At 29.9% G+C, this 143,399-nt stretch overlaps 3 protein-coding genes across 5 annotated transcripts; all 3 read right to left on the bottom strand.

The window, feature by feature from the left end:
• Nucleotides 1-41,576: 41,576 nt before the first annotated feature.
• LOC107448779 (Discs large 5) lies at nt 41,577-88,768 on the bottom strand. The gene is made up of 26 exons (XM_043040969.2): nt 88,123-88,768; nt 85,293-85,441; nt 84,299-84,383; nt 84,059-84,207; nt 80,506-80,670; nt 78,725-79,048; nt 77,649-77,891; nt 76,428-76,752; nt 75,172-75,388; nt 72,107-72,242; nt 68,509-68,630; nt 67,512-67,614; nt 67,249-67,425; nt 65,426-65,612; nt 62,617-64,510; nt 61,369-61,534; nt 58,667-58,769; nt 57,569-57,743; nt 55,617-55,815; nt 54,640-54,742; nt 53,550-53,763; nt 51,559-51,803; nt 49,346-49,575; nt 47,583-47,692; nt 47,385-47,494; nt 41,577-43,208 (listed from the first exon to the last, which is right to left on the bottom strand). The coding sequence occupies exons 1-26, from the start codon at nt 88,406-88,408 to the stop codon at nt 43,105-43,107; spliced, it is 6,321 nt and encodes a 2,106-aa protein (XP_042896903.1). The 5' UTR covers nt 88,409-88,768; the 3' UTR covers nt 41,577-43,104.
• Nucleotides 88,769-94,918: 6,150 nt separating this feature from the next.
• Nucleotides 94,919-99,751, bottom strand: LOC107442921 (CDGSH iron sulfur domain 2). Of its 2 annotated transcripts, none has more exons than XM_016056608.3 (3): nt 99,489-99,751; nt 97,744-97,949; nt 94,919-95,181 (listed from the first exon to the last, which is right to left on the bottom strand). In XM_016056608.3, the coding sequence occupies exons 1-3, from the start codon at nt 99,490-99,492 to the stop codon at nt 95,092-95,094; spliced, it is 300 nt and encodes a 99-aa protein (XP_015912094.1). In that variant the 5' UTR covers nt 99,493-99,751; the 3' UTR covers nt 94,919-95,091. The 2 variants fall into 2 exon arrangements, with proteins under 2 accessions (XP_015912094.1, XP_015912095.1); XM_016056609.4 differs by having other exon boundaries at nt 99,190-99,674.
• A 2,437-nt stretch (nt 99,752-102,188) lies between these two features.
• On the bottom strand, nt 102,189-108,402 carry LOC107442920 (thioredoxin domain-containing protein 9). Of its 2 annotated transcripts, none has more exons than XM_043040968.2 (2): nt 108,200-108,402; nt 102,189-103,027 (listed from the first exon to the last, which is right to left on the bottom strand). In XM_043040968.2, the coding sequence occupies exon 2, from the start codon at nt 103,024-103,026 to the stop codon at nt 102,370-102,372; it is 657 nt and encodes a 218-aa protein (XP_042896902.1). In that variant the 5' UTR covers nt 103,027; nt 108,200-108,402; the 3' UTR covers nt 102,189-102,369. The 2 variants fall into 2 exon arrangements, with proteins under 2 accessions (XP_042896902.1, XP_015912092.1); XM_016056606.2 differs by lacking the exon at nt 108,200-108,402 and adding an exon at nt 107,670-107,827.
• Between the last annotated feature and the right edge of the window lie 34,997 nt (nt 108,403-143,399).

Here is a 143,399-nt window from a genome sequence, read left to right as displayed (position 1 = left end):
TAAGATGCAATAGGGCAATATATATACGATACTCTCAAGTTAAGCGCTTTACTTTGAGCCGTGGTGGCTCAGTGTGATAGAGCGTTCGAGCTCCAATGAGGTGAACCAGGTTCGAACCCTAGTGATGGCTGGTTAATACAGATTCTTCTCCCGGTTCGCATGGCATCGACCACAGTCCTGACGTAAAATACCCTCAGTGGAAGATGGATCATGCGTTAAAATTCCTTTGAAGTCGGGGTAACCGAAGGAGGTTTTCATGTTTTCCCTTTCCATGTAACGCAAATGCAGGTTAGTTCTATCCTCAAATTGATTTACTTGACTGTATATGAAGGTCTATGAACAGGATTCATTCTATTGCTTATAAATTCTATAAAAAAAAATGGAAATATTTATTTGACTGTATGAAAGGTTCGTAACTTGATTTATTTAGCTATTTATAAAAATTTATGAAACTAGTTCATTAGAGCTGAATGATTTGAGTGCTTTGCTGCAAGGAAAACAAACAAAATTTGAAGAAATGGAAAAGGGATCTTGCAGAACAATGGTTTAGTTAAATAAACAACTGTATAACTATTAGTTTCTTTAGAGAACTAGATTTGTAAACCGACCTTGTAATGCACGAATGATTTACCCTACCTTAATAGTAGTTTGATTTACAAATCATCTTAAAATTTGATTATCTAACATCCTGCTGATTTCACGGAGCTTTTAATTTCTCTTTAAAAGTCCCTGGGATCATAAATAAATTAATAATAAAGAAGGTAAAGTAAAAAAGTAAACGTAGAAAAGCATTAATTGTCCCGTCCTTTAAATTGTTAATGAATATTATATAGTATTAATAAATATATTTTATAACGGGCTTTATAACGGGCCAAGTTTGCGACTATCATTTTTCAATTCCGTAGTCGTGTAATTTAGAACCCAACCTAAAAGGAAAGGAACTCCTGCTTCAAGCATTGCGACAAACTAGCCTTCATGGAGGATTTTTTTTAATGGAACTAACCTGCATTTGCGCTAAATGGAGAGAGAAACCTCCCATGGTTAGCCCGATTGCAAGGATATTCTAACCAATGAATCTTCGACCTCTGAGGATATTTTGCATCCGCATTGCGGTTGGTGCGAGTCGGAAGCAGAATTCGTATCACCAGAAAACACTGGGATTCGAACCTGGGTCATCTCATTTGAAGGCGATTGCTCCATTTGTTTAGCCAACGGCTCATTTTAAGGAAATGAATTATCTCTTAAGTTGCTTTCGAATTTTAAATTTTTCATTCATACATATAGACCAATGGTTGAGGAAAATCTGAAAATAAGCCAAGTGTACAAATTCATCTTTCATAAATAATTGCAAAAATCTATCAAATTTTTTTGTGTGTTATAAATAGGCAGAATATTACGCAAACCGACCATTAATATTACCTATTCCTAGTTGAAAATGAAGTTTTTGTTATATCCATTACTGGTTATAAATAATGTTTAAGTAAGAATGAGAAAAAAACAAAATATTACCAAAATCTGGTCAATTATTCTCGATGATTAATAAAATTAAATGAGTCAAAACCAGTCTTTTATTGAATAAAACTGTAAAAATTGCGGTCAATGAAAACACCCATTCCACAAAGGCTTATATTCTTTAGCAAATGAAAATGTCACATATAAAATGAAAACTAATTTATATGTGATTTTTTTTCTACATGTTTTGATAAAAGTATCATATATAAGAAGTAAAACTAATTTACTTTGAATTTTTTCTACATGTTTTGATAAAAGTATCATATATAAAAAGGGAAACTAATTTATATTTGATTTTTTTTCTACATGTTTTGATGAAAGTATCATAAATGAAAAGGAAAACTAATTTACTTTGAATTTTTTCTACATGTTTTGATAAAAGTATCATATATAAAAAGGGAAACCAATTTGCTTTTAATTCTTTCTTCATGTTTTCCCAAAAGAAGGGAGAAGTTTTGATAAAGAAAGGCACATAATTAAGAAAATTACATAAAAGTAAAATCCGTAAAGCATCTGGAGACATCTGTTCTGACAGCTGGCACGATCACGTCTCCATTTATCATCAGATTTACACAAAATATTAACATCACATAGATCATTGCCGTAGTTTCTGTAAAAAATATTAATTTTTAAAAAACAATTTTCAATACAATGTTATTGAACAAGAAATATCTTGCGAGTCAGAGTTTAACATTTAATAACCAAAAACTGTAAGCGCAGTGTAAGAAAATTGCTTCACGCCACGGAAACTACATTTATAAATAAGGCAAATCGACGTGAAAGGACACAAAAAGGCTTTTTTATACCTTTATATGTGATTTATATACGTTATTTTCGTATATTATGCACAATATATTATACCATTAGTATAACATTACACACACACATTTTATATATATATATATATATAGATATATATATAAACTCAGTGGCGTGACAGCCCATCATGGAGGGCCAAGGCCTACTGCGCCCATCTCAGTTTTCTTAACCTTGGGCTCTGGGGTGCAGGAGCAGATGTCAGCCGAACGCGGAACCCCCAGTGTTTTGTTTCCAAGCATGCTTGGTACTCATTTATCGACCCACTGAAGGGATGAAAGGCTGAGTCAACCTTGACCGGCCCAAGGATCGAACCCAGAACCTGTGGCACGGGAGCGCGAAGCACTACCATACGGCGTTGCCGAGAGGAAGGATAAAAACAGGTCTTAGGCAAGGAAAGGGGGCACAATATTTATTTAATAATTATTTGAGACAGAGCAATCCTCGAAGATTAATATTTTAACTCGTTTACTGGTGCCAATTATTACTTATAAAACCTATCTTAAAATGTTAAACAGCGAGATTGAGAGAAATATGTCTTCACTTCATATAAAAAATGTGAAAAGTGTATGAAAAAATTTATAACTTTTTTTTTAAAGCGTAAACTAAAATTAGGAAATTGAACAAATAAAATTAAATTTATTTACATTAGTGCTACTTAAGAGACCATAAATAAAATTCCTTTGTAGACGTCTTTCTTCTTATTATTTTTGCTTGTTTATGTATTTTATATTCATGAGATTCATTTGAATAATAAAAATAAAACCTTTCTGAAGCAATAAAAAGACATGATTTCTACGAAAATTAAAAATCATAAACCAGTTAGTTTTAAAGTCACTTTTTACCCCGCAGAATGTCATGGCAACTGTAGCAAAAGATTTACATTAAATCCCTGTTTATCTATCGCCCCCGTGTCTGGGAAAATTTCATAAGTAGGCTGCCTATGTGGGTTTGACACACGTCCAAATAAATAGGCGGCAAAGGGTGAATTTACAAGGAACGGAACTTGGGAGAAAGTTCGACGATCTCAGTTTCTTAATGAATCAGAGAATAATCACTTTGAGTATCCCATTAAAAGATTTAGTGTGTTTGTTAAGTACTGCGATTCGTATCCCCGCCTGTTATTTCGTTATTAAATGTTACAAATGGTCTCGTTCTTCNTGGTTTAAGTTTACGAAAACTAATAAACTTTAACTCGATGTTCGTTACGTATTTTTACTACAATATAAAATTTTAATTACCTATCTATCTTTTAACTTAAACAAACAATTATACATGTTCTCGATTTATAGAAGAATTTTAATTTATCAAAATAAGATGAAATTATTTTTCTTACCAAGTTTTTTTTAAATGAAAATATTATTGCGCCTTCCGTGGATATTTGTGCCAGAGCCGCACTTAAGGAGCCAAAGAGCCACATGCGGCTCCGGAGCCGCACTTTGCCGACCACTGTGCTATATTGACAAGCGACGTATTGATCCATTGTTAAGCTTTACGCTTAATCGAATAAGATAAAGACCGAGTCAAAAAGGTCAACAATTTAGAAGTATTAGCCCTAGTGAGATTTAAAGCGTACAAGGCACAGTATTTGTCTTATGCAGTTTTACGTCTCTGGCACAGCTATTAGACAAGTGAGGCATTTTTTGTGACTTTCTTCTACTACAGGAGTTTCCAACTTACATGAGGCAGGGGGCAGCAATTAAAAACACCAGTCAAATGGCGGGCCTCAATTTTATCAAGATTTTATGTAGGACTCTTATGCTTGAAGGAACATTAAATATCACTGTCAGATTTTTATCAAATTGTACAAAACAAAAGTATTGAATTGCAACTTAAAATAAGAAATAGATTTTTACCTGAGAAATAAATTTTTTGCGCCGTTGGTATGTTAAATTTCACAGAAACGAAGAAATTAGGATTTTTTGTTAACGAAAGAAAAGTACTTTAAGCCCATATGGATTTTTACAAAATTTGTCCGAAAAAAACGACCACTAATATATTTTAGTTCGTGGGCCACAAAAAAAAAAGGCTTCGCGGGCCGCTAGTTGGTAACTACTGTTCTACCAGCACTACTGACTGCACCTGGCATTGGCTGTCTCAATCAACTTATTCCTTCTGATCTATCTGACGCCAATATTCTTCGTGGCCTGCCAATTATTCGATCTTAAAGACTTTTAAAACATTTTCTACTGTAGATCTTAACTAACAAAGTAGAAATTAATTATGATTTTAACCCTAAGGACAAATGAATAAATTCCGCAAAAGTATTTAAAAAAAGAACATTTTTTGAGGAGTTAAGTTATTCAACAGAAGATAACGACGTGAAAAATAGTTCCAACTCAGCGATGTGTATCTCGGATTTCAGTTGAAAATACTCAAAAAATCTTCTCTGATACTTCTTTCAAGATTGCGCCAGCGATTTATCGCATCGTTTCACTAGTGATTACCTAGGAGAATCGATTTGAAAACGGTTGTTGAACGTATAACCGTAGTTTTCACATTATTTATTTTCACTATGCTTCAAGTATGATTTTTTTTTCTTCAGAAAGTTGAACGACCCACCTGGAAAAGTGTAACTTTCAGTGATTTGAAAGTTTGATGTTGTTGTCATTCTGATAATCAACTTGACCTGGAGTCGTTCCTTAAGTTTGAAACTTGGTTCAACTGATGGCCGAAACCGATAGTGCTGTTTTGATTCGTCAAAAATACAAAATTGATGGGAAAATAGATTCTGATTAACTAAGAAAAATGATCTAGAAAATCAGTTTTTATTTTTTGTTAGTATAACAGCAAGCTTCGATCGAAACTGGGATCGAATCTTAACCAAACAATTACAATTCTCAAAATACCATTCCATGGTTGGAATCAAAAATCCTAATTACTTGAAATGCGGGAATATGTACTATTGCTTTTTGCGTTATTAAAAATTCGAATGATAAGCAATTACACTGAGACAAAAACAAATAATTTTGAAAATTATAGTTATGTAGATCAATTTTATTTAGGTATTCAAATCGCATATCTCGAGTTATTAATGCCATCCTCCTAGAATAACTTTTCGAATGATGTATTTCCCTAATAGAAGAGATACATTGATTTTGAAAAATTTAAAAAGTTTCAAGAATTTTCGAAGTAATTTTTGTACTTTTTTATAAAAGCTCAAAATAGTCAGGGATTTTCCACAAATTTTATTTTGTATCATTCACAAATGATAATAACTTGGAAGAATTATCTGAAAAACAAAATGATATGGTATAAGGAAAGAAAACACATTATGGGTGTGATTCCACATAATGCCGTTCTTATTTTTAACAACTCTTGTTTAACAGTGAAAATGAAATTTCAGGAAAACCCCTGATCGCTTTGAGCTTTATGAAAGTACGAAAACTTCTTAGAAAATTGCTTGAAGCGTTTTAATTTTTTTAAGATATTCAAATCAAACTTTATCATTAGTTTCTAAATACAATTCACTACGAAATTAAGAAAAATATTTCGTAAATTTTTTCCGCGCATGCGCTGAATAAAAGAACTATCTTAAATGCTAATAGCTTGCGCAGTATAAAAAAAACTATCTTAAATACTAATAGCTTGCGCAGTTTTGAACGATTTTTTCTTAAAAATTTTAAATAAATAATTTTCTAATTAATTTTAAAAGTCCCCAAAAATTTCGTTTGATTCCATTGAATATTTATAAAGTTAAAGCAAAAAGACGTAAGGCAAAAAAATAATTTTTCTATAAAAATGTCCATATCTCCATAAATATTTACTCTACGTTTACAAAATATTGTGCAGTTGTTAAAAATAACTACTAAAGTAATTGATTCAAGTTACAAGAATATTGTTAGATTTTCTGCATGGTTAATTCAAAAATACTTGTTTTCTTTCATAATTTATTATTGGTCTCCGAAACCTCTGACGGCTTTAAATTTTATTGCTGAGTATGAAAATTCGCATGAACTTAACATCTCTAAAGTAATAAAATTATCTATAAGTATTTCTTGAGAAATTTTTTAAAAAATGTCAAAAACTCAAAGTGTCTCTTCCATTATTGCAGGGTAGTGTATTGCAATCCGTATCAACTCAACTTTGCCAGCGTAATCGAAGTGCAAAGATAGTTTATGTGTAATTTGTTACCAAAAATGCGATTTTTTTCCTGCGACTAAACGATATTTCTACGTGAGTTTTCGATCACACATTTTAATATTTTTCATTTCTATACAGCTAAACGTTTTCGACTCTGTAAATTAACGGAGAAACGATCCCTTTTCGACGTAAAATCGCGATTCTTATTCATATGTTATTCAAATCAACATATTGATTTTTCAGCTCTAATATTTATATTGATTGCAATTCACATTGATATGATTTATGAATTTCACTTTTGAAAGATAGATTTTTCAACACCAAAGTTCTTAGTGATAATAATCTATGTAATAGATTTAGATTAGCAAGGTTCTATTAATCTGAATAACTTTTTATCTTTTATCAGGCAATGACGTCATTTAAGCTTATGGCTCCTCTTCTACTGGGTACGAAATTATTTAGGTTGAAAATGTTTTTTGGTGCTTCCATAATCACTAATTTCTTAATTTTTATCTTTTTTAATACTGTTTCGAGATTTATATTACGCTTCACTTTTAGAAAATGGATTTTCGAAACCACGTGACAAATTTAGGTAATAGTACTGGATTAGAAATGGTTCCATCATTTGTTCTACAATTTGAATAATTTTTTGTTTTTTACCTGTTAGATACCCTTCTGGTTCTCTAAACTTTCTTTAATTTTTAGAGAAACTCTTTTGGTAAATAAAGAGACCGTATTTTAATGTTTGTCGCGAAAAAAACTAGTTCTCAACTCGATTTTTAATGGTTCTCTAAACTTTCTTTAATTTTTAGAGAAACCCTTTTGGTGAATAAAGAGACTGTATTTGAATATTTATTGCAAAAAAACAAATCTTCAATTCGTTTTTTCATGGTTCTTTAATTCTTAGAGAAACCCTTTTGGTGAATAAAAAGACCGTATATGAATATTTTTTCTGAAAAAAACTAATCTTCAACTCGATTTTTTATGGTTCTCTAAACTTTCTTTAATCTTTAGAGAAACCATTTTGGTGAATAAAGAGACCGTATTTGAATATTTATAACAGAAAAACTAACCTTCAATTTGTTTTTTCATGGTTCTTTAATTCTTAGAGAAACCCTTTTTGGTGAATAAAGAGACCGTATTTGAATATTTTTTCCGAAAAAAACTAATCTTCAACTCGATTTTTTATGGTTCTCTAAACTTTCTTTAATTTTTAGAGAAACCCCTTTGGTGAATAAGAGACCCTGTTTTAATATTTGCCGCGAAAAAAACTAATCTTTAACTCTATTTTTTATGTTAGTGTCAAGGTCTAGTGACTTTCTTAGATAGTCTTTCCTATCATACGTCAGAAAACACCAAAAACACTTATTTTCATACGTTTTTGTGAATTGATGCATTAGTTCTCTGACTGCAAATGAAGTTATTTCCAGTAAATCTAGAAAGAGAAAGGAAATGCGCGAAATTTTATGTTAACTCTCATTTAGATTCAGAATAACATTTTGCAGTGTTCGATATCGAGTGCGTTTAAGTACTTATTCGACTCTTTTCTCCTCCACTGGGTTTAAAATATGTAGCCAAAAACAATCCACAGAATATAAATTACGATGTGATAACACTTTGCCTGTCAAAATCTTTCAACTCTGTCGTGATATACAAGATCGTGAAATAGGAAAACATTAAAAATTCTCATATATTAGACGATAATATTTTAAGGAATTTTTTTAACATTATTTATTAACCAAGGAACCTCTACACGCTTTGCTCACCAACCCCCTTGGTTATTTCGCAGTTTTGCTTTTTTTTCAAAAAAAAAAAAANATTTTAAAAAAAAAAAAAAAAAAACAGATTGCTGCGCTAAATCAAAAAGTATTCAATTAAAAGATCGAAGTTTTTTTACTATATTAATATATATGTATATATATATATTATTTCCAATGGCAGGCCAATTTAAAAGAACAAAAAGGATAAAGTAACAAGTAAAACAAGGCAAAAGAGATAAATAGAATAGAATGCATAGTAACATGCCTAGTCCATACGGGCCCTAGCCTCCCAGTAGCGTCCACACACAGTAGTGGAGATGAGCGCAGGACAGACTGAAATATGGGGCAGGTCCATGTCCTCCCCAAGGCGACAGAGCTTGCATTTAGGACAGTCAAAAATGCTTATACTAAAAAGGTGTTTGGCCAGTCAGTCATGACTAGGACTGGGCTATAAATCGATATATCGCGACATATCGATTTAACGCCTGTATCGGCAGGCCGATACAGCGACTATCGTTCCAGGCGATGCATCAGAAATCTGATTTAAGCCGTCGAGTAAAGAAGACGAACGATATAGCGATATACGATATAGCGATACACGATATAGCGATACAAGACACGCAAGGATCTCTTACGTTCCGATGCAAACTCGCGCTGGGGAAGACGATGTTCGTATCGTTATATTGAAACGGCCTTGATTGATGAGTGGTAGAATCAATTTTGAGAACATATATCGTGATCTCGCATGTTCGTTTCCGCCCCTCTTAGTTTTTTTTCCTGCTTTGTCGCTACTTGATATCGTTTCTTGTAGATTATTTTCAGTGGGACTGACTTTGTGATCGCCGTAGTTACCTTGTTCTGAGCGTAATCTATTATTGAAAAGAATATATAAAGAAGTGTTTCTTAATTAATTAGGTAAAATTTTTTTTGAACCAAAACTTTCTTTTTTATTTTTAAATGTGAAAATTAATTTTGATATTATATGTTTAAGTATTATTTTACATTATTAAATTTATTACAAACGGAAATCTAATTTAAGGTGCCCATAAAGAATTAAACTAAAAAGTAATTAAATTTGTTAGGCTACTTTTTACTTTATTTTAATTTATTAAAAACTTTTTGGATAAAATAATAATTTAATGGGTTTTTATTACTGTTTTTAAATTTATAAATCTTTAGTTTTTTTCATTTTTATAAATAAAATTAAAACAAAACTTAGTTTTGGATTTGGACATAAGTCAATCAACTTTGTTTATTCAAAAAAAATTAGTAATGTTTGCGATTGCGACTTCTTATTTTTTAAAATCATTTAGCACTTCGTTTTATTAAAGAGTATAATCGTGTTTTTTAATTTTCTTTCAATATTGTCAGTTAAATATATTATCGAATATCATAATTCTTTTGTTTTTATTTTTAAGAAATTAAACCTTACTTTGTTTTTTCGTTCAGAATTCGGTAATTATTCAATTTAACTTTATTATTTATGTGAAATAATAATGATAAAAAATAGTGTTGTTTTAAAAGTGTTTTTTTTTTTTTTAATTTATTTAGCACTTTGTTTTAAGCATACAAATAATTTTTAACGAACTTATTTTTTAAATTTTCTTTCTATATTGTTAGGTAAATATATTGATAAATTTCAATTTTATTTATTTTTTTATTATTTATTTTTGAACTAAGAAATCTTTCGTTATTTGCGCGATCATTTTTAGAAAATATAACATTAATATCTTTCTTAAGCAAAACATATACATCAAATTCATAAATTGATTTAAATCAATCAGAGTATGAAGTTTTGATAGAAATCCGACTTTCAGCGCCTTACAAGTAAATGAATTTCAAAAATACTATATCGCGATACATCGCAATATCGCTATGCAAAACTGACGATGCATCACGATATAAAATTTCTTATATCGCCCAGTCCTAGTCATGACCCGTTGCAAGTCTAAAGAGAGCAACTGCCTTAAACCTGGGCTGATTTGGGATAGTTAAAATATGGTTGAACAAGGTTTTGTGTATATTGCTTTTACGGAAATCCTCTGAGAGTATGTTCCGGAATTGGTTTCGGACCAGCAATTTAAGTGAGTGCAGAGAGAGGGAGCAACGAGATGCTTGGGCAATAATTGTTCCTTTCTTGGCCAAGAAATCAGCTTTTTCGTTACCCCAAATCCCGCAATGTCCCGGGATCCACTGAAGGACGATATATTAATATATATAGTCATACAAATTTACAATGTTAAAAAATTTGTTTCATTCACGGAAAAAAAACTATCAACTGGTATGCCAGAATGCACCGTTTATTTAACAGAAAAATACTGTTATTTAAAAAGCAGGCGCCTATTTTTTAAGCAGACAAGATTTTTATTTTAACTGAATACTTTACAAAATAACTACGTCTGCATTGTGATCGTACGGGTCGACAGCAGAATTCGTACGATCAGTCGGCGCTGGGAATCGAACGTGAATTAAGAGAGCGTTCTGTCCCTGGATCTAACGCAGCTTTGTTTCAGTAAAAGGAAAAATCTTACTTATTAAAATAATATTGAAGTATAAAAACATTCAAAACTATAGTGACTATAAAAGAATGTGACTATATAAACTATATAAAAACGTTTGGCAGTTTAACTTACCAAAGAATTATATGTAAAGAAATATATTAATCTGGTAGAGTATCAACTCTACAATAAAGTAAAATCGCAGTTCTGCTTACACGATATTCAAAACCATAAAATAATTTCAGAAAAACAAGAGCAAGTAAAGAAAATGATGGTAACAAGCTGAAAAAAATCGGTAGAGTTATCGTACGGTAAGCAAAATTGCGTGGCAAAAACTCAAGTTTGAATTGATGCTTTTAATCCGTTTATGATTCAGATGAAAAACAGAGAAAAACCATTTTGTCAACAAAACAGCGTTAAACCGTAAAATATACAGAAAAAATTTATAAGAAGGACGGGAATATTTTGCAGTGAAGGCAATATTTTAACATTGCAGTTTTATCCACAACCTTTTAATTTTTAATTTCTTTCTTAATTTTTGGTTATTATAAAAATGTGTTAAAATATTTTTGGGGAAGAGATTATTTTGCAAAAGTGCGGAAAGTTAATTATTAATATTGCTTTTCAATTTTTATAGTAATTTTGTATTTATTATTATAATCACATTCTTTGATTGACATAGTTTCGCTTGAAATATTTTACAAACGAAAATAAATTTTTATTCGAAGGAAGAATGATTTATTTGTCGTTTAATAATTTCAAAACAATTACTAAATAACTTAATTCTAAAATGTTCCATAGTAAGATAATATAGTGGAGTTTCATCATAATAAATGAACAACCTTTTTAAAGGAATTCCTACAAGTGACGTAGTGTGGGTATTACGATCCTGATTGGCTATTGAAACGTGGCATTTGTCAACGTAGAAACTGCTCCTTCCATTCAACTTCGAGTAAGCCAAAACCGTCAAGTATCGATTCTCTTAAGTGGCACATTCTATATTCTTACTCAAAGATTCTTTCACAAGGATTTCAATTATTTCACTATATTTTTCTTTCAAATGTTAGACATTTTAGGGGACCAGTTGAGAATCTGGCCAAAGCAGTCTGCGAGCTTCGATCGCAATCGATTTCCAGAAGGGTGCCAGGAGATGTTGCTGTGTACCATTGGTGCGCAGGTGGAGTTTGCCAGATTGATTTTTGTCTATATTTTTCATTTGAGTAAAGTTCCTGATAAGTTAGTGATGACCCGGTGGGCATGTATTCCTCACTGCCCTCTTTGGCCAATCTATCTGCGATCTCGTTGCCACCAATATTAACATGTGATGGAATCTATTGGAGATATACGTCATGGTGCTGAGAGATCTTTTTCATCTTGAGCAGGATAGATATACTAGCTTCATCGCTTGTAGAGGACCAGCTACTAAGGTGCTGCAGGGCACTGCGGCTGTCGGATAAAATCCAAAGTCCACCATGATCACTGTCGTAGGGTAAGATAGCTCCAAGCCCCTCCTTAATCGCTATTAACTCGCTCCTGAAGACAGGGCAAGTGTCTGGATTGCGTTGCTTTATTGATTTTTCTAGATGTTGGGTCCTAATAGAATTCACTGGTAAAAACCGACATAAAAGCTGATAACATCAAAAGATATTTTGATCTGCTTTGTATATTAAATATAATATGATGTAATATTTCTGGCCATAGAAATCTTGAAGCGAACTTCATTATTGAAAAAAAAATTATTTGCATTTATAAAAGAATTATCGAATTAAACATAATGATAATCTACATAATTTGTTAATTTTTATCACAATGGATTACAATAAAACATTAAAAAATTATCAGTAAAATTACATTATTTATAAGTTTTAAAAAAAGGACTTCATCAGAATTGGTAATGGCTTTTGTCTGCTTTTTTTTTTGTTACGGCGAGACCTGTGTTAAATTAAGCATGTTACATTGTAACCCGTATTAATATATAAAGAGCTGAGTTAACTCAGGGAAGTTTTCGCTACATTAATCTATTTGCTTTTAATTTAAAGCAATCAGAGTATAAAACTTTTAAAACATATTATTTTGAAAATCGTTAGATTGAAAATAAAACAATCTGGCATCACGGGTGAAATTAACGATTGATAGTGTCTTCGCAATGCTATTTTTAAAATTCGGTGTTTGATTATGGAGGTCAATCGATTACAAAAACATTCAACTTAAATAAGATTTTCAATTAGTATTAAAAAAAATTACCCACCCTGAATGAATAACATTTGATCTAATGATCCTGAGAAAACAAATTTTAAGAAAGTCGTACTTTTAATATTCGGTTTTTCTGGAACTATTTGACCCATTTTGATCAAATTTTGTATTTTGTCTTGTAAAATTATATTCTTTAGAATGATGTAAAAAAACTGTATTCCTTAATATACAAACTTTTTTCGACTGTTATTAAATAAAATAACAAATATTTACTAAAAAATATTTTTCTGCATGGAATTATTTTTGTATAAACGAATTATATAATGCATAACTTCTTCGATTCACTTAATACAGGCAAAAAGTATATTCTGAAGAAATATGCAAAAAGTAAAATTAACATTAAGGGGTCAAAAATTTGGAGCGTTCTTGTGATCAAACTATTGGGACCATATTTCCCAGATTGCGGCTATACTCTGAAGGTCAAAAAATTCAAATCGGAATCTGGTAGAAAAAAAGGTATGTTTATTCAGAAAAAAATATTTTTGTGTCTGATTTCGTAACTTAAAACATCGACTGCACTAATTAATTTTATTTTATAACAGTTGTTGAACAGCCGACCAAAACTTGGGTTTACGACTACTAATGTTCAACTCCGTAGCCTTGTAATTTTGAACCCAATCCAGAAGACACGGGAACTCCTGGATCAAGTATTGGGAGAAATTTGCCTTCATGGAGGACTTTTTGATGGAGCTAACCCGTATTTGCGTTACATGGAGAGGAAGACCACGTGAATCTCCCATGGTTAGCCTGACGCAAGGGCACTCTAACCCATGATCCGTCTACCACTGAGGATATTTCACGTCAGCACTGTGGTTGGTTCAAGCCGGATGCGAATTCGTACCGACCAGTTCTCGCTGGGATTTGAACCCGGTTCACCTCATTGGAAGGCGAAGGCTCTATCCCCTGAGCCATCACGGCTCGCACTAATTAATTAACATATTTGAGGTCACCCCTCGAACAATTAAAATATTCAGGAAGGTGCGTTATTTATTCATTTATTTTATTTATTATTTTCTTTTTTTTTTTTGACCAGCGTGCTGTAAATAAAATTTAAAAATCAAGTGACTTATTACCAAACAATAAACTAGAATAGAGTTGAATTTATACTTAAAATCTAATACTAATTATGAAACAACTCAAGTATATTTTATTATATTTCAATTAATAAGAATGTTAATATTTAAATTTCTAGATCTTTGGAAGTCACAAAAACATTAGTGGGTTTAAAGAGCTTTTCTAATAAAATTTTCGATTAAAATAAGCGAAAATTCGATTAAAATAATCGAAGAAAAAAAATTTTTGTTACAAACTGTTTCACTCTGAACAATTTGTAGCGCAGCATAAAATAATACCCAAAAAACTTCAAACTTTGCAAATATTTTGAAACCTGAAAATAAAACCCATTTTTTAGATCACAATCTTCTGCAAACTCACGCATATAGCTTAAAGATATTCATTCAAAGTTTTGTCTTCAAATTTGTTTTTCTCTTCAAATTTTTAATCTTTGATTTCTAATAAACCCATAAAGTTAAAATTACTCAACACTTAAATATACATACGCGAGAAGAAGACCGATGAAATCAGATATTTGTGTATAAACAAGATGAACTGGATAAATGGAAAGAACAGTTGTTAATAGAAACAAATGCTATGATTCAGCAGCCAATTAGATTCGACAGATACGTGTGACGTCGCTTGCAGGTACCCAATTGTTTCAAAGCGGAGATGTCAAGCAGAGGATCTTCTAGCCGATCATTCCCGATACAAACACGTGACGACAATTATATGTTCCCAATTGGTTCGATTATAGCGCTTAGCTTAAATTCATTCTGGAACTTAAATATTGGTATATTTTATAGTTTCTATGAAAATTTAGCAAAATAGTTTTTTTAAATTTAATTTAATTTAATTTAATATATATATNATAACTTCTCTTTTGAAGTATTAATCTAATTATTATTCATTGGCATGTTTTTAGCCTTGAAGTCCCAAAATAGAATTTCTACCCTTATCCAAAGAAGTGAGCCAAAGATATTTTATGAAAAGGAATGAAGTTTTAATGCTTTTATTAATACAAAAGTATTTAATTTTTGTATTACATATATATATATAGTTCGTTCACCAGGAGTTGGCACTGGGCTCCACCTCCTCAGACGAAGAGTTCATTTCAGCACAGGAGTAAGAAGAGAAACGTCTCCGCGCTTGAAATTGAGACAACCTTCAATGCGCGTATAAACGCAAGCAATGAATTCTTTTTCAGTCACTTACTTCGCTTTTTTATCATCTGCTATTATACATTTCGTTACTCTAAGTAATTAAATATATTGCAGAAAAATGTCTCAAAAAGGACGTATTCACTCAAAACAGAGAAATATCAACAACATTTATGCAGTATTTAATACTAAAAAATACTCATAAAGTTTGCGAAATAAATATTTTTCATACGATCGCCAAATAGCAACCTCGTTCAGGATTGTTCACATCCTTCTCCCAAAAATAGCGAAATAGTATCGTCGGATACCACGTGATGAAGAGTGATATGTTTAATATTTGACTGCCTATTTAAAGTTATTTCAAGTCAGTAACATGGTTTTTCTGACTTTTATAGTGAGTAAAATTGTTTGAGATATTTCATATAAGTGCTTGCATTTAAAGAATGTCTGTACTTATTTCAAACTATTGTAAAAAAAAATTCAGACTCCTAAGCTAAAATTTAGGTAAGTTATAGATAAAGTCGAAAAAAAAGTGCAATGGAATCAAAACCACCTGGGTCCCTTTACGTGTTTTTATTCTAAACACCTCTACCTACCAAAAATAAATAAAATAAAATAAAATTATGAAAATGACTGACAATTTTGTGATAACGCCTCGTTGGCAATAATGTCTTTTTTTTAAATTTCTAAACTCAAACGTTTGTTTTATGATCCAAAATAAAACTTATCAAATAAAAAACGCAATGAGTCGTAAAACCAACAGATAATTTTTGGTGCTTCTAATTTTGATCATATCAGCTATGATATCACCAATGTTTAATAATAACCTTGATGGTAGAAGATATAGTCCAACAGCTTATAAGAAAACAGGATCAGCTGAGTTTCGCTCCAATTTTTACAATCTACTTTTAATATCTTCAGTCGATTTAACAATTTCAAACTATTTTTTATTTCATGAAATGATATTAATGAAAATAATGTAAAAATGATGTCCCTTTGGCGTCGTCTTCTTATATAATCATTTGTATTCAAGGATGCGAATTGGAAATCATTACAAATACCATAAATATATGTTATGAATTTAATCTTTTCTTATTCTTGTGGTTTCAGTAGCATTTTTTTTTTACATTTTTAAGCTCTTTCGTTTCTGATAATTGGTTAAATATGTTAAATCCTTTTTTCAGATCTTTTTTTGAGCTTCGTTGAATACTGCTAACACTGCTTCCATAAATTATGCATCCAGTAGTTTTCACTTTCTCTTTCAAAAACTACTTCCCTTTTTTTTTAAATCTAGATTTATATAATAATAGACAAAAAAATAATAATAATAATAACATATGCGAATTCCAGCTACAAAAACGCTGCTATCGTTCCAAAAGATTTCATTTTCAATTTAAAGAGTGCTTAGTAGGTAATGTGAAGATTACCTGGGTAATTTACAGACTTTCCTGATAATTTGCGAAATAAAACAATTTTTGTCACTTTTTTCGTCCCTATGACCCGAATTAATCCGTTTAGCTAAAATAACAGATTTTTAAAAAAAAATTTCATTGAGATTAGTCTAGCTTAATTATAATTTTACATTTATGATGCATAGTATATTATGAAATACTAGGAGGCTCCGCCCCCTGCTCGCCAACCCCCGAGAATTGCTACGTAATCCTATGTGATCACGCCGTGAACCATGGCTCGCTGCGCTCGCTCGCCAATGAACACAATGTTCTAGCACAAAGACATAGTATATTATCATCAAAGACATAGTATTTTATCATCAAAGACATAGTATTGTACTTATGTAGAAGAATTCTACCAATGTTCTTATTGGCTTTTAAAAAAGTATATTAGCTATTTAGATTGTACATGGTGAAAAAATCAAAACATTAGCTAAATAAGAAACATATTAGCAAAATAAATTATCAAATATTGCTTCACTAATATTCTGCATTTTAAAGCGTGAAAATTCAATGCATAAATAAACGCGAAATATAAAAAAATTCAATGCATTCAATACAAACACTTAAACGTTTTTTAGACGTTTAGGTAGCTCCCAGTAGAAAAATATCAATTCAACAGCGGCCTTTTAAAGCATTCTCACTTCAATTAATTAATTAATTCCTAATTGAGTTTAAATTAAATATTATCATGTTTTTAGGGCATGAATCTGAATTGAACAACCTGATAATGCTCACTCTGGTTATTGTTTCCGTTTTTAAAAGCGCTATATGTTGAGCCACCTCATATGACATTTGCCATGTGACAGTTTTAGCAGCAATCATTGGTCGATTTTCTAACGTTGTCATTCGGGGAGTTGTAATGAGGCTTTTTTTTGGTGCCGTGTAAGAGAAATATATATATAGATATTAAGCTTTCTACTAATGTCTTCATAAAAGTATTAAATTTTTAAAGTCTTAAGTTTTAAGTTTTAAAGTTTTAAGTCTTTAATAGCAAAACTGAAGGACATTCTTAGAAATAAAATTTTTTGACGATTCAGCAATCTTTTAAGCTTCATTTCGTTAATTTGGAAAATTATTTCATCACGAAATCGCGTGATTTGTGACTAAACGCGAACTCTCAAATATATGACGAAAGTGTTTCCTCAACTCACCAGCTCATCGCAGTGCATTATGGGAGATATTTAACTGGAATGATGAAACTAGAATGAATACTAGGCGATCGAAAATAACGTAATGAAACAAGCCAACTCGATGTATGGTGATCAAGGAATTGGCCTTGTACCAGACCCGCCTCGGGCATGTGTGTAATTTATCTCTCTGTTTTATTTGTCTTTGTGTTGTTTGGATAACATTGATCCACCTATATAGTGTCCACGATAAAGTGATTATTAGAAAAGTTAAATGCATTAAGCGCTACGAGTTTTTTTTCTGAAAAATATAGAATGACGAAATATTTCTTTGACGAAATTCGATTTCTCAAAGAAGTGGCAATACTTATTTCGGGATAGAGCGTTTGCCTTCCAATGAGGCGAGCCGGGTTCGAATCCCAGTCGATACGAATTCCGCATCCGGCTCGCACCGACCACAGTGCTGACGTGAAATATCCTCAATGGTAGACGGATCATGAGTTAGAATCCCCTTGCAGTCAGGCTAACCGTGGGTGGTTCTCGTGGTTTTCCTCCCCATGTAAAGCAAATACGGGTTAGCTCCATCAAAAGGCTCCACTAAGGCAAAATTTCTCCCAATACTCGATACAGGAGTTCCCTCGGCTTCTGGATTGGGTTCAAAATTACATGGCTACGGAGTTAAACATTAGTAGACGTAAACCCATAAAATTGGGTCGGCTGTTCAACGACGGTTATAAAATATAAAATAAAATACTTATTTCGGAGCCGTGATGGCTCAGGTGATAGAGCGTCCACCTTCCAATGAGGTGAACCGGGTTCGAATCCCAGCTATAGCAGTCGCTGAGAATTCCGCAACCGGCTCTCACCGACCACAGTGCTGACTTAAATATCCTCAGTGGTAGACGGATCATGGACAGTCCCTTTGCCGTCAGGCTTAACAGTGGGAGGTTTCGTGGTTTACCTCACCATGTAACGGAAACGAGGGTAAGTTCCATCAAAAAGTCCTGCGCGAAGGCAAATTTCTCTTATTGCTTGATCCAGGAGTTCCCTTGTCTTCTGTATTGGGATCAAAATTACAAAACTACGGAGATGAACATTAGTAGTCGTAAACCGAAAAATTGGATCGGCTGTTCAACAACGGTTATAAAATAAACTTTGACGAAATATTTGCTCCGAGCATATACCAGAAAATGCTTTCGTCAAAAATAAGGAAAGTTTCCTGAAATTTGAGCATCTAGTTTTAACAGTGAACAATTCCCAAATAGAGAAGAGCAGCTAATTCAAAGATTTAATTTAGATTAAGTTCTCCAGTTTTTAACAAGATACGGAATTTTTCAGGAAGAGATAGTCAGCGATGAATCGAAACGTTATAGTTCATGGATAGAATGACCCAATTCATATATCCCTGTAATGCGGGCACCGGGTACCTTGACTATACCATTGTTCGAATATTCCATTCCATCTTCTGTTGGCACGAGTTAGAACAATTGGCCATCACGCGAAAACTCGCCTAATGAGATTTCTATTGTTTGCCGATCCTCATTGAAAAAGGTGAAAATCCCTCCTTCCTACAACCTTCTTTACATTTAATTAAAAGAGTATTTTCGTCTAATATATTTACCTTGTTGTCATGAAAGATGAAGACATGAAAGTCTTGAAGAGGGGGTCAAGTACCGATTTAATTTGAGTTACTATTGACTTTGAAAAGGAACTTGATCTTGTTCGAGCGTTTAAAAGAACGTCAGGTATATAGGTTGTTCCAACAGTTGATTATTTTAAATAATTAAAGCTAAACAAAAAAACAAAAACAAAAAAAAAACACAATGGATGAAAGAAATACAGTCAGATAATGGTATTTGAACTCGATGTTTGAGTTATTCTTTGGCGTGTCTAATAGATATCAATATTTATTATAAAATTGTAATGGAATTTAAAATATAAGGTAGGTTAAAAAGGTTTTTGAATGGTTTTTGTAGCATTCTACTGGGTTATGAAACAGCTTTCTAATCAGTTCAATTGCATGGCGTTTGAGTATTCATTCATTATTGTTTAAGGCGTGTCTAATGGATGCAAATACGTATTGTGAGATTGTAATGAAATATAATATTAGAAAACGATACAATGCAATGTAATCTATAAAAATGCAATTTATTTTTAAATAAAATTTAATTTTCAATTCAGTTTTTGTTTATTTATTTATTTTACTATAGGTTGTCAGACGTTCCATAACATAAAATGAATGCATAAAACATGTACAGGGTTAATCATAATTCCCTCTGCCTGTAAACGCCATTTTTCCTTACTACAACCGGCTTCAGTGGTACATGTTACTGCCATCTACCGGCAACTGCTTAAATTAAAACTTGAATACTTTCGGAATAATCTCATATGTTCTTTTTTGTCATATTCGTCTTCGTTTTTTTTACTATAACGCTTCGAAAACCCGGAGGGAATTATGAATAACCCTGTATGTTTTCGAGCATTTCTTTCCATATTTAAAAGTCAGAAACAATATTGATTAATCATTTTCATTTGTTTAACTATAAGTTTAACAAAAAAATAATCAATTTCCTTACGTTTTTAAGAAGCAAAATATAAAAATGACAATAAATTAAAATATTTTATAAGTACATCAAAAAAAATGAAGGGAGACATAACATTGGTTCTCATCATTAAGAAGTAAGCAATTGCGCAATAATTTCTGATTTGGTATAAAACTAACATACGGTACAATCATATTAATAATTTTAAAAAAACAGTACTTGAGTTTTTTTTTATTATAACTTGTATTAAGAGGCCCATATACGACAACTGAAATATAGGTTCATAGTTAGCTGTTATCCCAGTTAAGTTTTTTGTTTCTTTTTTTCTGCAATCATCACATTTGAACTGGGCAAACAACAATTTTGTAGAATATAGAGAAAACTTAAAATGGAGGTTTTTCATTCCCCTGCACTCAATCCGTTAATAGAACGATCTCTTAGATTAGATAGCTTCACATTTGCCAAAATGTTCTATTTATTCCCAAAAAGTGGGCAGGCTCAATCTACAACTCAGCTCAGGAATTATAAATGATCATGCTTTTATCTGTTATATTAACTTTAAGACCAATGATGAATTTAATGGAAAGTTGTATTTATCTGGAAAGGGTAAACCTCTTTGAAAATAATGGGCGCTATCTGATAAAAATGTGTATATATGCGTGGCTACTTCAAACATACTACAAATAGCAAAAACATGAATAAATGTTAAAGACTAATTGTGAGGCTTTTTACAGAAACGGCACATTTATTTCAAGTTCATCTGTGTAGTGGAGATTTAAAAAACAGCTGCTAGATAAAATAGTTGCTGTTACAGCTTTCTCCCGACATTTAAGTCTTTTAGGCTTACAAAGAGTCAAGTTATGTGCCCATGTCGTAGAAATTACATAATGCAGTTTCTTTTATCTTTCCTATTACGAACACATCAGTGATTTCGAGAACGATAACAAGCTAAAAAACGTTTACAAAAGACTACTTGAAAACTTAAAAATGAAAAGGAACATTTCTTTCCCATAGACATTCAATTCATTCGGGTCACAGTTGGATTAATTTGTCACTTCAAAAGAAAATCGTTTGCTTTCAACTTAAGTGTCAGACGAAAAAGAACAAAACATTTCATTTAGTTATTGTCTGAAAAAATTTGCTGGATTGAGTGTAGAAAAATTAGTTTTAAAATTATCGTCAGCTTTCACTTCACCTAAACAAGAAAACGAGAGGAAACANTTCAATCCATTTTTATTTATTTATTTATTTTACTATAGAGTGTCAGACGTTCCGTAGCACAAAACGAATGCATAAAACAGGTATGTTTTCGAGCATTTCTTTCCACATTTAAAAGTCAGAAGCAATATTGATTAATTATTTTTATTTGTTTAACTATAAGTTTAACAAAAAAAATAATAAATTTCCTTACGTTTTTAAGAAGCAAAATATAAAAATGACAATAAATTGAAATGTCTCATAAGTATATAAAAAAAATGACGGGAGACATTGGTTATCATCAATAAGAAGTAAGCAATTGTTAAATAATTTTTGATTTGGTATAAAACTAACATACGGTACAATCATATTAATAATTTTAAAAAAACCTTGCTTGAGTTTTTTTTTTTTTTGCCATAACTTGTATAAAGAGGCCCATATATGAAACTGAAATATCGGTTCATAGTTAGTTGTTATCCCAGTTAATTTTTTTTTTCTGTAATCATTGCATTTGATCTGGGAAAACACCAATTTTGTAGAATACATAGAGAAAACTTAAAATGGAGTTTTTTCATTCCCCTGTACTCAATCCGTTAATAGAACGATCTCTTAGATTAGATAGGTCCACATTTACCAAAATGTTTCATTTATTACCATAAAGTGGGCAGGCTCAATCTACAACTCAGCTTAGAAATTGTAAACGATCATGCTTTTATCTGTGATACTAACTTTAAGACCAATGATGAATTTCACGGAAAGTTTCTGAATAAGCGTATTTATCTGGAAAGGGTAAACCTTTGCAAAACAAAGAATAAATGTTAAAGACTAATTGTGAGACTTTTTACACAAACGGCGCATTTATTTCAAGTCCATCTGTGTAGTGGAGATTTAAAAAACAGCTGCTGGATTAAAATGGCTGCTGTTACAACTTTAAGTCTCTTAGGCTTATAAAGAATCAAGTTATGTGCCCATGTCGTAGAAATTACATAATACAGTTTTTTATCTTTCCTATTACGAACACATCAGTGATTTCGAGAACGATAACAAGCTAAAAAACGTTTACAAAAGACAGCTTGAAAACTTAAAAATGAAAAGGAACATTTCTTTCCCATAGACATTCAATTCATTCGGGTCACAGTTGGATTAATTTGTCACTTCAAAAGAAAATCGTTTGCTTTCAACTTAAGTGTCAGACGAAAAAGAACAAAACATTTCATTTAGTTATTGTCTGAAAAAATTTGCTGGATTGAGTGTAGAAAAATTAGTTTTAAAATTATCGTCAGCTTTCACTTCACCTAAACAAGAAAACGAGAGGAAACAAAAGAAATTATTCCACACTTAAGGCACAAATTGACTTTCTCACGTCATATTAAAAGCTTTTTCTCGTGTATTTCTTATTTTTCCGTTCCGAAATAACCAATAACAAAAATAAAATTTAAAAAGCCAACTTTTAAAAATGCATATTCTATCAAATTTTAACTTCTGTGTAATATTTTGCAGAGTAATTTTTTGCACTATTCCACGAAAGCGTTTTAAATTTTAATGTGAAGACCAATTCCCAAAGAATCGCCCCACAATTCATAAAATCACAAACGTCGGCCCACCGCTGTTGTGGGTATTTAGATCACAAATAGTAGTATCTAAAGTTTTGCGATAATTTTTTTTTCATCCTTCACTTACATTTTATGTGACATAATATCAGGATAAGCCGCAGTGGCTCAGGGGATAGGATATTCGCTCATTTCCCAATGGGTGTAAAGTTCGAATCCCAGCGATGGCTGATCGAAACGAATTCCGCACCCGCCTCGCACCGTCCACAGTGCTGACGTAAAATATCCTCAGTGGTAGACGGATCATGAGTTAGAATCCCCATGTCAGTAGGCTAACCGTGATAGGTTTTCTTCTCCGTGTAACGCAAATGCGGGTCAGTTCCATCAAAAAATCCTCCATGAAGGCAAAATTTCTACCAACAATTGATCCAGAAGCTCTCTTGTCTTCTGGATCGGGATTAAAATTACAAGTCTACAAAGTTGAATATTGGTAGTCTTAAACTCAAAATTGCGTCGGCTGTTCAACGGTGGTCATAAAGTTCTTTCATACAGAGCAGCGGTGAATTAGTGGATAATGCGTCTCCTCCCATAAAGGAGAACCGGGTTCGAATCCCGGTTTTGGCAGGTTGATACGAATTCTGCTCCCGGCTCTCACCGACCACAATGCTGACGTGAAATATCATCAGTGGTAGACGGACAATGGGTTAGAATCCCTTTGTCGTCTGGCTAACCGTAGAAGATTTTCGTGATGTTCCTTTCCATGTGACACAAATGCGTGTTTGTTCCATCAAAAAAGTGGACGAAGTAGTTTGTTCCGCGAAGGCTAGTTTGTCCCAATGATTGATCCAGGAGTTCTTCTGGGTTGGGTTATCAAAAACTGATATTCAAGACTATTTTACAAACCTTTGATACAAAATGTGTCTACTTCCTTCTGGCTTGTTATTGTTTTGCAATGAGTACTTAGAGCCGGGATAGCTTAAGGGACAGAGCGCTGACCTCCCACTGATGGAATCGGGCTTCGAATCTCAGCGATGGCTCGTCGATTCGATACACATGCTGATGTAAAATATCCTAAGTGGTAGACGGATCATGGGTTGGAATCCTCTTGTCATCAGACTAACTGTGGGAGGTTTTCCTTTTCGTGTATCATAACTACCGGCTAGTTCCATAAAAAAAACCCTCCAAGAGTGCAAATTTCTCCCAATACCTAATCTAGGAGTTCTCTTGTCTTTTGGATTGGGTACAAAATTACTACAATACTCCGGAGTTGGGCATTGATGATCGTACACTGATGTGTCAGCTATTACGAAATTCTGAAAACACAGCCAAAACATTTAAAGTGCCTCACATTTTCGTCAAGCTGAATCTCTACGGGATTTTGTCACTATATACTGATTTCAATACTGAAATCGTTAAAAATATAGATTCAATATTGCTGTAAAATATTATTTCAACCCGTGTACTGCTATAGATTAAAATCGCAATATAACAATTAAATTAAATTAAATAGGTGAAATTATATATTTTATTGAGCTTTGAATTTATGAAGAATTTCAATTGTTAAGCTCCATTTTTATTATTCTAAATATTCCATTGCGGGCTTTCCATAGTACAGCCCATTTTGACTGTGTATTAATTCTCGATGAGAACCGATTTTTCACGTTATCAATTTGTCAAAAGGATTACTAAATCCTCAAAATATATCATATAGCGATCCAATTGTTACTTTTGAGAAAAATAAACATAAGCCGTTCTTTAGTTCTAAACCATTTAGAAATTGGTCTTCGATTATCAACGCAAAAACTTAACTCAAATTCACTATGTTACGTCTTAGAACCTATGCCCACTTACTCCTTTCATGTATTAATAATTTAAGAAACTTCTTCCTAAACTAAGGATCTGAAACTCCATTTCAAAGATTACTGAAACTCGTAGCTTTTTGAAAATTTCTCAACACCTTTTTGTTCTTAACAATTAAGTTAGCTCACTGTAACAACCTTCCGCTGATAACGAACGTGCAGTTAGGGCACGAAAAATCGGCGATTTCGTGATATCGGCAAAAAGTTAGAAAAACATTTAAGTTCATAATTTTCATGCTAATCTGTTTCTTGTAAATCATTGTCAAGAAAACATACCGCACATAGTCATTTTCACCTAAGCATAATAACTCATTTCTTGATTCAGACCACGATTCTGTTAATAAAGTCCGTGACAGATTGTTGTTAAGGGGTCACAGTACCCAAAAAATGACAAAAATACCAAAAAAATTTTTATTGCTTAATATAAAACTTCAAACTATTTCAAATGTACAGAAAAAAATTCATCTCTCTATCTACATTTTTAAAAAAGTTATGAATGATTTTAAATTGTTCTAATACAGAAACTTGCTCAGCAGTCTGACTACAAAGTGCTTTTTCGCATAGATGATAATTTTGTGTCTTAATCTTAATTAAATCCCTAAGGAATTTTTTCTATTTATGATAAAGCTTTGAAGTAAACTTTTTATCTTGAGTATAATACTCTTATTTAAACTGTGCATGGAATAAGCATTTTATTAGGTATTACAACTTTTACGGCATGTTATATATACCTAACAGGAGTTTTTACCCTTTTTTTCCTACTTTTTTACAAAATAATCTATAAAAAGTATTCTAATTGATATATCAACAAATGAATGCACAAAATTGTTAAGATAAATATTGCAAGCACTCTGAAAAAAACTTTTTTTGAAAATATGTTAAAATAAAAAAGCCTTAGGGATTTAAAAATTTAGAATTTTTTCGACTTTTTTTAAAATTTTAAAAAAACTAAGCAGTTTAATCATTTTTTAAAGATAAATTATTGATTATAACTTAAATGAGCATGTAAAGCATCCTCAAAATGAATGATTATACCTTTATTTTAAAAAATTGTTGCAAAGGTACTGTGACCCCTTAAAAGAGAAAACAAAAAAACCTTTGTGGAATGCATTATTATTATTTTAAGGACACTTTTTCTTTTCGTGTTTAGAAAATTCTTGGTTTTGGGTCATTTTTATTTTATTTTTTTATAAAATTCTGCTAATATTTTTTTCTATGAACCTGTAAAGCTGGGGGAAAAAAACAGTATATGTTTAAGTGAATTTTTTCTTCCTGTCTTTAGTGAATTTAGCATTAAGATTTGATTTCAAAATTTTTAACGAAACTTGCATCTTTAATTTTATTCAGTATAAAAATTATAATAGAAATACTTGTAAATTTCAAAAGAATATTTCTTATTGAAACTGTCGTTTAATTATAAGAGAAATTTTTTTATTTATTTTTTCAGGGACATTCTTTATACAGTCAAACCCCGCTATAGTGAACTTTCAAGGGACCGAAATTTCAGTTCACTATAACCGGGAATTCACTATATCCGTTACGCAGGCAATTTAACTAATGGTTCCCAAACTCCTCCTTTTATTACACATTATTCAAATAAATGACTGAAAAATATCATGTAGTAACAAAAAATTTGTCATCTGTCCAGATACTGGAAGATTGCGGGTTCTTCGAATGGTGAACCACTTCAGTAATTCTTCCTCAACATCCTTGTGATCTGTTTTTGTCAACCTTTTCTGCCATCTGAATTTTTTTCATGAGCAGAAATTATTAATTGCTTATTTTTCCACATGTTACAAACTGCAGATTTGGATAGTTTATAATCCCTGCAAATATCAGCTTGATTGCATCCATTTTCAAATTTTCTGATTATGCCCATTTTATCATCAATGGAGAACGTTTTACGTTTACTGCTCGCTATAGTTAAATTTAAATCGCTTGTTTGCAGGATTTTTTTGTAACTGAAACTGAGAGCAAAAAGGAGTTGAAATGAGGGCCTTATCAACACATATTAGTGTCCAAACCTTTGACCAATAATGAATAATTACTCATTCGCTATGACAAAAAATGTAATTGATCTCACTGACACATTACTGGTGCATCATCTGCCTGGGTGGGAAACATCTGCTTGGTTTGTTTAGGGATAGGAAAGTGAGATGAAAGAAGCAGACAAGAAAAAATGCTTATTGCTACATTCCCCTCTATAGATGGTTTTAAAAATCGGTATATGTATTTATTTTGAAGTTGAAATTTCAAAATTAAATACATAAACTGAAGAAAAAAAATCAATCGAAAACAGAAAAAAGTTCATTATATCCAACTTCAAGAAAACTAGGTTTATATTACGTAAAGGTAACTTCCGTTCGTACCGCCCCCCCCCCCCAATAATACCAACAATATTCCCAAACTGCTGAAATTTTACTAAAAAAGCACCGATTTTCCTTTGTCCCTATCGGTGAAACTATTTTGCAAGGCGTNAACTTCCTCACCTTTTTGGTTCACTATATCCACAAAAAATAACATTATACGTGTATAGCAAGGCACGGGACCGAACATTTCGTTCACTATATCCGGGAGTTTGCTATAAACCGTGTTCACTATAGCGGGGTTTGACTGTATTTTAAAGCCATTTTAAAAAATTTTAAGTAATCAAAATCCAGAATGGCACTGTCTCCAGCTAATTTGAAGAGATTCCAGTTTTTCTCTTTTCAAGAAAACTAGGTTTATATTACGTAAAGGTAACTTCCGTTCGTACCGCCCCCCCCCCCCCAATAATACCAACAATATTCCCAAAATGCGGAAATTTTACTAAGAAAGCACCGATTTTCCTTTGTCTCTATTGGTGAAACTATTTTGCAAGTGTCTATCGCTTTACTTTCTCTACCATCGTTTGGTGCTTAGAGACACTGAGGAAGGTTCTTAATTATAGAACTGAAACTATAGTATGTCCATTTATTTACTTTCATGTATGCTTTATTCACGCTGTTTTTTTTTTTGCTTTAGTCTACATAGCACAAAGTACACCTTATCCTTTCTTGAACATCAAATTTGACTTCTGTACTACTTTTAAATGTCTGGAGATTTTTTAATTAGTAACATTCTTTTTTGCAGGCATTCACAATGTAGTCATACAATTAATTAATTAAATTACGACTTTCGTTTTAATGTGTCAATTTTAAACAAAAGCACATTATATTATTCAAATGATTACTACCGGTATTTACAAAAAAGAACAAATTTTTAAAATCAGAAAAAAACTATTTTAATACTAACAAACAGTTATTTAAAACGATTGAAAATGCTGAATCACTGGTTGAAAATACTGTTTTTTAAAACACTCATTGTATAGTTATACATTAAAAAAAATAAGGAAAGTGGATTTTTCATTATCCACGCGTGAAGAAATTCCATCTTTTATAATAGGTGACCTTTTCCAAAGCTGTCGAACAACTTGGAAGTTGTCAAGAATTTATAATCGGCTAGCATTATAGTTTTTCTTTTCGTCAAACAAAAAAATTAATTAATAGGCGTTCAAACAATTTTGAGAAAGATATGAGGTGTCCATGTTTAATTAAACGAGTTTTAGTTAGGGCGCCTGCTTAATATGTCTCAATCTGGCTTTCAATAAAATAAAAAAAATAATAATACAGGAAGATAACATAGCAGATTCTTTTTCAGAGTCAGAAATAAAAATAAAAAATTGAATATTGAAACATGTTTTGAATAAAAAACGAAGTCTTATCTTTTGATTCAAAAACGAGTTCTTGAAATGCTCTGCATAACTTTGTTAATCATAAGTATGCAAAAGAAAAAAAAAAAAAATCAATTTACAAATTTTTTGAGATATTACACAGCATGTTTTGAGTGGAATATCTAATTTACTAAATACGTTTAGAAATCCGTTGTCCGTTTTAGAAAAGTCATTCATCGTGATTAATTTTGACGCATAAACAGAAATTTATGTATAATATTCTTTTTTTTTAAGAAAAGAAAAAAAAACCTTATCAAATACAAGTTTCGAAAGGAAATATCTAAATTCACTAAATTATTGTTCGATTTAGACTAGTCATTCATTGCGATAAATTTTTAGACATGAACGTAAATAATGTATAATATTCCTTTTAAAAATACATAGAAATAGTCGAATACAAGTTTCAAGAGGAAATATCTAAATTTACTAAATTATTGTTCGATTTAGAAAAGTCATTCATCGCGATAAATTTTTAGACATGAACGTATATAATGTATAATATTCTTTTTAAAAATACGTAGAAATAGTCGAATAAAAGTTTCAAGAGGAAATATCTAAATTTACTAAAATTATTGTTCGATTTAGGCAAGTCATTCATCTCGATAAATTTTTAGACATGAACGTATATAATGTATAATATTCTTTTTAAAAATACATAGAAATAGTCGAATACAAGTTTCAAGAGGAAATATCTAAATTTACTAAATTATTGTTCGATTTAGGCAAGTCATTCATCGCGATAAATTTTTAGACATGAACGTAAATAATGTATAATATTCTTTTTAAAAATACATAGAAATAGTCGAATACAAGTCTCAAGTGGAAATATCTAACTTTACAAAATCATTCTCTGATTTAGAAGTCTCTGATTTAGAAGTCTTAACGCAATTAATTTTAAGTCATAAATGTATATAATGAATAATTTTCTTTTCTAAAAAATAGAAATAATCTGGAGCGCAATCAGCAAATTATATTATTATCAATGTCAAATAATAGTATTCTTAAATATTTATCAGGAGTAAAGAAAATGAATCATAATTAAAGAAAATTTTAATAATGCTTCTAAATCTGCGTATCTTGCACAATCTGCACAATGGGGTTATTGGCGACGGTCTGGGAAACATCCCTGAGGATGAGCCGAAGACATGCCATCACAATTTTGATCCTCTGCAGAGGGGATGGCACCATCGCTTCGGTAGTCCGACGACCCACACGCGAAGTCGAGCACTTTACGGTAGAACAGTTTAACGAGGACCAAAAGCGCACACCCTCGGTCCCTATGCAGACTAACCCAAGTGATCACCCATCCGCACACTGACCGCAGCCAGTGATGCTTGATTTCGGTGATCTGCTGTAACGATCAGTTCACTGCAAGACATTTTTGTCAAGTCGAAGAACAGATAGAAAAATTCAGAGAAGGACATCACGTAGAGTACAACCAGGGTTACGGCGGGATTCGAACCCGTCACCTCCACGATTTGACCGGGAGATACCGCTCGACCAGGAAGGTTATTTGTGTTGCCCTTAAACTGGAAAATCTTATATATTCCGTGAATTCAACATATGAAACTAAGATATCTGTATATGAAATACTTGTAACATAGATATAATATTGCGGTAAAAAGTACCAACCAGATTGTTGGCTAAAGGAAGTTAAGGCCACACAATTTCGAGACAAACGCTATGATGGTGACAATGTAGTCACCATAGCTCACCGATTGCCTAAACTTTCCAAGCAAGCTGAGTGGGGATTCAAGCTACCACCAAGGATAGATCCCTGGTCAAGGAAATCTTAGTTCCTTAATCACTATGCCATCCTTGCACATTTAATTAGCTGACTGAATTATTTTGGTTTTTAGCATCACGGTAAAGTTACATTAATGAGCTATTGGCGGCGGCTTAAGATTCATCCTTCAGTGACAATTGATGATTTGATGACGATACTGGAGCATGCGCACACTACTCTACCACTATTTAGATTGGAGAGCTGATGGTCATAATCTTCTTCATCGCGGTCTCTCACCGCGCAGCCGCTCGTGGACTTTTCTTGCTCATAAACCGGCAACCGCCAGGGATATAACATTATATCGGGGATTCCAAACTTAAGTAGATCTGGGAAAATGGAGTTCGATTAGATTCCCATCCTTTATAGCGGGGAATCGAACCCGAGCCCAAGTCAAGGTAGACGAAGAGCAAACTCACTACACTGATAAGGTGGCAACGAAACGTAATAAGTCAATAAAGATTATTTTTACACCGAACTGTACCCAAAATATTATTATTAATTATAAAAGCTCCCAATCATTCAGTTACTTTTGATAATACAATTTTCTTTTATCGTAATTCTTTTAAAAACGTATTTTGACACCCATCTTCTTATTATTTCATCATTAATTACGTGAACCGTGAAAAAATTTTTTTTAAGAAAAACGCTGAGAACTTTCTCAGTATTGTCATTTATTTTATTCTCCTCTATGAATTCCCCGAATATTTCTTTTTATCTCAAATCCTTTAAAACAAAACTTGCATTTTAAACGTAACCGCTAATCACTAAGCGTAACGGTATATTCTCAACCAACCGAAAGAGTAATCAGCCATGACGTCATAGTTGAAGACGGACGATACAGGGCATTCAACCCTCACCTTGACATTAGAGAAGGAAGGAACTTTGTAAAATACCCTTAAGTGATAAATAGCCTAGGGCCAATTTCATCAACGACTTCAAATTACTTTTTCCTTCGGTTAGGTTTGTTTTTTATTTTTATGCAGGTATGAATTAGCATGCTTAGAAAATAAATGGCAGCACAATTTTTGTTATTATTATCTTTATATTGCAATTATCGTCTGCTCTTAGCAGAAAATTATAATCTGCTTTGAAGATCAAGAACAATATATTTCCGGTTCAAAAGATATTAATAAACATGTGATGTGGTTATTGGCAACTGTGGCACCCCAAAATTAGGTCAAAGCGTAAAATATTAAGCATTAACCGGACGACTGTTTCTACGAGATAATTTTTGAAATTTTGTTGATATCACTTGATGTATTTTTCACTGAATGCAATGCAAGTTTTAATTGTTTCCTGCAACTACAAATAGAGTCTAGTATCAATTAAATTTTTGACTACATTCTAACTAACTAGAGTAAAATTTTCATCAGCTCTGCGCAAACTGAGGTTACAATCGTTTTCTGTATGCTTCAAAGCAAAATGAAAACTTTTTGATATTGTATCGCCGAACAGGATTTATCAACCATCAAAATTGCGAGTTTTTTTTCCAATTAGCTAGATTGCTCAAGTTACCACACGAGCACAGTGTCCGAGTATTATACAAATTCCAGTCGATTCCTAAATGCTATAAGCAAAATCTATGATTCATCGAGATTTCGATAACATTCCAAAATATACAAAACCCGCAAACACAAAAATTTAAAAAGAAAAAAAAGAACGTAAAATAAAACTTAAACTACGATTTTCAATCTGAAAAGTAGAAACTAATTTTATTTTTGTCAAATCTAAAACGAAAAACGTCAGGTGTCGTTTATGTAATAGGTTTCTATCATCACCAAAAATCCCAATCCATAAACTCTACGTCTCAGATTAAACAAAAGTAAAATTCTTTTCAGCTTTTAAGTAAACTTAAAAAACGTAGTTTTTTTAAAAAAAACATTTAGTTAATTTTGTTAAAACATTTCTTTTTGAAAAAAATGCACTCAAAAAATTTTTGAGGGGGTGGGTGAAATTAAAATACACAATCGCAATAGTTCTTTAACATAAAAAAAATTTCTTATACTATCTGCAAAAATATTAGTTTTTTTTTATTTTTTATTTCCTACTTGTTTTTACCTTCAATGAATTTAAACCAATAATGGCTCCGGAAATTTTTTTTCATTTGTCAGAAATATTGAGAATTTTTTGAGATTTCTATTTATTGAGGGGGACTTACACCTCCTCAACGACTTAGATAATGTTACGAGACTACAAATATGCGTGATCTTCACAAGTTTCATAAAGAATGTAAATTAGACCTGTTACCATGATAAAGCGATATTACTAGTAGAACGTTAATGAAATTTTAATTACATAAATTGAGATTAATTTGCGTTGCAATATCAAAAATTTAGTGGAAAATAAAGCAGTGTAGTAATTGAATTTTAAAACAGTAACTTCTAAACAGCATTTTAATTGCATCATTAACTGGGACGAAATATTTAAGATTCATAAATTGTTTCCAATGTCTCTGTGCTTGATTGATGAGTTGCCCTGTCTTTTGGGTTGGGCAGTGAAACTCAAGATGACGAGATGAGAGTTTTTTATTTATAAAGTTCCACGGATGCAAGGGTGAACTATTTGGAGACTTGAAAATGTTGTTCCAAATAAGACTGGAAAATATTTTATAATAGACAAGCCAGCGCCGATGCATTAATTCGTTCTGCAATTAGTGCAGTTCAAACATAAGATATTCCACGGAGTAGATGAACTGTGGGTTAGAACTTAATTGACATTGTGCTAGCTCTGAGAAGTTTTCATGATTTTGCTCTCCGTGTAACGCAAACACAAGTTAGTGATTAAAAAAGTCCTCCCAAGGGCAATTTTATGCCAATGCTTAATCCGAAAGTTCCATTGTATTTTGGGTTGGATTCAGAATTAAAAATCTATAAAGTTGTTATGTAACCACAAATTGGTTATGGCCCGATAAAATAAAATGTTATTAAAATTAGAACTTATAAATACTCAATTTACAAATTTTTAAAAAAAAATTTGCATTTTTAAAACCAGCCAAATTCAAATATTTTCATTTCAAAGACAACTCATATTACAACAAACCACGCTGAGACTTAAAATAAAATTCATTCCGCCTTACTGACACAATTTCCTGCCCCTGCAGGAAAAAATCACACATCACTCATACACTAATTTTCTTTTTAAATCAAAGAAAGAATCTTCGTCTTATATGAATCATCAGATTCTGAATTCAATTTTAAAAAAACCATTCGATAAAAATTTCCAGTAATTTCTGGAATAACATTAATTTTTAAGAAGTGTAATTCCTAATTGGCCTCATAGAACGGGCAAGGCCAAAGACCCTTTTTACCAGAGTCGATAACCTTGAACTTCCATGTCTTGGAGGCATTAGGCCTCCTGATGGGTGTGACAGCTATCATGCCACAATCATTTTACCGCATTCCTAATTTCCGCTCTAACAAAAAATTAACTTTAATCGTAGAAATAAAAATCACAACGTAGAGATTAATAATTGGATTAAAGACGATGACGAAATAAAATTCTCATCCCGCTGGCGGCACATTATTGTATCTGCGGGATATCGTAATATCTCCAATTTCCTTGATGTAAAAATAAAAAAAATATTTTTTTCCAAGAAGCTCGTTAAATAAATATAATTATTACGTCTGAAGAAATAAAAATAGTTATTAAATTATTTTCTAAACTTTGACATAGTTGGGTCGCGGTGTTTCTTTTATATGGATTTTTTTTTCCTGTAGTTTTAAATACTAGCAAAAACAATATATTTAGGTATTTTGTAAACATAAAAAACAGTCAAATAGTTTACTAAAAAAATCTGTTAGATCATCGGAATTATATTTGTACCAAAATATAAAAAGTACTACGAAAAAAGAACTTTTTTATTCACATTCAAAAATTAATCATTAATTAATTTTGCAAATTAAAGAAACATCAATAATGAATGTTTCTCTTAGATCTAAAAAACTGTAAATTTGAAAAATTATAGTTTGGAAGTAGGATTTTACCTTTAACAAAGGCAAACGACAGTGGTGTTTCGTGTTGTATTTCATAACCATAAATTAGTAAAAAGTTAAATACGTTTTTTACTTATTTTGTTTGGAACTATAAAGGAATATGATTTTGACATACCTTGGGTTTTATTTACCGCATATTCCGGTCTCTAAGTCGATCCGGTGTATAATTAACTCCCTATTTTTGATTACAAGATAATGAATTTCCAGTACTATGTCGGATGCTGAAAAAAAAAACAATTATGAAAATTTCTAAAATTAAGAAGAAAAAAATTAAGCCTAAACAATTTTCTAAAGTTAAAAATATCTCACATTGTTCTTCTTTAGGTATAATACATTTGCCCTCAAAAAATCATGCAATGAGGCGACCCCTTCAATAAGGAATCCTTTTAAAAGAGTGGAATTTCAAACTTTTTGAAGGGATTGAAGATGAATTTCGTGGGACTCACCAGACGAAGATGAATCCATTGCAGAGTGTGACACTGCTTACTTTATTGAATCCAGCACAGATGATGTTTTGGAATCTTTCAATTCGTAGCCTTATGCCATATTTTAAGTTTTCATTGCGTTACCAATTTTTGAAATACTCTTGAATTTCATAAAATTTTCGTGTTAATGTTTTTCTGAACGTAATTTTAAAACAAACTTTAATAAGAAAATGCAAAATTAGTTGTATATAACACATTAAAAATAGTTTTCGAAAGAGATAAAATACAGAATTTTTCAAATCTGTCTCATTCTAATATTTCTTCGATATTTCACGATCAACAAATGTCGAAATTTATTACTGGTGTATAAGTCGACCCTCTGATTTTCGTAAAATTGTGGGGTTTTCAAAAATCTACTTATACACAGGGATATACGGTACTTATTTTTCTCAATTTTAAGGGCTTTACCAGCATTTATTTGTAGTATATACTTTTTATTTTATATCCGGCGTTGGACAGCCAACCGAATTCTGACTTTACGACTATCAATGTTCAACTCTGTAGCCTTGTAATTTTGAACCCAACACAGAAGACAATGGAAAGTTTGGATCAAGCATTAAAACAAACTAGTCTTCGTGAAGGAATTTCAGATAAAGCTAACCCACATTTGAGTTTCATGGAGAGGAAAAACCTCTCTCCCACAGTTAGCCCAATAGCAAGGGGATTACTGTGGTCGGTGCGAGCGGGGAGAAGAATTCGTATCAGCTAGCCACCACTGGGATTTGAACCTGCTTCACTTCATTGAGAGGTGAATGCACTATCCCCTCAGTCACCTCCTCGTGGTTTATATTAAATTGTTGTGTAACTCTGTAACGTCGCTTAGAAGCCAAAGAATATTTTAGAAGCCAAAGAGTAGCTTAAACGGTTTTGTTACAAGCAGTCCACCTTAAAATATATATATAGTATATATATTAAATAAAAGGGAGAAAAAAAATGAGTCTTAAATTTTTTCCTTTCTGCTATGTTAAAAGTTTATGATTATTATGATTAGTAAATGATCAAAAAATCTACAACACTTGTCTTTTAACATGTTCTGCCACTAAACTCTTTAAACATTGAATGTTACTAAGTGATTAAAGAAAAGAGAAAGAGAAAAAGATGCAAAGGAAGTAATTTTTCAGTAACAATGTAATCATGTAATCTTTATTTCACATAATTTTACTTTACAAACTAAAATCCAAAATGATTTTTGGAAACAATAAAGCTGCATTTTCTAATTGACTGAAGTATTTAAATTACTAAAATATGTCAACCATAACCAACATATTAAATATATTAAAAATCAATACTGAGAAAACAGAAATGTCATTCCAAAATTCAATTGAAACGGTCAAGTTTCTTGCATTGCAAAATAAAAGTATCACATAAATATGCTTGCTCTTCTAAACATTACAAGAACAGCTGCAAATAGCAAAGTATAAATAACATTTCATACAATTTAACAAATATAAAGGACCACATAAAGGAATAAAACTTTTAAAGGTGATTTTTTTTTTTAAAAAAAGAGTGAGAAAAAAATAAAGTTGACAGAACAAATAAAATCTGATAAAAAGTCAATATATGTTTAATAAATTGAAATATTTTTCCTTCGAATTATGTACAATAGATTTTCTTACCACATGCAAACTTATGCTACAGCAGTATTTCGTTCATCGAGTATAATTGAGCAGTGTAAAAAAGCTCTTCTTTCAAAAATTACCTATAAAAGCAGCATCAAGTGCAATTAAATACTTAGCATCTCTAATCAACAACAACAACACCTACTCACAATTGAATAGCACTAAATGCAACACAAAATGAGGTCAAATATTGTAAACTAGAATTCAAAAGTCTTAAAACTTAAGAATTAAAAACAGTTGCAAAAGTGTCTGTTTTGGAGTAGCTCTCTCAAGCTTGTTAGAAAGCATAACGATGTTATCCTGCATTCTATAAATTGTTTATCTTTATTCATTTTTCTTTAAACATTTTTATTTTTTTTACAATTTCAAAGCAGTTTGCAATTATCCTAGCACCATAATTATAATATTCTTCAAAAAGCAATTTCAACAGTTTGGTGCTGTATTTCTTTAAACTTAATCTCAATTTGAAAAGCAACAAGAACGATTCAAAATTCAAAAGCTTTTAATAAAATGTAATTCATAATGTAGAAACCCAATATGTTTAAAATTACAGTTAAAAATGGATATTCATAGCCAATAGTAACAGATGCAAATTTCAAATATAATTATTAAACAATTCTAATGAAAGTGAGGACTTATTATTTTAGAAAACAATCACTACTATTATAAGAGGAAATCCCTAAATCACATATTGCTAAGTAACTTTTAAAAAAAGTTTGACAATTAATTTAGAAAATGTAAATTGTTACATTAAAGCAGATGGAAGAAATAAAAATTATAAAACAAACACTTTTTAATAAGAAAATTTCGAAAAATGTATGCACAGTCTAAGCTCTTTAATAAGACTTTCTATTATAGCGACCCTCACATAATAATATAATCACCATACGCTTTTTCATCAATGTAATTTTATTCAAGAAATGCTTAACAGAACAATTTCTACCAATATAGAGTACACAATTTAGTTGATTTTGCCCAAGAAATTATTTCTTAAGTATTAAACATTTCAAAACTAAATGCTATCTTTGGCAATAGATCATTTCACGTAGCAAAAGGTTAATAGTAAATATTAATGATACCTTAGTGCACTTGCAATTTAGCAACTTCACATAAAATAACCTATTTTTATTTGGACAACAGAAAGTCGTTATAATGAGCGATGACTGTGTACATAACTTATGATAACACCAATGAACATTCAGTGAAGTTATCTTTAATATAATTTTAATGACAATTCTACTGATTGTAAAAAAGTTTTTTTTTTTTTCCAAGCTAATGTGATCATGGGTAACCTCATAATACAAATTTAGAGTTAAAAAGACTACTTAAAAAACAAATCTGCATGATTTAAACAGCTTTATCTATTTAATTAGCAACAAACTAGACTAAATACAGTAAAAATCAACACATCATTTCTTACATGCATCCATTATAACATTTTTTTAAAAAATATTTACAAGTTTAATGTAATATAGAAATATTTAATAATAAATTTTAATTAGTTATTTTTGATTATTATTTTATTGCAGAAAGCGTTAATGCTTTTCTCAGTACCATTATTAAGGAACCTTGTGAAAGTATATCCTTCATGTAAACATTTATTAGTTAATATAGAATCCAATCTTATACGAGATCAAGTTCATTACTTTATAACATGAAGCTCTTTCATAACTACATATTTTCACTCTTTTGATTAATTATATAAAACAAAAATAAAAAAAAACATCTCCGGAAAGAAAATGGAAAAAGAGGTTAATTTTTTATCTGAGGTTAATTTTTTTACANCATTACTTTATACACATGAAGCTCTTTCATAACTACATATTTTCACTCTTTTGATTAATTATATAAAACGAAAAGAAAAAAAACATCTCCAGAAAGAAAATGGAAAAAGAGGTTAATTTTTTATCTGAGGTTAATTTTTTTACATTTAATTATAAAATTCAGATAAAATTTTACGATTAGTAACAAGATTATCTTATATATTTACCCATTACAAATCTAATACTTTAAATGTCATTACTTTAAAAGAACACACATTAAAGGAAAAGAGCCTAATACATAAAGAGAATTTACTCTTCTAAGTCAATGCATTACATAGTTAAACAAATTTGTAGTTAGAGCGCTGACAAACAAGTGACAAATTTTAAACTTGCTATTACCCAAATAAAGTAGGAAAAAATTATAATATATATATAGTAGTAAAAATAAACATTCGCATTTCTTTGAGAGGCAGGGTTCATTACATTGAGCATCAATTATATTTCTTTTGTCATTCAGAAATATATAGATTGACTATAAACAATACACTAAAAATTAATTTTATCATACTATAGAAATCAATTTAAAAAAAAAACTATTTTTATTAAAGAGTGAAAATATGTTTATAATTCACACTTATAAGGTGAACGCTAGATTAAGAATTGTTTAAAATTCATGTGAATTGTCAATGACAACAAGGATTTTTTTCCCCAGAAGAATATATATATATATTTATCACACCAGAGAATTAACAACAAGATTCATTTTAGGACATTAAATTGTTAACAGTAGCACCATGGCATGACAATTTATTCAATCTGGTTAACAATATTTTTAACTGTTAAAATCCCAACAATATTCACAACAGGAATGAATGCATTCGCTTTATATATAATTTTACACGATACATTACAGTAATTTTATTTAAAGTTAATTACAGTCTTGTTTTTTTAACTTAAATCATTTTATTGCAATGCTGAACTCTCAAGATAATTAAAATTGAATGTTTAGTTGCTTTAGATCCTAATATTTCAGATCAAACACAAGCATGGTTTACATCTTGCTATTTCAAATCTGCACGTTTTTAAATGCAGATTAAGAATCTACCTTCCTACAGCCTAATGTACACAAGAAGCCTGTGTATCACTCTGGAGGTAAGATCCCGAAAGATTTTCCAACACATGCCATTTGGAAGGTAAAGGAGGTTCCTTATCTTGAGAAGTACATATGCAAGATTGCACATCGGATCAAAATGGAAACCGTGCTTACTTCATTCGGCCTTACTCACCAACCGGCATTGTTTAAAAAGTAATAAGCAGAACAGACCAAAATTTAACAATCTTATTATGAGAGATGTAATTTTAAATACCAATGTTAAAGTTAATATGGGACGGAAAATTTAACAGGTATATTACTTTGTATATAAATCAGTTAATTCTGTGCTTAGAAGTTAAATATGAGCAGTTTACTTTAAATTGGCAGGAAGAGAAATACAAAAAAAAGGTAAGTACCATTAATAAAAATTATTATTAAAACCTTTTTTTACCTAATATCGAAAAAATAAATAACAATGAATAAATGAGGCCATAATAAAGAGAATGAAATTTCATGTCAAACTAGTTTATATTTTCGATGAAAAAATTTATAAATTTTATGTTAGTTCGTCTTATAAATTGATTTTCCTTCAATGTATACTTATATCTTAACTTGCTGTATAAAAAAAATTGTTTGAATATTATTTAAAAAAAACTTGAATACATAGAACAAGAAACAAACAAAAAGACTTTGAATTTTTTCCACACACAGTTGGAATACTTAGTATGTATATTGAATGTTATCTAATACTGACACATTTAAATGAAATTTATAAAAGTATATATATATAATACATTTGTGTTTAAATTGTAGTCATTGCATTACTATAGTGATAAGATTATTAACTTAATTTTCTTACTTAAACATTACAAATAATGACAGATGGTAATACAGAGCGAAATATCTGTTTTATGTTTATAACTAAGAAATTCTAATAACTCTAAAAATAATGTCCATAAAAGCAAAAAAAAAATTATTTTTTTTAAAAATTGGGAAACTTTGAATTTTGAAGAACAAAAATTGTATTTAAAGACACAATTTAGATTATCACTTCAAAGAGAATACAGCTTAATTAATCTATTCCTTTTAAATAGGATTAAAAAAACTTAATTTGAAAGAAATGCCTGATAGTAAATTGTTTAGTATTTGCATTTTTCTACAAAGCAACTTAGCAATATTAACCTTTCCTTAAAAACACAGATTAATGATACAATAAAATAAGCTTTTAAAAAGTTAATAAAATTTGAAATTTATACATGACTAACTTTTTCAAACCCTGTTTTTAAGAAAATTTAATTCTCATTAAAAACTCAATATCTACCCTTATGCAATCAAACTTATATAGAACTATACAGGTGAAAATTAAACTAACATATCTAAAAACATCTGATAAAAACAAAATCACATAAATATTTGAATATAATACAAAGTAGTTGTGGACAAACAGAAACAGTGATATCACATAATGCACAAAAGAAATCAGCAATAATATATAAAATTTGGGTACTATTCACAAAACAGTCAGCAGGTTTCATCAGAGTGAGAAAATTATCAAAGCATTCGACCATACCAAATAAATTTTGTTCAGGTACAATACATGATTTTTAATTTAATACTGATTTATTTAAATAAAGCTCATCAAAACCTACAGCAGCAAGTGTTCATAGATTTTGAATTAATTGTTTGGTGTTTCTTTTTACATTATCTGTGTACATTACAAAAACAAATAGTAAAACTAACTTTTGAAATGAAGATAAAATTCAGTTGATTATAAATAAACATAAAAATAACTCTTAAATTTAGAAATATGTAATTCAAGTGAGTATACAAAATTGTCTTTGTCAAAATAAAATCTAAAATAGTAGCTTATGGTGGGTTTCAATACATATCTCAACAATTTTTAATATTTAAAAATATTAGGAATTTAATAATGTAAAAATTACATAAAATTATTTTTAAAGTCAATTATATAATTATAACTGATAATCAGTAGAACTCCGATTGTAGGAGTTCTGATCATAGGACACTTTGGATATCTGACAATCTATCCGTTCTAGAGCTATACATACTATAGTGTTCCCACTCAATTTTCAAACTAAAATGCAAAGATTTTTTTCTTAACTTTTCCAGCAAAAGTTGCAATTTTAAAGAATTAAAATTTAAAAAAAAGAAAGAATAAAAATTGAGATGAACTAGAAAACGAACCATTTCTTTTAGCTTAGAATTAAAGAGCATTATTCAAACATTTCTGACTCAATCGAAAATAGCTTGAAAATAAAATAAAATCCAAATTCAATTGACTAGAAATTTCAAAAATAATCTTTAAGCGAACCAACTCGACTCACAATTAGTTTAAAAGAAAGATTTTTTTTTTCCTTTTCGAATTTAAATATTGCAATTTCTAGTTCCTTTTTACTCAAATTTCTCGACTCAATAAGTAGCAGTTGTTAACTATTTCAAGAAGTAAATAGCATGTTTGAACAAAATTAGCAAGGATCTTGCAAACATTTGATTTAAAAAAATAAATAAAATAAGGATGAATTATGAACAGTTCCAAAATTTCTCATGATTAAACTTTTGCTCTGAATTAAATTTTATTTCTCAAGAATTTTTACAATTTTTTAAGGGTTTCAAATGATTTAATTACTTCTAGATGACTTATTAAATTAAACTCTTATTTGGTTTATTAATAAGATTAAAAGGGGAAAAAATAGATTTTAAAAAAATAAATAGTCATTCATAATTTTATTTTGTAGATTAATATTAAAAATTGATTTAAAAAGGTTGCCCAACTGTCTGATGATCGAAATTATTTGATTAACCTCAGATTTTGGGGAATACGAATAATCACGGTTCTAATGAACTTATTATTTTCTGTTCATAACGTTTTGCATACAATAAAAAATTTTAATATATTATATCACACAAATTTTTGTAATTATATCAACATGTGCCAGATCTACTAACTTAAAACTATTGGTAAGTTACGCAATGAAGAGTACTTGATTGCAAACGATTAAAAGTTTTGTATCTAAAGAAACAATTTATTACATGGTCATTTACAGTAAAGTTAATAACTAATTTCACAGATAAAAAATTAACTAAAATTCAAATCTTAAAATACATGGGTAAAATAATACCCATAACTAATCAACTAGTATGCTCACTTGAAATCAATTATAGAATTAAAACAATCTCAAAATTTCATAATATTATTAATCGTATAATATCATTAATAATTGCACATTTTAGGATGCCAAAAAGAAACTGTAATAGTTATCATATTAATAGAAAATGATACATCAAAATAAGATTAAGTGTTAGCTAGAAATATATTTAAAGCAAACTGATGAAATATATTCTATACTTATAACTAATAAAGTTAATAAGCTAAAGTCCCTCTCTATAGCGAATCTCAAAACGTCTGACGAGTTTTAATAGCTCAAGATTAACAGTATGGGGATCCTAAAATACAATGATATTCATGCGATAGTATGTTAAAATCACACAATTAAAAAGTACCCTCCAAAATTTATTAAATTTGTAAAATAGCCCGATTCTATATCTGTACATATGTTATATTACAGCTTTCAGTAACATAACTTATCCATTTTGACTTTGCAAACATGCACAAATGAGCATTTTATAAAGATTTCCAGTTTGTTTTCACAAAAAATGTACAAAGTATTTTATCTATTGACATAATTTTTTTTTTTTATAAAATCATTCAAATGACTACTTGATAATTAATTATAATGAACCACTTGGCACCCATAAGGCTTTGCTTTGCTCTTCTTCAACACAAGCTTTTACCTGAGTGCACATATAAGCCAGATTTGAACCAGGAATTACACCTAAAAGTTATGAAATAAATTTTTATAGCAAAAATAATAATGCAGCAAATACATAATATTGAATGAATTATTAGGCATTAAACAATTAATCACAATCAAAACAAATTAATTATTACTGGGTGCGTAGCCAAATCTTTCAACAAAAAGCAAGCACCTTTCAAGTACCTAAGTTTCTTTTACAAGACAAGTACTTTTTTTAGTGCTTAAAAAAGCACTAAAAATATTTTTAAGCACTACATACAATAAAAAAATGCCAAATAATTTTCAAAGAATTACATGATCATGATAAAATAACTAGTTTCTGACAAAGAACAATTTTCTTAATTATATTATCCATCATAAAAAGATTGAGAGATTTTTAGGTTCGATTTCAGAGGGAGGGGAAATGAGGCCTGAAATTGAGAATATCCTGCAAAATGCAGCAGAGTTGCACATGAGAGTGCAAGAATCTCACCCAACCCAGCTCAGTATACGCACGTGCGGACCGGCAAGTATTTCGTCAAACTTGTAAAATGGTTGATGCCTTCATAAGCTATGGACTGACGGTATGCCAAAATGCATTGTGTTTGAATGGATTGTGAAAAGGCTGAATAGAACAATGCGAAAACTACACTGTTGCATAATATGTGGCGAAAATTGACATGGTAAAGAAGAAAAAAAAATCACAATTTCAAAAAGGGGTAATTAATTTTTAAAAATACCCAATAGAAGAAGCACCTTGAAGGGCTTTTAAAAAACAAAAATAAGCACTTTTTAAAATCCCCAATAGATATGCTCCAAAAGATTGATCACTGTAATGACCCTTTATTACCATCAAAATTAGCAAAATTGTTCAGATAAGGGTTGGCATGGTTTAAATCACTTGATTTATTTTTTAAAAAAATCAATGATTTAAATTAACTGTGATTTTTTTAAAGAAAATCATTGATGAAAAACCCAACTGATTTTTTTTTAAATATATCATTAAGTTGAAAATACTTTTATAAATATATTTTTTATTATGTGATTCTTTTAAAAGCCTGATTTCACTGATAAGGAAGGTTATATCCAAAGAAATAATAAAAGGGTAATTTATTATATTTCAAAATAGATTTAATAAATAAATAAAATTAAAAGACTAAAAGTGAACAAAATAATGTTAATCTGTTAAATTATGATTTATCTATCAGCTGCATATAAAGTAATCTGCAAATAATAGACATATTTCAATTATACCCATTTAGTTTTATGTTAATTTGAATGCTTTAAGAGCTTTTAAAACATTAAATTGCAGTTAGTGTTTACCAATATTGAAAAAAGGATTGTTCTGCTCAGAGAAACTTGCAATAGATTTTTTCTTTAATGTTTTCAGATCTAAACTAATTTAATCTTCATTGGATATCTAACTGGCAAAGTGCTTCCCAGTCTTTTTAAAATTTTTGGATATTTAGCTTTAACAAAAATAACAATAATTTTATTTATTCAGAGATTAGTTTGTAATAATTAAATAATAATTTTTCAAACATTATTTAGAAATACAAATTATTTAGATGTATTAATGTTTTTAAATAATATTAAATACTTTGAGCACATTTTATTTGACTAGTTAATAATAAAAAATACGAAAAAAAAACATGAATTTTGTCAACCCTGAATTGAATTACAGTCGGACCTCTATTTAAGGAAGTCGCTAAATCACAATAATAAGTTCGTTATATGGAAAATTCATTTAATAGAAAATCACCCTTTAAAATACTTAAACATAAAACAGGTTTTAAATTCATAAATCCTAGACATAATTAAAACAGCAATTGATACACCTTTATCTTGTAAACTAGTACAGTACAGGACCCGTTATCCAGAAAACCGGAGCGAAAATCAATAAATTATCCCACAATTTTTAAAACAATTTTTTTTTCCTCATAAAATTTTAGGATTTTTCTTTTTTTTTTTGAAAGATGTTTACCTTACCATCATTTTGGAAATAATCATTAGTGTATTACTTAATCGTTTTTTCTTCTTTTTACAGGGATGAGAGTAGTCAGAGTAAAAAAGAGGAAATCCAAGAATATATATATATATATATAAATCACACTTTTTTTGTCAATTTTTTGTTTAAACTTGTAATCTATGTGATTATAAATCCCGATATGAGGCTTTTAAATCACGTGAATATGAAACTCTACATGGAACTTAAAAAATGCGAAAATACAAATCATGATGCGTAATTTTTAGATCAAGATGCATAATTTTAAAATCGCGCGATATTACAACCGCAAAAACGAATCACGACATTGGATTTTAAGCTCGCGTAGGCTACATATAGGGTTTTAAAAGCTCGTAAATACAAATCGCGATATTAGTTTTTTAAATCTCGTAAATAAGAATCGCAATGTACAATATTTAAATGGCCTGAATAAGAATCGCAACGTTAAACTTTTAAATCAGGTAAATACGAAAATCGATGTTTGATAATAAAATCACGATTTTAAAAATGCAAAAATACAAAACACGATATTAAATTTTTAAATCTCGTAAATACGAGTCATAATGTACGATATTTAAAAAGCGTAAATAAGAATTGCAATGCGCAACTTTTAAATCAGGTAAATACGAAAATCGATGATTGATATTAAAATCAAGATATTTGCAGTCTGGACTTGGGATTTCTAAAAGGCTTGTTTGAATTGTTTTTTGTTTACACAATAAATAAAAATTTACAAGATTAATTGAATGAGCAAATAAATATTTTCACCACAAATCCACCTCTATTCTTTTTGCTTTTTTTTGTTTGCTATCTCTTTAGAATACAAGAAGTAGCGACGTCTAAATTACGAAAATACGAGCTATCCCGCCGACAGATAAAAAATACGGAAAATCTTATTTTCTGTGCGTGAAATTGGAGAAAATAGCTAATATAAGTAAACATGCGGAAGGATTAGCAGCTAGGACGTAGTTTGAATTTTCTGTTTTTCTTTGAAAATCGTAAATAAATATAATAATTTGACTTCAACGACTGAATTTTTTTTAAAAAAAAAAACGGGATATTTATAAATAAATAAATAAAAAAAAAAAAACTTTTAGAGAATCTGAGTTTTTGATAAAAAGGCTGAAATTCGAGAGACAAAAGCGAAAAAAATCTCATCCCTGTATAAAGGTCAACCAGTTTTATCCCAAGGAAATGATTTTTAGAGAAACTTCAGAGGGAGGAATGAGGACTTCAATAATTTCGCTCCGCGGAAAATTAAATTCCTCATAAAATATTTTAACTTGTGCAAAAAAAATTTCAGCGGAAATTAGCGGGAAAAATGGAAAAATCTGAGAAAAAGCGGAAATCCGCGAATCCCCGGAAGAATCTCATCCCTGTTTTTAAGATTATTTCCCAATATTTTTATTTTTTTTAGTTGGGTTTAACAACAAAAAAAAACGGCTTCTTGTAGCGATTCAGAAAACCGTAAAAATCAGTTATCCCGAATAGCGATGGTCCCGATCGTACCGGATAATCGGTTTCTTACTGCATCTACTTTTTATTATAAAGGAAATTTGCATGTAAAGCAACAGTAGAGCAAAACATTATCCAGCGTTACACTACATACTTTATTGATTTAGAACTAACAAAAAGCTGAATTTATGTATAAAATTATAGCTGCATTTTTTATAAAAGTTATTTTAAACATATATTACCTCATGCGTTATTAAGTTTAAATGCCACTGATAAAATCCGTTAATTTTACCAGAGGTTTTCATTTGAAATGCAAACAAAAAGGGAAAGGGATTTTACTGCTTTCTCTATAAGTGGCTTTGAAAATCAATTTCTTACATAAAATGCGGTAACAAGTTTGAAATGTTCTGAAATATTTTGGAAAATGGGGGAAGTGGATCTCAAAGAAAAGTTCGTTAAATAGAAAATTCACTTCGCTATTTGAAAGTTGATTTACGAAGAAAGTTCCAAAAATGTTCTTGGTACCTCGAAAAAAAAATCCCAAAATAAAGGAATTCACAAAATGGAAGTTTGTTAAATAGAAGTCCGAATGTATTTCCAATTGAATTAACAACCCAGTACTTAAAGAATAAAATAAAAAAAGTAAAATAAAACATGAAGTAATTTTATCTGTTTTTATTTTAAATTCATTATTTCTTAGAATAAACATTAAGAAAAATATAAAAATAGAAAACTCAAGAAATGAATGATTTTACCATTTATCAGTTGCTTGTATTCACTCTCAATTTTTAGTGCATGTTCAAACATCTCTTTAGCTGCTTTTGTCGTAACCTTTTCAGTTAAATATCTTGAATCTTTAGCTTCTCTAAAGTGATCATAAAACAAAATATTTCAACATAATCATTTAAAGATTTAAACAATAGACATTAAAATGAGAAGAAATATTTACTAACCTGATTTGCTTAGTAGATTTGTATTTTAAAAAAATGACTATTGGATAAATCATGCTCTGGTTTAAACGCTCTACAGCTGAAAGACTACAATCCAAGAGGGCATGACATTTCTAAAATAAGAAGTCATTAAAGGAATTATTTTTTCTCAATGAATTAGTTAAAATACTTTCATGCACTTTGATGAAACTAAAAAATCTTGTATATGTATAAGCAATCCAAAATATTATTTGAACCTCAGAATTATTTTAAAAAATTAAAATTCATAAACATTAAATATCTTAAAATGACTAAATTTCATGAGATTATAGGAACTGTAGTCTTGTTTTGTTCCTTTAGTGAAGATACAAAATTTTTATCAAGATTTTAAAATAAAACGAATTTTCAGTCAGTGATTTTTGTTATTTTCTTTAAAGTTTTATAACATATTAATATATAAAAATATACAGTGAAACCTCTCAGGGGGTGACCACTCCTTGCTCCACAGTAAAATGGTCATTCTTAAGGGTAATCTCCATTGACCAGCAAAAGTTATCAAAGGTACATAATTTTTCGCAAAAGGTTTTAATTTTAGTCAAAGTCATTTACTTGGTGCGGAAATGCTTCTTGTGTTGGAGTCATGAAAACAATATAATTAATAAAATTCAGTTTTAATAAAATAAAATTAAGTGAACCTATTGATATATTACCTATTAATATAATATATGATGATATAATTTTGTGAAAATAAATTTATCAATTATGAATGTTGAGCCGTGGTAGCTTTCACCTCATTGAGAGGTAAAGGCAGTGGACTAAAATATCCTCAGTAGTAGATGAATCATGGATAAGAGTCCCCTTGATGCCAGGCTAACCCTGGGTGCTTTTCCTAGCCATGTAACACAAATGTGGGCTAGTTCCATCAACAACAAAAAAAATACTTCACTAAGGCAAATTTCTCTAAATGCTTGATCCAGGAGTTCCCTTGTCTTCTGGATTGGGTTCAAAATTACACGGCTACGGAGATGAACACATCAACTCAAAATTTTGATCGGCTGTTCAATGACGGTTATAATATAAAATTATGAATGATAGAGAACCATTTTCATAAAATAAATAATTATGTTTTCTTTTAAGCTTGCATTTAATTCTATATCAAAAATTAGTTAGCTTTGAAAGATGAAAAACGGTTTGCTTCCTTGAAATGCTTAGTTCTTTTTTAAATATGTTTTTTTCTAATTTAATAATTTTCTAACTCCAAAAATAAATCCTCAATAGCATCGTCATCACTGCCTGCAACGTGAAGCTGTGGTTCTCTTTCAGAGATCGTATAAAAGAGCTCTCAAACTGAAAGTCTCACACAAATGTTTTGAATATATATTTTAGTTCTGTTAATATTTTTTGTTTTGATATTTCCTTATTTGACTTTTCCTGCATTTGGTGCAAAGGTTCATTTGCTCGCTGGGAGAGGTTTTAATGGTCTCTCCTAAAGATTTTCTTCAACACTAAGTCTATGGAAAAATTTGTGTTCCTTTCAAAAGTGGCTATAAATAGAGGAGGTTGCTACATAAAGACGGGCTTCCGTAGAGGTTTCACTGCATATGTATATACATATATATACATATAGACCTAAAATCTGCACCACAAAAATAAATAAAAGACATATACTCTTCTGAATTTTGTTTTGCATGCATCAAATCAAAATTGGTGAGCTGGGATAAAACAGACTTCTATTTAAAACATAGTGATTTACTTATTTTCAGGGAAAAGAAGTAATATTTTCATACTTTATCACAGAGTTGTTTTATAGCTGCCACAGTTGTACACTCAAAATGGTTGCCTCGTCTCCTGAAATCCACAAATTTGAGTTCTTGAAGTCCTCTTTCCATCATAGACAGAGAGCCCTTCATTTTCTCTGGAATGCAGCGTTGGAAAACATGAGGAAAATCTTGCTCAAGCTGATCGACAACAGCTTCCATCAAAGGCCCCACAATAATAACTGGACGTAATGACAAATCTAAATTAAATGAAAAAGCAAGTTAATGAGTCAGTTGAACTCATACACAGTCATAATTCATACAAGACTTTGATAACTTAATTTAGCCATGCAAAATAAGATAGAAACTTGTTCTTTGAAAAAAATAAAACCACAGTAGTATTAAAAAAAGAGATATCGGATTTTGTTACCATAACTAATGTTCTTTGCAAAATAATAATTTGCTTCACATAAAAATTAACTCTTTTTAATTTTGGGGGAAAAAAATATACTATTATTTTCTCTTTGGTATTGAAAATGAGTATATTACAGGGTGTGTAGCCAGATTTTTTAACAAAATATAAGTACCTTTTAAGTACTTTTTAAGCATTCAAAAAATACTTTTAATCACTTTCCAAAAAAAAATTCATAATTAGGATCTGTGTAGTAAAAAAAAAATTCTTTTTCTATCATTTAAAGTTCTTAATTTACATAATCATGATAGAGTAACTAGTTTCTCATAAATATTGCAGATAAAATTGTGAAAATCATGCATTTTCTGTAATTTAGAAAGACAATCGACATGGCAAAGAAAAAATCTCTTTTTTAAAAAGACAGTAAATTAAGCACTTTTTAGAAACCCCGAATAAAAAAAGCACGATTAAGGGCTTTTAGAAAACGTAAATCAAAAATAGGCACCTTTAAGCACTTTTTAAAAACAGTACGCAGTATTATATTAATTATTGCATTGTTATATTAATTTTACATTATCACTTCACTTGAATTTAAAAATGTTGTTCTATCATGTGGCTATCACTTCTACTGAAAGAAAATTTATTATGAAGTACATGTTCGCTTGAATTTTAGGATTTATTGACTATTAATGAAGTAGATTAATGGAATAATGAATGTCTAAAATCAAAAGATTATGATTATCTGCAGCAGATTTGTACTTAATTGCTTCAAATAATCAATATTCTACTGCAGCTTCTTTTTGATCACAAACTATTGAACCATAATAAGCCAAAAGAAAATTAGGTGATACATATTTTATGAAATTGCAACTCATCCCATGGAACTAAGTGAAGGATAGTTAGCATTTATATTTAATAAGAATCTAAAATAGCCCTTTTGGAAAACTGGTGATTTTTTTCTTAACTGATTTAAGTTCAAAAACTAGAGTTATAAATTACAGAATGAGCTGTATATTATCATTAAATTTTTCAATGACAAATGCTTTTGCCGATGTAATATAAAAGATATTTGAGAAAATCAAATACATGCAACAAAAAAAAAGAAGTGTAACTTTTTGTTTTCATAAAAAAATAAAATCTATAAACAGGGTGTGTAGCCAAATCTTTCAACAAAAAATAAGCACCTTTTAAGTACTTTTTAAACGCTCCAAAAATATTTTTAAGCACTATATACATTAACAAAATTCAAAATAATTTTCAAAGACTTTACATGATCATGATAAAACAACTAGTTTCTGACAAAGACCTCTTTTCTTGATCATATTAGCCATTATAAAATGATCAGGATTTTTCAGTTCAATAACAGAGGGTGGAAANAACTGGGCCTGAAATTGAGAATATCTTGCAAAATGCAACAGAGTTGCACATGAGAGTGCAATAATCTTATCGAACCCAGCTCAGTAGACGCACATACGGATTCAAAAGTATTTCATTAAACCTGTAAAATGATTTGCGTTTTCAGAAACTATGGACCGACGGTACGCCGAAATGAATTGTAGTTTAATGAATTGTGAAAACGCTGAATAAAACAATGTGAAAAGCATGCTTTTGCATAATACGTGGCGAAAATCGACATGGTAAAGAAAGAAAGTATAATTTTCCGAAAGGAAAAATGAAGTACTTTTTAAAAACACCCAAAGACAAAAGCACCTTTAAGGGCTTTTAAATAACGAAAATAAGCACCTTTATGCACTTTTTAAATACGCTGCGCACCATGTATAAATATTTTTTTTAAAAAGCTGAAAATGAATGAGTAAATCACAAAACTTACAGTGTTGTTTTTCCACCCTTTGGTAAGTTAGTGGTACTAATTCTTCCCCTAAGATACCAGAGTCACTGCAACTGTTGATAGATACATCAGAGAAAGAGGCAAGTTCTTTGCTATCCCTTGAATTGCTACGATGGTGACGTTTCCTTCGAAAGAAACTTCGTCTAGCAGCAGTTGAACCTCTTCTTCCACCATCAGTACCATCCAAGTCACCTAAACTTCTTTTCATCATTAATTCTTCCTCTGCCCTATAAATATGGAAAATAATTTTATTTTTTCTAAAAACCATAATCCCCACTTAAAAATTTGTCATTTAAAAGTCCCTTAACACGTTGACTGCCGCGTCACCCATATTCGGATGACAGCAATTTCTGATTGGGTAGTGTCACCGGTACCGGGGTGACGCTTACTTGACAACTTGCGAAGGATATTCATATGTATTTAAAAGGATATTTCCCAGGAAGTAACAAAGCTATTGAAATGTTATAAAATAATACAAAAATGACTTAAGAAAATTATTATGAGCCTCGTAGAAGCTTTCTTGTTCACTGCTACTCGACTTACTAAGAAAAAAGTTTTCCATTTTTCTTTTCGAAATTTCAACGAATTAAGGTAAAGATTTTAAGTTATACTCCTCTTCACTTGGCAAAGATTCAAACTGAATGTGTCAAGATGAGAAACAGATGTGAAGCAACGGACACAAATAACCAGACATAATACCATGGAAACAAACGGAGAGGGATATTATTATCGTAACCACCAAAATCGCATTGTTAAAATATAGGTGGGAGTACTTAGAATAAGCTTCGTACAGCAGTACTCGTGGCCTGAAGGAGATTTCACTGTAAATGCAAGTGGCAGTCAACATGTTAATGGTAAAACATTTTTAACAGGTAAGCTAAAACTATTTTTTTAAATCATAATTGTGTATTATAATATTGATATACTTGTTTATGTTGCTATAAAATATTATACATAAATTGATAAAATATTATAAATAATTCAACTTAACTTAAATACTAAACATTAACAAAGAAAATAAATGCTAAAACTAATTTACCTAAATTATTTATGCATAACCAATGCCTCAATACCTTTAATTGATGTACCCAAAAGTTTATGATCAGATAAAATATTTAAGTACTTTAAGTTAATTCAGTGCAGAACCTCTTATCCGGAAATCAGAAAACCGTAAAACCAGATAATCGGAATGAAATTCAGAACCGGAATTTAATTTTCTTCCATTAAAAAAAAATTTTTTCCCTGCAAGATTTTGAGCCCATTTTGTTATTTAGAGTGTACGGCATATCGAGTTGAGGAAAGAACTGATTTAGAGGACACATCAAAAGTCGTTTGTAGACGAATCTCACATAAGCACAAATAGCTTATATATGTTATTAATGTTAATAATAACATTAATAACATATATAAGCCTGTATATAGTTTTCATTTCATAATTTCTTTCCTTATTTAAACTTAAGTGTATTATTATTTATTATTTCTAAAACTATTTCAAAAAAATTTTTTAGTTTCGTTTAATAAACATTAAAAAAAAAACGGCATTTTGTAGCGATTCAGAAAAACGGAAAATTCAGTTATTCGGAATCGCAATGGTCCCGATCGTTCCGGATGATCGGTTCTCTACTGTACTTTTATGCAGTTTATATTATTATTTAGAATTAATTTTACTATTTGTTCTTGAAATGTTTTTGAATATAATAAATTTTTTGATAAGTTCTAAATTCTTTAAATAATTGTAAAACTGTATTAGAAGTTCCGTTTATGAAAGTTTAAATCTAAAAAGTTCATTTCAAAAGCAAAGCTATGAAAAAAAGTTAAGAAAAAAAACTGTAATGAAAACAACAAAGTAACTTCATGATCGTGAACAAATAAATACATGAAAAATAATGAAAATATCAATCAGTTTCAAATAGGTTATTTCAGCTTAAAATAAGTAACAAATAATTTGGAGGTTCTTCTAACAATTATCTTACTTATATTTGCTAGGTATGAAACCACATTTTATTTTTTCTCCCTCCTCATCCACAAGCCAAGCTTGCCACAGGCCAGGTACACCATTGTACATTGTATTATCAACGTACAGGATATCATCTTTTTGGAATGCCAATGATCCATTAATGCTTAATCGGTCAAACGTTGACCTGATGTAAAATGAGTCTCCAGGCTGATCTTGGATTTCTTGATATCCTAAATATAAAAAATTTTAAATGATTAAATAACAGAAATAAAAAAATTTAAAGAAACATGAACAAAATAATTCACTTTTTCTTTAAACTAAAATTTTTCAATTTTTTTAAAAAATATTAATATTTTACATATTTTTTTAAAAAAAAACTATTCAATTTACACATATTATTTGAAAACATTGTATTTTTATTGTCTTTATTAAACTTCTTAACCTCATTAAACTTATTATTGTCTTTATTAAACTTCTTACAAGAACAACCTTTTATTTTTAAAAATTAATTTAACTTTCTTTCCCAATTAAAGCTTTTGCCGTTTTTAAAAATATAACAGCCATAAAATAAGGTACTATCTTGCTATAACAAAAATTCCTTCAATCTAAAAATAAGCTAGCATGTAAACAGCAGTGAACCTGTTTCAAAAAGGTAAGCATCAAGGAAATGACAATAAGGTGCAAGACAGAAAGTGCACAAAACCTAAATACATTAATCAGTTTGTTTTGTTGAACTGCTTTTAAGATTCATTAATCACATTTTAAATCTTAATTTTACCTTTTATTGTCATTGCCATTCAAAACAACTAAATTCAGACATCTCTTTAAAGTAAATTATCTTCATAACCATACTAACCACAACCATACGAGTATAGAAAAACTTGTCTGTTAACATCAATTTTTTTCATTTTTGGCAATAGAAAAAATCTTGAAATAGTCATGAACTCATTTTTAAAAATTTATGCTAAGGTACAATACATTTTAACAAATTTCCAAAAAATAGATTAAGCCAATCTTCAAATCAAAAGCGAAAAAATTAAGATGGAAAAAAAATATTAGCTTGTAAAGTCATATAAAAAAATCAAAACAAAGAGAAACAGACATACTTTCATAATTATGGAGAGCTAATATTTTTACAGTATCTGCTGGCTTAGCAAGTTCATATGCTGCTTCCTCTGCAGTTGCATGTCGTAAATCAATTCCATTATACTAAAAATAAATAAAAATAAGCATGCATACATGAAAAAGCATGGACATTTATTATGGAGTACTATTCTCATTAAGCCAAGTGAATAGATACTATACACAAATACACATAAATTTATAACCAAAAAACTTATTATTTAAGGTCAGCTTTATTTTAAGATAATAGAAAAATAGATCTACTTAAAAATCTCTTTTCTGGCGCATAAAGAAAATTTACAAAAGGAAACTTTTTTCACTTTATTGGTCGCACATTGAATTTATATATATATGCATTTCTTCTTCAATAAATAATTTAAAACTTTGTTTTACTTTAGTATACAATTAATTTCATTTGCTTTTACCCATATTTCTTTTTAAAATTTTAAACAATTCTGTACAATAGATGCAAGTAAAATATTTTGATAGAATTTTATTACTATTTTCAAACAAATAAATCTTTAGTAGTATTTTTTTTAAAAAAAGATTAAAACAAAGCTTGCATTTGTTTTTTTACTTTTAGAAATTGGTCTTAAGACAATCCAACTTCATTATTTTAAATGAAAAAATTAAGTAAAGTTATTGGTGTTAGCATTTTTTTTTAAATTAACATTTTCTTTTGCCACAGATATATTTATTTTGGATTGATTTAAGATTTCTGATTGTGTAGTTGTGATTCAAAAGAAATAATACTTGAACATATGTTTTATTGTGATGTCTATAACTGACAAGATATCACAAAATAAAATTTCTTGCATTGCTTAATCCTACTGTACAGGCAAGAAAGCATATAAAAAAATCATTTTGTTTTCAAATGTTACTTTAATGTAGATAACATTACATAAAATAAAAAATATGCTAGATGAATATTATTGCTGTGAAAAGATTAAAAAAATATTACCTCTAGAATTTGATCTCCAGTACGTAAACCATTGGGACCTTGGGCTGGAGAATCTTCTTGCACAGCATGAATGAAGATACCTACAGCATTACCACCTAACAGACTAATTCCCAAATTAGATGTTGATTTTTTAAGAATCACAAGTCTAGGTTCAGTAATGGATGTTTTTGAATTCTTCATTCTGTTACCAGAGCTTAAGCTTGAAAAGAAACACATTAAATTTTATTGTGAAAATATTATATAAACCTTAAAACTATAAAAATAACTCTGTCGCCACAACAGTAGCTTATATATTAAAGAAACTAGGTTATTTCCTTTTAAAGGTTATAACTTTATTTTCACATGTTTTTAGTTTTTCAAAAATTGTAAAATATTCAATATAAAAGAAGTAAGCCTAGAGGACTACCTCCTCTCATGACTAGAGGTCATGAACTGGGTGATCATCCATGCTGCTAAAATTTAAGTCTCCCAAAATATTAGTTTAATACAAAAATTTCATTTCCAGCAGATAAAATTTTATTAATTCTATTTGTAATATTTTGTGTTTTTATACTGTAACAATAATTTAAACATAGTTGATCTAACATAGTTACATTAAATATAGGCATGCTATTGGTTACCACAACCACAAATAAATTTGTCTTAAGCAATAAATATGACTTAAAAAACTAATTGAGGTTACTAGAATTTAGAGGTTAATCCAAGTTTAATTTTTTGGTACCCAGTTTTCAGAAAAATAAAAATATTACTAATATCTTTTTATCAAATAAAATATTCAAATTACATAGACACTATGTTTTACAGTTAATTAAAACAGAAATTTTCATAACAAGTCAGAATTTAAAAAAAAAAAATAGCATTTCTTATTTTTTGAAATAGCTCATTAAAAAAAACAGTACTTGAGTTTCATTTCATCGACCCTACCACCAAATAATTATCACATTGCTCAAGGGCAGCACAGCTCAAAAAATCATGTTTTGAGATAAGTGGGTTTAAAGATTTCCGTGCTAAGGAAAATGGATAAGAAATGCTTTAGTTTGCTTAAACGAAGATTACATTCAAGTTAAATTATGAGTTGTTGAGTATTGCTGCTGAAAAGAATGTGCATTTTCCTATTTACACCTGTTCTTAGTTCAAATTACATGTTTTTTCAGTTGTGCCACAATTGCAGCCCATGTCAAATTTTAAATACAAATATTTTTTTTAAAAAAACTAAATAATTATTTTCTTGTAATTTAATAAAAGTAAATTTTCTTAACCAGATTGCAAAATGTTAGGTAATTTTACTACCACTTGTCTTAAATCGACATTAGTAATAGACAGCCCTGAGGTGATTTTAATCCCTAAGAGATGATAACAAAATTAGTTTGCCGTCATGTCCTAAACTAAATTAAACTCAGTGGCACGACAGCCCATAGAGGGCCAAGGCCTACAGTGCTCATCTCAGTTTTCTTGACCTTGGGCTCTGGGGTGCAGAAGCAAATGTTCTGGTTAGGTGGTCAGCCGAACGCCGAACCCTAGTGTTCAGTTCCCAAGCATGCTTCGTACTCATTTATCGACCCACTAAAGGGATGAAAGACTGAGTCAACCTTGCCCGGCCCAAGGATCAAAACCAGGACCTGCAGCTGGTGAGCGTGAAGCGCTATCACTCAGCCACCAGGCGTCTGCAGTCATGTCCAACCTTGTTATAAAGTTTGGAGAATTAGACATGGAAATTTTTTATTAAAGTATCATTCTGATAAAATAAAATTTTGTAGAAAAAAAGGGCAGTTTTTTAAAATTTCAAATTTCTTTTTTGTGAATTTGATTTTTATTCTTTTTCGAAAAGAAATTTGGTTTTGGTGAAGGGACTATTTTTAGAAATTTAACTTTTGAGAAGGGGTCATAAAACAGTTCAAATCACAAAAATGCATTGCAATTAATTAGGTCAAACTTTCAAAAATCACCATTACCTATGAGCTTTCTTTTTTGTTAAAGTTGAGGCAGCAGAACTAGGTGTGCTGGGTACGTCTTCATTGGATACATCAATGGATTTAGAATGACTTAGCTTGTGATGTAGAACAGGAGTTTCACAAGGAGATATAGCATCACTAGAATATTCGTTTTCAGGCACCACTTCTTTGTATTCTTACAATAAAAAAGAAGTTCGTAAATATTTCTCATGAATTTCATATTTCTTTAAAACATGGAACAGAATGCATCGATCATAAGCAGGTATTTTTAAAACAAGTTACAAATAAATAGGAGTGTTACATGGCAAAATTTGCTAAACTTTTCGCCATTAAAATTCACAGTTGACACATTCACTGGCTACATCATTCAGAAAAAAATTAAATAACTATTCAGGGTTCCCACTTAACTTTGGAAAAAAAAATTCCCTGACTTTTTCAGGTATATCAGATAAATTTCAATGAAAATCTGTATCAGATTTTATCTATACCATGCATTTTTTCATTAGAAAACTTTGATTCTTTATTTTATTTTATTTGTAATGCCAAATATTAGATTTTGTGAGCAAAAACATACATTAGAATAAGGAAGGAAAAATTAACTAAGAAGTGGAATTTTTAAAAATAATTGTAGTAGATGTTAGAATTATTACTGTTACTGACAACTCTAGGACTAGTTATTTTCCAGGTATGATAGAGGAAGTTTCATGTTTTTTATAAAAAATTGCAACTTTGTCCTGCTTTTTGGAGTTAGAATAAAATTCTCTGACAATTCCAGGTTTTCCCTGTTCTCCCTGGCCCATCTTTGCTACTGCTTATCTATCAACACTCCTTTTCTACAAAAATTTAAAAAAAAACATGCACGAAAAAGTGCAGAGATTTAAGGTTTATAAGTTAAATTTTAAGATTTGCATGTTAAATGTTACTCTGGAAGCTAACTAACTTTTAGGTTTCATTAATCAGTTTCGCTGTTCATGATTTTGGTCTCTAACTGGTTATCATATGAGAAAGCATTATTTTCAGTGATATGAAAAATTTAAAACTCAAACAATAATGTCAAAATGATTTATTATTTTATTAATCCGCACTTAAGATACTTACTTTCTGGGTTGTATTGCACTAACATAGTTATACTATCCATACACTGTCGAAGAACATTTGCAGCAAGCCCATATGTTGCACTGCGCATATTAATGCCACAAACCTGAAAAAAAATTACCACATTAATAGTATTTTGCTAAAATTAATAGCTATTTAACTTAATAAAATTGAGATACATATATCAATATTCAACATGATCTAGAAAGTTTGTGTTCTATTAGAAACTTTTTAAAGAAAAACATTATTTTTTTTTAAATCTATAAATTAAAAAGACAATTTAAAGTATTTTATGATTTCAAACATGACATTTTAAAACAAATATGAACTAATTTGCACAGAATTTTGAAAATATAAACGCAAGAGAATTTTAATTCTGAATTATTTGACTGGATTTGTGTGTTTCTTTTCGAATGGAGATGGAACTTACAGTAAGTTTGATGGCTAGTACAATATTTTGAATAACAGTACACCAAGATGAACCAGATTTGCAGTTTGAATTTACACAACTTTCAAAAGAACAATACTAGCTGCCCTTTTGTAATGTCCACCATAGACTGGTAGCAATGGGCTTAGTTGAATGAACTGGCTTGCATTCAACCCCATGGAAAAACTCTGGTTCAATTTGGAAAGGAGTGAAAAACAGTCACTAACTACCAATAAATATTTTAAATCCTTTAGTTTGGAAATCAAAGGTTCTCCATAAAGTGCAAATTTGGGCAGGCCAATATCTTGAGTTAACTCTATTTTAATCTTACTATTTATTATAATTTATTTTAATCTTACTATTTCCTGATAAACCCCACAAAATTACAATTAAGGTTGCCGCCCCCACATATGCGAGTTCAAAAAGTAAAATTCCCACAATGTAGTCAAACCAGGGTTCGTGATTTTTTTGATTTTTTTAAAAAAATCAAAAGATTCAGATTTTTTTTTATTTAAATCAGATGTTTTTTTTTATTCAAATACACTGTAAGAACTTTAATTTATGATTTAAAAAAAATCATAAATGTTTAATCAAATTAACTTAATATTAAAACTATATTGTAACAATGTTTTAGAAGCTCTAACTAAAATAATTTTTCATTATAATACATGGCTTTGAATGCATTTTGAGACAAATGCATGATTAAAATTTAAGGACTAGATGAAATAGAAAATTTAAAGAATACTTCAGGGGTCTGTCTGGGTTTTTCTGAGAGGTACCTCTTTTGTGAAAATTAAAAATTATATTAAAAAATCAATACAAATATAGTAAAAATATGGATTTATCGTTTCTTACGAGACACAAAAATAAAATTTTAAGAAAAAGTATTTTGTGTGATTATTCTATCATTTTTCCTAAAGTTTAATTTGTAAAGGTACCGTTAAACGGTAGTAAATTTGTAAGACCCCTGTACTTTAACTATTAAAATAAAGTTTCAGTTAGCAAACCATAACTTTAATTTAAAATTGTGAATTCTTTTTTTTTCTCTTGATTTTTAAAATGACAAAATAAGTGTTGCAGACTGTGTTTATAAATGCAGTCATTCATCAAAAAATAAATAAATATTTAATCTATATATTTGTATATTAATATGTTCATTTTTAATTCTATATCAAAATAGATAAGTTAAGCTAAAAGAAAAATTAGAAAATCTATGTACTCATTGGAATTTTTTTTCACAAAATTTCTTAATAGAAAATCAGATAATGTCAAAGATATTGTAAGTATATTATGAGAAAAAAATACCAGTTAATAACTCTACTGCATCAAATAGACTTTGAAAGAGTTTGAAAAGGACGAATGACACTATATTAGGAAAAAAACATCTGAATTCATCAGCCCTTTTTTTTTCTTTTTCTGTTTTTGGCTTATTAGGGTAATTTCTTTTTAATATAACCTCAAGCTTCAGAAATATACATTTTCCACCAATAAAATATGACGTAGATTTTAATTCACGCTTTTTCATTCAAAAGGTAGAATTTTAATTAACATTATTTGTATTATTTTTTGAAAAAAATTCAGGCTTATTAATTATTTTCTACAGCTATGCAAGTCTATATTAAGACAGCATTAAATGTTTACTTTAATCTGTACTTTCAATCTCAAGAATCAAAAAATTTGTAAAAATGTAATTTCAAATGTGTTGGAATTTAACACACACCAAGAAAGTCATTTCGTTAACTAAAATTAATTAATGCAGCAATTTATTTAAATTAAATTTTAATACTAAGAAAAGAAAATAATAAAAGTATCAAAAATGTAAGACAATATTTTTTAACTTTTGAAATCAATATATATAGATAAAAAAAATTAGTTGATTTAAATCAATGATTTTTTAAAAAAAATCATTTGATTTAAATCATGATTTAAATCTTGATTTAAATCAAGCTGATTTAAATCAACGAACCCTGAGTCATACACGATCATCCAAAATAGTGCAGTAGGTGTGAGCTTACTACCAATCGGACCAAGGGTCATAGACTAAAAAGCTGAAACACCAACGGACAATAATTCTAACTCTGCTCCGATATGCATAGGTGTCCTACCACTTATTAGTATACAGAGTTCATACAGATTATCTAACAAATTATAAATATAAAAAAATAATACACACAAATAAGTAAAAATATAAATATTAAAAAATAAACTTCGTATTCAAAATGTAGAGATGTAGTAGACTACAGGTAAGTTTAAATTACTAACAAACTTTGCGACTTACCTCTAAAAGATGATCACCAATTTGAAGGCCTGCTTGATCAGCTAAGCTGTTCTTGGTCACAGATGATACAAAAATCCCAGCTTTGTCTTCACCACAGCTAATCTGAATACCCAAAGGTTCAGTACTTTTCTCAATGCAGATACTACGAGTGTCGCCAGGTTTAGGCCTGGAAAATAAAATTAGAATTTTTCTAAAGCTGATTGCATCATATTTTATACTAACATAAAATTACATAAGTTTTTTAACACTATAATTGATTCAAGTACTTTAAAATTAACATTTGCCAATACAAATATTATATGTGAGATCAAGGCTTAAAAACAATAAGAAAATTGAATCATTTTCATCAAAGTATGTTTTCTTAAAAAAAAAATTCTAAAACAGCTCCTAGGGATACCTAGAAATACTATCATATATCTGCACTCTGGGATTAACAAGCAATTTTGCACAAGTTACATTTATTCTTCGCTACAAAACTCAAAATTAATAGTTATCCATTAGTTACACTAGCAAATAATAAATAAATGTATAGTAAATGTAAGAAAAAATTAATATTTAAAAAAGTCATAAATGATTGCCTACCAGTATTTTAAAAATGAAAATTACAGAGATTTATAAATCAATAAGTTTATTGACAATTAAATATATGGTAGTGACCATAATATAATAGGAATTTGATTAAGTAGTATCAAATATTAAACATAAGTAAAACTATAAAAATAGGATTTTATTAATGTAATAAAAATCTGTAATATTTGAAATTTTCATCACAATCGTAGAAATTGATAAAATTTTCAATTTGGAATAAAACATAAAAATTACAGAATTATCAGAAGAAATTTTTTTTAAAGAGAATACTACCAATGCATATTTAAAATTTAATTAAGTCTAACTATGAAATATTGTAGCCAAGATGGCTCAGTGGTTAAGGCACTGGGGCATTACTTTGGGGTTCGATTCCCAGTGGCGGCTTGAAGACCACCCAACTTCAAGTCAATGAGTACCAGCTTGTCTGGGAATTAAAGGCGGCCTGTGAGCAGAGCTGACCACAATTATGCCGCTGGTCTTGAATTAGTGGAACCTTATCCTCCATGATCCCCCTGGTCCACAGCAGGCTATTGGTGGAATGCTTTACTCTGTATAGCATTTTATTCCCAATTACTTAAAAATATTAAAGAACTTAATAATTCAAATCTTTAGCAAATTAACATTCAATAAAGCTGAGATATTATTAAAAATAGAGCTTACGTTCTTCCCCTGTACTCTACTGAGGCTTGCGATCCGTCAGGATTAAGCCACTCAACTGTAAACGGAGGTAAAGGACTGCTACGTTCTGATACAGATGAGGCTTTCTCAATTGAGCTACTGGAAACTTTACCAGCTGAGGACTTAGACGTTACACTTGGATTTGATGGAATTCGAATGCGCTGATTTCTTTTATGGCAGGTTAATAACCCATCTGCAACAGATGGACTGTAAGAATCGTCTCTGTAAACAGTGTGGACATGAGCATGAGCTGGAACAACTCTTTTTGGAGTTTGGCAGGATGAACTGTGGTGGTAATGTAGATCAATACTTTGTGTTGGGGATGGATTTGAATAGCTATAATGAGAAGGACATGGTGAAGGAGACGGAGAGAAGCTGTGGCGACCACTGTCTTTGAGAGAGTATCGTCCACTGTCTGGATGTGTATGAAATGAGCGATCGACGAGCATGGACTCTGTTACAGATACACTTAACAGTGAATCTCCACTTCTTGAAGTGTAGACTGAAAGACCAGGAGGGGATGAATACCTAGCAGCAGAAGGCAAAGGAGATACTACGAGTGCATTACCATGAGTGCTAGTGGTGTGATTATGAGTGTGATGAGAGTGAGTAATACCACGTTGTCCTGTATTTAAAGTGTAAAAAGGAGTACTACTACGAAGTAAGCTTGGACTAATGACAGAAGCAGTGAGGCTCGTAGGAACTGTTACGGGATACATATGTGCGGAATGAGCACTCAGAGGCCTATCGGGTGAAGAAAATGATAATGGTATACCATCTGAATGACTAAAAGAAGTTCTATCTACACCCAAGCTCAACATGTTTTTACTACACTGGCTAGATGCATTTGATTCTAGAGAACTTAAGCAATCTGAATCTGAGACACCAAATAAAGCAGATCGTGGTCGAGATCGATTTCTGTTTTTATAAAACTCTAAAACATCTTTATTGGGATATGCCGAAACAACCGAGTAGTCCAATAATGAACTAGCGCTGGAATTTCCATTATATGATGGTGGTCTGATATCTGTAAGTTGTTCATTGCTCTGTCCAGATATTGTTTTATGGGGACTGGTAATCTCTGGTGAAGCATATGAAGACCCTGAGCTAGAAGTCTGAGTTGTGCAAGCACTTGGTGAAATTATAGGAATACTTGATTTTTTTGAAAAATTTGAAGTCTGGTGGCCATGCTGGCAATCCACAAAGACAGAAATTCTATCACTTTGCATAGATACAGAGAGACCACTATTTTCATTGTCACTGCAATCATCTAACAGATGATTTGGATGAGATTCTGATGATTGTTTTGAATTGCATTGCATGGAAGGATCATAAAGGCTGAACTGCTTGTTAACTGCTGCAAGTGACTTTCTTTCAGATTTCTTTCGATTAGGACATCTAGAAACAGTTCCAACTTCGTTATACTGAATTAAAGGTCCCTTATATTTTGGCCAAGTGCCACCATTTTTATCTGGTTTTCTTTCTTTGGAGCCCTTATTTAACATTCTACTATGAACTTCAAGAACTGAATCTAATTCAGCAATTGGATCTTCCTCATCATGACCTAATAAAGGAGACTGAGTAGTAGGTGAGTTTTTCTTATCCTTTGATGTGCGCTTTTCACCGAATATCTTATTGTAAGCTCGATCAAGTAAAGTAGGCTGAGAGGAAGGATATCTTGTCCTATCATCGGATGCAGCTTTTCGTCGCCTTGTGATTGGAGATAAAGGTGATGAATCAGGTGATTTCCTTGAATGATCTGATTGCACAGTGTTTGATTTCAGAGATTTCGAACCCTCGTGCTCATATAGAGTAGGCTTTTTTGGTGATATTTGAAGGGCCTCTTTTTCAGGTGAGGATGGTATACTGTCTCTTCCTAAAATTAAAATGCAACATAAATTTCATGTGTAGGAAAATAAACAATTTAAATCCTAAAAAAAAAATTCAAAATCTATTATGAGTTATTTAACGTACAATGAGAATAGGATTCTACAACTAAAACTCTTAATGACTTTATAGGATATATGGAAAAGAAACTAATAGTAAATCATTTAAATTAAAAAAATTTAACACTAAATGAATAATCTATTAGAAGAGAGCTCATATAAATGGCTTTATATGCAAGGATAAAAGTCCAGTTTTTATGACTTTTCCCATTTAAATAATCTGTAATAACTATGAAATATAGATTTTTTTCATACTTTAAGAGTCTGGCCAAAAATTTACCTTCAAATTGTAGATTTATTACCTTTATAAAAATAAAATATTCAGCTAAATTTTTTTTCTTTTTTTTAAAAAAGTAGAAGTAATTAATGCATGAACATTTTGTTTTTATTTTAAAACTTTGTTTAAGAAAATTAAAGCATCGATGCGCATATGCAGATTATCTAAACAGAAACTCACTAAAATCATATTATACAGAAATCCATTCAGTGCTTCCATGAGATACAGAAATTCTAGAAATTAGTAACCAAAAATCTAATAAATAATTAAAGTATACAGAAACCCACTCCTTGCACAAACACCTTGTAATATTTCAGAAAAGATATATTTTAAATATTACTTAGAGCAGCTTGAAAACGACAATCCAAAATTGTACATACAGCACAATCACTGTTTAATTAAAATTTAATAACAATAAAATGTTGGATTTATGATGAAAAATAAAATACTCAGCTGATGCTAAAAAAGAAGCTAAAATTTCTTACTAAACAAAATTCTAAAAAATTTTATACCTTCAACAAAAAAATACGTAACAATAAACTTTAAATGAGAAAAAATCAATACAAACCAAAGCTATTTGAAGTAGATCCTTTCTTTTTATCACTTAAAATATCAGAGTTTTGATAGCTTGATACAGAACTTGGAGGTGAGTTTGGGCATGGTATACATTTAGCTACTTGGAGGGTTAATGTTGAATTAGCCAAGTCTAGCATGTCTCCTACAGTTTTGACACTTTCTACAGATTTTCCATTGACCTAATATTGGACGTAAAAGCTTGTGTTTAGTATAATCATTATAAAAATCAAAAGAAAATTTTACTATGAAGAAGGTTATGTCAAAAATTCTTGACATTCAGGCTATGTAAAATATTCCTGTTCATTTATTAATGATAGTAAAGCAAAAAACATTTTAAAAAACAAATAAAAAATTTAATGAAAAATCAGAATTTTTGGCTTGATTGAATACATAAATAAAGGGATATCAAGCATTGAATGCTATAAAAATTTTAAATTTCAGTTAGATTATTAAATTTCAAATTGAAAACTTAAAATGAAAAAAAAAAACTAAAAATCAAATAAATGAATTAAAATTTCATTTTCAATTAAATTATATATGAAAAAGGAATATAAGAAGTTAGCATATAAAGATTTAAAAAAAAAAATTCTAATTTAGAAAGATTCAATTTCACATTCTCATTAACAAAATATCTTTTAAAAGAATGAAAATTATAATAAATCTAAATTTTTTTCAAAACAAAAAAAAGGGATAATTTTCTCTACTCGAGTATAATAAATACAAATTTTATTGCAAAAGAATAATAAAATATACTATTTTTAATTTTAGAATTATCTTGTTTAGAACAGTTTCAAGGATATTTTTATTAATAGAACACTAGAAAATTCATTACAGTTTCAGCAAAAACAATTCATTACAGTTGAGAAATAAACAGAATTTTAAAAACAGTACAATTAGTTAAAACTTACTCAAATCAATATTTAATATAAGTTTGTAAATGAGTTCAAAACTTCCTTAATCAAATAATTTTTAAGTAGGTATTTAAAGATCTAAAAAAAAAATGTTACTCATGATTTTTGTACTAAAGTAACTTAGTGTAAGATCCCTCAATTCACGATTTAAAAATCATGATATTGTATATTTGATTGGAACTGGTAATTTTTAAAGTAATAAGTGAATGACCCCTGAATTTATCATCATAAAAGTTTGATAATGTAAAATTGTTACTTGAGATTTTTTTCTTCTTCGTAATACTATTGAATTCCGTAAAAAATTTGAAACACTGAATCCTGCAAAATGCTATAAACTTGAAACTCTGTACATAATTAGTGGACGTATCCTAAATTTGAATTATCAAAATTTTGTGATTTAAACTAATTATTTATTAAAATAAGACTTTAAAACAAGACTTTAGATTGAAAACACTAATCTCCCTGTTCTTTAAATCAATCATATTCAAATCTACATTTGTATTCATAGAGAACAGGATGTTCTGAATTTGTAGAAAAATTAGGAAGATCAGGACAAAAAAAATTTTATCAGGGAAATCAGGACAACTAGGAGCCATGTAATCTATATTTTTATTAAGAAATAATTATAATCCATTTAAATAAATAAAAATTGCTTACATAACTATGACTTTAAATTTTAAAAAAGTAATTTAATATTTTGTGTCATACTAGAATAAAAGCACACCTCCAAATAATATTTACCCAAGACACTTCATATTAATACATCTTTTGTTCTTGATATTCAACAAAAATTGCTAGTTACTCCAAAAAAATTATATCAAAGAATATTATATTCATATGTAATCATAGGTATGTTACATTCATATGTTATTTCAATAATAACAAATTATTGATATTAACAGACCGATAATAATCTGTCTCCAACAGCAATCGATCCTTCTCGAGCAGCAACTGAACCTGGTGTAATACGGCTAATATAAATTCCATTTTCAATAGCAAGCCCATGATGTTTACCACCATGCACGCCTAATATCACATTACTCACTCCACGGCTATTGGTTAACCTCCGCCTTTTAATAACCTAAAAAAATATTTTTTAATTACCAATCTTTTATAGTATCAATAGGACTAAATATATTACGAAAATAATTGAGACATAGTTCTTACCAATAAAGCATTACCACTACAGTTTCTAATGGCTTCAATTGCATTTTTTCTGTCCATGTTGGAAACATCAACATTGTTAATTTTCATGATGCAGTCATTAATTCTAAAAATAATAATAATAAAATTAAAAACTTATTAAAAAAAATGACAAAAAACATAAATCGTTACAAGAAATAGTTTTTATAGGTAATAATTTATAACACTAACTTAATTTTTAAGCCCTTATTGCCTTTATTAACCTGAATTCAAACCATTAAAAATTTTAAATCACAGCATTTCAGATTTGAATTTATGTTCTTTTACTTCTCTGTAAGAAGAGAAGATTAAGTTTCAAAACAGCTTTTTGGTGGAAGAGGGCAGATTATATTTTAGCTTTTTTTTTTTTTTTAAATTTCCTGTTTTTAATTAAAGCTTTTTTGTTTTTTAATTCATAGCTTTAAAAATTGTTTACGGAGTATAAAAAAATATTGTTGACTAGTTGCAAACAGCAAAATTTTATATCTCTTTCGAGTTAAGGGAGAAAAAATCATTTTAAACAGAGTATTATGGAAATTCTCAAAAACTGTAATGTTTATCACTCAACCGTAAGACTAATTTCGACTACAAAAGCATAGTAGTTACAGATAAATCGTAAGTCTTATTTTTATAAAACATGAGTGAGATAAAATAAGAATTTTTTTTTTACATTTTATAATATAAAATAAGTCTTATTTTTCTGATTTATGTTTTGATTTCATAAGCAATTTGTTGAAGTAGAGACAAAATATTAAAAAATGTCAATTGTAAACAACAAAGTGGTGCTTGAATGTATAAAATATATAGTACTTGCTTTGAAAATTTCATTTAAAGACTGCTGGAAGTTGTCATGTAACAGGTAACTGAGAGCGTTTTTGTACTCAATTTTCAGGTATTAAATAAGTGGTGGAATATAAGCAGTTGAAGAATAAGTTTTAAATAAAACTTTGAATGAAATAAAGAGACACGGCAATAGTCATACTTTAATTTTCCTTCAGCTCTGCTTCCCTTGGTTATGCTTCTGATGTAGAGGTGATTGTCATTCTGGCCTTCTCCTTTTCCTCCTCCAAGCTCAAGTCCAAGGTCATCCTCCGAAGAAAAGTTCTAAAATCATTTTTTATTTTGAAATATATCTTTACATGCTACACTCTACAAATTATTCAGGAAAAACTGAAAACTGCTTTTATAGGGCTACATCTGCTTAAAACAGCAAAAAGTATAGCTTTTATATACATGCCATGCACTAAAAAAAATTATTTTTAGAAAAATATAGAAAAAGAGAAGAGATATGAGGAAAATAAAAGTCGGAAAACAAATGCATGAAGTAAAATCCTAGATTTTTTTCCCTTCTCAAAAGAAATCCCAGTAAAGCTAATAGCACATATATGGTTGAAAGCATGTAGCAGCAAGTTGCCATTAAATCTGCAATAGCACACTAAAATTAGAAGTGATTATCAACTTAATTGTGTAAGATTAAGAATAATTAAGTCTTCTATACAAAAATATATAATTTTGAGATACAAATATGTTAATAATAAAAATTATATACACATTTAAATCTATGCATTTCAATAGCAAATTTCATATACAATCATATAAATCTGTGAAAGTTTTAAAAATATGGTACAGAGGAATACAATGTATAAAAATCAAATAAAAATTTAAGTTTAAGAAAACAGAAACAATGATTTTTTATTAAAGTTCTACAGTATTTGCAAATTATCCATGAAAATTCATACCAATGAATATTTTAAGAAACAAAAAATTAATGTATAAAAAATTAACTCCTTAAAAATTACTTGTGTGCAGCTTTAGACTTCTGCCTGTCCCTTACAAAGAATACATGTATTTAAAACTATCCCAAATGCTATGGCATAGCACACAATAAAAATTGACTCCATTAATAACATATTTATTTTGTATAATAAAAATCGTTTGAGGGCTCTAAAACAGTTAGGTTAACATTTACCTTAGTAGCTAAACAATTTTAGAATAGTAATACAAGGAAAATTTTTACACTATAAATTAATTAATAAGATAACAAAAATATCAAATTAAATATAACTTGAAAAAATATTATAAAAATAGCAATTGATCAATAGTTAAATCTATTTAATTTTAATCACTCTAATCAGTAAAAGAAGCTCAAGTCTGTATAATCTTGCGATAGTTCATTATTTGTAGATTTAAAATTTTGCTTCTCTTTCCATTTCCATGCATTAAAAGACCTATGTCTGTTATTAAAAAATGTTTAGGTAATGAGTAACAGTGTATTTAAAAGAATTAGGAAAAAACACCAGCAGAGGTTCTAATAGATTATGCAACATGCAAATTTGCTAGAGCTAAGTTATGGTCTATAGCAAAAATAGAACCCCACTTTTACAGTCACAAAAAACTCTATACTATATAACACGTTTGGCTCAGCATGGCATTAATGAATGTCTCAGCTCATAAATTCAATAAGATGATGCAACTCTATTATTCACCCTTACTACAATGTTAAACACATAACATTTAAAATCCATCCTCTGTGTGAACTATTATATTAGCTGGAAAGTTATACTAGCTCTACTGGCATACCTAATGTGCTAAATAATCTTTTACTTACAAATTCTGAGAATGGAAGAGTTATTTTAATAAGACATAAAAAATAGCAATACAAAACCACACAACAAATAGAATATAAATGAAAAATTTACGGATGGTAAAATACAATTAACTTCTCTAAATAATAAAAAAAAAGAATAATTTTAACTATCTTCAACAATAAATTAACTATCTTCTACATACAACTCAGACTTATAAGATCTGAATAGGGAAACAAACGTGAACAAAAATGTAAAATAATTAGGCAGGAGTAGTTAGGAAAGGGTCTTGGTACAACAAATAATTGCTAAAAATAATTAAACAGTGGAAAGTTCCATATTCGTAATCAACGGGACTACGACAAGTTCGGAAAATACATTTTTCTGGGTGATAGGTCTTTAAGGTAAACAAACATAAAAATATTTTATTGGATAAAAAAAAAATATGATATATCGATCATAATAATTATGTCTATTTCCTACAACCAATTTCATACACTTTTCTTTAACAGATCCACAAGTGTAAACATAAACAAATAAATGCTGAAAAATAGCTTAATTTATTTTGAATGTTACAAATTGTCCAGAAAATAGAGAGTTACCGTTTCCAATGCAAATGGACATCCGGAAATGGAATGGGACTGTTTGGATGAATTACTTAAGCTGTAATAGCTTAAGTAAATAGGAATCATAGACAAAATATAGTTTTAACAGCAGGATAATTACTCTTTCGTATCATATATGCATAAAAATTAAAGTACAAAATGCAATTTTTGTGCATTAATTACAGCAAAAAAAATCCACCAATTTAGCAATCAATTTATAATGAATCAGGTTTAAAAATAAGTTAATCTTGATTGAATAGTTTCAAAGAAGTAAACATATTTTTTAACAATCCTATTAAAAAAATATCAATTAGTTTTTGTGTCATATTACCAGAAACAAATTTTAACTAAATTTCTTTGTGTAATTTCAAACAAAAACAAAAGTAACATATTTAATTAATTAGTTGTAATTAATTTCATTAAATAAAACACTTTGTTACAACAACCTTCAAATAAATAAAAAAATAAACATTATTTAAACTTACAATTGCTACTTCAACAGTCTCTGTATCCCACTCTTGCATATCTGCATCAATTGCAGAGTCTCGACTATGATTGTTCCCAACTGAATTAAGTTGTTTCATTCTGGATTCTTTCTCCAACTGTGCTTCTATCTTCTCTCTGCAAATAAAGATTTCACTCTCCATTAAGTGGCTTGTGAAAATATTAAAATTCAGGATTAATCAATTTACAACAAATAATAAAATGCATATTCTGTTATATAATGTGCCCCTTTATTACAAAAATAAATTACAGATATGTCAGACATAAAAATGATAGATTATGAAAAGAACAAAACAAAAATAGTCTTTCCCATGTACCAAAATGTTTTTCATTAAAAAAAATTTAAAATTTCCATAATTGGCCAACCAGAAACATTTGTCATATTCATCTTTTGTTATGCACTTTGTAATAAACAAAATACATACATTATTCCCTTTCTTTGCCAGTCAATTCAGTTTATTATTCAAAATCCGGGCAAAAACCTTCGCATAAATTACAAGTACAAGAATATCAGAATTACGATATAAAATGGGCGCATGCCATACAGAAGTGCCGAAACGTTACAAAAATATATGCAAATATATTACATAATATAAGCAAAATTATACAGTACATAAAATTTCCAAATGTGAAACAGCCTAGTTTAAAACATCATTAGCATTAGTTTTCATAAAAACTACAAAAAAGTAAATTCAAGAATTAAAATTTGATAATAATTTTGCATTACTATTTGGTTCATTCTCTACAAATATGCTATTTTCAGGTAGTAACAATAANAAAACAAAAGTAACCTATTTTCTCAAGTAATTGTAATTAATTTCATTAAATAAAACACTTTGATACAACAACCTTCAAATAAATAAAAATAAACATTATTTAAACTTACAATTGCTACTTCAACAGTCTCTGTATCCCACTCTTGCATATCTGCATCAATTGCAGAGTCTCGACTATGATTGTTCCCAACTGAATTAAGTTGTTTCATTCTGGATTCTTTCTCCAACTGTGCTTCTATCTTCTCTCTGCAAATAAATTAAAGATTTCACTCTCCATTAGATGGCTTGAGAAAATATTTAAATTCAGGATTAATAAATTTACAACAAATAATTTACTGTACAATCTGTGATATAATGTGCACCTTAAATACAAAAATAAATTACAGATATAACAGTTATAGATTTAAAAGTAAGAAGAAAAAAAAGACTTCCCCAAGTAGCAAAATAGCTGCCAACACTGATAGGAAAAAATCCAGTACAATTTACGATACATAAATTTTCTGATAATTGTTGCAAAATATGCTTTTACACATAGGGAATTTAAGGGATTTTCTTAGCCATCAAAATAGAAAAACTACAATATTTTCCAGTTATGGTTTCATATTAAATTATCTTAAAATGTTATATATCATCCTTATTCATAATTTTGGTCTGATTTGCCAATTACAGATATTTAATTCATCAAAGATAGAGATAGTTAACTGAATTCTATAAATGAGGCTCGCTTCCTGTATTAGTGACACTTACTTAAATAAATAAGCAAACAGTAATCTGTATAAAAATTTTATTTCAATAGGGATTTTTTTTAAGGAAACTCACTCAATTTTATGGAATTTTCTCAAATGTTCAAAAACCGGGAGAATTTATATTAAACCAGTAGACCAGTACTTAAAAATCCAGTTCAGTTGGCAGCTATGAAGATATGATTTAAAAAATTTCTAAAATTAGCCAACCAGAAACGATTGTCATATTCATCTTTTGTTATGCAATTTGAAATAGACAAAATACACACATTATCCTCCCCTTTTGCTAGTTAACTCAGTTTATTATTCAAAAACAGAGTAAAAACCTCTGTATAAACTACTACAAAATACAAGAATACCACAATTATGATATAAAACGGGTGCATGCAAATATATTACATAATATAAGCAAAGTTATACAGTAAATGAAATTTCCAAATGTGAAACAGCCTAGTCTAAAACATCATTAGCATTGGTTTTTACAAAAACTACAAAAAAGTAAATGCAAGAATTAAAATTTGATAATAATTTTACATTACTATTTGGTTCATTCTCTACAAATATGCTATTTTCAGGTAGTGACAATAAGAATATTTTTTTTTTTTTGTTGTCAGAAATGTCTAGTTTTTCTTAATAAGATACAGGAAAAGGTACAGGACAAGGAAAACAGAGCAGTCATGCTTCATATTTAAAAGAAATACTGAAATTATTATATGTTTTTATTAATGTGAGGAAAAGATAACATTTGTGGGAATAATAATTTTATTAATAAATGTGTTTAAAATAATAATATTAATGAATATATTTAAATATACGTCTGTCCTCAACTGGTTTAAAAACTAATAAAGTGAAACAAAAATATTTTTTTTAACTAGTCTTTAAAAACATAAGAATCAATCCCTCACAAAAATGTCATTTTCTCATGATGAAGGAATGAGAAGATAACATTATTTGCTTTTGAAGCTTATACCAGTAATCAAAATGACAATATATATTATTAAACAATCTCATTAGAGAAAATTCGAGCACATTGTAACACATTTTTAGAAATTAAATTAACTTTACAAATTACAAAAGTGCTTTTCTCTCGCTGTAAGGTGTGAAGTGATAAGTGAGGAAATGAGAGTGTCATTTTAACACTTATCTAATGGATGGTGTTTTCAATAGGAATGTAAACAATAACAATCTCGAGCTCGGCACCTATTCTAGTTCCAGTTAAAAAGTTTGCAGCTGCTTATTACATGCTATTCTGATAGGCGATGTTTTCAAACGGATAATTTTGTTTTCAATAAAAGAAATAAATTAGATAATTTCTGAGCTCAAATCTGCCGTATTTCATAAGATATTAATGTTATTATGTAATTCTGGGGAGTTTGGAGTGAAAATTTGTTTCAGTTATTTTGTTATTTATTATTAAAAAAGGTGACATGGTTGCTAGAATTTGAATATCTCGCTTTTTTGGCAGTCTTGATTTGGCCTCTTTCCATTTGTTTATTACTGTTTTGTGTTGCAAGCTGTGCACCGTCTTACGTTGGTGTTAACACTTTTGGTATTGCAAACACAAGTATTGTTAACATTGTAAACATAAGTAATAAGTAATCAAATACATTGTTTGCAAGAATCTCAAAACACAATGATGCCAAATGCCTTTAAAATACAACTGAAACAGTAACCCGGAAATTTAGGCAGTCGCGAGCTTGCAGCGTTCCCTAGTGTAGAAAACACCATCCATTTATTTATTCAGTTTCTTTTAATACACTGAAAAACTTTTCAGAATCTAATTAAATTTGTTTTGCAAATGTATAAAAACATATGCACTGCTTCTAGTCAAGTAATAATACCATCCATCTGAAATATTCTGAATCCCTATGAGTGAGGAAATGATATTTATTATGAGTTTCAAACTTTTTTGCTAAATAAATAATTTAAAGACCAAAAAATTAACATAATATTTAACACTACAAGTGTTTATTTTAAAAGGTGAGGTGAAGGAATGAGATTTCGTAGTTTCAAAAATGAATAAAAAATAGTTATTTCAAAAAAAAATTTTTTTTCAATAATACTTCAAACTAGATATTGAACAAATAACTTTCCAGAGAAAAAACTGAAATATCCTAAATGAAATATAACTGAAATACAGTAAGACCCCGCTTAACGTGTAGGATATGTTCCATTAAAGTAGAGCGTAATGCAAAACAGTGCTAAACGAGTCTATCTTAACATGTAAATAATGGGGTTAGGGGAAGATGGATACATATTTTAAGCCTATTTGCAGAGAACTACCCAGTTAAAAAATTATCAAAATTGACACAAAAAAATTAATTTCTAAAACAAAGGTAGGAATAAGAAAAAAACGGACATTTGTAGTTTTTTTTTTAAGGGAATAGGGAAGGCGATAAGAAAAAGGGGAACTAGATTAAATAAAGAAATACCTCAATTCTTTAAGTTCCTTTGAAGCTTCATTCTTTTGCTTTTTAACATCATCTGAATCCCTTAACGCTTCGGCAAGATCGCTGACTGCTCGGTCTCTCTCTTTTCTTAATTTATCACACAAAGATCGGATACTTTCTCTTTCAAGAACTATCTTATCTCTTTCACTAAAAGCCCAATCTCTACGTCTTTTGCAAACTTCTGCTTCTTGCTGGGCCTCTGTAAAAAGTAATATTTATTTTTAAAAATTTTTATTATTAAAATGCAATTTCTTAGCTACAAATTGAAATTAAATTTAACTGATAATAGAAAAGTAGAAATTGTAAAAATAGATTAATTTGATAAAATGACATTTGACAATAAAATACGTAAATGGAAATATTGCCTTTTTAAGCTACTAAATTAATTATGAAATTATGTAAGCTTTAATTAGGGATTTAATGTCAAATAATGTGCAATTGGGTCACTTTCATGTCTTTTGAAAATGTTGTTTCCTTATTTCTCAGTACTTCAAATACCAGAATGTATTACCTTTTATTTGGTTTTCACTTTTAAAGATAAAAATACAAAATAAGTATAGTAAAGAAAATAAAAACTTATGAATTTAATTAGTTTGGATAAGAAAACTTATCTTTAAATACTAGTTACTTTCAATATAATATGCTTAAAATTAAATGAATAAGCCACATCATTGATTTAATATATTTAATAAATGGTCAGCTAATAAAATTCTTCAAATAATGAAAAAGTGGACACTAAAAAATATTAGAAATTTTCAATTTAAGTTTAACATGTTAAAAATATAGATTTTTTTTAATTCAAATTTTTATTTTTTGAAATGTAGAAACTAATCTAATCTGCTCAAAATTTGCTTTAAATTTTCACCAATTTTTGAATCAGCCTTAAATTTTTACCAATTTTTGAATCAATCTAAAAATATCCATTAAGAAATGTGTTAGAAAAAGAAGTTTAAAATAATAATGTTGTCAGACTTTAATTATTTTCATACTTTAATTATTATCTGTAATTATTTTCATTTGCACACAAAATGAGGCAAAAAAAAAAAGAGATTTTGAAAATTTACTCTTAGGGATAGAAATTAAGAAAATTTAGTAGCTGATCTGAAGGTCCAGTAACTGTAAAATATTATTACCCTGCACATATTTTCACTGGTACGTTTACAAGCATCTCATAAATGAGCTTCCAATAAAATAAAAATATTATTTTGGTAATTTAAATTTATGAAAGGAATACAAACCATTCAATTCAGTGTTCAGCTTCTCCACTTGATGTCTTAAACTCTCGATTTCTGAATTTGCTTGATCCAAATCATCTAGCCATTGGCCATGAGTTTTGATCATATTATCATGAGTGTTCTCCCACTGGTTGTCGCGTTCTTTGCGAGAAATATCTCTTCCCACAGAATCCCAATGAGGCTCACACTTTCTTCGATCTTTATTCCGAGGACTTTCTTCTCGACCAGTAACATAATCTCCGTATTTTTCTCTCAAATCATTGCACTCTTTAAGAGCCCTATCGCGATCTTGGAGGGCAGATGATATTTCTCGCCTTAATGTTTCAACCTAAAATTAAACAAAAAAATTTAAGCTTTTTCAAGATATTTTATATCATGCAAAACAAAATCATCATATACAGTCAAAATTCTTATATTTAAAATAAAAATTTTGTTTATGTCTTTTTTTTTTCCTGCATTAACACATATTTTTGAATCAATGTGATAGGCTCTCATTAAAACAAACTAAGTCAAGCTCTCATACTGAAACAAAACTGAACTGACCAGTAGATCATTAAATAAAAATGTTTTAATATGCAGAATGCAAAATTAAAAAAAATCAAACATCTTTAGAATTTTTTTATATGACGATTGGATTGCCACTTACAAATCTAAAGTTAACAACTATGCGATAAATATTTCTTTTGTTTCAAAAATTGATTTTTAAAATTATAAATGTTAATAATGTACAATGCAAAAGTATACCTTAAAATAATTATGAATTTAATGCTAATAAAATTTTAAAATTCAATATTCACAAAAAAAGGAAACTAAAGTTCTAGGTATTGAAGAGAAATAAAGGTATTAAAATGCATTAATTTCATACCTATCAATTAGTATAGTAATTGAGAAATATTAGATATAGACCTTGAATTTATTTCTATACATCAAATGTATTGAAATAAAAAATTATAAATTTTAAAAGATTGTAGAAGTAAAATGATTCTTTGAATAGTATTAGAGGGTCAGGAAAGTAATGTAGTTTCGGTGTATTTGATGTTTGTTATCAAGATTTTATTTTTAATCAATAATGTATTCACCTTCATTAGCAACAACCTTTCAATGCTGGATCGAAAAATGAATTGAAAAAAAATAATTGATTTTTAAGACTAGCGAATATTTAATGCGCCGAAATGACATTACTTTCCAGTCCCCCTAATATAATTTAGGAAAAAAATATCTTACTTCTTCAGTAGTTGCTTTATTAGTTCCCTCAGAACTCTTTGCTCGTTTTTGAGCTTCTGTTAGTTCTTCTTGCAATCTTTCCATCTCTTTATGCACTGTATCACGTTCAGACATGATGAGAGAATATTCTTGCACAGCAGCATTTCTTTCTTCTGTCAGTCTGGCCAGATCTTTTGTAGCTTTGATCCTCACGGCCATGGCTTGATTAATTTCTTTCATAGCTTCATCACGTTGTTGTTGCACCTATAAAATGTACATTCAAGAATTACAAAGTTTATTCAAAATGTGCTTAAACATGTAAAATTACTCCTCATTTTCCTATTTGAGTTATAAAAAACAATTTTTTTTCTTACATTTTATATTATTCAGTATTTAATAGATAATAAATATGTTTGATCTATACTTAGAAACATAATATTTAAAGCATATCTAAAAAATAATGACATTTTTAACGTCTTTAAAATGAATAAAATAAAGAAAGGGACTCAGATATATAAAACTATATTTTCAAATAAAAACAAAAAAAAATCATGGAGAATCAAGAATTATGGAAAAAGACTATTGTACTAACAAAAATACATCTACAATTTCTTCAAAGCAGTAATTAAAAATGAATATCAAAGCAGGTTAAATACCAATATTTGTCTCAGAATGAATAAAACAATGATCAGTTCAATGCAACTATTTATCAAATTCTTAAAGAGCATCATTAAGCATATATTTTCGTAAATACACAAAAGTTATGTAACTTTATGAATAAAGACTAAAGATAAAAATTAAGCTAAACAAGCATCCAATTGAAAAAAAAAAAACAAAACAAAAAAAAGAGGAAAAGGACATGAAATAAAAAAAGATGAATGAATGAGCTAGAAAATGAATTAAGATTATTTAAAGTACAGAAAATTTATAACATGAACTAATAATACTTTTCTTAAACGCTGCTTCATGGAGTGAAAAGTCTCAAATTTAATATGGTATATAATAATTTACAGGACAAATTCCATGATAGAAAGGATAACATAACAAAAAAATAAACATTTATCTTTCTTTAATAACGTAAGCAATTTGATAATCACCTTTGCAAGCTGTTCCCTAGCTTCATTTCTTTCTCGCAAAGCATTGTCCCACTGTCTGATGGCAGCAGTGCATTGCTGTTGCAGGCCATTCCTTTCATGCAAAGCAGCATTACGCTCATGAACTAGATCTTCGTAACGTTTCCTCCAGCAACTCAACTCTTCTTGAGTAACCTCCAACTTGGATATTGTGGCACTATGTGATGCCATAAGATCAGCATATCTTTTGTGAAGACTATCATACTCCTCCTTCATAGCTTCACACTTTCTCACAGCATTTAAGTACAACTGATGAGCAGCATCTCCTCCATTCTCTGTCAACAATTCCTGGCAAATAAATAAATTCAATGAGACAATCTCAACTGCTAAATGGAGAACAGTCAATTTTCCCCAAAAATGTTACGTTAAAAACCAGCACTTACCCAAAAGAAAATTAGAACTGTTTTAATTTAATGACATTAAAAATAGGAAATTAATACAACATTATTTGCCAACCCTAATCTTTTCGGAAAAATAAAAATTCCACATAATTGAATTAATGTAAAAGTTGATGCCTTTTCTTTTAATGAACCTAAAATTTATAGAGAGCTTAATGCATTGTTTTTTTCCCTTCTTTTTTTATGTAACAGTAATCATTAACTACACAAATAAATGTTTTTACTATGCTGGATATTTTATGCAATCTGTGTCAATTTGATTTTAAGCAAAATCACTGCAGGTGCCTAAACTAATGTTTAATTCCAAATCATCAATGTAGAACTTGGTTCAAAACACCTAATTTTATGAGGAAAACATGGAATTATAATTGATACAAATTATTTGTTGATTTTGTACTTCAATGTGCATTCAAAAGAAAAAGATCAGAACTAAAATTTACAATGTGAAACAAAAAGTTCAACAACTGCAACTGAAGCAACAGGACCCACCATGTCTGTCAAAAATTAATTCCCAATGTAATAATTAGAAATTTTGTTAGCAACGAAGAATTATATATATGTATGTATTAGGGGGAAAATGCGCTTAGAATTTAGTACTATAATGATGATTTTGGGGAAGCATAATTAAATAATAATGGTAATTATATGCGCTTTTTCTTCAATTATATTTTGTTCAAAAAATATTTGGACTGAAATTAAGTTTATTTAAAATTTATATTTAAACATTAAATGATTCTTAATCATTACATAACACTATAAAATTCAATCTTTTTACAAAAGACCAATATGTGGCACAATAAAATCGAATAGTTTCCAATAAAAATAATAAATCCAAAATAAAAAAAATTTTATATATCGTTATCACGGATGAAATAAGATATATGAAGATACAATACATCTATATAAAAATTACAATTTTGAAAAAAGGGTATTCAAAAATTCCACTAAATCTAAAATGAAACTTTTTGCTTTTTGAAGCAGGGGCCTTTGGCCCAGTCTTAACTAAGCATACTGTGTAAAATAAGAAAGAATGGGTCAGTGTTTCTACCTTAAGTTTGCAAGGTAACAAACTATAATCAAATAATCATCCAGAGGATTGGTTTAAGTTTTCTCAGTCTTTCTGCTTTTATTCAGTAAAGCCTAAATTCACCTTGTTACTTCATTAGCAAAATTAGACATAAAAGGAAAAATATATTTTTCTCATCAACATAAAGCTACTTATCCGACAAAAAAAAATAAAAATAAACTAGAAATAAATCTGTATTTTATTTAAATTAATTTAAATTTTAGCTATTTTATATATGGAGTGAAAAAAAACTGAATTTATTAAAGAAAATAAAGTATTACCTGCTGTCTTTGCAGTTCATTAACTTCTTTACGATCTTCTTCCCTAAATCTCTTTAACCTTTCAATTTCTTGCTCCAATCGGTGTTTATCTGCTAATAGTTCATTATACTGCTTCTTTAAAATAATAGTTTCATGACGCTGATCTTCCATTTTTAATGTAGAAGCCTAAATGAAAGCAAATAATTTATTGGTGAGGAAAAGAAAAAAAACAAATTCTTGAATGATACAATGTAAAAGTTTCTGAATTTCTTAATATTTCAATTTCCATATATTTATAACACATTTATATTTATAACACATTCATCCTATTATATCTAAAACAGAAATGGACAACTTGAATTAAAGTTTTGACATGCAAATAAGATTTTAATAGTTTTATTGTTTTTGCAATAAGAGTAATTATCTAGTGGGGCACTAATAATTTAATATTAGCAAAATTATAACAAAATATTATTATATTAAAATTATAACTATCAACAAATATTTTGAGAAAAAACTTTACAGCTATGAAACTAAAATAAAAAATTTTATTTTTTACAAATCTGAGGAGATTAAACACAAATAAAATAGATTATAGGTTAACAGAATGTTCTATGATAGTTAAATACTCGAAATAATAAAAAAATTAAACTTAGACTTGATATAATTGATTTAAATCTGACATATACACATACCAAAACAGACAGATCTAGACAAACAGATTTCTTTTTTTTTTTAAATTTACTATTGTTATTAACCATGATTTAATAATGGAGCTTGCTATTCAGTTAATATTTATTATGGTATAGACTGAACAGAGACACACCAAAGTAAATAAAGAAAGAATAAAATTGCAAAACAATGTGCTCTTTAAAAGCAACAAGAATATTGGACAATAAACTCATACTGAAACTGTTATCAATCGCAGACTTTCAGCAAACATTCATTTTACATTTTCAAAAATTCAATAACTGGAAAAGGTTGAAGCATTTTTAAAGCTGAAAAACCATTTTGATAAAGTTATTAAATTACTTAATATCATTTACTACAGGACAGTATTGATATAACCTGCATGTTTATTTTATATTGGCTCTCACTAAAACTAAAGATACAGTCAAAAACCTTACTTATATAAATTTTGAACAAGGCAAACAGAACACACTGAACTCTTTTTGAACACAACAGTATTGTTCAAAATTATGCTGCCAATCAAAACTATATAATCCGATTAGCTTTACTTTTACATGGTGCGTAACCAAATTTTTCAACAAAAAATAAGCACCTTTTAAGCACTCAAAAAATATTTTTAAGAGCTTTGAAAAATATCATAATTAGACAGGGTAGGCAAATTTTTGACAATTGATTGTTTTATCTGGTTTTATTTACAGTGACGAAGACGATGGTGCGTCACAAACGATGAAATTAACAAGAGAAATGAAATTTTCTATCACTAATAGAGAAAAAAAATTGACAATGTTTAGTTGGTCCCCGTAATCAGCAAAAATTTGAGAGATTTTTCAATTCTATTACAGAGGGTGGAAAATGACGTCGGAAATTGAGTATCTCTTGCAAAATGCAGCAGGGTTGCACATGAGAGTCAAAAATCTTTACCACTGAATCCAGCTCAGTATACGAAAGAGCGGACCCGCAAGTATTTCATTAAACATATAAAACAAATGGTATTTTCATAAGACTACAGACCGGCGGTTTGCCGAAATAGATTGGGGGTGAATTAATTGTGAAGACGTTGAATAGGACAATGTCTTTTTGCATAATTTGTGGCGAAAATCAACAAGGTAAAGAAAAATATCACATTTCGAAAAAGGGAAAATTAAGCACTTTTTAAAACACCCATGGAAAAAAAGCACCTTTAAGGGCTTTTAACAAACGAAAATAAGCACCTTTAAGGGCTTTTAACAAACGAAAATAAGCACCTTTAAGGGCTTTTAACAAACGAAAATAAGCACCTTTAAGCACTTTTTAAAAACGCTACGCACCCTGTTTAACATTTATAAGTTTAAAAATTTATGAGTTGGATATGGGTTAATTTTTAGCATAATTTTAATCAAAGTTGGTAAAATAATAAGAGAATTGAATATCACTGTTATACCTTTGGCTTTGGATGATAGAAATCAGTGTCTCTCAGGGATATTTCTTGCTTGTNGGGGCCTCCCAGTCTCAATTTTCTAACCGTCAGAAATGTTGTTCTGGCTTTATGATCTCTCAAAAGAGAGTATTATTATTTCATCCCTTTAAGGGATTTCTTATTTTGGATGAAGATGTGGCCACTTTCTGAATCAAATTATACTTAATAAAATCTAAAGTTACATTCAGCGATTTGTACATTATTTCCTGGAAACGTAATTGTTTTATTCATTCAATATTGGCCCAAATGAACATTCATATATTCCACTATACAACCCTTGACGGCTACTGAAGGAAGCAACAAAGTTTCCTCACAATATTAAAATTATAACTCTCAACAAATATTTTGAGAAAAAACTTTACAGCTATGAAACTAAAATAAAAAAATTTATTTTTTACAAATCTGAGGAGATTAAACACAAATAAAATAGATTATAGGTTATAGCTATGATAGTTAAATACTCGAAATAATAAAAAAATTAAACTTAAGACTTGATATAATTGATTTAAATCTGACATAAACACAAACCAAAACAGACAGATCTAGACAAACAGATTTCTTTTTTTTTTAAATTTACTATTGTTATTAACCATGATTTAATAATGGAGCTTGCTATTCAGTTAATATTTATTATGGTATAGACTGAACAGAGACACACCAAAGTAAATAAAGAAAGAATAAAATTGCAAAACAATGTGCTCTTTAAAAGCAACAAGAATATTGGGCAATAAACTCATACTGAAACTGTTATCAATCGCAGACTTTTAGCAAACATTCATTTTACATTTTCAAAAATTCAATAACTGGAAAAGGTTGGAGCACTTTTAAAGCTGAAAAACCGCAAATCAGCAAAAATTTGAGAGATTTTTAAATTCTATTACAGAGGGTGGAAAATGACGCCTGAAATTGAGTATCTCTTGCAAAATGCAGCAGGGTTGCACATGAGAGTCAAAAATCCTTACCACTGAATCCAGTTCAGTATACGCAAGAGCAGACCCGCAAGTATTTCATTAAACATATAAAACAAATGGTGTTTTCATAAGACTACAGACCGGCGGTTTGCCGAAATAGAATGGGGGTGAATTAATTGTGAAGACGTTGAATAGGACAATGTCTTTTTGCATAATTTGTGGCGAAAATCAACAAGGTAAAGAAAAATATCACATTTCAAAAAAGGGAAAATTAAGCACTTTTTAAAACACCCATGGAAAAAAAGCACCTTTAAGGGCTTTTAACAAACGAAAATAAGCACCTTTAAGGGCTTTTAACAAACGAAAATAAGCACCTTTAAGCACTTTTTAAAAACGCTACGCACCCTGTTTAACATTTATAAGTTTAAAAATTTATGAGTTGGATATGGGTTAATTTTTAGCATAATTTTAATCAAAGTTGGTAAAATAATAAGAGAATTGAATATCACTGTTATACCTTTGGCTTTGGATGATAGAAATCAGTGTCTCTCAGGGATATTTCTTGCTTGTGAATAAATTCATTTGTGGTGTATCGATGTGTATCATTGACTTGGTGTAAACTGTCATAGTCTCTAGAGTTTAAAGAATGATCGCTGGTACTAACACCTACAAAATAAACAAGTACATGCATGAGAATGTTCATATTGCATAGATAAATTCATTGAAACAGAATAAATGTTTTGAAAAAGTAAAATACCTGTATTTTTACTCAGGGTACTGAGTGATGAAATCATGCTGTCACCACTAGTTGTTAGTCTTCGGTAAGAATTATCACGATCCCCCTGTAAGAAAATTAACTATTTTTAATACAAAAGTTTCATACGATGTATGATCTTGGGAGGAAATTATCAACAAAAAAAAGTGAGAATTCATTATTTAGTTAAAGAGGTGTGTAATTTATGGCTGAATGTGGCTTCACATAAAAGGTGAAAATTGCTGATCATTAAAAAAAATTTAAAATACATTTATTTAAAATTGGGAGCCATGGTGGTTCTGGGGGTAGAACGTTCATCTCCTAATGTGGTGACTTGGTTCTAATCGTAGCAGTGGCTGTTTGATAAAAAAATTTCTCACGGCCTAGCTGCACAGTGTTGACGTAAAATAATCCACAGTGGCATCCTCAATCCCCTTACCATTGGGCAAACTGTGGGGGTTTTCTTTCCCATGTAACAAAATGTGGGTTAGTTTCATCAAAAAGCACTCCACGAAGGCTAGGTTCCAATGCTTGATCCTGGAGTTTCTTAGTGTTCTGGGTTACGCTCAAGATATTGATAGTGTAAACTCAAAATAGGGTTGGCTCTTCAACGACGGTTACATATTTAAAAAAAAAATCTAAAATGCGTTTAAAATTTTTTTGTTTTTTTACCAACTACAATATTTTTATAAAATTATTATTATTTTATTTTTTTGAAATAGTTATATTAAGACATTGAAAAATATTAGCATTTAACGAAAGACATCTTGAAGCATAATGGACCAAATTTCACTTAAATAAACTCTTGCCAGCTGACTCTACTTTTAGTTTGGAACAATGCCAGAATGAATTGATGAAGAAACAAGATTATGGCAATCATTAGCGAAATACAATTTATTAGACAGTCATAGAAAAATAACTTGCACGACAATATTTTAAGATGAATATTTATTATTATAAAACACATACAGCATGTAAAACGAAATAGAATACATACTTTAGAATGACTACGGCGCCATCCATCTCTTTCACTATTAACAAGGTGGATATCTGTTTTGATATTTTGCGATAAATCGATATCTTGATGAGAGCATAAGGACTGAGGAGCTGAAGATGGGCTGTTTCTAATTACATCATCACCTAAACCTAAAATCATTATTAAAAATGAAATACTTATGCAATTAAAATTATGCATTTATTAAGGAAGTACCAAATATACTTAGATTTTAACCAATATTTCTTCCTTCTTTTTAAAGTGAATAAGTGTTCAGCAGGCTGAAATAATTACTTTTAATTTTCTATTTACAAGATGTTCAATAGCAAGAATCTGAGTAAGAGAATTAGTATAAATCAATTCAAATTTGGGAGACTGTCATCAGAGGCATTTCCACATAAATAACTGTTTACGCCAAATGATCAAATATCCTCAAAGTTAAATTGATTATCTGGTTCTCTTTTTAGTTTCTTGCATACAAATGGCTAATTCCATGTAACTGTAACCCTTACTACCATTTTATAAATATTTTTTTTCAAGGTTTTGATCTTATTTTAGCACAAGTACAATAATCAAACTTTAAGAATTTCATATTATCAAACATTTTACAATTGATGTGATGGCAATACTATGCTCCAAAACTTTATGTTTTATCAAGTAGCTTAGAACAGTGATTAGGCCTAGTTTTGGAACAAATTTTTAAAAGTAATTGTACACTTTTCTTATATTCTATTTATGTTATATTTTAAAGTAACAAACATATTTTCTCAAAATAACTTTATTAAAGCTTAGAATATTTTGAAACTATGATTTCATNTTCACATCTTCTAATTGAATATTTTTGCTGCATCATCATATGGAAAATGTTCTATATCTACTTTTTCATATTTGGCTGAAAAATATCCGTATTTGTTTCGTTTTGACCGTTTCTACCGACATTGGTTTCATTTTCATCTTTCCGTTACGGAGTAGAAGATGTCGCCTTAACAAAGTATTTGTCCATCATTTGACAAGTTATTCATGCACAAAAAATTTAAATGTCTTACATGAAGAAACCTTACCTACGGTGAACACGTGGTTGCAGAGAAATGTGTTCTAAAAGTGGTTCCGTGGTTCAAGGGAGCTCTGCTGTTCGTACCGGTTCTGAACAATACTGATAAATAGGGAAGCTAGATAACAAGGACCGATGTTCAAAATAATGAAAGATCAAGGAAGAAAAGTGAAAGGGATTTTATTCAAAATGGCAAAAGACGAAATTTTTTCCAAAATTTATGCACTTTGAAATTGATTAATAGAGTGTGTGAACTTCTCGCGTTAATCGTTTTTTATTGCGAGAAAAGAAAAAAATAGGCGAGATTTTCGGGCTGTAGTGAAAACACTGTCTTGACATGTTAATACTTTTCAACTTTTAAAAATTGGTTGATTTCAGAAATCATTCACTGTATAGAGATGATTAGACATCTTAATTTACCTTGAGTTTAATAGAAGAGACAAAATAGTAGAAATTCTCCAAAATAGTCAAATGCAACTTGATAAAATAATGGGTTGTTAAAAAAGACTAATAGTACTCATTAACACAAAGCTAAGACTTTTACACTAATAGCATTAATTACAACTTATTCATCAGTATTTATTTACTAATACTATGCAGCAAAGAATATGAATGTGTTAATGATAACAATAAAGAAAGTTGGATATTTAAACAGTGCAAATTAGTAACCACTAAATTAGTACACAAATATATTGACATTATATAATAAAAGAGTAAACATTAAAAATATATTAAGATACAAATTATAACATCACAAAAAAAATTATGTTCCTTAAAGCTGAAAATGAAACAAAATATAATGGATATGTACAAAATAAATAAAATATAAAAATATATATACCACTATTTAAAACTTTAGATTTGTCTGATAATGTAGAAACAAAATACATAGGAGATATTTGCTTATTTGAATTTTAAGTATTCATTCATTTGAAAAGGAACAGGACAACAAGTCACAGTGAGCACTGTGACCCAAATCTCCATTGAGCCTTTAAGTTTCTTCACAGACCAATGAAAATGATGTCATCAAATGGTTTATTGAGAAATAAACAAAATATAAAATAAAAACACTCTAAATGATATAAAATATCCCATAAAGAGTCTCAACAGATTCTGACTCAATATTAACTTAAGACTCTAACAATGACAATTCCCAGAAAATCTTAGCTTTTTCAATATACAGTACACTATTTACATTAATTAATTTGATCTCTTATTATAAATAAATATAGATTGTTTAGAAAAATAAAGCAATATATATATAAAACATGCAGAATTACTGCATGGATACCTATGGAATAATATACCTTTCAGAGAATATTTACTTTAAGCAAATATTTTATGGAAAAATACTGAATTTATTAACTTTGAAAGGAAATCTGAACAAAGTGTGTAGTCAAACGTTTGATAGGAAAAAAAATCATATAAAATAGCGAGCAAAAAGCATTAAAGATCATAATTTTTATAATAAACAGATTTAGATTTGAGGTTAAGCTTGAGATATAATAGATTTTTATCGAAATATCATTGAAATTAGCAATTCGTTATTGCTAAGAAAACATGTAGCTAGGTACATGCCCCATATAGAAATTTAAACTCCATATCAAATCAAAGTACCTACACACGAGTACATATCATAGAAAATGAGATATCCAGCTTATAACTTGATTTAATCGACAAACGTAATGAGCATATCTTCACAAACCGTAGGCATGATCTTTAACAGAAATGTAAACATTGACAAGAAAATAAACAAACGAAACTGAAAGCAAATATACCAACCACTCATTTTCTTGTTACCACCAAGAAACATAACGGTTAATAAATGAGGGTATGTTGTTTCAAGTGCCAAACAAAATGCCTGGAAAGCTTGGGAGCCTTTAGAAGGCAGTAAATCTAAAAGTTTTTCTGCCTTCGCCCCGGAATTATTATATTTCTTTAGGTCGGTCACGTCATCATTAGTCAACACTCCGTTGGTTTGAAGTAGAGGTATCAAACGATCTATATCTACACATTGTAAGAACCTAGTTCTATGAAATTTCAGAAGTTCTTTGTGCTCTTCGTCCATTCCATTTAAGTACTAATGAAAAGTATATAAAATCAACAAATAGTACTTAGACACCATCCATCCCCCATATCCTCTACAAACAAGCGCCATCTTGAATTAGTCACAAATCAGAGTTCAATGACGTACAGAACATAACTGCAACTTTGACTGCGAGTTTGGGAGAAGATGTCAAATCAAATACATAATTTTTTCCACTCAACAGATTCTGTCAAAAATTTAACACGAACAGTCATTTCCGAATTCTCTTTTCATGATCCATATGTTACTGGGGACGGAGACAATTGGCAAATTATATTCAGCATTGTGATCGGTGTAGACTGATAGCTTATATAAATAAATTCATCAGCAGGAACCGAACCTGCGTCAGTAATGACAAAGTCAAAAAACGGGCACTATAACCTTGGTCTTTCCTTCTAAATACAAAAAGTGCATGTTCACAAGTATACCATATTAAACCATCTGATTAGATGATAAATATTTCAATGAGAAATTGTAATTCTGACATAGACAGAATGACAACACAGAAAGGATACACAGCCCTCCATTTTTCAATCATTCAATTCATTTATAAATGAACTATAAATAAATAAATATGTAACTTAATAAAAGATTTGTATATAACTAAACTTATTTCAGGTTATAAATAGAAATAACACGTTCAAAGCACGTGTCAGAATTTTGATTATTGAGCATTTTTCACATGATTATGTAACACATTGTAATTTTTTAGAGAAAGTCCTGTGAAATTGCCTTTTTTTTTGTTGAAAAAAATCCTTTTTTTCAATTTGTTTTTGAAAAAAATTCAGAGGAAAAAAGTTTTTCATTTATAGACCTGTACCTAGAATGACCTTTATTTCTTTAGCATATTATAATAATTTTGCAATTACCAAATATTTTTATACAGTGTGTCTGAAAATAAATAAAGATGCGACACTATAGTGTATACAAACAAAGGTTGTTGTATACAAATAAGGAAAACACGAAAGCATTTCAACACATTTTTATTATTGTATTATATTTTCAAGTTTGAAAACTAAAAAGAAACTGACAATTTCCCTCACGCGTTTGTCGGATTTGCGAAATACTTATTTGGTCTTTAAAAATTTTCGTAAATATAATGAGGGTAATGTGAAAAAATGTAATGCAATACATAAGATTTCTTTTCCAATGCTCTTAAGATTAATAAAAATATTGGCGGTCCTTATAATTTTTGTAAAAAATCAGCAACCCGTTATCATAATACATGAAGGAGTATAACAACTTTCTGTCTCGACGATTCTGTGATTTTCAGGCAGTGACGAACGGGATTCAAATCATAAAAAAATAAAATAATAATAATAATAATAATATTATCGAAATTAAATTTGATTTACCTTAGTTAATTTACTTTTAATTAATTAATTAAACTTAAATTTAATTAGTAATTATTTTAATAAAATTTTAATTTATTTTAGGATTTGAGATTAAATAATGATTTTTATAAAGAAATACATTCAAGATTTACACAATCCAGTCACTTTAACGTGATCACTTGTCAAAAGTCGAAATAACCACCTTTTACAGTGTAGACTGCTGCGAGATGTGCTGTGAGAGAGTCCATTAGGCTCTTGAAGGTGTTCACTGCGATGTTGAGCGAGCAGACTCCAGAGCCGTACCCAGCTACTCTATGTTTCCCGGTTGGGGATCCATGGCTCGAAGTGATCCCACAGATTCTCGAGTGGGTTTAAGTTCGGGGAAATTGGTGGCCAGGGAGGTACGAGGAACTCATCGTTGTGCTCTTCGAACCACGCACGTACACTTCGAGCTGTAATGTCGCATTGTCCTGCTGCAGATGCCATTCAGAAAATACAATTCGCAAGTAGAATGTATATGTAGGCTGGGAATTGTCCGCTAGGACAGATGCGTACTCGTGTCGACACATCGTGCCTTCCCCAGTGTGAGTGCACCCAGAGTATCCCACGAAAATATTCACCAGACCATAATGCTCCCGCCTCTAGCTTGGACCCTTCCGGAAAGTGTTACAGTGTGTTTGCTGTCAGTATAAAACGTGATTGAAGACGTGCAAATGAGGAATAAAACGTGATTCATCTGTAAAAACCACTTGTCGCCACTCAGTGGACGTCCATTTAAGGCACTGGCGTGCAAATCTAGCCTTTGTCGAATTCTAACCATTTATAAAAAAGTCATATATTTAAAATTTGTTTTTTTTTTTCAAGAATTATTTGACCGATTTCGCTAAAATTTTGTATTTTGCCATGCAAAATTACATACTTTGAAGAAAATGCGTACTTTTCAGTTCGAAATTTTTTCGACTCTTTAATTAATATTATAAAAAATAATACATATTTATTATAAGTTAGTTTTTGCATAGAATTATTTTTGGATGAACAAACTTTATAATTGTGTGCAAAAATTTTCCAATGTTTTAAAAAATTCTCGTTTTTGAAAGTACGTTTTTAAATATGATTTCGAAACTTAAAATGTCATAAGCCCTAATTTGTTAGCACATTTAAGGTTACCCTGCCCCCTCAAACTATTAAGTCCGACTTAAAACGTAAAGATCCGATCATTAGATTAAAAATTATTCAGGGTGGTCGATTTTTTTTCCTTTTTGACGCACTGCACATCAAAGAGATGCCATATATGATATTTTTTACAGTAATAAGAGAGGGTATAATTTTTATTTCTAACTATAGCAGAAACATGCAAAGAACTATATTTTTCATGACATATAAACCAACTTAAGAAGTCTTATCGATTGCAAATTTAACAAGAAATTAAACTTAGTTTTTAATACTTTTGTAACTATAATCAATTATAGGTTTAAAAACATGCAACACTAATTATAATTTTTTTCTGAGAGTAAAATACCATTATAATTTCATCGCTACTATGCAAGAAATCACGAAATAGGGAAGTAGTGGCGTTTGACATTTCTGGGCACGGGATACTATGCAATTTTTATCCTGATGATGTGCCCAAGGGTGCCACTATAGACAAAAGTCAACACTGAACTTTTTCGATTAATTAACATGGTCTAGAATTGTTTAGATAACTTTTTAGAAATGAAGCTAGTAAAATGTAGCTTTCCACGAGAATGATTTGCATATTATATCAATAACTTGTTCATGATTTCTTAAAATATTTATTTTTCTTTATTTTATTAGTATATTTTTACAATAAACAAGGCAAATACAACAGTTAGTATATAATCTTAGAATAATCAATGGATTTTTATTCCCCTCCCCCATAGTCAAGCTTGGATTTTTGTCCCCCATTACTAATTTTTTTTGTCTTACCTCTATAAATTTCAATAAAAAAAAAACAATATTAATTTAACTTTCGCCAACATGTCTAAATATCTGGAGGGGAATACAGGAATAATTATGGAAAAGAGGTAATATTTTTTTTATTTATTTCTAATAAAAACTATTCGTTACATTTTTAAGAAAAAAAAAATATTTTGGAAAATTAATTTGAAAAGCAAATTGAAAATAGTATATATTAATTGGAGGACTGAATTTAGTTGTTGTAGTTCATTTACGTAGCTGCACAATGGGCTATTGACGACGTTCTGAGAAACATCCCTGAGGATGATCCGAAGACATGCCATTACAATTTTGATCCTCTGCAGAGGGGATGGCACTCCCGCTTCGGTAGCCCAACGACCTGCACGCGAAGTCGAGCAGTTTACGGTAGCACAGTTTAACGAGGACCAATACCGCACACCCTCGGTCTCTTCGTAGACAGATCCAAGTGGTCTCCCACCCGCACACTGACCGCAGCCAGTGATGCTTGACTGGGAATCGTGTCTTAACGATCGGTTCACTGCGGGATAGGACTGAATTTAGACCACTGACTTTCTCTAAAGACAGATTTCAGTCCTGAGGACTGAAGAGTGGCACCCATGCATGTACCCCCAAATTCCCTAGAAGTTCATTGCAGCATTTATGCGACCTCTGGTTTCATATAACGGTTTTAACCTTGACGAAAAATGTCACTAGAAAAAAACTGTAACTTGGAGAGAGAAACCCATGTCAGTTTTAAAATCAGCGATACGAAAGTACTGTTAAACAATCTCATGTAACAGAAAAAAAAATTGTTTCTCAGTTATTTTTGAACAACTCCATTCCAGGTTGCTCTTCTCAGTTTAAACTTTTGTAATTTGTATACAACTCGTTTATAATTACTAAATTTTTTTTAGACTGTAAAGCTTGGATTTCTAACCATTTCTTTCATGGTATAAAGATCCCAGCCTTTCACCACATTTGAAAATAGCGTTTTTCGGTAAAGTAGTGAGCAAAAAAAGAAAGACGGACTACCCTGAATTACTTTTGATCTAATAATCGGATCTTCACGTTCTAGGACTCGAGCTTAATGGTTCGATAGTCAAATTTGCTAATTAATTAGCGCAACCGATATTTTAGGTTACGAAATTAGACACAAAAACAAACTTTTTTTGAATAAACATAACTTTTTTAAATGGATTCTGATCTCCAAAATATAGGAAGCTGCAATCTGGGGAATATGGTTTTCATAGTTTGGCGAGGAGAGCAAATAAAGTTTGGACCCCTTAATGTTCATTTTTGCCTATTTCGCCATATCTCGAGAACTTTTTAAGCGAATTGAAACATTTTTGCACACAATTATAAAATTTGTTTATCCAATGATAATTCCATGCATAAAAAAAAAAAAAAATCAGCAAACATTTATTATTTAATTTAATAATAGTCCAAAAAAATTTGAACTGTAAAGTATACAATTTTTTACATCATTAGAGTTTGTAGTGCATGGCAAACTATAAAATTTGAGCAAAATCAATTCCATAGTTCCTTAGAGACAGAATTTTAAATACACTTCTTTAAAATTCGATTTTTCAGAAACTATTTGACTGATTTTGCTCATTTTATATCCTTTCAGGTAAAATATACATACTTTGAAATGATGTAAAAAACTGCCTACCTTACAATTCAAACTTTTTCGGACTATTATTAAATAAAATAATAAATATTTACTAACATTTATTTTTTTGCATGGTGTAATCTTTGGACAAACGAATTTTATAATTGTGCGCAAAAATGTTTCAGTTCGCTTAAAAAGTTCTCGATACATGGCTAAATAGGCATAAAGTAAAAAATAACAATAAGGGGAATAAATTATGAGGGTCAGGAATCTGTTTATAAAAAGGTATGTTTATTCAGAGAAAGTACGTTTTTGTGTCTGATTTTGTAACTTAATTTGCACTAATTAATTAGTATATTTGAGGTCACCCCCTCGATTCATAAAGATTGCGTCCAAGAACGTGAAGATCCGATTGTTTGATCAAAATTATTCTGGGTGTTTTTTTTTCCTTTCTTTTTTGGCGAACTGTACATAAAGGTTTTCTAGAAGAAAAAAAAAAAAAAGGAAAACTTCTTATGTTAACCCAGAGAGAATCAGATGAATTCCTTAACTAAGTAATTGAAATGTTTCATTTTCAAAGTTATAATAATTAATTAATAATTTAAAAACACTTAAGAATCTTAAAATTTTCTTTTATTTCTCTCAATGAATAAAAGAAAACAAAAAATATTAATGAGTAACTTAATAAATAAGGAAACTGCATCGAGCAAGTATAAATTTCTAAACAAAGTTTAATTTTGTGCTGCATATAAATGAAGCTAAAACAGCATGAAAAGAATTCTATTTCAATACTGGAAAACGTGCTTCATTATACAAGTTATCATGTTTGTTTATGTGATGGTATTTGTGCTTTTATTCTCATTTTAACTTTATTAAAGTATAAACCTATTTCTGTCAGAAGAGGGAAATTTACCTTAAATTTATTACTTATACTAAATTAATTTTGTATAGGCTCTCATAAGGCATTTGAAGTTAATAAAATGTAAAATTTTAGAACAATTCTCTCTTTTATAAAATGTTAAAAAAAGATAATTTGATTTTCCTTAAAAGTTTACTAGGGTATAAAATAAATCATAGTTTTAAAAATATTTTAAATTGTAATAAATGTATGAACTGTGATTAAATAAATAAAAAAGTCACAGTACAATTTTTTTCCCTTGAATTTAATACTGGATAATAATTGATTTTCCAAAATCATTATTTTAATTCATTGTTATAGTATTTTTAAATATCATATATTAGCAATAGGCTACAACATCACATAAATTTTTTATGCATAGTTCTTTTTAATTTGGGGTAGACTAAAATAGAATATTGATATTGAGTTATTTTAATGATAGAAAAGCAATTTTCTAATGCATTGATTAAATTTATTAAAACAAAATAGAAAAATATGTGATGATTATGATTTGAATTAAATAGCGAATTTGAAAACACAGATAAGTTAAATAAGTTCATTTAGTCGAAATAAGTTATTAACCCTGTGAAAGTGTACTTAGTTATCTTAACAGAAATATCTTCAAAAGTTAATATTATTATATTATTTTTGTTAACAAAATATTGCTTCATGACAGCATTAAAATAAAAGTAAACAGAAAACAAAAGAAATAAATGCTCAAAAATTTATTGTTCTAACAAAAAGTCTTATCTTTTATGACAACAAAAACATTGACATCAACAGGCATGTATGCCACATATAAGTGCAGATCTTAATTTTAGGCACCAATAAAATGTGAAAAATTTAATTATTGTACTAACATTGAAAAAAAAAAGCAAAGACATTAGGATTCTCTCTGCTTCACAATAAGAGGACCTAGATTGTCTCCGGTGTCTTCATTATGTTTAGTATGACTGCCGTCACAATAAGGAAACTAAAAAAAAAGAAAAAATGCAAGATAAATTTCATCAGCAATGGTACGGAAGATACAAATATACATTTATTTATAACATTAAATTTATACAGGATCTTCAGTAATGAAGATCCTGTAGATTTTCAGAATCATTAAAAATAAGTAAATGGGTGGTTATTTGAATTGCATAAGCAAAGTCAAGGTAGTACTACTGGCCAAAATTCTTTATAACAATGACTGAGTTACTTCCAATTTATTTTTATCTCTAAACTTAAAAATTATACTATTATATATTGTTTGTATTGTTTTAAATATGACATGCTCTTTACCAATCAACTTATAACTCCACTTAACTTAAACTGAAAGCAAAAAAAAAAAAAAAAAAAAAAAAAAAAAAAAAAGCGAAGATAATAATTAAAACTTGATAATGATAATCCTTACACTCTTTTTTAATATTAATTTCTATGAATTGATTTTAGGTTTGCAATTTTTTATAATTTATCAAATACAAAAAGTCTGATTAATGATATTGTGCAAATTTATATCTTGTCTTAATAGTAAAACTTCGTTGGTCTGTATATCAAGGCTGTTCATAATCGTCTCATAAACATAAGCGGACGAAAACACTAGGTGCAGCCGATTTGGTTCCAGTTTTAAAATCTTATTTTTGTTTACACTTAACTAGCAGATTATATTATATTAACTGCATATTATATCATTTATATAATATGCAGATAAAAGGAGACAAGCTAAATATTAAAATTCTATATTAATAATATTGATGAAAAAGACTGCAGTCTTATTTATCTCGAGGCTATGCACATACCCCATACACAAATGATTTCTATTTAAAATGATAACATGTAAAACCCGGATACGAATTTCTTATGAAAATTTCCAATACACTTATTTAATAGAATTTAAACGCTTTCTCTCACTTAAAAAAAAAATGTGCATACATAGAGAGACAGCATTTAAAATAAAGTTAATACATTTAACAAAAATGACGAAGATTTTAATTCTTATGAATTATAGTTTGCAAATGAACAAATAACATTTTATGAAATAAAATAACAGTGTTTAAATTTACACAGTTAAGAAGATTTTATGAGCTGTCTATTAGTTTTGTAAATAATCATTGGTAAATATCAGTACTAAAATTAAGAAAATTAGTACTAAAGTTAAGAAGTATTTATGACATTTTGAAAAATATTAAGTGCGACGAAAAATGAGTGATCCTAATTATTGCAAAGAAACATTCTATTAAGCAATAAAACAATTTCCATCATTTCAAATTAACTTCTTATAAGGTTAGAAAACTCCTTTATCTCTTTATAGCTTTATTTGCAAATCTGAGCAACCAGAGCCTGAAAAAAATCTTTTGATTCAGGATCAAGAGAATAAAGAGGTAAAATATACTCTGAAACAGGGTTGGGGTTTTGGACAGGATGCGTGGGTTTTACTGTCTTAAACTGCCTTAAAGTGTCCAAAACTTAGAACATTGGTAAAAATCATTCTACACATAATAATAACATATATTAATTAATATTGGATACTTTTCATACAATTTACTTTAATTTATTAAAGGAAAATAATATGATAGGAAAAGATGAATAACTTTTGAAGCTGCAGAATTCATTGAATAACAAAAGTCAATACCTTATCCTTTAAATATGCTTTTAAACCTTTGCAGTCATATTAAGTTTATACATGGGTGTCATGCTGGTTAGAATAAATTTACTTAAACACAATTTACAAAATATTATTTTGAATTCTACGTATCTCCAAAGCTTGTTGACTTAATATAATATAAGATCAGTATGGTTCTTTGCTGTAGTGGCTGAGAGCAGACAATATGACTGGAATGGTAAAAAAGCGTTGGTGGCTGAGAGTAGACATTGACCACAAAGGGTTAACACTGATAAATTATGTTTTTGAATAAGGATAAAAAATGCAATAATAAAAAAAAAAACTTATCTTACCAACTCTGCTTTGAAAAAAATCTTAAATTAACAAGATTGTAGAATATTTTTTTTCACCATTTCTAAGCATGCTATTTAGACTGACATGATCTGCTGTTACCAAGTAACTTAAGGTAATAATAAAGGATTTTTTTAATGTTGGCAAAAATGCAGTATAAGCATCAAGAATTGCTTCAATATACAGTAATATTGTTTTGCAAACATGTAATAATGTATGAATTACAATATAAGTCACATTACTTTTTGGTCTTATCTTTTTAACAAAATGACAATATTATATGAATACATAAGGATAGAAAATACTTTACAAGCAAAAGTAAGAAATACATTTTATGTTTATATTTCAGAAACAAAGAGTTATTTTTTTCTTATTTTTTCACTCAATATTGTTAAGTAGAAATAAAATAAATTGAATGTAAGCAACTTGTAAAAAATGATAAATTAAATATGGAATGCCAAAATGTTCACAAAATAAACAATCCACACAAAAATAACTTATTTCATAATATTAAAAATGTAAGAAATCAAACAGATGAAATATTTTGATTAATAAAAAAAAACAAGGGAGTCTACAAATAATATAAGGAAAATAGCAACATACTTTGCTAGACTTCCAACAGCGACAGAATACTTTCTTATTTCCAATATCTTCAATGTCAACAGAATGAACAACCTTGTTGCAATCCATATCAATTTTATCATTAACTCTCCCTTTTCTTTTCATAATCGCAATTGTAGCATAAACTGCATAACCTAAAGCTGCAGCACTGACAGCCCATGGCAAAACTTGTTGCACATTTTCATTCACTGAAAAAAAATTATGAGGTTAGAAGGGGATGAGGAACTAGGTAAAATAGTTTCATAGTCTGTCTTCACTTATTAACTTTTTAATAAAATATATGAATATAAAATTCTTCAATTTAGCAGTATTTCTATTCTATAACATAGATACTTAACCTTTTTTGACTCACCGCCCACTTTTCAAAATAAACTTTTTTAAATGCCCCTTTAAGAAATTTTTTAAAGGGAAGATTTAAATTTTCTTTTTACATTCACTATTTTCGATATGGTACACTTCTAATCATGCCATTAACTTATTGAATTTTTCAACAAACCAATAATTCAATATTTAGTTTTTTTTAAAATTTATTTATGGAATTACTTGTTTCTATCACTGCAAACTTCTAAGTTGCGCATAAAATAACTTTTAGAAGTATTATTATTATTATTTTTAACAATCCTTAATTATTGGTACATTACGTTCATGGTCAATAAGAAAAATTATCAAAATTGTTTGTTAAAAATTCTGAAAGAAAAGTCACCTCATATTTTCAATTTGTAAAAAATGTAAAAGTAGAACAATAAGCAAATTGCCATTTTCGCTACAAAACTGGTTGGTACGTTTTCTCAATAAATTGCTGAGTAATCAATACACTGCTATAATAATACATTATTTATGCAGAAATAAATATGCATTGGTTTTTTCAATCCAAACAAAATATTAATTATTATAAGTAATTACTGCCTTATTACTATAAATAAATATTACGTACTTTATTTTTAAAAGATTTTTTTGTATGCAAGTTTTTACACATCTTTTAGAAAATCCAAATACTTTTTAACGTACCCTGAGGGGCAATAGCGCACACATTGGGCACCTATGTAACTGATTATTAAAAGTTGAAAAGGATATAATATGAATGATAAAGATTATAGAAATATTATACAGAAACACACATGAAGCCTACTTGAGCTTAAACAGCATTTAAAATGAAAACAATTAATAGGAATCATTCTGGTAATAGAATTAACAGAGTTAATCTCCAGTAAAATCATCATTAATTTAAAATGTGTGAGACCCCAAACATCTAGAAACAATTATTGTAAAAACTCAATCTAACATGCTTATATCAAACTTAGCAGACATAAAGTAGATAAAAATTATATACTAAAAAATTTATTTTAATTAAATATTTTATAAAAGCAATTCCTTTTATTAAAATTAAACATCGGAAAATTTAATTTTATATAAGCAAGATGTACTTACTTGTAGTAAAAACAGAAATATATAAAGTTCTATTCAAGAAAACTGTACGAAATATAAAAAATCTAGGCGTAGAACTTAAAACGTAGAGACAATAAATTTTGAAGAACTTTAATCTTAATTAACGACGTTTTTATTTTTTGTATCCTTTAACCGGTTAGTTATGTAATAACGAGAAGCAAGCACTAGAATTACAATAATCCCGATAACATTCGATAAAAAAATATTAAGTTAAGATGAAGATAAAACTGAGAAGACAATTACGATAATTTTATACGAAATACAAAGCAATTTTCACTTACACATAGTGATAACAGCTCAGTACTCTAGAAAAACGTATTTTATATTATTACTTTGGAACTTGATTTATTAAATCGTTCTGAATATTTCTTTTGTTTATGTTCCGACAAGATAAAAATAAAAACTAGATAATAATTATATGCTTCCGAATGCTTATTTTTGTACGGACTAATGGAGCGTTTACACTGCAAGTGATTGCCCTAGATGCGTGTAGGAGAAGTTACCCGAAGATGAACTGCTCGCCTACGCGAAAATTATCTGCAAAGAAAATGCTCCTAAAAAATCAAATTCTCAATAGAAGAATTTAGTATGACGTCATGTGTCTGAGCAGTACCCTCATCTAGCAGCATTTATCGAGGAGCATTTTATTGATGAACTTGTTTCAACAAAGAAAAGTTATTTTAATAAATACGAAAACCTGAAAGTATTCGATGCAAATTATATGATTCTTTGAAAAGGAAATGCTTACATTTATCATTTCCCCCCGTTATACGATAGTATTAAAATTATTATTACGTAGAGATAATTTTAAGTATTATTACATAGAGATAATTCTTTGGTTGTTAAACTGGGACGAAAAAAAAAAGCAAGAAAATCAATCCTACATTAATTTTCTAAATTGAAATTTCATCTAATAAATTATTTAAATTTAATAGATACAGCTAAATATTGTAGTATAAAAAAAAATATCTTACAAAATTTTTATAAACATTCACAAAATAACTGTTACGGTAAATTATTTTTTAAGACATTGAGGCATAAATATGGTTTACAATAAATTTTTGTATTTTTCTGATTCATGAAACGAAAAAAAACCTTTTTATTCTGAATAAAAGAAAAAAAGGCATTGTTACCAATTTGCTTGTTTGTGTTGTTGTTTCGAATGCTACACGGGCAAAGCCTGTTTGTCAAAATATGAAGTGTATTGTAATTTCGGTTTAGAAGTATTTAAGTTTGTTTCAAGCTCCTTTCATTTTTCTACTTTTGTCCTATTTAAAAACTATTATTGAAACCGTTTCGAGAAACTCTAAATAATTTGACCAATATCACAGAATAGTAACAATTTTTTACAGCATTTCTTAAATTAAATCGTGTTTTTAACTTTAAAACATGCTGTGTTGGAATATTGTCCAAATGATTTAAAAATATATACCGAGTGATAAAATACTAATTTTTCGTGTTTAGTCGATTTTATTTACTTTTACTCACAGAACATCCTATCTATGCAAGTTAATATAATGTAATAAAACCTTCTTTTTAATGGTTTGAACATCAAATAGAGAAGACTCACATATGCGCGAGTTCTCTTTGGATAGAGATAACTAATTTCTGCATTGCAAATAAAAAAAAAACATACTTATATTAAAAAGAAAATGTTTATTTCAGTATAAATTGACTTAATTTTATTTATGCTCTAAGGAGACCACCTGCTATCAGAACGCGGTGCCGGGTGCAGCTTTCAGGAGAACTTCTCCCGACATCAGTCTCACATTGTGGCGGGTACCATGATTACGAAGAAAAGTCACTTGGGGTATGGGGTAAATAGTTTCGTCCTCATCAGCGAGAGTAAACCAACCGACACCTTCATTCCAACCCCATTAGAAATGTGCCATCGCTTGTAACCATAGCAACAGACAGCCCAAGATTTTTAGTCTGGAGGAGTTCTCCACAAAGCAGCGCTAAAGGTTGTCACAGCATTTGTGAATTTTTTTCTCAGATTTAAAAATAGGTCTGAGGAAAAATACATATACCATATTAAGTCATTAACTTAGTAAATTACTATCTGTATCAGTCCCTTACTAAAACTTGTCAGCCAATTTGCAGACATGAGCTAAAGAAAATTGAAGACTATAAAAAATTTCAAGTTTCTTCAATAACAGAAATTTTGGAAAAAAAAAACTGAAATTTTTAAAATCCTAAAAAAAAACACTTATTACATGATTAGAGATTGCAAGGGGATTTTAAAAGTATAATTTCATAAAAAAATGTAATCTAAACTGACGTAATTTTTTAACATGTTTTGTACATAATTTTCATATACCCATAGATTTAGATGATGCAATATACATGTTAGATTACGCCAAATTTTAATAATAGTAGACTCTGATTGTGCTCCAGATTGACTCAGTAAATTCTGCAAACCAGAAGTGTCAGCAGTTCAACTTTTAGAATTAATAATAATTTATGGCTAGATTATATTAGTAATAGGACTTAAATACAGTTAGAATTGTTCTTAACTGACAGTATAACGCTATTTATGATAACTGAAATTTTTTAATGAATTATAGAAAGCTTCTCAATAGAATGCTGTAATATTTAATCAAAATTTCTCAAAATATTCTCGCACTCAGAACAAATAAGGATTTTTTCTTTTTTTTAAAGAATTTTTGTTCTAACAATTATAATAACTTTATAGTTCATGCATGCAATATTAATAAAAAAACAATAACTTTGTCCTGCTTAATTTATTTCAGTGTAACTGACTGAAAACTGAAGCTATTAACAAATACCTAGAATTTTTTTTCCATCTTATGTAAAAAATGATTCACTATGTGTTGACTTTTTTGAGACTACTTCTAGAACATTATTACAATGCTCTTTTAAAAACTGCAATGATAAAAGTCCTGTATATAAAAAAAAGCAAAGGGCAAATCCCTTGAAATATCTGATAAAGAAATATCAAATAATAATCAATCAAACAATGAACAAGATTTACTTTATTTTAGGTTATAACAAAATGACAAGCTAAATGTAAATTTTGCAGCAGCTAAAAATAAGCATGTTTCACCCAAATATTTACAGCATATAGTAAGTAATATTTTTTTTGCTGTAATCAATAGAATGCATAGCATTAAATAAATCCAGTTTCCAAGCTTTAATTTACTAGTCACTATCTGTATCACTTTCATTACAACCACCACGTATTGTTTTCTTCTTTGCCATGAATATACTCTTAGGCTTTTTACTTGATCCAGGTGGTGCTGTTAAATCACCACTGTAGTTTATCACACCAGCTTGAGCAATACGCCACTCCATCATCTCAGTTGAGAAGTCATCAACACCTCCAAGGTCATCAAATCCAACAATGTAATCAACAATTTTATCGTCTTTAAGAAGTGCAATAGTGGGCAAAACTCTAATTTTCAGTCGTTGAACGATAAAAAAAGATTTTTCTGCGTCTATTTTGCAGAATCTAGTTTCAATATGTCTGGGAGCTAAAGCCTCAAGATGTTTGTCCACAATTTTGCAACGCATTGTACTGCTTCGGTAAAAGTGACAAACAACCCTCTTACTTTTTTTGCAGACCTCAAAGAAATCTTTTTCATGAGGTATCTCCGAGTATACACCATGACCACTGGTCACTAGTTCTTCTTTTTGCTTTACTTGTTTTTTGAGAGCCAATGCTCTTTTACGCTCTATAGCTTGGAGTTCTTCATCTTCCATTTTTTCAAGTTTTTCAATTTCTGCATCGATTTGGTCTTCAAGAACTTTAGCAGTTTCTATTAACCGCTCTTCAAAGACCTGCTGCACTTGATTCATGCTAGAAATAAAGTAGGTATTAAAGACTCAAATTACCACTTATAACATTAAAAATGGTTATTATTTTAAAAACTTTGATATTCAAGGTATTAAGTAAATTTTGGGGTAATTTTTTTAATAAGGAGATTTTTACCTAAATGATATAAAACACTCCATATGCCCTGTGGCTTTTAAGCAAAAAGTATAAAGCACACTGAAATAAAAGTGTTATTTAAAAAGAAAGAGGTTGATCTCTAGGCAAAGATTAGTGTATTTAGAATTATTTCATACTATTATTTAGTTACAGCCAGAGTTGGCAAACTTTTGATATGTGCCAGCTTTATAAAGGATGCTAACCATATGTAAAATTTTTACATCAAAAAACTAAAAATTGTCTTTCTGCATTGGAATAAAAAATATTATTTTTACTTTAATATATTTTTAGATCATTTAATAAACAGTTCTATACTGTTTGCACTTTAATACTTAATAACTACTAATCAAATAGATCTGTAAAGTGTGTCGGTTTAAACAGACTCATTTGTTTAGTTTAAAGGTAGAGAGAAAGTATATATTATCTGATATTATGAATATTTTCTGATACTTCCTTTCTTAGCGTTTTATATAATTCCTATAAGCAGACACATTACCAGCATAACTGAATTTCTTGAATTCGTTGAAGTGCATACCAATTATTATAAAGAAAATTAAATAATATAGTAGAACCTGGATGGTTTCTTATAGGAACATTCTTTGGGAATGATAGATAAAAGAAGACCAATGCAGGTCTACATAAAATATCAAATAATGACCTAGAAATTCCTTACTTGATATTTTATATTGACCCACATTTGAAAATATGTGAAAAGTAATAAGGAAGTAACAGACCGTGAAAAAAAAAATGAAGTTTTACTGCAAGAACTTTTACAATGCAAAAGATAGGCATTTATCTGTTTAAAATATTAGGAAATTTTGTTCAATTACTATTTTTTCTGTTAAAAAAAAAATTTATGACATTTGTTACATATATTGTTACACATTGTTTCTTTTCGTAAATTCATGGGTTCCTCATTGTTTTAAAGGCTAAGAGGCCCGAATTTTGGCACTGGCTGTGGTTCCGTTTCATTGAGTTCATCGATAACACTATGCACTTCTTTAGCTTCTACAACCAATTCTTAAATCAACAACACAGGTTTCAACAACTACATCAACTGATGCATTAACACCAAACATGATCCCAAACTGTAATAAACTCTATTTTCTTCTTGTAATGATTTATTCATAGAAGAGTCACTCGGAATTAAAAATATGCCCTTATTGAGAGGTGTCCGTAGCATACCTAAGGTTTAACTCTCTCTCTCTATATATATACACATAAAAACTGAAGTTGTAAAAAGTCCTCAATTCTTTAAACAAAACTTTAACGCTAAAAATAATAATTTCTGGAAAAAAAGCATCCATAGAACGTTAAAAGAAATAAAGTTTATCAGTAACGCTTTTAAAAATGATGCGCTATCATAAAAACACAAGATTATATACAAATGCAAATCAGAAAAACAAAAATCGATCTTAATTTGTGATAGAAATTTTAAAAGATGAGCAGCTTAGTTTTCCAATTACCATATTTTTAACGGCGAAAAAAAAGTCTAATAGAAACCCTCTTAAATGCTGCATCATAATAAAAACAAAAGATTTCAAAATAACAATTAAACTTTTCTACAATGTCATAATTTTAGAAAAAAGTGACGATAGAAAAACATTTATTAGAAATTCTTTATAAAAATTCTGTCATAATAAAAACACTGATAAAAGTTATTAAGCAAAAGAGAAACAGAAAAAAAAATAATGCTCATAGTTCCTGAGGAGACATAACTTTTTAACATTGAAGTCTTAGTTTAAAATGTTACTACGGGTTATCTATATTAGTTTACAAGAAAAAAGCGAAAACACAAAAAACAAAGCAAATCATAAACTTACCATTAAAATCTTGTCAAATAATAAGAACACACAAAAAAACAAACATGATGAAATAGACTTGCTTGAATATAATTAAAAAAGTATCAGCAGTACAAAACTCATGGTTCAGTATACAGTATCTAGTTTCAATTCTTTAATTTTGCTTTTCAATTTGTCTCCCAGAACATAAATTTACAAGTTTTAGAACAAATATAAAAAAAAATTATTTAAAGCAATGTAGAGTAAACATTTTTTTTAGATTATTATTTATTAAATAGAGTGGTAGCGCTTCGCGCTGTTGTGCTACTGGTCCCTGGTTCGATCCTCGGGCCGGGCAAGGTTGACTCAGCCTTTTATCCCTTCAGTGGGTCGATAAATGAGTACCAAGCATGCTTGGGAACTAAACATGGGGGGTTCCGCGTTCGGCTGACCACCTGACCGGAGCATCTGCTTCTGCACCCCAGAGCCCAAGAAAACTGAGATGGGCACAGTAGGCCTTGGCCCTCTAGGGCTGTCACGCCGCTGAGTTTAGTTTTTATTTATTAAATCTATTTAAATTCTCCAAAAATTTTCTGGTCGAAAAATACTTTTCTAAAAATTACTTTGTCGAACACTCGGCAAAAGGGCTGAATACCGGATAGTGGCCAGATATTCGTTGTACCCCTAATTAAAATAAGACAACACACATGGGAAAATATAAGATGAGGGATTGATGAATCAAGGATTGAATGTACAATTTAAACTATGAAAGAAAAACTATTAGAAATTAGAGAAGTTTTAAGAAATTGTAAAGGTTCTTGAAAACATAAGGCAGCAGATGCCATTTCCTATTTGTTCACTCAAGTCTTCGAAAGAAAAAACAAACAAACATAAATTACTAAGTTAATATCCTCATTTACTTCAAGAGCAATACGTCAAAAATAAATTATTTAATATGAAAACTTTCAAAAATTTAAATAAATTATTTTTATGTATTTGTATCATGATTTAGCTGTACTGAGGATTTTGAAATGTCAATTATCAAGAGTGAAATATAAGAATTCAAATATCATAATATTTTAACTTTGGCTACAATCCTAGTGTAGCCAGTATTGATAAAATGTATTAAAAATAAAAGTAATAACACGAAAGAGGTAAAAATTAAGAAGATGTAAGGTCTAATAACTAAAAGATATCACTAGTACTGTGTACATATTTTTATTGATCTACTTACATGTAGCTATTAGACATTTCTAAAAAATGTGTACTGTCACAATTATGAAGAAATAAAATATTTTGTAACAAAACATGCAATGGAATATCAAAAAAATCAAATCAATATACAGTAGAGAACCGATTATCCGGAACGATCGGGACCATCGCGATTCCGGATAACTGATTTTTCCGGTTTTCTGAATCGCTACAAAATGCCGTTTTTTTAATGTTTATAAAACGAAACTAAAAAATTATTTTGAAATAGTTTTAGAAATAATAAAAAATGATAAATAATAATACACTTAAGTTTAAATAAGGAAAGAAATTATGAAATAAAAATTATATACAGGCTTATATATGTTATTAATTTTATTATTAACATTAATAACATATATGAGCTATTTGTGCTTATGTGACATTTGTCTACAAACGGCTTTTGATTCGTCCTCTAAATCAGTTCTTTCGACTACTCGATACGCCGTACGCTCTAAATAACAAAAAGGGCTCAAAATCTTGCAGGAATTTTTTTTTAATGGACGAAAATTAATTTCCGGTTATCTGGTTTTCTGATTTCCGGATAAGAGGTTCTGCACTGTACCACCTTTTTTCATTAATGAATAGTCTGAGTGAACTTTTGGTAGTCTAAGACAACAGTTAATTTCAAGTCCCGCACAATATAAAAATATAGCAAATAGTATTTTAACATTTAAAATTTAGTTATGTGCAAATATACAAAGAACAATTTTAACAGGAGAATCATGTTTTTATTTCTAATAATTAAATATATTTTGAATAACACCACATATACATATAGGAAAGGTTTAATTATTATGCCATTCTTTGTGAATAAATTTACCGATTAATAACTTTTTTTGAACTTCAGTTAAATATTAGTTAGAAAATTTTATTTGTTAAATTAAAAATTTATTTCCAATTTCATAAAATGAGTTAAGTATGAGTTATGCAGTAAACTGATATCTATTATTAAAACCAAGGCACTAGTTAAAGTGTACTAAGGTTATTATTAATTAATTAAAATCACTGATAGATCTTGTAAAGTGTAATTAAAACTGCAATTTGACCCAACTATAAGTGTTCATATCCTACACTCACTCCCAGCTACAGTTTCTAATACCTTTAAAAGAAATTCAGGATTCACTGATTCATTTTTCTGAGAAGAAATAAAGTAATCATAATATTTTAAGTAATGAACAAATTTTTGAAATCCCTTCGATGCGGTCTGTTGGATGCAACACCTGTGGTATTGATATTTATTAATTATTATTTTAGATAAGCTTTTTAGTAAGGCATCTGAACAAAATCATAAGACAATTAAAAAACAACAATTTTAAGTTCAACAAATACAAAGCGAGAAAAACATTATTCATGTGCATAAAATCAATCAGCAGCGATTTACACAATTTTTACCATAAATGGTAAATTGATTTAACATGTGAAACATTAAAATTAGACGCTCCATAACGATTACAGATAATAATAAAAAATAAACTTACTTTTGATAGTTTTTATGACGAACTTTTACTTGTTATACTTTAAAATCGGTTTCTCTAACTGTTTACTTTGAATATTTATTATTTATTTGCAGATGAAGAGGATGAGATCATGAAAATGCGGGAAGTTTGAAGAAAGAATTAGGGATATTTAGTGGGTGCGACTGNCAGGATTCACTGATTCATTTTTCTAAGAAGAAATAAAGTAATCATATAATTTTAAGTAATGAACAAATTTTTGAAATCCCTTCGATGCGGTCTGTTGGATGCAACACCTGTGGTATTGATATTTATTAATTATTATTTTAGATAAGCTTTTTAGTAGGGCATCTGAACAAAATCATAAGACAATTAAAAAACAACAATTTTAAGTTCAACAAACACAAAGCGAGAAGAACATTATTCATGTGCATAAAATCAATCAGTAGCGATTTACACAATTTTTACCATAAATGGGAAATTGATTTAACATGTGAAACATTAAAATTAGACGCTCCATAATGATTACAGATAATAACAAAAAATAAACTTACTTTAGATAGTTTTTATGAAGAACTTTTACTTGCTATATTTTAAAATCGGTTTCTCTAATTGTTTACTTTGAATATTTATTATTTAGTTGCAGATGAAGAGGATGAGATCATGAAAATGCGGGAAGTTTGAAGAAAGAATTAGGGAAGTTTAGTGGGTGCGACTGCTTTTTCTACGTTTTCTCTCTAAAATTTTCCCTGTCAGTTTCCCTTTCAAAATTTGGGATGCATAGTTGCAAATGCCTACTCTACAGTTTTAAAGCGCCATCTTGTGAGAACTTAATCAACTTTTAAGAAAGGTCTAAACCTTAATCATATTTATTTTGAAAAAATCGGTACGTAATTGTGCGCAGATTTATTTATTGTTTCTTTTTTATGGTTAAGGGGAATTTTAGAAATTTAATATCCTCCAACAAAGTGAACTTAAAGCTTTCTTCTGCAAACACTGAATTGTTTTTTTTCCTTCTTTTTTTTTAATATTGTAAATCAATCATTTTACATTATTTTGTTTAAAGGTAGGAAAAAAACCGTTTTGTTGATAACAGTCGTTTTTTTTTTAAAATTTTATTTATTTAAAATCTGAAGAAATTTTTTAATTTTTTTACTTGTGATTTTAATTGATCAAAGAGCTAACCTTAAATACAGTAATTATAATTAACTAGTGTAGATGATTACAATTTAGACCCAAAACGTGCTTTTTCTTAGTAAACATGTGTTTCTCCCCATCCGCGAATTCGGTTTTTTTAATTTCATGATATATATGGTAAAGATAACTGCTGCCGGATAGGTAATTTTACTTTTGCTCTTTTCACTATATATTTGTTACTAGTTGGTCGAACCGAAAAACTTTCTTACCTTTGTTTACAAAATTAACTCAGCCAACGAAAATGCACTGGAAAAACTATTATTTTTATAATTTATGCTATTAATGATCGATAAAGTTTTGAACTGTAAAGAATAAAACTTTTTACATCCTTTTAAATAATGTAATAACGAAGTGTTAAAAAATAAAAGTTAAAAGTTTTTTTTCTTCAATGGTATTAAAGAAAATATACAATTTATAATTTATTTTATTTTTTTTTTTTGCAAAAAATCTCCTTTGGGAAAAAGAATTTATGCTATTAATGATCGATAAAGTTTTAAACTCTAAGGAATAAAACTTTTTACATCTTTTTAAATAATGTAATAATGAAGTGTTAAAAAACAAATGTTAAAAGTTTTTTTTCTTCAATGGTATTAAAGAAAATATACAATTTATCATTTATTTTACTTTTTTTTGTTGCAAAAAATCTCCTTTGGGAAAAAGAATTTATGCTATTAATGATCGATAAATTTTTGAACTGTAAGGAATAAAACTTTTTACATCCTTTTAAATAATGTAATAATGAAGTGTTAAAAAACAAATGTTAAAAGTTTCTTTTCTTCAATGGTATTAAAGAAAGTATACAATTTATCATTTATTTTATTTCTTTTTTGCAAAAATCTCCTTTGGGAAAAAGAATTTTTCATTAGAGTCGCAGTTTTTTTAGTTCTTCGAAATTCTAGTTTAGTATTATGGCACGAAAAACGTTAAAAAAATGTAATGTTAAGTAATATATACTGCGCATATCTCCCATATTTTAAGAGCAAAAAAAAATTCAGAAAAAGAAAAAGGAAAAAAGAATGAAGTATATTTTTATGTATGATTTGTGATTTAAATTATTTATTATACCAATTCATTGCCTCTTGAGACACTGAGATTGCATCTTTGCAGGTGATATTTCAAATTTGAGGTAAAAATTTTTTAGACTGTTTGTTTTTTCTTACTCGCGGACTGCACTAAAATTAATTTTTGATTTTTTTCTTTCGCGAAGACATTTTTTGATGTATTTTTTGATCCGAAGAGTGGTAGCAAAACGTGAATGAAAATCAAAGTAACTTCGGTACCATTTTTTCGTATTTTATTCGATAGATTTTATAGAGCAGTCACCGATCAAAGAAATCGTGTGGCATTTGCATCAAAATTACATTGAGATAATACTCAAATTTTAAACTGACTGTGATAATGTTTGAATTCTTAATGGCTGTATGACATGAGTTAAAATATCTTCTGCACGATGAGATTTTGGTAAAGAAAAAAGTTTAAATTCTGAACTTTGCCTAGTGCCGGTGGAAGTCATTTTCACGCCCCGGGCGATACTGAAATCTGCACCCTTAACTCAATTTTGGAAAAGTTATCTTAAAAAAAGACCCTTTGAATTGCCTCTTTGGTGTAGTAAGCTTTACAGTATAAAATTACTTTTTTTTATATCTTAAAATTTGATCACAATATTACTGACAGAAAATAATAAAATCAATCAACTCTGAATGTTGATTTCAGAAACACATGATGGAAATAAATAACAATATTTCAAGTATTCGAATATATATATCTATTAAAAGTTACCTTTTTAATGAATATAATCCTTTATAATACAGAAATAAATATAAAAGCATGAACATTAAAATGTATTTTTTCGTGCTTTAGCAGACGCAAATAGCTTTATGGACTCTTCACAATCAATTGTTTCTGCAGTTTCATTTCCGATAGAAATTATTGCTAAAAAAACTCGCTTTTATCTTTCGTAGATCCTAAATAGATTTTTATAGTTTTCATTTTGCTAAAAGAGCGTTCATTACTTGTAGTGGGATTGTTAACAAAGTACTTAAATTATCCAGAAGTTTGGAAAAACATTTTTTAACTTGTTGCAGTCGAGCACTTTTCAGTACAGTTCAACGTGGGTCGATACGGCACACCCTCGGTCCCTCCACGGCATATCAAAGCTGTCACACGCCCTCTCACTAACCGCTGTCCGAAATGCAAGATTTCGGTGATTTACTGGGAATTGTGCTTTAACTTCAACTACAGTGTATCTCTCGCTACTAATGTTCAACTCCTTGTAATTTTGTAAACCTTGTAATTTTGAACCCAATCAAGAAGACAAGGGAACTCCTGAATTAAGTATTGGGAGAAATTTGCCTTCGTGGAGGACTTCTTGACGGAACTAACCCGCATTTGCTTTACATGGAGAGGAAAACCACGAAAACCTCTCACAGCTAGCCTTACGGCAAAGGGACTCTAACCCATGATCCGTCTACCCCTGAGGATAATTTACGTCAGCACTGTGGTCGGTGCAAGCCGGATGCGGAATTCGTATCGACCTGTCATCGCCGGGATACGAATCATTGGAAGGCGAACGCTATATGCCATGAGCCATCATCAGAGATAGTTGTACTTTATTTACGTTGCACTAGAGTTGCACACTGAACTATTGGCGACTGTCAGGGAAACATTACTGAGGTTGATCCGAAGACATGCCATCGCAATTTTGATCCCCTGCAGAGGGGATTGCATCCCCGCTTCGGTAGCTCGACGACCTACGCATGAAGTCGAGCACTTTACGGCAAAACAGTTAAATGAGGGCCAATACATCATACCCTTGGACCTTGCACAGATTGATCAAAGTGGTCACCCACCCACACACTGACCGTAGTCAGTTAAAGAAAAATTTAGTTTAATGACGCTGTTGAAGAACTAAAAAAAGCATAACCAAGTAAATGAGCTTTTTACGATGAAAAATTAAAATCAATCATAACATTTACTCGAATCTGTAATTAAATTACAATATTTATTGAATCGGTAATTAAAATGGCATGCCAACTAGTTATATTTAATTTTTAAGCCCATACGAAAGATTTTTGTAACTAAAAATTTTTCTTTTCGTAATATTGAGAACCAGGAGCTGAGACTCAACTGATCTAAGTCTTAAATGTGTGTACACTCAAATATATTACATATGTACAGTGAGCAAAAATATAAATGGACCACCCTGAAAAACTTTTGATATAGCGATCGAATCTTATAAGTTCTAGGACTGAATTTTAATGGTTCGAGGAGGTGACTTCAAATATGCCTATTAAATAGTGCAGACGATATTTAAGTTACGAGATCAAACACAAAAACATATTTTCTCTGAATGAACATACTTTTTTATTTCGAGAGATTCAGAATTTTGACCCCAAAGTACAGGGGATAGCCGTATCCTGGGAAATATATCGAATTTTAAAAATGCGAGATTTTTAAAATTTGATTCCTCAGATACTATTCGACCGAATTCTCTTACATCTTATATTTTAAAATCTCATATGTACTAAATCTCATATGTAAAATGATATTTTCTTTAAAATTATGTCAAAAATTGTATTCTTAAAAACCGTTTTTGACTATTATTAAATAATATAATAAGAAAATTTTATTAAAACTTATATTTTGCAAGGATTCTTTTTGGATAAACAAATTTTTTAATTGTGTTCAAAAACTTTTCAATTCACTTAAAAAGTTCTCGAGATATGGCGAAATACACAATAAGTAAAAATAACATTAGAAGATACAAACTTTTGACAGCACCATATTTCCCAGATTGCAACTAAACCCTCCTTTATTTTGAGTCCAACCACTATGGCAAGCATTCGAATTTGGTTCACTTCACTGGGGACGAACATCTCCAAGGCTGAAGGCCTTTAGAAACATCTCCAAGTTTAAGCAGGTAATCAAACTGGCTTGCTTTCTCTTTCCGCCTTTTTTAATACTAGTGTTGCTACAGTTTTCGATGTCATTTTTGTTGCTTTTTTGCCTAAATATTAATTTGTGATACTTCATTTTTCTATTTTTCATGCTTCCATTTTTGACTTCATTTCCGACAAGGATTCTAGCAATTATATGACATGCATATGAAGCAACTTACACACGAAGATAAGAATTATGTTCATTTCTTTTAAAACAGTTAAAACCGATTATCTCTTTTCTCTATATACTATGAAACGAAAATCAGTATGGGTGTTCGAAAATAATTTAAGAATGGAAGCAAGGATTTGAATCGTGTGTTTTTTTACAGTTTGGAATTTTTTTGGGATGTTTAGTAAACAACCGTTAACTTCCAGCCTTTAGGCCTGTTTAGACGATTCAAGTTCTTGGACGAAGATTGATTGATAGTGATGGAAACTTGTTTTGCTTTGAGTTCGGATCGTGTAAACGATCATTCAAGTATTTGGTCCAAGTCCTTGGACGATAGTAGAGCATGTTCTACTTTCCATCCAAGTTTTTCCTCCCTTAACTAATCATCGTCTTAGGTTTTGTGACGTCAACAAGCAGGCATCAGATTATATCATTTTGTTGTCTGTTTTCATATATGTTAGTCCAAATAAATTGATCTGTCACAGTTTATTTGTGTTATTATGATTTTATTTGAATTTATTTAGTAATTTTAAACTAATGTCAGTATTATTTTATAATGTTGAAAATGAACAATGCGCATGCGCAAGTTTTTCTTTCGACCAATCAGTGACATTCAAGAACTTGGATAGTGTCGACGAATCATCCAATTTCTTGGACAGAGAAATCCCTCCAATTTCTCGGATTCAAGAACTTGAACCGTGTAAACAGGCGTTTATTTAGTTCGGACACAATACCGAAATACGAAATTCCATTTTCGAAAAACATTGTTACAGATTGAACTTTCCTTACCATCGTTTGAATGGCTTCATTGATTGGCCATGGTGTTCCCTTGTTACAGATTGCTAACATTGTTTGGATCATTTTACGATATTTTCAACTTCTCTACATTGAGTATATTATACCGTCGGATCTCTATTCAACGAAGTTGCTGAATCCCGGTAATAAGTTCAATATATGGAAAACTCATTAAGTAGAAAATCATCTTTCGAAATACTTAAACAGCACAAAGCAGGTTTTAAATTCATAATCACTAGACATAAGTAAAATAGAAACTAATGCGGCTTTATCTTGGAAACTAGTATCTACTATTTATTTTATAAACCTTAACCATAAAAGGAATCTGCATGGAAAGAAATATTTCCAGTGTTACACTATCATGCTACATGCATTTTCGACTAAGAAAAAGCTAAATTTATGTAAAAAATTACAGCTGAATTTATTATAAAAGTAATTTTAAACCATTACCACATGCGTTCTTAAGTTTAATTGCTTCTGACTTTGTCTGGGTTTTTCGTTTAAAATGCAAACAAAAAGGGAAAGGGACTTTACTGTTTTCTGTACTAGTTAAGTGGCTTAGTAAATCAATTCAAGGTCATTTCCCCCATAAAATATGTTAACAAGTTTGAAATATTCTGAAATATTTTGGAGAATTGTGAAAGTGGATCTCAAAGAAAAGTTCGTTAAATAGAAAATACCATATGCTATTTCGAAGTTATTTTACGAAGAAATTTCCAAAATGTTCTTGTTTCCTCGAAAAAAAAAAAATCGAAAAATAGGGAAATTCGCTAAATGGAAGTTCGTTAAATAGAAGTAAATAGAATCTATATCTATCTATATATATATATATCTATATCTATATATCAATTCGATACATTCTAAAACTTGTTTTCACAAATTCACCATAAAATGTCAACCAAAGTGTTCTTCAATTACGATCAGCTACATTTATCACCAAATATCGCTACCATGTTTTTGTTCGTTTTCTCTTCCTTAATTTACAAACTTGTTTTACGATTCTCACCATCACTACATATATCTGATATGATACTCTCCTTTTAAACAGAGTTCGTAAGGACCTTAAGATACTGAAACGGTAGCAGCATAACTAAGAAGATAAAACTCGAAGATTTTTTTTTTTACTTTCACCAAATATTTGGCTTCAAAATTTTTAGTTTGAAAGTAAGGAACTAAATNTTACACTATCATGTTACATACATTTTCGACTAAAAAAAAGCTGAATTTATGTATTAAATTATAGCTGTATTTATTATAAAAGTAATTTTAAACCATTACCACATGCGTTCTTAAGTTTAATTGCTTCTGACTTTGTCTGGGTTTTTCGTTTAAAATGCAAACAAAAAGGGAAAGGGACTTTACTGTTTTCTGTACTAGTTAAGTGGCTTAGTAAATCAATTCAAGGTCATTTCCCCCATAAAATATGTTAACAAGTTTGAAATATTCTGAAATATTTTGGAGAATTGTGAAAGTGGATCTCAAAGAAAAGTTCGTTAAATAGAAAATACCATATGCTATTTCGAAGTTATTTTACGAAGAAATTTCCAAAATGTTCTTGTTTCCTCGAAAAAAAAAAAATCGAAAAATAGGGAAATTCGCTAAATGGAAGTTCGTTAAATAGAAGTAAATAGAATCTATATCTATCTATATATATATATATCTATATCTATATATCAATTCGATACATTCTAAAACTTGTTTTCACAAATTCACCATAAAATGTCAACCAAAGTGTTCTTCAATTACGATCAGCTACATTTATCACCAAATATCGCTACCATGTTTTTTTCCCCCTTTTTCTTCCTTAATTTACAAACTTGTTTTACGATTCTCACCATCACTGCATATATCTGATACGATACTCTCCTTTTAAACAGAGTTCGTAAGGACCTTAAGATACTGAAACGGTAGCAGCATAACTAAGAAGATAAAACTCGAAGATTTTTTTTATTTTTTACTTTCACTTTCACCTCAATATTCAATTTTATTTACTCCAAATATTTGGCTTAAAATTTTTTAGTTTAAAAGTAGAGAACTTAACTTGATAATTACAAAATTGATGTTACGGTTCTCTTGCTTTTTAAGGACTGCCTGAACCCTGTTAAAATATAAAAACACAGATGTTTACTTATACGAGCATAAAATTCTTATCAAAATAATAATCAAGACCCAAAGGTAATACAGTATAATTAATGATAAAAACTTTACTGACTTCAAAAAATATGAATATTGGTTTCGCGGTATCTCATTTAGTAACACAGTATATTAAATTACTTCTAAAATAAGTTTTACGTAAGATAATGGCATCAGCTTTCAGATTGAAAAAGTAATAAATTAGTCTTAACTTTTTAAAAAAAATCGATGCATACTGCCAGCCTTAAAAACATTTTTTAACGACGTAAAAAAAATTCTGTTTACAATTCAAAAGTCGAATGAAAAATGTAATGTCCCCTAGCACCAGGAATCAAAGTTAAATAGTTAGGAGGACAGCTTTTTCTAACAAGTTAACGCTTTTGCCCTACTCTAAATTGTTTGGAAATGTATTTTTTATTTATCGATTCCGAAATTTATTCTGGATATATTTTAGGGTATACTTTAGTCGAGAGTATATTTAAAGTTTATTTTTACACCTTTATTTGCTCAAAATTATTTAATAATTTGCTTAAAATAAATTATTCAAACTATATGATTAATGTATGTATAGTATAATAGTAAACGGGGAGTTCAACGCATATCCTTATCTTTGATACCGCTATCAACAAACTAACGGAATAAACTTAAATAATTAATAGTAATTAAATTTTTTCTCGTTTTATAGCTTTCAAGTAATGATATGTTTCGTTCAAAAAGATATTTAAATTTTGTAAATAACGAAATTATTGAGAAGGCTCCTTGTAGCAATGTTATTTTTATCCTCTTATGATGAAATATAGACAAAATTTGCAGTCATATTTTCTGTAAAAAGTATGTTAACCCTCTCGCTGCGCATTTTTAAACTTTTTTTTTTATCGAAATAGGTTAGGAAATTGCTCATTTTTCATGACATATTTCAAATCAGATGGTGATTCTAAAAAAAGTACGACTTTGGAATTTTTTTGCCAATTTCAATTTTCAGTATTTGCTGTTTAAAATAAGTCATTTTTCTGATAACAAATTATACTACAATAATATCTTGTGAATTGTGCTAAAGTTAAAAATAATTTTAACAAAAGTAAATTGTTTCAACATCTTTTTTTTTTTGAAAGAGTAGCTTTCTTAAAGTTAACGGTGTCATATATTAGATTAAACGTCAAAATAAAATTGCGAATTTGTTAATTTAAAAAACAAAGGAAACATTTGTGATTTTTTGAATTGTACAAATACGCATTTACTTTTCACATATCAAACAGGAAACAATAAAATAAAAAATAAATAATTTGTTTGTTCATTCTTAGAGAGAAAGGGTGCACTTACTTAATACAATCAGTCAGATTCTGCACCGAGTAATTTTAATATAGCAAAATGTTCTTAAATTTCTATCAGCAAATTGGCTATAGTTTTGAGACTCGAAAAAAAAAGCGCCAGATATTAAAACGAGCGTTAATTTAAGGAAAAACTTTAAGTACTACAAATATTAAACAAAATAGAATAGTATATTATCTAGTATAATTCTAGTATTTACTAGTATATTATCTAGTATAATTCTAGTATTTATTAGTATATTATCTAGTAAAATTCTAGTATTTATAAGTATATTATCTAGTATAATTCTAGTATTTATTATTATAATATAGCAAAATGTTCTTAAATTCTTATCAGCAAATTGGCTATAATTTTGAGACTCAAAAAAAAAGTGCCAGATATTTAGAACGAGTGTTAATTTAAAGGAAAACTTTAAGTACTNAGTGAAAGAAGTGTTAATTTAAAGGAAAACTTTAAGTACTAAAAAAATTAATTAAAATAGATTAGAATATTATCTAGTATTATTCTAGTATTTATAAGTATAATATACCATAATGTTCTTAAATTCTTATTAGCAAATAAGACATAGTTCTGAGATTCAAAAGAAAACTTACCAATTTTTTAGAACTTGTGTTAATTTAAAGAAAAAGTTTAAGTACTAAGAAAATTAAACAAAATAGATTAATATATTATTAGAAAGAAAATCTACGTGGTTGCATAAAGAAAGAGAATTTGAAAAATGTCAAAAGATAATGAAATTATTGGTTGAATAGTTCTGTGAATCACACGTGGTCAGGTAATAAAAAATTTAATCTTAATTTTAAGATGTTAGGACAATATATTAGACGATATTTTAAGACGCTTTAAAAGTTTGGCTGCATATTCGACAGCTCTTTATGTTCGGCATCTTAATACTCTTTGTAGTAGATTTTAAAACATTAACAATATTTCAGATAATTGTTGATATCACAAGAGTTTGGTTCAAGACGATATAAAGATACCTCTCACACAACTAGTATCTTCATGTAGAATAATATTTTTTAGTTAATGAAATATATATTGAATAATTGATTTATTATATAAGTATGTATTTATTAGGAATAATATATATTATATATATTATTCCTAATAAATGCATACTTATGCACGTTACTGAAATTGAATCAACAGTGAAATGAATCAATTAAAAACTAAAATGAAAAAAAAGCAGAATTCATTCAAATCTCTTTTCAAAATTAAGTATAAAATGGCAGCCGACTTAAAAAGGAACATCGTATTTTATAATTTAAAAAAAGAAAGAAAAAAAGTAGCAAAATCGAATAAAAACAACGAAAAAGGATGAATGAAATTTACGCCAGGCTTGCGTATGTCAAGTTCCTTGTGAGTACAGAGAATTTAGGCACTGATCGCTCCATTTAAATATTTGTTTCACTGTCGCCAAATATTTATTAAAAAAAAATAATCAATTTTAATTTTTCTCAGCTTCTACTCAATAAAAACAATTGAAACTTTCGATTTCATTATAAAAAAATAAGTAGATTAACATGGTATAAAAATTTATTGCTCATGATTCGAAATGTTTTGTTCACAGTATTAAATTAAATGATAAAAACTAATAAATAATTACTAAAAATTAGTGTTTGCATGAAATTATCTTTGTGTAGATAAGTTTCATTAGTGGGTGCAATTTTTTTAAAAATTGAGCAGTTAGTTTTAAAGATATGACCAAAAGGGGACCAAACTTATAACCGCACTCCTGACTAAGCTTTTAGAGCCCCAATTTCCAAATTGGGGTTCTAACCCCCCTTTTTTTGAGGGTAGAAAATTCAAATATGTAAAAAAATGTATATGTTTATTCAGTGAAAGCACACTTTTGTGTCTGATTTCGTAATTTAATTAATAGTTTGTATTAATTAATTAGCATATCTGAAGTCACCTTCAGGAGCCATTAAGATTGACACGCAGTTCGTGAAATTCCGCTCATTAAAACGAAAGATATTACTGGGTAACATCTTTTTCATTTTGCGCACTGTGCAACATAAGAATTCTATTACTGTAATCGTACCCCTACAAAATTGCTGAAAATTATGCTTCTTCCTCTAAAACTGGAGTGATTGCAATCACAGATGCACAGTTGAAAGTTTGGTGACGGATGGTGTTGTCAGTACAGCTAATGTGAGTAACATGCGTTCTGAATTTATAGTAAAATACGCAAGGAAGAATTAAAAATCAGTACTCATCTTATAATATAACTGTTGGTTGGTTCTAATGCCACTTGCCACACGGGCAAGCCTGCTTGGTGAAACCGAGCAAATTTAAGGCAGAGTGTGCGTTTCTTGTTTTTCAGTGGCGCCATCTATGGCCAAGAATTTGACTTCTGCCCCACCATACGTCACACCTGCTTATAAGGCGGACCCATTCATACATCCATTCATTCATCCACAGATCGTAATTTTGACCTGATTCAGAGAACGATCAATCTCCAATCCAGTACCCCCAGAGGTATTGATTTGTTATGGGAGCATGGAGGACTTTGCGACTCGACAGAATTTTAACGTGCATCAGTCACCAATTACCAATTACGGCGGGATTCGAACCCACGAACTGTTACCAACTACACGGGGAGTCTTCGGCCGGCGGGGTTTGAACCCACGAACTCTCGGACATGGGCCCAGCGCCCTACACATTAAATCTTTTTGCCTGAAATATTAAAATCTCTAATGTAAAAGTTCATGTTATAGATATTTTTAAATATTTTCGAAATAACCATTATGTTCCTGAAAAATTACGTGAAGCAGGAGCTAAACGAAAACTCGAGTTACCATTAGATCTTAGGTGGAATTCCATGGGATCCCCTCTAGAGTATTGCTCAAACAATCAGCCTCAAATTTTAAGACTTTCACCTTTTCACCTGTAATATTGAATATTGAAGACTGTAATATTGAAGATTATCTAAGTAGGCTCAAACATGCTGCAATTGCTTGTGATGAAGCTCAAAAAACTGACTGCAGTATTAGTGAGAAAGATGGAATTTGGCAAAAAAATATGTAATGCTTACATTTTAAATAATTTTGACACGGCGACACGGAACAAAATTCAGACAGTTGTAAAGGCTTTGCTTTACGGGATCTAATGACTAATGTAGGATGAAGGACAGCTTATATCAAATGACTAATGCACACTTTCGACAAATATTGTGAACCACGCTTTACGGGAGACTAACAGTAGAAGAACGAAAGGTGGAATGGACTATGCTGTTGGGACCATGCTTATAAATTATCAAGCAAATGTAGCATTATTCTTTCCCTATATGTTCGATGCAATTGGGTACTTGCACTTCGAGAAGAAGAAGAAGATACCCATGCACGTGATCTATGACATCAATGCTAGCTGATCGCTTAAAAGGAAAATGGCGTGTTAAAATTGAGCTAAGTTTCCTTCTATAAGTTAGAATGTTAATTAAATACAGCGCAGTACCGCACATCGAATTTTTTAAATATAATTCTTTCAATGACTTTTTTATTTGTTTGTATTTGCTTGTAAATTATTGTAACCATGATATATTTTTGTTTTGTGTACCTAGCAACTTCGATGCATAATTAGTTAATGTTTTACATGGCTTCATGCCTGTCTTTGTGTTAAGTAAGTGATATAGTGAAAGAATTGAAATCTTTGTGAAAGAAACCTTGTGTAAGAATATAGAATATGTCACTTAAGAGAATTGATACTTGAAGGGCTTGGCTTATTCGAAATGGAATGGAAGAAACAATTGCTAAAGTAAACAAATGCCACGTTTCAAGAACTAATTTCACAATATTTGGTTTCATACATACTAGAATAAGGAATCGTTTAGATGTTGTAGGTAACCATAACCATATTCAACCAAGGATCTAATCATATCCTTGTAACTATATCCAAAGCTCCAAATAAATATAATTTTTTTATTCGTAAAATAAATGCGGCTTAGAATAAGGTTATTTTAGATTAAAAGAAATTAAGAATATACACAACAAAATATAATAGTAAGCAATTTTGCAATAAAGAAAACGCTTCATGCAAAAGAAAAAAAATGTTTTAAAAAGGTTTTTTTTCTAGAAAATGAAATTTAGTTTTTCGAACATTGTCCTCAGTTTTCTTGTCATTACTGTCCGTACTATAAATATTAATAAATCAATCACTGAAAAGCCACTTAGAAAAGAAAAAAAAAAGCAAAAACAACAAAAGATAAGCAACAAAAAACACGCATTAAATTACAGACACTATTTATCGTTCAACTATGCATTTTTCATGAACTGAGCAAAGATAAAAATTATGTAATTAAATTATTTTGAGATATAAAAAGAACGGTTTTGATATAATAGGAAAAATGGTAATTTATTAAAATAAGTATAAATTTAGAGAAATCTAAAGCTCAGAAGAACCATGTTAGTTATAAAAAAAAAGAAAGAACAACTTTTTAATGTTAAATCTTAAAAAATGAAGCGTATTCATTTTTAAAAAAAGGTTAGTTTTGAACTATTTAGTCTTTTCTTGATAAAATTGCTTAAAAATCATGTCAAAAGATTCAAGAATAGAGCAAAACAACGTAAATGAAGCATAAATAAATGCATAAAAATGGCATACTATAGCTTCGATTCTACACTCTAAAAACTGTACCTCTGATTTCAGAGGCACATTTGAATCATTTGTGCCTCTGAATTTTGAGAGCACAACGTACCCTTAAAAATGAAAGGCACAATGTACCTCTGATTTCAGAGGCAAAATCAGATGTNTTATCGTTCAACTATGCATTTTTCATGAACTGAACAAAGATAAAAATTATGTAATTAAATTATTTTGAGATATAAAAAGAACGGTTTTGATATAATAGGAAAAATGGTAGTTTATTAAAATAAGTATAAATTTAGAGAAATCTAAAACTCAGAAGAACCATGTTAGTTATAAAAAGAAAGGAAGAGCAACTTTTTAATGTCCAATCTTTAAAAACGAAGAGTATTTTTTTAAAAAAAGGTCAGTTTTGAACTATTTAGTCTTTTTTTGATTAAATTGCTTAAAAATCATGTCAAAAGATTCACGAATAGAGCAAAACAACGTAAATAAAGCATAAATAAAGCATAAATAAATGTATAAAAATGGCATACTGTAGTTTCATTTCTATAAACAACAACCTTCCTCAGTGGTGGAAATTTTTCATCATTTCTGTTTTTCGACACTGAAAAACGTTCTTGTTTATGGAACCGAATTGTAATCGTAATTGTGACCTGAATCAGAGAACGACCAAACTCCAATGCAGTACTCCCAGAGGTATTGATTTTTTTAAATGGGAACTTGGAGGACTTTGTGACCCCGCCAGATTTAACGTGCATCAGTCAGCATTCAATATGCTGGAATTCTTCGGGCATCGGGGTTCGAACTTCCATTCTGACGAACACGAGTCCAACGTCCTACCAACCGGGCTATCTCAGCCCTAAACTAAACTAAACTAAACTAAACTCCGTGGCGCGACAGCCCATATATGGCAAGGTCTACTGTGCCCATCTCAGTTTTTTTACTTTGGGCTTCGGGGTTTAGGAGCAGATGTTACAGCTTGGTGGCCCGCCGAACGCGGAACCCCCAGTGTTTAGTTCCCAATCATGCTTGGTACTCATTTATCGACCCACTGAAGGGGTAAAAAGCTGAGCCAACCTTGCCCGGCCCGAGGATCGAACCCAGGACCTGTGGCACTGGAGCGCGAAGTGCTACCACTCAGCCACCGGGGTCATCTCAGCCCTAGATGAAAATAATAAAACAATTCAGATGACGAACCAATTATGGAGAAGAAAATATGAAGTTTCTATCGTTTGAGGAGTTCCTGACAGGAAGGGCATTTAACTGATTTCCTCTAGTTTTGTGAGCCGTCCAAACATTTCTTTTTGAATTGTTAATTGAACTTTAATTGATTTATCATTGTCGTTGAAATTTTTAATTCTATTACAATTGTAATCGTTTTGATGATGTTCTGTGGGTAATGATGTGGCTGCTGCCTCTCTGTTGCCAGTTTTAGCCACGCTTGCCACCCTGTCTACCTTTATTTTGAGTTGGACTGCTAGCAGGTCTCCTCTGCCTGCCGGCTAAATTTGTGGTGGCTCTCTTTAGTAGTGACTCGAGGCCTTACGCGTGAGATCCCGCAATGCTTAACGCTAATTCTGAACGGGCTACTTCGTGTGACAAAACACTTCATGGGCAAATTAAATGCCTGCCAACACCTGTAGAAGACAGAAGGCTTTCGCACGTGTTACCATAAACAAGAATCTGATCCTTTAGTAGTTCGAACATTCCAATATATTCCGTATTTCCCCCTATTCAGCTGTTTAATAGCCCGATCGTTGTGACTTCTTATTTTTTACCCACTTCTCCTTTTATGCTTGTTACGTCGGATTACTATATTGATCCGTGCGGAGGCCATCTCTCTCTTAGGAGATGTTGGCCTGGGTACTTGTTGACACTTTAGCATGCTTTGAATCCATGTATTAAAACATATGGCTCTACCTGCGATTAATCTGCTTTCCTACTTTTTTTTCTCCATAACACTGGAGATACATAAAAAATTTTGAAAATAGATTCTTCACAATGAAGTAGGATTTTAAACTGATGTGTCACGAATGCATTCTTTCGAATAAATTTGGCCAAAATTTAATTATTTCTTCAAACGATATCTTTTATTCATAGATAAATCAGCTATTTCCCCTCAACTTATGTATACTGTTTTATAAACAAATAGAAGGCTATCACTTGAAATTTAACATCAAAGAGTTTTTTGAAATCAGCAAGTTAGGTCACGTAAAAGTCAGTAATCTTATTTGAAACATCACTCTTAACAAGCTTACGCACATTGAATATTTTTCTCGTCTTATAGGATAATGTGTAAGGGAAAGACTCACTCATGCCTTCGCATTTATTCTCATAGCATTTGCAGTTTGCTCACGTTTAGGAATTCGACTGGAAAAAAACTTCTTTACCAGAGATTTAAATATGTGTTGTGATATAGATCAATTTAAAGCCTGTAAATACAATATATTTAAAATTACACTAATTCTGCGTTCGGGAATTCGCTGACAAAGATACTAAGTTAATTGAAATTTCTTAGAAATTTTTTTTTGAAAAGATTTTTTAAAGCTACTTTAAGTCTGTTTTTTTATAGCTGTCAGATGAAATAACGAATATTATGCCATTTTCATAACTGTTAGGTCATGATGCATTCATGAGTGTGAGGTCAAGCTTTAGGAAGTTTTTCGATGGCTCTGTCGTCACATGAAATAACGAATATTATGCCATTTTCATAACTGTTAGGTCATGATGTATTCATGAGTGTGAGGTCAAGCTTTAGGAAGTTTTTCGATGGCTCTGTCGTCACAAGAAATAACGAATATTATGCCATTTTCATAACTGTTAGGTCATGATGTATTCATCAGTGTGAGGTCAAGCTTTAGGAAGTTTTTCGGTGGCTCTGTCGTCACATGAAATAACGAATATTGCGCAATTTTACTAACTGCTGGGAGTTCATGGCTGTTAGGCTATGATGTATTCATAACTGTTTGGTCAAGTTTAGCCTATCTTTCAAGCCTATCCAGCACCCTCTATGCTAATTTTAAAAATGGCATAAAACGGCAATAGGAAGAAAAGCCACAGTTTTGTGAAAACTTGAAGTATTTGCGGTCTAATTTGTTTTAGTTTTGGGAGATTACGTGGTTCTTCAGGGGATAGAGCGTTCGCGTTTCAAAAAGTTGACCTAGGTTCGATTCCCTACGGTGGGTAATTGATATGAATTCTGCATTCGACTCGCATCGACCCTAGTGCTGACGAAATATATCCTCAGTGGTAAACGGATCATGGCTTAGAATCCCCTTGCCGTCGATATAATCTTGAGAGGATTTTGAGGTTTTCTTCTCCATGTAACGCAATTGATTTTTAATTCCATCAAAAAGTTTTCCACGAAGGCTAGTTTATCCCGATGATTGATCTTGGAGTTCTCTTGTCCTCTGGATTGGGTTCAAAATTACAAGACTACGGAGTTGAACAGTGATAGTTCTAAACTCAGAATCTGAGTGGGCTGTTCAATGCCCATTATGAAATTTAAAAAAAAAATAGCGCTGTATAATCTTGGCTCATAAAAATTTGCAAAAATTGAGAATTTAGTCATGGATTTTGATAATTTTTTCTAGGCATAAAAATCTCGCCAAATTGGCAAATTTTTTTAAAAAAGGTTAATAAATTTGAAAGTATTTAAGATATTTGTCCATTCCAAACCTTAAATAATTGTTACGACAAGATTGCATTATACTTTAAAATTATTGTTTTGTCTCAAGTTAAGGTCCTTAAAATATGACTCTCTTTATTTTCCTTGACGAAAAAGCTTGGAGAATGTCAAATTCTTCAAAGAGCAGTGATTAATCTTAGAATTTTCTGATATTACGAAATCTTCTTTTTAACGAATAACCAATATGAGTTAGGTCTAGAGTTCTCAAATCTCACGAGGTTTACATAATGCCACATTAAAATTTTTCAGATTACAGCTGCGTTGCAAAATGACAGTGGCATGCATCAGTTACCACACTTGGTGAAGTTCCTTTCATATCTCGCTATCTTACTCCACGTTAAATTCACGTTAACTGCATCGAATTGTCTTTCGATTCGGCATTTTGCAATTCAAATGATCTATAACTGCACCAAAGTTGCGTAATTTTTGATTATTTGACTCATCACTTTAATTATAAAAATGTAACTTAATTTTTAAATTTGTCAGTAAATTTTTTTACCGGAAGCTTCTTTGCTATCTTAGAAAATATACTGTGCATTTAGTGTCAATTACAGATATCATAGTTTTCAGAATATAATTTACAAATACATGTTTTTTACCCATTGACAAAATGGATCTTGGTTTGAATTTTTTGGGGTCATCACACTTTTCAACTACAATAATCAAGAGTAATAGTAAACAGTATCTACGCATGTGTCGTGACTGCATGCGTTGCTATGGTGACCGCTGCTGTTTGATAATTTTTTTAGAATTCTTTTTTTTCACTTTTAATATTGTTAGGCATTAAATTTGTGAGTTTATTTTTGAGATATGGGACCAGAGAGATTCCATAAATACTTCTTGAGTTGTGAATAAAAGAGAATTTCATCATTTGAACGATATTTTTGTTTTTATTGTTTTAATTAAGAATCAGAAATTCTAACCTGCAGTTCAAATTGAATCGTTTTCAATACTAATTGCAGGTGAATATCACAAATAAAGAGGGTCCAAACTGATTGATACGGGCTCAAAAGTTAGAGTTGAAGCAAGAAAAAAAACGATGCCAAGGCCTAAACTTATCAAGGCTGAAAAAGCCAAGGTCACAGAACGTAGACTGGAATACTTTAAGCATTACACACAAACGGAAAAATGAAAGGATTCCGGTCGCAAACACAAGCATGAAGCCCGTCCGTCACAAAAGTACCAAAGTGGTTGAGAGAATCGAACCCTACTGAAGAGCGAATGGTGGCTCTCCGAACCCCTTCCATGCAAATACGAGAACTGGGTGTTGATCACCAGTTAGGGATAAAAGGATCACCAGTGACTCGCAGAAGACCGCAGACTGTCTTCCAAGCAATATAAATGATTCATTCACTATTCATGTAAACTATTCACTATTCAAGTCTAGTTCTTTCAAATCATATTTCATGTATGAACTCGTGAATACGAAACGGGTGTATGATGCAGCTTACAATCTCCTTCAAACACCATTGTACCAATTCGAAAATGTTAATATTGATCTTGATTGGCTGTCCAATGTCTATTCAGTCATCAAAAGATTTTACACAGAATGTGTCTGAACTGCATTCAAATATGTCTGCGAAATTGTGTACGAGCGGTTCAGGATTAACAGTTAAAAATGTCCAAGATAAAGACACAATAAAGTTGCTTTTCCAAAAAGAAATTAGACAACAACCATTTTGCCAATGGATAATCTGTGATCGCATTGCGGCGATCACAATTTTTAAAAAAATTCTTTTTTCATTTCACCCCAAGAACGAGTTACTCGATATACTATCAGTGAAATGGTTGCAGGGAAAAAGAAAGAAAGTTTTAAAAATTTATAAACATGCAAATTTAGAACTTTTTTAGATTATTTTAGGTATAATAGATACTATAAATAATTAAAATTAATTTTAAAATCGAGTAAAAAATGTAGACGATCTATACGTCTGTGATTCTTCTGAATAATAAAATAACTTCGAAGTACATAATGTAAATTCTATGGAAAAGTTTTTGTTTCATTTCTTGTCGGTAAAATGTCGCTCTCAACCAATCATAGACTATTAACAGTTACATTTAACCTCTAGACTATGTTTAGCGTAGTTTGACTCTATGCCTTCTATATAGGAATTATAGTTATAGCGTAGAACACTGCTTCCGAGTGACGTGACTTAAGTTTTAACACTAGTGATGGCTGATCGATACAACCTTGGAAAGACAAATAGGGTTGGACAGACTAATTTGGACAGACAAAAGTTCCTTTATAAATTCCATAAATAACATCTACTCTAATAATTTTCATTTATATTAAAAATCAACAATTATCTAAAACAAAACTAACGTTTAATATGATTAAAAAGCTGAATACAAGTGATTTATAAATATGAACTCTCACAGATATATTTTTACGCATAATTCTTAATATTTTTCCTTTTCAGAAACTCAACTGTAAAAATCTTACGCTTAAATCAAATATACAAGCATAAACGTTTTCTTTAACAATGTCAATTTTATGTGTGAATCGGATTTTTTTATAACCTTTCCACGTTCTTCCAATTTTTGTATGACAGCAGTTTTATCTAAAGATAGGTCACAGATATGTTCTTACAGACTCTGCTTTAGTATTTATCTTTAGACAAATAGGCAAGAAAATACATAAAATATGCCTATTATCCATAAAATAAGCATCAGAGAGGATTTAGGCTAAACATTCTTCCACAAAGGTTTTACCGAATACATGTACCTATTACTTTTTCTTTTCTCGTTTCAGATTTATTTAAATAACTGCCGCATTTTGAAAGAGTTTGGGTTTTCTTTTAAAGGATTCGTAATCCTTAGAATCTTTTTTAAATTCTGCAGATTGTGATGTTTAAAAGAGAATTTGCGACTCCCAGTCATTATGATTTTTATATTTATGTAAAAAAATTAATAAATGAATGAAGGAGATTGAAATGAAAAGTATCATTTGTCATTTTGTAGTTGATTTTGTACATTCTGCGTTTTTAGCATCTCTTCACAATTTTTCAATGGCTTTCAAGACACGAAAATTTAATTTTTTTTCAAGATACAATTTATCAATAGGTTTTAAGATACAGTTTGAGTCATAATTTTTTTGGCAGTTAATTTTTTGAAAGTTTTGCATAATTTGCTTGCCCAGTTCGACATATTTCTTGTAACAAAATTGGCTCTAGAGTAGAATCGGGGGTGGATCTTTAGGTTGGCGAAATATTCCAAACGTACAATTTTATTCTTTGCTTTTATTGGCGTCACTTTCGGGTTATCGCAATTTTTTTTATCATTATGCGTTTGGTTCTGGGTTTATTTTCATACATATTAATTCAATTTCAAGTTTTAATCGTTGTTATTCTTTTAACATTAGTTGCTTGTTTGTTATCATTGTCTCTTCATCTCTACATGTCTGGAATAATACGTATGTTTTTTTTCAACTGAGAAAGAAATGGGTAAGAAAGCAATTATTGACTGTTGTACGCATCAAAGCTTGATTAGTACATATTATTTTTTATCCTGTTTGTATGAAAGATATGAGTTTAGTTGAACGAGAGAAACTAAGTAATTGTTGCCAATGGGTTTTCATGAAAAAGGTGGAAATGCTCATCGTTGTAACAAAGTCTCTGAGAAACGGTACTTAGTTTGATGAGAGTAAAATAAACATGATTGAGATTTTAATATCTACGAATTTGTGGGTGTACGATTAATACTGTGTAGCTGGTACAAATCTTCTTATGAATGAGATGAATGTGAGGTCAAGAAACATTGTGGTTTGTTGGCGTAGTTTTTCTGGAAAAATGTGTATTGATGTATGTGAGAGAAAGAGTGAAATGATTGCAGGTAAGATCCTGATATGGTAAAAGAAATTGATGGAAGCAAATTCGGTAAGCGAAAATATAATCTTAGTAAACGAGTAAGTAGTAAATAGAAGTAAATGGAAGTTAGTATGGTAAATCGTGTTGAAAAAGTTAGTGGTAAATGATTTGTTTTGGTCATAGAAGATCGTACGAAACAGACTTTGCTTGATGTCATTACTTAGAACAATTATCATGTCAGATTGCTAGAAATCTGTGATTGTGTGAAAAGCGAAGGTTTCTGTATTAATCTTTCAATTATTTTTTGAATGAAATTCTCAAAGAGCTATTTTCGTTGTTTTGAGAAGCATGGCGCTTAGCTATGAAAAACAAAATTACTACTTTCTAAGCTTTTTTTAATGTAGATGTTAAATCACTATCCGTATTAAATGCTTTAAATATTCATTGCTAGTATAAAATATTTTTAATTCGTTTCAGAAGTTTTAAAAAGATGTGTGAAAAGCACAACAAATATCTATTATGAGAGGGGATTTCTATTGTAAACTATTACCACAAAATGGAATGCTCCTATTCTTTTTAACACATCCTGAAATTCAACTATTATTTGATTTAATTTAAGGATACGATTTTGAATGTTTACTAAATCGTATTATTAATCAGTCTGTCTTGTTGAAATCTTTCCAACTCATCTGCAACTTATTTCAAGATTAAGCTCTTCTGGAAAATTCCGAAATAAATAGTGCAGAGGAAACTTATTATAATACCATTTTATAATGAATTCATACATTGTGAATTAGAATGGGGATGAGAGTAGTTGATGCAATGATTAAACTGGAGATGAATTGGATGAGAATAATCCATGACGCAAGGAGTTGGTGAGTGACGTAACATAAATTTGATGAATATTATTCGATTGTGAGCTTCATAATGCATCTAAGTCAGTCATATTCAATGGAATGGCTATCATGTTCATGAATCTAAACAATAGCTTCAATCTGCGTAAAAACAGAGTAAGGTATTGTGCAAATAAATATAGTTATTGTCCATGAGCAAGGGGGAATTTAAACGCATATAATTAAATAGCTGTTTTCAAANGTCTTAGGTTTATTTAACATATTTGGGATGCCTTGCAACGTGATGTTCAGAAGATATCTCCACCCCTCTTACTCCCACTGGTTTATGGACAGCCCAGCAGGATTCATAGTGTCAATTATCTCCAGAACTACTTCACACATTGATCGAATCCATGCCACGTCGTGTTGCGGCACTTCTGCGTGCTCGCGGGTACCCTACACGATATTAGGCAGGTATACCAGTTTTTTTGGCTCTTCAGTGTAAATCATTACACTTTTGTTCAATATGCCTGATATGTGATCTTTTGCCACTAAAGTTTAACGCAATCTGTAAAAACTTGGGTGTTCTACTATAAGCTACTCTATTTTTTGCTGCATGAAAATAATGAGAATTAAAAATTTGAAAATGCAAAGGTGTGTAGAATAGTGTACAATTAGTATGACACATTGAAAAAATTAGCTTTTGATAATTAGTTCAAGACTTATTAAGTGTTATACTCGTAGAAAAGAGAGTACTCTGTGGAAAGAGAGAGGGAGGGAGAGAGAGAGAGAGGGAGAGGGAGAGAGAGAGGGAGAGAGAGAGGGAGAGAGAGAGAGAGAGAGAGAGAGATTACCATTTACATGAAAATTAAAAGAAAACTTAATATAAGAGAGATAAAAACCTTTCCCATTTGTATTGATATTAGTCTCGTTATCGAGCAAAATAACATCTCATTATTTCTTCCTATACAATTGGTATTGCTTCAGTTGATTTTTTTCCAAGTACAGATGCTTATTTTTCGATTCCTTATAAACATTTGTTTCTTTGTAATTTGCGTATTGACAAAATGTTTTTACATGGAACTACAAAAATTGTATCATTTGTTCACAAAATGTTCATTGTTTTTGCTGAAACTATCCTCTTATAAGGAAAAAAAAGCTGTGATTGAGAAGAAATTACTGGGATTGATGAGTCTTACCTCCTAGTGATACACTCTAATTTTCACTTAAATTCCTATTTATTAATGTATCGAACAAGAATGAAAAGAGCTGTTCGAGTTACGAAGTCACAAACAAAAAATTTTAGACAAAATTATTAAGAAACTACAACGTTCCAGAGAAGTCCTGTCCCAGTAAGCAGAGAATAATTGTTGTTGTTACCAATGTCAATATCAGCAATCCTGATTGAATCAAACGAATTTTTAAGACAAAGAGTGCGTTTCTTGCTTTTTTTAAAGGCGCCATCTATGGCCAAGAATATAACTTCAGCCACACACACGACACAGCCCTTTTTAAAAGGCGGACCCAACCATACTCCATTCACTCATCCATAGATCGTAATTGTGACCTGAATCAGAGAAGACTAATCTCCAAATCAGTACTCCCAGAGGTATTAATTTGTTATGGGAACTTGGAGGACTTTTGCGACTCGACAGATTTAACGCGCACCAGTCAGCATTCAATATACGGGAATTTTTTGGGCATCGGGGTTCAAAGTTCCATTCTTACGCTCAACGTCTTACCAACTGGGCTATCTCGGCCCTAGATGAAAATTATAAAACAATTCAGATTATGGAGAAGAAAATATGAAGTTTCTATCGTTTGAGGAGTCCCTGACAGGAAGGGCATTTAACTGATTTCCTCTAGTTTTGTGAGCAGCCCAAACATTTATTTCTGAATTGTTAATTGAACTTCAATTGATTTATCATTGTAGTTGAAATTTTTAATTCTATTACAATTGTAATCGTTTTGTTGATGCTCTGTGGGCAACGATGTGGCTGTTACCTCTCTGCTGTCGGCCCAGTTTTAGCCCCGCTTGCCGCCCTGTCTACCTTTATTTAGAGTTGGACTGCTAACAGGTTTACTTTGCCTGCCGGCTAAATTTGTGGTGGCTCTCGTTAGTAGTGACTCGAGGCCTTAAGCGTGAGGTCCAGCAATGCTTGAAGCTAATTCTGAACAGGCTGCTCGTGTGACAAAACATTTCATGGGCAGATTAAATGCCTGCCAACACCTGCTAGAAGACAGAAGGCTTTCGCACGTGTTACCATAAACAAGAATCTGATTTTTAAGTAGTCCGAACATTGCAACATATTTCGTATTTTCCCCTATTCAGCTGTTTAATAGCCCGAACGTTGTGACTTCTTATTTTTTACCCACTTCTCCTTTTATGCTCGTTACGTCAGATTACTAAATTGATCCGTGCGGAGGCCTTCTCTCTCTTAGGAGGTGCTGGCCTGGGTACTTTATGACACATTAGCATGCTTTGACTCCATGTATTAAGACATATGGCTCTACCTGCGATTAATCTGCTTTCCTACTTTTTTCTCCATAACACTGGAGATACGTAAAAAAAATTTGAAAATAGATTCTTCACAATGAAGTAGGATTTTAAACTGATGTGTCACGAATGTGTTCTTTCGAATAAATTTGGCCAAAATTTAATTATTTCTTCAAACGATATCTTTTATTCATAGATAAATCAGCTATTTCCCCTCAACTTATGTATACTGTTTTATAAACAAATAGAAGGCTATCACTTGAAATTTAACATCAAAGAGTTTTTTGAAATCAGCAAGTTAGGTCACGTAAAAGTCAGTAATCTTATTTGAAACATCACTCTTAACAAGCTTACGCACATTGAATATTTTTCTCGTCTTATAGGATAATGTGTAAGGGAAAGACTCACTCATGCCTTCGCATTTATTCTCATAGCATTTGCAGTTTGCTCACGTTTAGGAATTCGACTGGAAAAAAACTTCTTTACCAGAGATTTAAATATGTGTTGTGATATAGCTCAATTTAAAGCCTGTAAATACAATATATTTAAAATTACACTAATTCTGCGTTCGGGAATTCGCTGACAAAGATACTAAGTTAATTGAAATTTCTTAGAAATTTTTTTTTGAAAAGATTTTTTAAAGCTACTTTAAGTCTGTTTTTTTATAGCTGTCAGATGAAATAACGAATATTATGCCATTTTCATAACTGTTAGGTCATGATGCATTCATGAGTGTGAGGTCAAGCTTTAGGAAGTTTTTCGATGGCTCTGTCGTCACATGAAATAACGAATATTATGCCATTTTCATAACTGTTAGGTCATGATGTATTCATGAGTGTGAGGTCAAGCTTTAGGAAGTTTTTCGATGGCTCTGTCGTCACAAGAAATAACGAATATTATGCCATTTTCATAACTGTTAGGTCATGATGTATTCATGAGTGTGAGGTCAAGCTTTAGGAAGTTTTTCGATGGCTCTGTCGTCACAAGAAATAACGAATATTATGCCATTTTCATAACTGTTAGGTCATGATGTATTCATGAGTGTGAGGTCAAGCTTTAGGAAGTTTTTCGATGGCTCTGTCGTCACATGAAATAACGAATATTATGCCATTTTCATAACTGTTAGGTCATGATGTATTCATGAGTGTGAGGTCAAGCTTTAGGAAGTTTTTCGATGGCTCTGTCGTCACAAGAAATAACGAATATTATGCCATTTTCATAACTGTTAGGTCATGATGTATTCATGAGTGTGAGGTCAAGCTTTAGGAAGTTTTTCGATGGCTCTGTCGTCACAAGAAATAACGAATATTATGCCATTTTCATAACTGTTAGGTCATGATGTATTCATCAGTGTGAGGTCAAGCTTTAGGAAGTTTTTCGGTGGCTCTGTCGTCACATGAAATAACGAATATTGCGCAATTTTACTAACTGCTGGGAGTTCATGGCTGTTAGGCTATGATGTATTCATAACTGTTTGGTCAAGTTTAGCCTATCTTTCAAGCCTATCCAGCACCCTCTATGCTAATTTTAAAAATGGCATAAAACGGCAATAGGAAGAAAAGCCACAGTTTTGTGAAAACTTGAAGTATTTGCGGTCTAATTTGTTTTAGTTTTGGAAGATTATGTGGTTGTTCAGGGGATAGAGCGTTCGCGTTTCAAAAAGTTGACCTAGGTTCGATTCCTTACGGTGGGTAATTGATATGAATTCTGCACTCGACTCGCATCGACCCTAGTGCTCACGAAATATATCCTCAGTGGTAAACGGATCATGGCTTAGAATCCCCTTGCCGTCGATATAATCTTGAGAGGATTTTGAGGTTTTCTTCTCCATGTAACGCAATTGATTTTTAATTCCATCAAAAAGTTTTCCACGAAGGCTAGTTTATCCCGATGATTGATCTTGGAGTTCTCTTGTCCTCTGGATTGGGTTCAAAATTACAAGACTACGGAGTTGAACAGTGATAGTTCTAAACTCAGAATCTGAGTGGGCTGTTCAATGCCCATTATGAAATTTAAAAAAAAAATAGCGCTGTATAATCTTGGCTCATAAAAATTTGCAAAAATTGAGAATTTAGTCATGGATTTTGATAATTTTTTCTAGGCATAAAAATCTCGCCAAATTGGCAAATTTTTTTAAAAAAGGTTAATAAATTTGAAAGTATTTAAAATATTTGTCCATTCCAAACCTTAAATAATTGTTACGACAAGATTGCATTATACTTTAAAATTATTGTTTTGTCTCAAGTTAAGGTCCTTAAAATATGACTCTCTTTATTTTCCTTGACGAAAAAGCTTGGAGAATGTCAAATTCTTCAAAGAGCAGTGATTAATCTTAGAATTTTCTGATATTACGAAATCTTCTTTTTAACGAATAACCAATATGAGTTAGGTCTAGAGTTCTCAAATCTCACGAGGTTTACATAATGCCACATTAAAATTTTTCAGATTACAGCTGCGTTGCAAAATGACAGTGGCATGCATCAGTTACCACACTTGGTGAAGTTCCTTTCATATCTCGCTATCTTACTCCACGTTAAATTCACGTTAACTGCATCGAATTGTCTTTCGATTCGGCATTTTGCAATTCAAATGATCTATAACTGCACCAAAGTTGCGTAATTTTTGATTATTTGACTCATCACTTTAATTATAAAAATGTAACTTAATTTTTAAATTTGTCAGTAAATTTTTTTACCGGAAGCTTCTTTGCTATCTTAGAAAATATACTGTGCATTTAGTGTCAATTACAGATATCATAGTTTTCAGAATATAATTTACAAATACATGTTTTTTACCCATTGACAAAATGGATCTTGGTTTGAATTTTTTGGGGTCATCACACTTTTCAACTACAATAATCAAGAGTAATAGTAAACAGTATCTACGCATGTGTCGTGACTGCATGCGTTGCTATGGTGACCGCTGCTGTTTGATAATTTTTTTAGAATTCTTTTTTTTCACTTTTAATATTGTTAGGCATTAAGTTTGTGAGTTTATTTTTGAGATATGCGACTAGAGAGATTCCATAAATACTTCTTGAGTTGTGAATAAAAGAGAATTTCATCATTTGAACGATATTTTTGTTTTTATTGTTTTAATTAAGAATCAGAAATTCTAACCTGCAGTTCAAATTGAATCGTTTTCAATACTAATTGCAGGTGAATATCACAAATAAAGAGGGTCCAAACTGATTGATACGGGCTCAAAAGTTAGAGTTGAAGCAAGAAAAAAAAAAACGATGCCAAGGCCTAAACTTATCAAGGCTGAAAAAGCCAAGGTCACAGAACGTAGACTGGAATACTTTAAGCATTACACACAAACGGAAAAATGAAAGGATTCCGGTCGCAAACACAAGCATGAAGCCCGTCCGTCACTAAAGTACCAAAGTGGTTGAGAGAATCGAACCCTACTGAAGAGCGAATGGTGGCTCTCCGAACCCCTTCCATGCAAGTACGAGAACTGGGTGTTGATCACCAGTTAGGGATAAAAGGATCACCAGTGACTCGCAGAAGACCGCAGACTGTCTTCCAAGCAATATAAATGATTCATTCACTATTCATGTAAACTATTCACTATTCAAGTCTAGTTCTTTCAAATCATATTTCATGTATGAACTCGTGAATACGAAACGGGTGTATGATGCAGCTTACAATCTCCTTCAAACACCATTGTACCAATTCGAAAATGTTAATATTGATCTTGATTGGCTGTCCAATGTCTATTCAGTCATCAAAAGATTTTACACAGAATGTGTCTGAACTGCATTCAAATATGTCTGCGAAATTGTGTACGAGCGGTTCAGGATTAACAGTTAAAAATGTCCAAGATAAAGACACAATAAAGTTGCTTTTCCAAAAAGAAATTAGACAACAACCATTTTGCCAATGGATAATCTGTGATCGCATTGCGGCGATCACAATTTTTAAAAAAATTCTTTTTTCATTTCACCCCAAGAACGAGTTACTCGATATACTATCAGTGAAATGGTTGCAGGGAAAAAGAAAGAAAGTTTTAAAAATTTATAAACATGCAAATTTAGAACTTTTTTAGATTATTTTAGGTATAATAGATACTATAAATAATTAAAATTAATTTTAAAATCGAGTAAAAAATGTAGACGATCTATACGTCTGTGATTCTTCTGAATAAAAAAATAACTTCGAAGTACATAATGTAAATTCTATGGAAAAGTTTTTGTTTCATTTCTTGTCGGTAAAATGTCGCTCTCAACCAATCATAGACTATTAACAGTTACATTTAACCTCTAGACTATGTTTAGCGTAGTTTGACTCTATGCCTTCTATATAGGAATTATAGTTATAGCGTAGAACACTGCTTCCGAGTGACGTGACTTAAGTTTTAACACTAGTGATGGCTGATCGATACAACCTTGGAAAGACAAATAGGGTTGGTCAGACTAATTTGGACAGACAAAAGTTCCTTTATAAATTCCATAAATAACATCTACTCTAATAATTTTCATTTATATTAAAAATCAACAATTATCTAAAACAAAACTAACGTTTAATATGATTAAAAAGCTGAATACAAGTGATTTATAAATATGAACTCTCACAGATATATTTTTACGCATAATTCTTAATATTTTTCCTTTTCAGAAACTCAACTGTAAAAATCTTACGCTTAAATCAAATATACAAGCATAAACGTTTTCTTTTACAATGTCAATTTTATGTGTGAATCGGATTTTTTTATAACCTTTCCACGTTCTTCCAATTTTTGTATGACAGCAGTTTTATCTAAAGATAGGTCACAGATATGTTCTTACAGACTCTGCTTTAGTATTTATCTTTAGACAAATAGGCAAGAAAATACATAAAATATGCCTATTATCCATAAAATAAGCATCAGAGAGGATTTAGGCTAAACATTCTTCCACAAAGGTTTTACCGAATACATGTACCTATTACTTTTTCTTTTCTCGTTTCAGATTTATTTAAATAACTGCCGCATTTTGAAAGAGTTTGGGTTTTCTTTTAAAGGATTCGTAATCCTTAGAATCTTTTTTAAATTCTGCAGATTGCGAAGTTTAAAAGAGAATTTGCGACTCCCAGTCATTATGATTTTTATATTTATGTAAAAAAATTAATAAATGAATGAAGGAGATTGAAATGAAAAGTATCATTTGTCATTTTGTAGTTGATTTTGTACATTCTGCGTTTTTAGCATCTCTTCACAATTTTTCAATGGCTTTCAAGACACGAAAATTTAATTTTTTTTCAAGATACAATTTATCAATAGGTTTTAAGATACAGTTTGAGTCATAATTTTTTTGGCAGTTAATTTTTTGAAAGTTTTGCATAATTTGCTTGCCCAGTTCGACATATTTCTTGTAACAAAATTGGCTCTAGAGTAGAATCGGGGGTGGATCTTTAGGTTGGCGAAATATTCCAAACGTACAATTTTATTCTTTGCTTTTATTGGCGTCACTTTCGGGTTATCGCAATTTTTTTTATCATTATGCGTTTGGTTCTGGGTTTATTTTCATACATATTAATTCAATTTCAAGTTTTAATCGTTGTTATTCTTTTAACATTAGTTGCTTGTTTGTTATCATTGTCTCTTCATCTCTACATGTCTGGAATAATACGTATGTTTTTTTTCAACTGAGAAAGAAATGGGTAAGAAAGCAATTATTGACTGTTGTACGCATCAAAGCTTGATTAGTACATATTATTTTTTATCCTGTTTGTATGAAAGATATGAGTTTAGTTGAACGAGAGAAACTAAGTAATTGTTGCCAATGGGTTTTCATGAAAAAGGTGGAAATGCTCATCGTTGTAACAAAGTCTCTGAGAAACGGTACTTAGTTTGATGAGAGTAAAATAAACATGATTGAGATTTTAATATCTACGAATTTGTGGGTGTACGATTAATACTGTGTAGCTGGTACAAATCTTCTTATGAATGAGATGAATGTGAGGTCAAGAAACATTGTGGTTTGTTGGCGTAGTTTTTCTGGAAAAATGTGTATTGATGTATGTGAGAGAAAGAGTGAAATGATTGCAGGTAAGATCCTGATATGGTAAAAGAAATTGATGGAAGCAAATTCGGTAAGCGAAAATATAATCTTAGTAAACGAGTAAGTAGTAAATAGAAGTAAATGGAAGTTAGTATGGTAAATCGTGTTGAAAAAGTTAGTGGTAAATGATTTGTTTTGGTCATAGAAGATCGTACGAAACAGACTTTGCTTGATGTCATTACTTAGAACAATTATCATGTCAGATTGCTAGAAATCTGTGATTGTGTGAAAAGCGAAGGTTTCTGTATTAATCTTTCAATTATTTTTTGAATGAAATTCTCAAAGAGCTATTTTCGTTGTTTTGAGAAGCATGGCGCTTAGCTATGAAAAACAAAATTACTACTTTCTAAGCTTTTTTTAATGTAGATGTTAAATCACTATCCGTATTAAATGCTTTAAATATTCATTGCTAGTATAAAATATTTTTAATTCGTTTCAGAAGTTTTAAAAAGATGTGTGAAAAGCACAACAAATATCTATTATGAGAGGGGATTTCTATTGTAAACTATTACCACAAAATGGAATGCTCCTATTCTTTTTAACACATCCTGAAATTCAACTATTATTTGATTTAATTTAAGGATACGATTTTGAATGTTTACTAAATCGTATTATTAATCAGTCTGTCTTGTTGAAATCTTTCCAACTCATCTGCAACTTATTTCAAGATTAAGCTCTTCTGGAAAATTCCGAAATAAATAGTACAGAGGAAACTTATTATAATACCATTTTATAATGAACTCATACATTGTGAATTAGAATGGTGATGAGAGTAGTTGATGCAATGATTAAACTGGAGATGAATTGGATGAGAATAATCCATGACGCAAGGAGTTGGTGAGTGACGTAACATAAATTTGATGAATATTATTCGATTGTGAGCTTCATAATGCATCTAAGTCAGTCATATTCAATGGAATGGCTATCATGTTCATGAATCTAAACAATAGCTTCAATCTGCGTAAAAACAGAGTAAGGTATAGTGCAAATAAATATAGTTATTGTCCATGAGCAAGGGGGAATTTAAACGCATATAATTAAATAGCTGTTTTCAAAGAGACCACACTTCATAAAGAGTAGTCACTCTTATCTGTGTGATTGATAATATATAAACAAGTACTGAAAGAGAAATTTAGAAATTTTGTTAAAGCTATTATTCACAAGCGACAGAAAGTATTAGGCTGCCAAAAATACAGTATTAAATTACTTAGTTTAAACTCTTAATATAATTAATGGAGTATATTTCTCATGTTGATATATAAATATATAAAATTTATTTTCGCACGGAAATTTATTTTCATTATTTGTTCATGAATTTTTAACATTTTAATGAAGTACATTTAAGGCGATTTCGAATGCATGTTGTCTGTTAAAATACACATTTAAAAAAACTTATTTAAAATTATCGTTCACAAATTACTGAATCTTGTAAGTTAGAAAAAAAGAATATTATATTCCTCTAGTTTACTCTGCTGTTAACATTCAAAGTTGGCATAAATGAGGAGTATTGATATTGTATTAAAGAATTCTAAAATGTTGTATTAAAAACATGAAAATAAGACTCGAAGCAATATTAAAGAAATATAAATTGCGACTAAAATCAACAATAAACGTATGAAAATGACTCTAAACAACAACGAAGACTCAAGTACAAAACATGAAAATAAGACTCAAAACAGCAGCTAAGAAATAGGGGAACATGACTCACATTTGCAAAATAAAAACTATGTAAAGAAGATTCCAAAGAGCAAATAAGGTCTACAAATAAAACATGAAAATAAGACTTAAAACAAGACTAAAGCAACTGACAATTGTGATTGTTGCTTTCCCGGACTAATTACATAAGAGAAAATACGATTGGTATGATTAAAAACAATCGAATTAAATAAACTAAACTAAGATGCACTCTGAATAAGATAATGATTTAGCATAAAGTAAAAATTTATTCAAGTGTTTACTGTTATTTGTATTTCTAGAAACTGACAGTTGTATGCCTTTCTGGGTTTATAAAGAGGAAAATAACAGTTTTGGAATTCCTGGCGCGTTTTATCAGGGAAGAAGGTACTAGTTGGGGCATTTTGGCTGCCTGCCCGGGTAAACAAATTAGAAAAGCAAGATAGAATGTTTGAAGAATAAGAATAAAGTGAGAAAACAAGCGTAAAACAGAACATTCTTTCCGAAGTATCTTAATTTAATTTATATTTTCTTCTGGTTGACAAATATATGTTTTGGCTTTGGTTGACGTGCTGCTTAGCAAAAAGTTCGACCGAAGAATACTTTTTAAAGTTCTGCGTGATGAGAATACTATTTAATGTTCTCGAACATAAATATAAGGATGTTTCTTAGAGAAGCTTTTCGTAGCTATCTAATTTAAATTTATAACTTATTTTGAATGCATCTAAAGATTTTTATTGGATTATATTTCACTTTGCACTATTTTATAGCATAACATTTCAGTCATAAATCTAAAATAGGTTGTTGATTGCTTTGATATTTAAATTTAAAGTAAAAAAAGAGAAACGGAAAAAATAATAATAAAAAATAAATATGGCAATGTCTAGTTTTTGCTATCTCTTCTCGCTTCAAGTTCTTATTACTTATAGGATGAAGAAATCAAATATGAAGTTTATATTACTCATAGGAGGAAGAAATGAAATATGATTTTTATATTACTTACAGGAGGAAGTAATGAAATATAAAGTTTGTATAACTCACAAGAGAAGGAAATGAAATATGAATTTTTATGAAATATGAATTACTTACAGGAGCAAGTAATAAAATATAAAGTTTGTATTACTCACAGGAGAAGGAAACGAAATATGAATTTTATATTACTCATAGGATGAAGAAAAATTTGAAGTTTATATTAGTTACAGGAGCAAGAAATGAAATATAAAGTTTGTTTTACTCATAGGCGGAATAAATGAAATATGAATTTTATATTACTTAAAGGAGGAAGTAATGAAATATAAAGTTTGTATAACTCACAAGAGAAGGAAATGAAATATGAATTTTTATGAAATATGAATTACTTACAGGAGCAAGAAAAATTTGAAGTTTATATTAGTTACAGGAGCAAGAAATGGAATAGGAAGTTTGTTTTACTCATAGGCGGAAGAAATGAAATATGAATTTTATATTACTTACAGGAGGAAGTAAAGAAATATAAAGTTTGTATTACTCATAGGAGAAAGATATGAAATATAAGTTTATATTACTTACAGGAGGAAGAAATGGAATAGGAAGTTTGTATTACTCACAGGAAGAAGAAATAAAATATAAGTTTATATTACTTACAGGAGGAAGAAATAGAATATGAAGTTTGTATTACTCACAGGAAAAATAGGTATATTTTCCTTAAAAACAATTATCAATTTTGATTGGGTTTGGCGTCTTAATTGATATCAAATTGATTAAAAACAATGGAATGTTAAAAATTTTGTAAGGAATTTAACGCCTAAGCACTTAACACAGCACATACTACCTAACATTTAAAATGTAATATTTTTTCTTAATAAGACATTAGTTTTATTTAGATATAATTTGCAGAACTGAAGAAAATTTAAAAACTTATGATATAATAACTTCTAAGACCTTGAAACAACTGCTAAGAAAATTGGTCTTAAATAAGTGAACAAAAGACCAAAGAGATGAAAATAAACTGTGAAACAAATGGCAAATTATTGATCAATTCAAAAGATATTGAAGAGGCAAATACTTTCAAATACCTTAAAGCAATTATTAATACTCATAGTGGTACTATTGAGGACATTAAGGGGAGGATTAAAAAGACTATGGACGCTTTTATTATACTTTTCAAGGTATGGAAATCACAATATTTGAATATGAAATTAAAAAAATATATATTCAACACAACAGTGAAATCTGTTCTTCTATAAGACAGCGAAACTTCTAAATAAACAAAGCAGCAGGGAAACAAAATAGGAGCTTTTCAAAGAAAATGCTTAAGAAAAATATTGAAAATATAATGGTCGAAAAAAATAAGCAACATGGATCAATCTATCGTATGTTCAATACAAAACCATTAACATGAGATGCAAAAAAAGAGACTATGGAATTGGATAGACCACATATTGAGAAGCCAAAGAGAACGAGAGAATCGCATTGAAGTGGTCACCAGATGAAAAGAGAAGGAAAGGAAGGCCGAGGGCAACATGGTGAAGCATGATGACCAACGAGAGAATTTGCCGCGTCCATTGGCAGAGTTGGAATGCTGCTAGAGAGATCACTCTGGACAGCAGAGAAAGGAGGGCAGAGATTGTGACTTCATGTGCCTTTCGGGCGCAATATATATATACACCGAAGAGCTATTACACTATGACCACCCTCCATCTTTAACAATGGGGTCGCCCAGGCTTTCATGGTTTCTCGCTCAGGAACAATGTTTTCATGGGGCACATTAGGACCCATAATCATCATAGAACAATCCCTGACGTCTGTAAGCTACTTGAACATAGTTGCAGACCAGGTTCACCCATTCATGGTAACGGTTTTTCCTGCAGGGGATGGTGTTTATCAACAGGATAATTCACCATGTTATAAGGGTCGAATCGTCATGGATTGTTTAGAAGAACATTCCAGTGACTTTCAAGTCATGTCTTGGCAGTTTTGAGGGCTAAAGGTGGTCCTACATGTTATTAGTTATTAGGCTCTTCGGTGTATATCTATCTATCTATCTATCTATCTATCTATCTATCTATCTATCTATCTATCTATCT

The sequence above is a fragment of the Parasteatoda tepidariorum genome, chromosome 8, assembly GCF_043381705.1.
Source record: "Parasteatoda tepidariorum isolate YZ-2023 chromosome 8, CAS_Ptep_4.0, whole genome shotgun sequence".
NCBI lineage: Eukaryota > Metazoa > Arthropoda > Arachnida > Araneae > Theridiidae > Parasteatoda > Parasteatoda tepidariorum.
The sequence above is the reverse complement of the archived record's forward strand: the minus strand, read 5'-3'. Positions and strand labels throughout refer to the sequence as shown.

Bases quoted from the DNA above. Each gene is read 5' to 3' on its own strand.
- LOC107448779 (XM_043040969.2), bottom strand. From the start codon at position 88,408: ATGGACGAAGAGCACAAAGAACTTCTGAAATTTCATAGAACTAGGTTC. The intron at 61,535-62,616 runs GTAAGCTCTATT...TTTATTTTCCAG, and splicing joins GTAGAGTACAGGGGAAGAAC to GCCTAAACCTGGCGACACTC. The intron at 57,744-58,666 runs GTAAGTATCTTA...TTTTATTGTAAG, and splicing joins AGTGCAATACAACCCAGAAA to AATACAAAGAAGTGGTGCCT.
- LOC107442920 (XM_043040968.2), bottom strand. From the start codon at position 103,026: ATGAATCAAGTGCAGCAGGTCTTTGAAGAGCGGTTAATAGAAACTGCT.
- LOC107442921 (XM_016056608.3), bottom strand. The intron at 95,182-97,743 runs GTATGTTGCTAT...CTTTTTTTTTAG, and splicing joins GCTGTTGGAAGTCTAGCAAA to TTTCCTTATTGTGACGGCAG.